Source organism: Taudactylus pleione, unplaced genomic scaffold (genome assembly GCF_031769625.1).
Source record: "Taudactylus pleione unplaced genomic scaffold, aTauple2 ptg000253l, whole genome shotgun sequence".
Classification (NCBI taxonomy): Eukaryota; Metazoa; Chordata; class Amphibia; order Anura; family Myobatrachidae; genus Taudactylus; species Taudactylus pleione.
Genome location: NW_028284655.1, coordinates 4,250,254 through 4,394,432, shown reverse-complemented (window position 1 = coordinate 4,394,432; position 144,179 = coordinate 4,250,254). Strand labels below are relative to the sequence as shown.

At 45.9% G+C, this 144,179-nt stretch overlaps 3 protein-coding genes across 5 annotated transcripts in view; 2 read left to right on the top strand and 1 right to left on the bottom strand.

Moving 5' to 3' along the window:
* Positions 1-9,170, top strand: part of PCP2 (Purkinje cell protein 2) — a 24,749-nt gene extending 15,579 nt beyond the window's left edge. The window contains exon 4 of the mRNA XM_088480453.1: positions 7,409-9,170. Within this exon, the coding sequence (XP_088336579.1) occupies positions 7,409-7,555 (147 nt within the window). The 3' untranslated portion in view covers positions 7,556-9,170. The remainder of the gene's footprint in view (positions 1-7,408) is intronic.
* Positions 9,171-23,255: 14,085 nt separating this feature from the next.
* On the top strand, positions 23,256-45,674 carry XAB2 (XPA binding protein 2). 2 transcript variants are annotated; one of them, XM_088480373.1, is made up of 19 exons: positions 23,256-23,554; positions 24,067-24,215; positions 29,346-29,469; positions 29,566-29,763; positions 29,842-29,976; positions 30,447-30,611; positions 30,810-30,954; positions 31,034-31,185; positions 31,748-31,867; positions 32,656-32,787; positions 39,589-39,720; positions 39,904-40,017; positions 40,109-40,271; positions 40,369-40,559; positions 42,214-42,336; positions 42,421-42,601; positions 43,576-43,678; positions 43,757-43,860; positions 45,557-45,674. In XM_088480373.1, exons 1-19 carry the CDS (start codon positions 23,531-23,533, stop codon positions 45,616-45,618), a joined length of 2,517 nt encoding a protein of 838 aa, XP_088336499.1. In that variant the 5' UTR covers positions 23,256-23,530; the 3' UTR covers positions 45,619-45,674. The 2 variants fall into 2 exon arrangements, with proteins under 2 accessions (XP_088336499.1, XP_088336500.1); XM_088480374.1 differs by lacking the exon at positions 24,067-24,215 and having other exon boundaries at positions 23,262-23,554.
* On the bottom strand, positions 45,671-135,149 carry CAMSAP3 (calmodulin regulated spectrin associated protein family member 3). 2 transcript variants are annotated; one of them, XM_088480371.1, is made up of 18 exons: positions 134,625-135,149; positions 85,537-85,790; positions 84,354-84,482; positions 83,877-83,960; positions 82,811-82,843; positions 66,374-66,512; positions 64,133-64,272; positions 63,950-64,025; positions 63,805-63,856; positions 63,559-63,596; positions 63,358-63,430; positions 61,363-63,199; positions 57,903-58,036; positions 57,589-57,815; positions 57,390-57,492; positions 57,050-57,168; positions 55,502-55,620; positions 45,671-48,359 (listed from the first exon to the last, which is right to left on the bottom strand). In XM_088480371.1, the coding sequence occupies exons 1-18, from the start codon at positions 134,734-134,736 to the stop codon at positions 48,057-48,059; spliced, it is 3,972 nt and encodes a 1,323-aa protein (XP_088336497.1). In that variant the 5' UTR covers positions 134,737-135,149; the 3' UTR covers positions 45,671-48,056. The 2 variants fall into 2 exon arrangements, with proteins under 2 accessions (XP_088336497.1, XP_088336498.1); XM_088480372.1 differs by having other exon boundaries at positions 57,589-57,812.
* Between the last annotated feature and the right edge of the window lie 9,030 nt (positions 135,150-144,179).

Here is a 144,179-nt window from a genome sequence, read left to right as displayed (position 1 = left end):
CTGAGAGATATATCAGTGCTGTCACTGGGGTCGATGGCACCCTGCGTACGCCGAAAGGGGCATAGCCGTCCAGAGAGGGGTATGGTCGTATGCTGGACAATGTATGCCCAGCATAAGGCTAACCCCATCACCAAAGTCTTCAGAACTATTTGAAACATCCTAACTAAACTGAAGGGCCAATTAATAAATGTAGTTTGAACCGGGTGTGGTACATTATGTCGACAGTTATCATGACGATAGACATAGGGTGACATGATAACTCCGCAGTTGCCAATCCATCACTCGCGAGCCACTGGTAACTCGCGGCCCCAATCATGGTGGCACACCTTACGGCGGTAGTACAGCTGGTGCTCTCCTTTACGGCAGAAGGCTGACAGCGCGCAAGCCGCGCATTGGGCGTGTCTTTTATGCGGCGCGGCAGCAGTGCATGATGGACACTGCCAGCAGCCTCGCTGCTGACTGCATTACGAGACACCGGGCACTTGTTTGGGAGGGAATGTGGGTCATCCAGCGTCCCCCATGCACAGTCTATCAAGCAGCCCCCAGCTCCCTGCTGACAGCTCTCAGGGATCAGAGGTAGAGTCGGCACTTTGAAAGGGGGTGTGGGGCCTATCCATCCACTGTCCCGGCTGCACAAACCTTCCAGCAGCCCCCTGCTGCCCAATGACAGCTCTCCACATTTTATTTTTTAAAACTAAAATCTGGCGAACAAACAAATTTTTCATAGAAAAACAACAATGAATTTATTGTTATTTATTACTGTATTAATACATGCATTGTTGTTTTTCTATTAAAAATTTGTTTGTTCGCCAGATTTTAGTTTTAAAAAATAAAATGTGGCTCTTCAAGACGTCTCATTTTTGTCAAGTAGCTCCCACCCCAATTAAGGTTGGAGACCACTGATGTCGACATGATAGAAAGTCGACATAACATCCCTGGTGGCCCAGCGGTCATATGAGCAATTGGTCCATTGCAATATAAAGCATAGAAATATTTCTATTCCATATTTCTATTCCATATTTCTATTTAATCTTTTAAAGAGTAAGGCGACGGATGTGTGTATTGATTTGAACTTAGGGGACGATATAGACCCGGATGCAATGCAGCGCACTTTCGCAGCCGTCAGGGGCAGGGTATGCAAATTCCGCAATCGCACGGCAAGGCTTAAGGACGCCCTCTATGTCTTAGAGAGCGAAGGAAGAGCGCACACACGCCAGTCTATAGACGTCCCCTTTTCCTTCGCAGCGCACGTCATCTCCAGGAAGTGCAATATCAGTAACATCGAGAGCCATCGGAGCTGTTCGTAGCCCTTGAGGTAGACCCTACCCTGCCACAAGCACTGCGATCACTGCAGGCTGAAATACAACTAGGTGACATGTATAATGACGCCTCCATGCTAATTATGCATGCCCATGAAACACCGTTAGGACGCACAGACACGCCTGCATTCACACATGCACACCCCCGTTTTCAAAGACCTTCCCCTAACACCACCCAACGGCACTATCTGTCACTCAAAGTAGCGCTGAGTCTGTGTACTTCGAGCATCTGATTCGCGATCGCTAAGATTGGCTGGCGCACGCGCACTACGGCTTATACGCATTCGCAGAATGCGAAGATCAGCCAGCTACGAGCGAACGCTATGTTGCATCCGGTTCTGAATAAGCTTCTTAATTCTTTCATTCCATCTTAGAACTCTTGTTCTAACCTTATTTTACATGGTAATGAGACTTTATTACTTATTAATATTGTCTAGTCATATACTATATTGTGTATCAATTGTGTACTTTATTTGGATCAAACACTACTACTAGGGTTATAGTTACTAAAAGGTAAATTTGACTTAATAGATCAAAATTGATTAAAAAATACCTTTAGTAAATTTACCCCCCCCCCAGGTGTACATACTACTGTTTTCTCCAGAGGGTATATTTACTAAAGTGAGAACTTTAAGAAGTTGAGAAATTGCCCATAGCAACCAATCGGATCTACTTAACATTTAACTAGCACCTTCTAGAAGATAATAGCTAGAGTCTAATTGGTTGCTATGGACAAAATCTCCACTTCTAAAAACTCTCATTTTAGTAAATATACCCTCTGGAGAGAACAGTAGCAACCCAGGCACCTGCAGTTCGCAGACTATTACATTTACCCTTCTGGAGTAACCCAGGCACATACTGTATACTACTGTCATCTCCGGGAGTAACCCAGGCACATATACTACTGTCCTCTCCATGAGTGACCAGGCACATATACTACTGTCCTCTCCAGGAGTAACCAGGTAACCAGGCACATATACTACTGTCCTTGCCGGGAGTAACCCAGGCACATATACTACAGTTCTCTCCAGGAGTAACCAGGCACATTATACTCGCGGCGCCCGGCATCCCTTCGATCAGGATGCCGGGCGCCGGTCTCCTGGCGTCGGAAAAATGACAGGCGTTTAGATTTAGACGCCTGTCATTTAACCCTTGCCGGGATAAAGCAATCGGGAAGCCGGCTGTCGGGGTTACGTCAGCCGGTTTCCCGATTGAATCCCAACCTTGGTAATTACCCGATGCGAGGCGGGATGCACCGCATCCCTCCCCAGGAGTGAACCAGGCACATATACAACTGTTCTCTCCAGGAGTGAACCAGGCACATATACTACTGTCCTTTTCAGGAGTAACCAAACACATATACTACTGTCCTCTTCAGGAGTAACCAAACACATATACTACTGTCCTCTCCAGGAGTAACCCAGACACATATACTACTGTTCTCTCCAGGAGTAACCCAGGCACATATACTACTGTTCTCTCCAGGAGTAACCCAGACACATATACTACTGTTCTCTCCAGGAGTAACCCAGGCACGTATACTACTGTTCTCTCCAGGAGTGAACTAGGCACATATATTACTGTTCTCTCCAAGGGCGAGATGTACTAAAGGGGAAAAATGCAGTTTTCGGGGGTTTTAATGCATTTTCCATATGTACAAAGCACCAGATTGCGATGCGGAATACGCATTCCGGTGCTTCGTCCCAGTGGGTAACACCATCTTCAGGTGGCATTACCTAATAGAAGCCTATGGGCTTCTTTGCGGGAAGCCTCCCCTGAGAGGGATCCAATCGGATCCCCCCCCCCATCTCCCCCTGTGGATTGTTAAACCAGGAAGTACCTCTATCCGGGGCCATCACAAAGGACAGCTCTTATCGGGAGAGCTGTCATTTGCGATATTCTAGGTCCATACCGCGGTAAGTAACCTTGGTATTTACCTGATGAGAGGCGGGATGCACCGCATCCCTCCCCAGGAGTGAACCAGGCACATATATACTACTGTTCTCTCCAGGAGTGACCCAGGCACATATACTACTGTCCTTTTCAGGAGTAACCAGACACATATACTACTGTCCTCTTCAGGAGTAACCAGGTGCATATACTACTGTTCTCTCCAGGAGTAACCTTGGCACATATACTACTGTTCTCTCCAGGAGTAACCAGGTGCATACACTACTGTCCTCTTCAGGAGTAACCAGGCACATATACTATTGTCCTCTTCAGGAGTAACCAAGGCACATATACTACTGTTCTCTCCAGGAGTGAACCAGGCACATATACTACTGTTCTCTCCAGGAGTGAACCAGGCACATATACTACTGTCCTCTCCAGGATCCAGGAATAACCAGGCACATATACTACTGTCCTCTTCAGGAGTAACCAGGTGCATATACTACTGCTCTCCCCAGGAGTAACCTTGGCACATATACTACTGTCCTCTCCAGGAGTAACCTTGGCACATATACTACTGTCCTCTCCATGAGTAACCAGGCACATATACTACTGCTCTCTCCAGGAGTAACCTTGGCACATATACTACTGTCTTCTCCAGGAGTACGACAGGTGAGTATATACTACTTTCCTCTCCAGGAGTACACCAGGCGACTATATACTACAGTACTGTCGTTCTCCAGGAGTAACCAGGTGCATATACTACTGTCTTCTCAAGGAGTATGCCAGGTGAAAATATACTACTGTCCTCTCAGGGAGTATGCCAAGAGCATATACTTCTGTGCTCTCTGGGAGCACGCCAGGCGAATATATACTACTGTCCTCTATGGGAGTATGCCAAATGCATATACTACTGTACTCTCCAGGAGTACACCAGGCGAATATACTACTTTTCTCTCCAGGAGTAAATCAGGCAATATGCCAATCTTGACAAGTTGGATACATCATGCGATACGGACAGATCTCCATGCTAAGTAAAATTGACCTTTTTCAGGCCCATTTTGTGCTTGCGTTTTAGACACAAATTCCATCAAACTGTGCATGAGCCCCAGAATGTGCATGTAAGCCTCTGCTCTGGGATATAGAATATTGCAAATAAACATGAAATAAACCCTATAGATTGCTATTGATGATGGGAGAGGTCTAAACCATACCTGATGGACTGTGCTTTATGCAGACCCTTTCTCACCCACAAATTATGCACATCTTTATCTGAGGAAAAAATACACTGCAGACACAATGGCTGATGTTAAATTTTTCATAAATTTGGCGTAACATATGCAAAAACAGGCAGGCAAATATAGTGTATTTCCAGGGTCAAATTAAGGCTTTTGGGGGCCTTCGAGCAACTAAGTTGTGGGGGCTCCCTCCAATAAATTTGACATATGCATTGTGCATGTAGAACACAGAACCGCGGCAACTCCGTGCGGGAACAAGAGCTACCTGTTTTTGACAATTGCAGGGTCAGACCGACCCTGTGTGGTTCACCCACCCCCCTAAATCCTTCCCTGTGTATTTCTGCCCATATGCTGAGCCATACATTCTCAAGATGTCTGCAGTTTTGCATCAGCAGTATATGTGCTAGGGAAATCCAAGGCATATATAACATATATTTACTGTACACCCATGTGTTTTTTAGCACCAATAAAGCTTTAAAAAACATCTCTATTACAGTTGAAACAACTGTCTATCTCATGTACAGAGAACAAAAATAATAGCTCAAACACTAACACAAAAGCATTTAATATGTCCGAGCAACAAAGAAAGCACCTACCAGCATCAGCGGTGCATTCACAAGCAGCCAATCAGAAGCCATTCACTAGTGCCGGGAATCGTCATCATCATCATCAACTGTATATTCACACTTGGCCCTGAGTAGTATGGCTGTCTCACCACATATCTGCCCTGGTCTGCCTCTGCAGGCGCAGGTGTGTGTAAGTGACAGAATCAGTGGTACATGCCTTTATGGCATCATAAACAGTTCCTTTGTCTCTAGAACTGTGATTTTACTTTTTCCATCATCCGTTGATTAAGTGCTCATTAAACTCACATGTATTATATGTAATGTATCCGTGTTACATCATTTATGTCTCCATTCAGAACAAAGCATAACCCTCTTCATCATCAGATTTCCTAAATGTCCACTTCTGGAAAGAAGACATGAATTGTCAAGATCGTTTCAGATGGTTTTCTGAATGTTATAAGAAGCCTGAGGATAGGGACGCAGCACCTACCTGATTTTAGTAGTTTGTTCTGCTAGTAAATAAATATTTTCTGGCTCTTCTAAACGTGTGGCTCAATTACAGTCATTGGGATGAAATAGGCCACACCTCCTTCCAATGAGGCCACGCCTTCTTTCGTAGGCTACTCCATTTTCACAACCAAAAATCTTGAGTGTTGGGATGTATGCAGCTGAGACTGGTGAACAAAAGATTTTAAGTAACAGAAATAAAGCTCTACAGGAACATTAGCCTCATAAAAAACACAAATATTACCATACCTTTTGGTTTTTTCTTTTGTCCAATAGCACTGTAACTTATCATGGAGTATAAATTACCGCCTTTAAAGAAATAAAGGTGCAAGGGCAATATACATGAAATACAGTTAATCATTCACAGTAAACTTGTGCCATTACTGAGACATGAGCAATTCAGTGGGCACTAGTGACAGCACTGAGCAGTTGCGACATTATTGAGACATGACATAATTCAGTGAGACTAGTGAAATAACTGACATCAGGAAATTCAGTGGGAACTAGTGATATCACTGACACATGAGACATTTAGGTGGCCACTGATGACAGCACTGAGACAACGCAATTCAGTGGGCACTAGTGACATCACTGACACGTCAGACAATTCAGTGGGGACTAGTGACATCACTGACACATGGGCCTGTTCAGTGGGGACTAGTGACATCACTGGGATATGAGGCAATTCAGTGACAATAGTGACATCACTGACACATCAGGCAATTCAGTGTGCAATAGTGACATCACTGATACATGAGACAATTAGTTGGCCACAGGTGACAGCACTGAGATGACAATTCAGTGGGCACTAGTGACATCACTGACACATGAGGCAATTCAGTGGGGACTAGTGACATCACTAGGATATTATTATTATCATTTATTTATATGGCGCCACAAGTGTTCCGCAGCGCCTTACAAAGCACATAAACAAACTGTAGACAAGCGACTTACAGAACAATACAATACAGGACATGGATAATATATATTGCTACATTAGCGACCATATCACCCAGATAAGCAACAGAGCATAAGCAACCAAGTGTTAGGTGCCCTAGTGGGGAGTAAGAAGTAAATGACACTAAAGTAAGGAGAAGCACAAGAGGGTAGATGGCCCTGCTCGTGAGAGCTTACATTCTAAAATGTAATTCAGTGAGAATAGTGACATCACTGACACAGGCAAATCAGTACACTAGTGACATCACTGACACATGAGACAATTAGGTGACAGCACTTGGGACAAGCAAATCAGTGGGTACTAGTGACATCACTGACACATGAGCAAATTTAGTAAAGACTAGTGACATCACTGGGACATAAAGCAATTCAGTGGGGAATAGTGACATCACTGGGACATGAGGCAAGTCAACTGTGGATACTAGTAACATCACTAAGGACTAGTGACATTAATACGACATGCCACAATTCAGTGGGCACTGGTAACATCAGTGAGCAGTTGCGACATTATTGACACATGACATAATTCAGTGAGCAGTAGGGACATGAATGAGACATGAGGCACGTCAGTGGGAAATAGGGATAACACTAATTCATGGGACAATTTACATGGAACCAAAGTAATCTGTTTGAGCCACAAGTATCAGTGCTTTCATTGATTCCTAGTGAATTGGTAGATTGCATTTTTTACTAACATTGATACTATCCACAAAATAATTGTGTATACATCACAGTTATATATTAAGAGTTCTATCACATCACAATGTTATGTCTTTGGTATTTCTAATTAGTTCGTGTATTGAGTTCAAGACCCTCAGATCAGCCTCTGAAGACTACTTAGAGGAAACCAACACTGTTGTTAAAGATTTGCACAGTCTCCTGGTGTCAGTCTTGTCCACCTGTCACTGCCACTAGTTCCCTCTCTCCGCAGGATGCCGAAGTCCCCGCAGTTCCTGGATCTCAGATGGGTGTCCCCTTTTCATCTGGGGATGATTATTTCAGCTTCATCAATCAAGTCCACAGTCGGCATCTTGAGAAACATTTGAAGAACCCGGGGGGACGAAACCAGAAATCCTAGAGGCCATCTGCACACCTGATCTGAGCTTTACATTTGTAGGCAATTGTCATAATGTCCCATATGTCAGTGTCCCCGTTCTCAAGGACTGCTAACAAGGCACGATTCCACATCGCCTCACAGATTCACAAATTAAATAATTAGTAGCACCGATGTTTTAAAATGTATCAGAAAATAATTGACACACCTGTGCCCCATCTAGGAGATATTGTTAGCAGTTACTGGGGCCCGCATTTGGGAAACACTGACACATCTTACAATGCAGTGGTGGAACTAATGTGGTTGTAGAAGGTGCACCGGCTACCGGGCCCAGAGGAAGAGTTTATTTAACGATCCTATTAAAAACAATTAATGCAGAAAAATATTCTGCTTCGTCCTCCATTTGCCAATGAGAGCATATGATCAGTGAGAGGTCCAGCATGCTAATCAGTCTGTCTTATATGGTAATCACTTACTAGGCAAAGCTCTATTACTGCAGCACTCCAAACCAAGTGCAGTAGAGCAAGTATTATTTACTTGTCCCCTTGCAAACATAATGAAACAGGGAAGGGACATTTTTAATTTCTAACAGTATCTAGATAACAAAGATATAACGGTCATCCTACTTACTGACTGTAGAAAAAAATGTAGCCCAAATTTTAGTCAACCTGTGGTTCTCCAGCTCTTGCAGAACAAAAAGCTCCAGCATGCCCTTCCTGCCAAATGCAAGTGTGACCTGTAATAGAGTGTATATGTATTATTACACAAACTCTGTATACAATGACATAGGGACATATCAGGAAAATATAGGTCCTGATTTACAGTTTAAACATGTCACGGAATGTACACTTACATATCTATGGCTGTATTTTGAATTGCTTGTATCCTAAGATATGGAACTTTAAATATAGGCTAGTACATTGGTTCCCAAACTTTTTTGAATCACCATGCCCTAGTGCATCAGCATTGTTTTCATGGCATCCCTAAGCCAAAAGTTTTGTTATTGAGAAATTCAGAAAACAATGTAGTGAAGTAGGACAGAGATATAAATTGTGCTTACCTGTTATTCCTAGGTTTGGTTATATAGTGGTGGACAGGTTTGTGCACATATTTACATTACATTGACCATAAAGAATTTGATTTGGTGCTGGACCACCAACCTGAGGCACACTTGCAAGTGTCCCGGGGCACCCCAGGGTGCCACGGCGCACAGTTTGGGAACCACTGGGCTAGTAGGTGCCAAGGTGCAGCTGTCATCATCATCAACTAGGAAACTTGCACCGGGCCTATGGAAAGCAGAAAGATATCCCTCCTAAGCGTCGCTTCATATAGGCCCTTGCAAGTTGGAACCGGCACATGTCTAAGTGTTGTATTTGACTTGTAGCTCCACACACACTGGCCAATCAAGTACAAGTGGGAACAATCATAAGATATGTTTGACTCAAAATATGGCCATAGGTTATGTGCATGCATACTGTGACAAACTGTGCTCATGGCACATTTTTACATTGTGCAAACAGACTAATGACTGTCTCTCAGTCATGTTGGTAATACAGACTGAAGACACATCACACTGTACTTACAGCCCATTGGTGTAACAGTTACAGGATTCCCCCCAGAAACGTGGTGTTTTCTAGTCTTCATGTGTCAATAAAACACAGTCTGTGCGTCATGTGTAGCCTTCTTTCTGATGTTGTCACTATACAGGGCAGGCACACTGTGCTGTGCGATAAGTGCGAAGGGTACCTACTAGCATACTCCTACATAAAGCTAGAACCTAACAAATAAGGTCATGTAACTATGTGGCATGTACCAGGCAGAGTGAAAAGTGCAATTGCGACAATTTGGCATTCACTTCCCACCATAACAAGTTATATTAACTATATATACTACTAATGATACCTGAGTTAGAATGTTCACTGTTCTTAAGCATTGACAGGTGTGTTCTCCAGACACGACTGTAATGTGGGCCTGATTCAGAGCCGGACACTCTGAAAGAGCGCTTGCTCTGAATCAGGGCATTTTTATTTTTGTTTGTGCGGCCTCCTGGCCACTCGCATAGCTGTGGGTGACTACCCACAGCTATTGCGAGCGGCCAGGATGATGGTCGCGATGGTCAAGACCATCGGGGCTTGCGACGAGACCCTTGTGGTAGGGTCTCGTTGCCGCAAGCCCCAGTGAACTTCCTGCTCTAATAGAGCAGGAAGTCCACCTACTGACATCACGAGTGATGTGACATCACGAGCAATGTCAGTAGGGCCGCCCACAAATGGCAGGCAGGAACGCCTCCGTTTGCCCAGCCACCCCCCTGCCCCGCCGTTCAAATGGGGCGAGCTGACAATCAACATCGTCATCCGGCCCTCTTGGATGCGAGCGCCGGAGCGAGTGTTTTTTGCGCTCACTCCGGGGCTTGCGCACGCCACACGTGTGCACTGCCTAGCAATCGACCCGCTTGCGAGCAGGTCTGAATCAGGCCCTGTGTACCATGTCATGTAAAAGAGCCATTATCACTTGGGCACGATGGGGTCCTGGCAGCACATAATTCAGGGTGCTCCAGAGAGGTGCCGCCAGTTAACTAAAGTAGGATTGTTATGAGGGTAGCCATGCTAAGTAGTTGTAAGTCAAGGATAGGCAATTACATATCTACTATAGATATAAGTTTATACCACACTTTTTAAGATAGTAAGAGTGGGTTTAGATAAGGTGGCCAGTGAGGGTCAAACTTTCAGGGGTATCCAGAATAAATCTTTAATTGGGAAATAACTGGACATATCGAGTTCAACTGTCACCCAGAGTTTGGGAAAATCATGAGAGAACAAGGGGTATATTTACCAAAGTGCAGGTTTTTAGAAGTGGAGATGTTGCCTATAGCAACCAATAAGATTCTAGCTTTTATCTTCTAGAAGGTACTAGATAAATGTTCAGTAGAATCTGATTGGTTGCTATGGGCAAAATCTGCACTTCTAAAAACCTGTACTTTAGTAAATATACCCACGGGTCTCTATCCTGGTCCACCAAACATGCTAATTGATAACGTTCTAAATGTACTGTAGGAAGACCAAACCACCCTCTAATTTAGGTAATGTTCTACTGGACCTGATTTAGAGGTAGATGCAGATGCAACCATGGCTGTGTTTTTTTTTGCAACAGCCGGGTCTGCGTCTTTATGATAATGCTGTGGCCGATTCAAATAAATACGAGTACTACAATGCCCACTTGCAGCGTTGCTAATCCGTCTCGGCCCGTTAAGCAATCTTGGCTCAGCACTCTTTAGGTGGGCTATAGAAATGGCTCATTGACACTCCCTCTTTGCCCAGACTTCCTATAACCCTTTGTGGTCAGCGGATCTACAGCTCCTGCTTCCTGGATATTTTCAAGTGCTCCAGTAGTTCCTCTGTCTTCAGCTGGAATCTTCATGCAGGATTTTCCCATTGTCTCTGGTACAGAAGCCAAATGGTTCAGCATATGGCTAATGGTTATTCTCAGAGCTCCACAGCTTCTTCTCAACAGGAGTTTTAGACTGGAGTGAGAGAATGACTGTGGAACGGTTGTGAGAAACAATCAACTGGGTTGAGAATCCTCACCTATAAGGGATATTTGTCTTCCACAGTTCTCCAGTGATAAAAAAAAATTACTGTAGTTTGGTGAGGGTAGTCTGAGACAAGTCACCATACACCTGAAGCTCTCCAAGGATATAAGCAGAAGTCTCCACAGGTCAGCTCAAGGATAGACTTCTTAATCTGGGGCCACCATCAGGGGCATTGAGGATCTTGGGTATACAATGGATATAATGAATATCAGAAGGGAGAAATCCAGCACCACAGGGAGTAGCTTTTGAATAAAAATCAGAAACAAGGGGGCGTGGCCATGGAGAGCATGCTGTAACACGCGTTTGGCTGAGCTCTCCGGACCACTATATCCTGCTCATCCATCCTGATCGCTCCCCCGGGACTGAAAACCGGCGTGCGGCCAGCGGAAGGTGCGGTGACGGCAGCGAGCGGCGTTTGAGGGGACAGGTCGGATGACTTACCCGGCAAGAGGCTGCGGCAGTGAGACGGGGCCGGATCTCGTGCACTGCCGGCGCCATCTTTTCCTGACAGAGCTGTGTCTGCGCGGCGGCTCCTCAGAGTCGGGAGGGAGCACATCCAGGCGGCCAGCGGCAGACTTGTGACACATCCTGCGGCCTCCCAGCGTGGCAGACAGTGAGACAAACTCTCCGAACAGCGTGAGCGCTCAGTTTGGCTCTTCATACTGCAGGGCTGTGTGTGCCATAACCGCAGGGTGACTCATATGCGGCCCCAGTTCATCATTTTACACCCTGTCTCCTGGTGGAGGTTACTACCATTATAAACACAGTGCCTGTGTGTGCCTCATATATAGAATATTATAAAGCAGGAGGAGGTGTTACATATATTTATACCTGTATAATACAGTACTCTGCTATATTCTACAATAAACAGCTCCTCCCATATATATCCTCATGATGGGGAAGAATTCAGCTGCTGCAGCTAAACTGGAAAAGTTCTCCAGAGTACCTCCTGCCCAATCCACTTCTGCTGCACAGGTAGACAAATCCCCTCCTACATCCCCTGCAGAATCAGTAACCTCAGTTGAGCAGTCTTGACGCTGCGCTTCAATGTGTTCTTGAGGCAGTGACGGCTTGTGAGACTAGGCTGTCAGAGAAGATCGGGAGGGTACAGTCTGACCTCTCAATTATACACCATGATTTGCAGTGTATGCGTGAGAGAGTTGGCGAGGTGGAGACTCGCACTTCCACTTTAGAGGACAGAGTGGCACTTTTGGGCGTCCGCGTTGATTCTATGGATTCCCAGCTTGTCTCTATACAGAGGAAATGTACGACATGGAGGGATGCCTAAGGCGTAATAATGTCCGTTTTGTGGGGTTGCCAGAGAAGGAGGAGGGAAACAATCCTGAAAAATTCCTGGAAAAATGGCTGTCTGATACGTTCGGATCTACCTCTTTCTCATCTTATTTTACAATTGAGAGAGCTCATTGGGTGCCATTTAGACCCCTGCCGCCTGGGGCGCCACCACGTACTCTAATAGCAAAGTTCTTACACTTGGCGATCGAGACTCTATTCTTCGACTGGCCCGCACTAACGGACCTTTACAATGGAATGGGACTTGTGTCTCCGTATTTCCGGATTTTGCTATGGAAGTACAAAAAGATAGGGCCCAATTTCTTCAGATTAAAAGGCGGTTACATAATCTTAATATTTCATAGGCCATGATATACCCATCCAAGCTTCGTGTCATTGCTGATGGTGAGACCAAATTATACTCCACTCCGAGGGGTGCGGCACTGTGGCTGGACCGCCGCAGACCAGACAGGGAAGCACTGGCTAATGATTGATATCCTGGTATCTTGTTTTGAGTTTCACCAATTATATGTGGTTACAAGACTACTGTATACTGTACTCCCGCTGCAGTGTCTATGGTTCATGCTATAACGATGTTGATGTGATGTTGACAAATCGTTATACTTACATAAGGGCCTGTTGCTGCTAACATTATATATCCACAGATTTATCCACAATTAGGTCATGTGTTTCCGTGATTGTACTATTCTGTCCCATATGGGTAAATTGATATGTGTTTTCTTTCTCTTGTTCTCTGCTGGCTAGACGTCGGATGATATATACTATATTTTCTTTAAGACGTGTTAATATTCCCGGGGGAAAACTCCGTGTTCGGAGGCTTCTATATGTTTTGTTCTTTAGCCATTATATTTTTTGCTCCATCTATTGTTTGATAAGCAAGGTAATATATGTATTGCTTAGTTTAGTTCTGTAGTGTGGGATAGGGGTGTTCAGGTACAAGGTATGCCTAGGTTGGGTCTGGTATACAGGGTGGGGGTGTTATAGGGGATGGGCCCATGCTAGTTGTATGGGATAATTTGTTTATTTTTCTTTTTTTCTTTTCTATTGTAGTGGTTTCTCTATATTTTGTGTGGTGTCACATACTCATTCTTCATATGATTTCATGGATGTTTAATTATTTTTATAACTATCTGAATGACATCTTCACACAATATTAATGCTCTCACTTGGAACGTGAGGGGCTTGAACGATAAGGTTAAGAGATCGCTGGTGTTCAGACAGGTAAAAAAATACGCTTCAGATATAATTTGCCTAACGGAGACTCATTAGACGGGTGGGAAATTGTTGTTGTTAAAGAAGCCATGGATAGGATGGACATATCACTCCTCACATACTTCAGCGTCACGAGGTGTGTATATTCTAGTGCAGAAATCTGTCCAGTTCCTTTTGGAAAAGGTGCAGTGTGATGCATGGGGTAGATACGTGTTCTTAAAATGTTAAATTAATTCTATATCCTTATTATTATTGGCGGTATATATCCCACCACCGTACTCCCATGATGTTCTCAAAAAGGTCGCCGAATTCTTGGCCGTATTCCTGGGAACACCTGCTCTATGCGTGGGGGACTTTAACAACATATTAGACCCTCTGTTAGATAGACATAAAATGTCTGCTCCAGGTACACAAGGGAGGGGAACAGGTTTCTCGAATATGGTTGGAGGAATGGGCCTAGTTGATGCCTGGAGGGTGAGGTATACCTCTGTGAGACAATATCCTGCTTCTCATACACACATTCAACATTTTCCAGGATTGATCTGGCTTTAACTACACCAGATTTGTTGCCTAGAATCCATAAGATAACATATGAGACCAGGGGGATTTCTGACCACTCCTCAATAACAATCAGTCTAGACTTAGAGGGTCAGAGGGGCAAACTATTTTGGAAATTTAATCAGTTTTGGCTGTCAGGCATGGGCACTAATTAAATTCTGGTACTGCATCTGTTTCAGTTTTATGGGACGCCTTTATGTCATTTCTCAGAGGCTCTCTTATTCGAAGAGTTGCTGGTTTGAAGTTTTCCTATAAAAAAGTTGACCAAATGAAAAACTCAGACTGCGCTAATTGTGCTCCTATTGTGAAATAGCAGAATCCACTCATATGAAAAAATCAGTCATGGCTCCAACAATAATTATAAAATATATAGAAAAACTATTTTCTTTATTCTATAGAAAATTTCTATACCTAGTAAAAAACATTTTACCCACAACTGCAAAGTAAATAAATAAATAAAATAAATAAAAAAATAGATCAACAATTATGTAATACTCTTGAAGACAATAATATCCTAATGTGTTTTTCATTTGGTATTGTTTGTTTATGGGTATTCACAAATCCCAATTTTATAGACTTGCTGCTCTATACTAATTAGCTGAAGCTAATTGCACATTCAGTTTTAATACATGGTAAATTAGCACCAGGATCATTATTTAATCTGTTATAAAAAAGTTGAAATGGATTTGGAGGCTTCATGTAAATCTTTGGAGTTAGCCGATATTGCTGATGGTTCAGAATTAACTATAAAAGCATGGTGGGATGCCCAAAAATTGTGGAAGGATTGTTTGATGGACAAGGCCCAATATAAGTTACTTTTTAATTCACACTTGCAATATGTATCAGGTGATAGACCCGGTTCTTAACTAGCTAACTTGGCCCGAATTGAACAAAAGTCACCCAATACAATGATAAAATTAGTTGGGTCAGATAAAGTTGAATATGTGCGCACCCCAGATATTGTGGAATTCGTTAAATATTACTGTGACCTTTACAAATCTAGGTTGGTCCATTCCCAACAGGAGGTGCGTGAATTTCTGTCTGCTGTATCACTCCCGACACTCTCCCCGGAGGCAAGGGACTCTCTTGACTCCCCATTGACATTAGAGAAAGTAGAGGTGGCCCTAAAATCGTTCCTAAATGGTAAAGCCCCTGGCTTAGATGGGGTCCCCCTGGAGTTATACAAAAAACATAACAAAACATTTGTACCTCAACTATTGGAGATATGTAATCAAATTTACGTAAACAATATGTTGCCAAATTCTATGTCTGAGGCACTGATAGTTGTCTTACCTAAATCAGGTAAAGATCTTACCAGGACAGAATCATACAGACCTATTTCTTTCCTCACTACAGATTATAAAAATCCTTGCAAAAATATTAGCCTCCGGAATTAACCGGGTCATAACCCAATTGATTCACCCTGATCAGACAGGTTTTATGCCCGGTAAGTCCACGGCAATAAATTTACGGCGGTTATTTACACACTTACAGATAAAACGTGGGGACCCACAAACCTCTATTATCGTGTCGCTGGATGTCTCCAAGGCATTCGATTCGATTGAATGGGTATTTCTCTGGGAGACTATGGAACATTTTGGTATTGACCCGGGTTTTATTAAAGCTTTTATATATGGACCCTGTGGCGAGGTTGTTGGTGAACGGAATTTATTTCCACATCCTTTTCTCTGTATAGGGGAACAAGGCAGGGATGTCCCCTGTCACCCATCCTGTTCGCTATGGCCATTGAGCCCTTGGCTTGCATGATTAGAACTCACGCTGACATACATGGGTTTCAGCTAGGATCAAGGGAAGATAAAATTGTGCTGTATGCGGATGACCAGTGGCATAGCTAGGGGGGGCCGAGCGGGGCTTGTGCCCTGGGCGACGTGGCTGGCCCAGCAGAGGGGCATTGTTACCCGCACCGCCCGCTCTCCACTCCCCCGCTCTCCGCTTCCCCCCCGCACCGCCCACTCTCCGCTCCCCCCCCGCACCGCCCGCTCTCCGCTTCTCCTGACAAAATCTACTACTGTACACAGTACAGTGTAATGAGTGCCTGCAAGCTGCTGGTGCTGACTGTAGGGGGAGCTGCAGCAGAGACGCGCAGCCCCTCCAAGGCAGTCCTCTTGGCACTCTGCAGCATGCTGATCCTGAGAGGCTGAGAGCTGCTGCCGGCGCCGGGTGACACGTGGATAGTGAAAGTTCTCCATCCCCAGCGCTCTGCAGCTTCACCACTGGTAAGTATTGGGGTGGGGGTGTATATATGTGTCAGCGTGTATATCTGTTTCAGCATGTGCATGTGTGTATCTGTGTCAGCATGTGTGTGTATGTGTCAGCATGTATGTATATGTGTCAGCATGTGTGTATCTGTGTTACTGTCAGCATGTATGTATCTGTGGGCCTGATTCAGAGCCGGACGCTATTTGCGGTCGTTCGTCCAGAAAATAGGGGTGGCTATTCAAATGAACCGTTCGCTCTTTGCGGTCTGTTCACGCCTCTATGTCTGAACTTGCGGTCTTTTTTAAAAAAAATACGCCCCCCTGGCCGCTCGCATCCTACGTCATGTCCGCTATTTATTAGATTAATCGAGTACATTGACCAGCGTATGAACTGCTCGCTATTCTTGTGGTTGGTTTTTGCTACCACAATCTTGCGAGCAGTTCTGGCTATAAAATAACACAGTGACGTGGTCAGTGACACTGCTGTATTAATTATGCACACCCTTAAAACGCCCGTTTTGACCTTTAAGCACGCCTGCGTTCGGATCTCCACTCCCCGTTTTCAAGCACCTTCCCCTGTTACCACCCACATACGCCTCATTCTGTCACTCAAAATAGCAGGCATTCGCTATTTAGCGAACAAACGATTTTCGGCCGCACTGACTGGTTCGCGCATGCGTATTACGATCCATACGCATGCGCAGTTGGGCAAACATCGCTCGGAGCGAACGAGCGTCCGCTTACGAGCGGCTCTGAATCAGGCCCTGTGTCAGTATGTATGTATCTGTGTCAGCATGTGTGTGCATGTGTCAGCATGTGTGTATCTGTGTCAGCATGTATGTATATGTGTCAGCATGTATGTATCTATGTCAGCATGTATGTATGTGTCAGCATGTGTGTATATATGTGTCAGCATGTATGTATCTGTGTCAGCATGTGTGTATCTGTGTTACTGTCAGCATGTATGTATCTGTGTAAGCATGTGTGTATTAGGGATGTGCAGGCTCGGATAGGTTCGAGTTTGCACGTGGAGTTCGGATTTTTCCCTCCAAAAAAACGGAACTCAGAACGAGGCAAAACGTCATCTTACATGGACGAACATCATCATTCCTGGTCTTTTGTCCAGGAATGATGATGTTCGTCCATGTAAGATGACGTTTTGCCTCGTTCTGAGTTCCGTTTTTTTGGAGGGAAAAATCCGAACTCCACGTGCAAACTCGAACCTATCCGAGCCTGCACATCCCTAGTGTGTATCTGTGTCAGCATGTATGTATCTGTGTCAGCATGTGTGTGCATGTGTCAGCATGTGTGTATCTGTGTCAGCATGTATGTATATATGTGTCAGCATGTATGTATCTGTGTCAGCATGTGTGTATATATGTGTCAGTGTGTGTATCGGTGTCAGCATGTATGTATCTGTGTCAGCATGTGTGTATCTGTGTCAGCATGTGTGTATATATGCATCAGCGTGTGTATATATGTGTCAGTGTGTGTATCGGTGTCAGCATGTATGTATCTGTGTCAGCATGTGTGTATCTGTGTCAGCATGTATGTATCTGTGTCAGTGTGTGTATCTGTGTCAGCGTGGGTGTAATTGTGTCACCGTGTGTGTGTATCTGTGTCAGTGTGTGTATCTGTGTTAGTGTGTGTCTGTATGTGTCTGTGTCAGTGTGTGTATGTGTATATGTCAGTGTGTGTATATGTGTCAGTATGTACTGTATGTGTATATGTCAGTGTGTATGTATGTGTATGTCAGTGTGTATGTTTGTGTATATGTCAGTGTGTATGTGTATATGTGTCAGTGTGTGTATATGTGTCAGTATGTACTGTATGTGTATATGTCAGTGTGTATGTTTGTGTATATGTGTCAGTGTGTGTATATGTGTCAGTATGTACTGTATGTGTATATGTCAGTGTGTATGTATGTGTATATGTCAGTGTGTATGTTTGTGCATATGTCAGTGTGTGTGTGTATATGTGTCAGTGTGTGTATATGTGTCAGTATGTACTGTATGTGTATATGTCAGTGTGTATGTTTGTGTATATGTCAGTGTGTGTGTATATGTGTCAGTGTGTGTATATGTGTCAGTATGTACTGTATGTGTATATGACAGTGTGTATATGTCAGTGTGTGTGTGTATATGTGTCAGTGTGAATATATGTCAGTGTGTCTATGTGTATATGTCAGTGTGTGCAGCACCGTAGCAGGACGGCAGTGCGCCCTGTGCTGCACTTCCACCCCTCTCGCTCACACCCGCCCCCCTCCTCCCCCTGAGCGCTTACCTTTTCCTCTCGGAGGTGGGTGGAGGGCGGGGATCTTCGCCGGCATCGCTGGTGTGCGCTGCGCAGCACTGCAGGTCACTTTCTGCAGACCTCTCCGGAGTCGGGCAGTTCGTGGCTGTGCGGAGGCACCGGCTGCACCACCCTCCCTACGGCCCTGAGTGTGTGTTTATGTGTCAGTATGTACTGTATGTGTATATATCAGTGTGTATGTATTTGTGTATGTCAGTGTGTGTGTATATGTGTCATTGTGAATATATGTCAGTGTGTGTGTATATATATATATATATAGTGTGTGTATACATGTGTCAGTGTGTGTGTATATATATATATATATATATATATATGTGTCAGTGTGTGTGTGTATCTGTGTCAGTGCTGAGAGAGAACGCGGGGGGAAGATGATGGTGTGACTGAGAGACGATGCAGGGGGGAGCTGATCGCCTGACTGAGAGATGACGCAGGGGGTAACTGATCGCCTGACTGAGAGACGACGCAGGGGGGAGCTGATCGCCTGACTGAGAGATGATGCAGGGGGGAGCTGATCGCCTGACTGAGAGATGACGCAGGGGGGGGAGGTAACGGTATGTTGAGAGATGTGGCAGGGGGGAGATGATGGTGTGCTGAGAGTTGACACAGGGTGGCGGTGATGGTGTGCTGTGAGACGACACAGGGGGGAGGCTTTGGTGTGGCTGACGGATGATGCAGTGGGATGATGGTGTGGCTGAGAGACGCAGGGGAAAGGAAGTTACACAGGAGGCACGAGGCTGGTTGAACCGCTGTTGTATGATGATGACACTGTTATTATTCCCACACGAACAGGCATCTTCCGGACGATGTGACCTACATGAATAGTGAATACCGACTGAAGACGCCATCGTCCCAGGGAGGATACATTTCTTCAGAGGTTCCACATTGTGAGAAACCACCGCAGAGGTAAGGTGCATATGGAATGTAAAGGAATGTGCCAAAATATGGGTGTCGTGTCATGTTGGCACACCCCATATTCAGTAGCCACGCCCCTTCTGGTTGGTGACCACGCCTATATTTTTGATGCGCGCCAAGATATATTTTTAGTATGTGTGGGGGGGGCGCCAATCTGAAACTTGCAGACCCTAGTTACGCCACTGCGGATGACATACTACTTTTTGTCACGCACTTTGATACCTCTATGCCTAAGGCTTTAGAGGTTATTGACTTATTTGGAAAATATTCTGGCTTATTAATTAATTGGGATAAATCATGTATCTTTCTCTTGAGGGGGACCTGCCCTGACGTTCCTGTTATAAATCTTCCTTTAAAATGGGTGAATTTATTTAAATATTTAGGAATATGGATTTCTAATACCCCTCAACAATATTTGTCACTGAATTTACTGCCGCAAATTGCTTTTCTTAAGTCTCGTGTCCCAATTTGGAGTAAACTTCCACTAACTTTAACGGGAAGAGTGAGCCTTGTTAAAATGGTTCTCCAACCTAAAATCCTCTACATTCTATGTCATTCTCCGATGTACATCCCCCAGAAATTTTTTAAACAGATTGATGGTCTTTTATCCTCTCTACTGTGGGCCAATAAAAGAGTCATTATCAAATTAGATACTTTAACTAGGCCTCGTGATTCTGGTGGCTTGGCATTACCCTTTTTAAAATTGTATTATTTTGCTGCACAATTGACACATGTATGGGAATGGATTAATAACAAAACTGATAATTCCTTGCATTCCCTTATCCTGGCTCACTATAAGACAGGCCTATCTGCATTGCGACTATTGCTGAGTGATAATATACATACAGTATAGTTAATATGCCCTTAATTAGGCAGGCCATCACTATCTGGAGACTGGTTTCACGTCTATTACAAGCAGCGGCATAGATCCAGATACTCCTCTTGCTCATGCTAATTGTCTCAGGGAGCTCTCTGCTCTTCAGGTCAGTGAGGCCTGGGGCCAGTGGGGTATAGTGTCTATTGGGCAGATATTTCAGGCAGAGACGCTAAAGTCCTTTCACCAGTTGCGGCTAGAGTTTGACGTCCCCAACCATTTCTTCTTTAGATACCCCCAGCTTCGACATACTATCAATGCCCAGTTCTCTGAAGTTCCTCTCTCTCTACAGGAGTCTCCCATTTAAACTTTATTGCAATCTGCTGGTTCTGGCCGCTTAATATCTGTGATTTACTCTAACTTGTTGAACAAGCATCATAAGTCTGATTTATTATCTTTAAAACTGCAATGGGAAAATGATGTTGGAGTAATGGAGGAGGATGATTGGAGAGCAGCTCTTCCTAGCCCTCGTTTTGCTACCACGTCCGTTAGATACCAGCAGGTACAATACTTCATAATACACAGAGTATATATGACACCCGCCTATTAATGGGAATAGGGGGCAGGTCGGACTCGAAATTTCCTAAATGTAACTCATCTGAGGGGAACTTATGGCATTTAATATGGTCATGTCCTCTGGTGAATTCCTTTTGGCAGAGGGTACTCCGTGTTATTGTTTCTACGGGTATACCTCAAGATATCCTTACCCCTATGACATGCATTTTGGCTGTGATTGATGCAGATACAATCGATAAACATCCCATAAGATACACTGTTAATCTCTGTACGCTTGCCAAAGTATGTATAGCAAGGGAGTGGATGGCGACTTCTGGACCAAACCTGGGAACATAGTTATTCTTGGTTGGGACGGTTGCTGCACATGAAAAATTTTTATACCGCCAGAAACGCAGTACAGAAATACTATGCTACCTGGGAAAGATGGCTCGATTCTCCACATAATTGTTCAAGGATGACTGTGCCTAACCTGTTCAATGCTTAGTTCCAAGTAGTTACGTTACCAAAATACGCGAATATTGTTGTGTGAAACGACATCGCTGTATACTTATGTCAAATTATATATTTGCAATTCATGTGAAGGAAGGAATATAATTCATTTGTTATTTAAATGCTGTGAAGTGAGACCACACACATTTATGTTTTTGATTTATGTACTTAGTTTTTTATTGTATTATGTACAATGTTCTTACAATGTAAATTTATTATGCATTTAAAACTCAATAAAAAATTATTGGATTAAAAAAAAGAAAATCGGAAACAAAGTCCTTGCGACGCAAATAGGTAACAGATTCAGGTATACTCCAGATCTTGACATTGTTGTGTCTGGAATTGTCCTCTAAATCGCCAACTTAATCCCCTGCATGAACTTCTGGGGAATTATCAAATTGTTATGGGAGCCAACCAGATGCTCTGTCCACCACCCCAGTTCAAGAATTGACCGCTGACAATCCTGAAGTGTTACCTTAAATTCTGAAGTGATTTTGGACTTAAAGCACGTTCAAATCTGTTTTATCTTCCCAATAGTGAGATTTTTTTTTTTGTTCCAAAGGGTCTAGGGTGGGCATAGAGGGAGCTCTTGTAGGGATGGCAGGATTTGAAGGTCGAGACTCACTCAGGCAAGGTGCTTGGAGTCCCATTTTTGAAGATCTGCTAGATATGGAGCTTTTAAGAAACTGAAAGTGACAGGGAATTGGGTATCAGAGTGTTAAACACTGAGGGGTTGATTCAATGAAATATGATGTTGGTACCTGATATGCAGCTGCACACATCACCGATACTTACGGTAGCGCAACACTGCTAATTTTACTATGAACTCCTTTGGGGGATGAGAGGTAAAATTAACAATGTTGTGGTCACGATGCTCCACTGTTACAAAGCAAGGGATTTGCGGGTCTGCGAAGAGGGCGCGGGGCTAACTGGCACAATTCACACCATTTAGCCCCTCCCTACAGACCCACAAATTTCTTGTAAAACCTCCCCATCTTGTCCACATAACAAGGAAGTGGGCGGGGATGCGGGAGATCTGCCTACTCTCTCGGGGGTGCGTGGGGTTACCCGAAAAATCGTGAGCCTCCCACGACTCCAGGGAGAGTAGGCAAGTATGGCACAACATCTGGTAATAATATTTTGCATCTACATTTGCCCAAATGCCTGCAGCCATGGCACTATTCCAATGTTAGTGCAGTTGGCTGGTGATTTTTGTACTGCGCACGTGCCACGATGGTTTACAGATAAGTATTTGGACGCATAGTGATTGACTGTGGGAGGTAAGTGGTAATGGAGGAAGCCTAGACAAATGTGGGTGTGCACAAGCGTTTTATGGGTGTGTCGCAGGCAACAACACTGGCACCAGCACCTTAGTGCCGATGGACATTTTGAGCAGCCATAGGGCTGATGTGCGACCGATAGTCTTTGTACGCAAGTTGTAGATTAGAGATGCAGCCTGTGGGCATCTCTGTACATGGTGCCAGGCTCCAACGTCATTACCACGATTGGTGTGTCCATGGAGAGGGTGCAAAGACGCGTTGTGTCATTTTAGCCCTGCCCCCACGGATTGGCTAGTCCCGTTTTTTTTTCTTCTCCATTCTGCCTACCTCACTAGGAAGTGGGCGGGATGCAGGAGATCCGTCATCTCCTTTGGGAGTGGGGGGGGGGGGTTCGACCCGAAAAATCATGAGCCTCCCTCAACTTCCAGAACAGTAGGCAAGAATGGAAAGTCGCAGCATCCACCTCTGAATCAGGCCCTGAGTCCCGGTAGGATTAGGAATGCACAAGGAAACCCTCTGGCTGATCACCTTCAGACGCAGCCACGCTCACAACTACTGTCAAAGCAAGATGAAGTGCCCACAAGCAAAATGGCATCCCACCACTTGAAGCGTTCCTTGCGTCATCACGCTCGTGACGTCACGGGCGTGTGCGGCTGCGGTACGGGTTCTCTGTGGGCACAGTTCCCGGTAGTGACGTTATCCTGAGCCGCCAAAGCTACACACAACATGCCGGAGAAAGAAATCGCGATCGTGAGTGACCGCAGGGACAGATATAGGGGCTGGGGGAGGAGGCGTCGCGCTGGGGAGCCCCCCAATCCGGCCTCTGCAGATAGAGGTGTAAAGATATATGCAGGGCGTGTTGGGACTTGTAGTACCACCGTAGCTGTACCAGGACTGAGCAGCAGTATGTGACCCCGTGACCTGCCCCCCAGCCACTCACAGTCACACTCCTGGCATAGCTGTACTCTGCAGTGCTGTGTGTATGTGCACCTGTGTCCAGTACACGAGTATAGATGGGGGTCACCATGTTAGGCTATCATGCATTGACCCTCTCTTTCCTGATGCAGCTCTATGTGCCTCCTCCGCGCCCTTATCCAGCCTGTATAGCGACACTAGTTAAATATCTCTGTTAAAATGATGACAAACTTGACAGTTTGGGCCGCACTGGTGTAAGCTGTAGATCATGAAGTAACAGATATTCATCTCTATGTATACATGTATATAAAACACCCACACTTATTACCATATATATGTATGTACAGGAGGAGGATGACTTGCAGTACGAGGAGGAGATCCTGCGAAACCCATACTCTGTCAAGTGCTGGATGCGGTATATTGAATGTAAGCTCACCGGCCCGGTGCATGCACTTAATCTAGTATATGAGCGAGCACTGAAGGAGCTGCCAGGAAGGTGAGTGTGAGAATGTATGTGTTGGCATGTTTGATATGTGCGTTGAGCCTCACGTGTACTATGTATTTGGGTTTCTTTATTGTGGTGGTGGCAGACCATCTACTGCTGAAATCCTTCTATGGCTGTCCTCTGAGGAGCCTAGACCTATGGCGTTCTGTAATGACAATGGCTGATTTACAGCTGCTTAGTGGAGACATTAATATGGAGTTAGCAGAGGGGTGACAGAAGCTGATGGAGGTTATAGGGAGTAGTGGGGAATTAAGGGGCAGTGCTGATGCATGTACATGTTCGTTCTCACCGTGGGATCTTTAACTTCTGCCTCTAACATGGGGCTTGTCCCCTATCATGCTGCTGATGTTGAGGATGGGCTGAGGTCAGCTTTGTATGCTAGCAGCTTACATGCCCCAGTCTCGGCTAGGTACACATCCTTTGTGCTGCTCTTGAAGCCACTATGCCCTGGTGAAAGGGCTTTGCCGATCTTGTGATTTTGATTCCAATCAGGGCACACAGACAGTCCTTGTCCCTGATCTGTCACAGGGCCTAGTAGTGCTACCTAGCATGGTTCAGGACCACTCAATCCTGATCAGTTCAAACTGAATAGTCCAATACTTTTGGTTGGACAAATGGTTCTCTCTGAGCTCCCTTTGGTTGTCCTCTCTTGGTGTGTGTGTGTGTGCGGGTTTTTTTTTTTTTGTTCATTATGCTGGAAAACTGATTTTGTCCAATCTGTCAGCTCCTTCCACGCAAGTGGTAGGCTCTTCTTCAGCAGTACTGCGGGGCTTCAGTTGAACAGTAGACTTTTAACATTTAATATGTTCTAAGGAACACTAACCGTTCACGTTTTCAAGACCACCTAGCTGGTGCACAGGTGTAGGCATTAATTCCAGCTGTATGTATTAAGAAAGATGCGCTGTATTCATTCCTAGTGCTGCCCATACACTGTCAGATCAAACGTGCCATCAGGCACTGTCAGAATTGGTCTTTCTGTCTGATGGTAAGTTTATCCACTGTCAGATCCGCAGTGCAATTATTGCATGTGTCGAGAATGCTGGAAGACTTCTCATGCCCAACAGAGTGATAATTGGTGTGCTTGGTCGCTGCCATACACTGTGCAATTATTGGGAGGATCAGCTGGAAATTACCAATCGGCTTATAATTGCACAGTGTATGGTCTCATGAACTGACACATTTTAAAGATCCCAGGTGGTCTGGAAAACATGAACTGCTAGGGATCCTGAGGTGCTAGGGATCCTAAAACCCAGAACAGACAGACGGGGCCGACACTATAATCAAAATAAATCATGGGAATAGTTGTTGGTAAATTAATTGGAGCATCCTCCAGTAATATTCTAGTCTCGTACCATTGTGTAGAATGGAAACATTTGTGTAGCTGGATTTTCAAGTCCCCTGATAGTCTCTATGAACCCCTCCCAAGTTGGAAAACATTCCTCTGCCTGTTCTTTGTGTAATGAAGTTTCCAGCCAGTCCATATGGAATACATGAAGTATTTTGGCTTGAAATAAATGTATAGAAGGAGGTTCTTTCTAAATCCATTGGTGTGATACCGTTAGAAAGCTAGGATGTGGAGAGAGAGATCCATTGTAAATGATGTTGTAAAACTTTTTCCTACACATTGACGAAGACAGTGTTCATATAGAATAGGAAAAAGTTTTCAAAAGGAGGTCTAGTGTAATGTAGTATATTGATATAGCTTTCTTACAGGATGAAGGTCTGGCTAACGTAACATCTAAAGGATTGGACCAATCTTGTGTGGAAAAATGTCTAATGACTGAGCCAGCATAATGCTGAGCTTGTTATTATAGGGCTAGAGTGTGCGAATGTGGTATATAGCGTATTTGTCTACAAGTGCTTGAAGTTGGAGAGGGGAATTAGCAGTATCATCCACCAGTGCCGTGACATGAGATATACCGTTGGATTGCCAGGAGAGGAAAGGTTGCATTGCCTGACCGTGTTGAAATTCAGGGTTGGCTACCAATGGAAGAAATAGCGACTGATGGCTATTGAGATCTTTCTTCTATGTGGTAAAGTGCCAGACAGTCCAGGAGATCATCAGAAGTGGATTCTGGGAGACTACAGAGAGAGTTTCCTCTTTATGGTTGTGTAGGAAAGATAGAAGGTGCTGGTGGGGTAAAAAGGATTGGTCTATATCTGATATTGTATGTAGGTCCGGAACATTAACCCAATCTTGGATATGTCGAAAAACTCTGGCATAATTTGTATCATTTTAGATTCGGAAGGTTCACACCGCCATTGGTCACAGACTTGCAGTTTGAGTAAGCTTATCCGCTGCCTTATGTTCTGCCAGATACATTTCTAAAGGTGGCATAAATGAATTTTTCATCTGCTGCGGACAGTAAAACCGGGAGCAGGTGAAGTGGTAAAGACGCTTTGGAAATGGGATCATTTTTAGTAGATTGATGCGGCCTAAATTAGATAACATTAAGTGGTTCCATTTGTCCATTTCACCTTTATAATCTTGGATATATTTAGTTTATACAAGTTATGAATTTTGTTTGGAAGAAAAATTCCAAGATACTTGATAGAATTGGAAACCCATTTTATCCGGTAATCTGCACACCAGGAAGGGCGCCTCTGGGAACCCAAAAACGTTACCTATAATTTGTCATGGTTAATGGTAAAACCAGAAACCTTACCATATTCTCTGAATTTGAGCAGTATAGAGGGCAATGTGGTCTCAGGAGTCTAAATATATAACAGCAAATCATCTGCGAAAGCCATAATCTTTATCTCTTGAGAGCTTAGTTTTATACCTTAATAAAGGTGACTTTGTATAGCTCACATGCTGCCCCAGCACCTTTTATAGATTCTTAGATCACACGGGCAAGGATGCAATGGCATCTGTATTCCAAATCACTTTGGGGGATTAAGTAATACAGTAACCGGATTATGTGCTACACCACGTAACTGTAGCCAGGTATGCGATCAACTCACATAGGGAACCCTCAACCACCCAACGGACCTGATATCACCTTTAGCACTAACAGCCTGAGTCTGGTTTTGGTGTCTCCTCTGTAGACTCCTATCTCAGAATAAGGGTGCATGTAGTTCATGGGTGACCAGATCATGTTCCGTGCCTTGCCAATCCCGGCCGTATGGCCAGTGTGCTACTCCTGTGGGCGCACTGGGCTTAACAATACACTTATTTCTCCCACAGGAGATTCTGTAGTATTACTGGAGCAGAGCTCTCCTGTTTTTGCAGTCTCACAGTGCTAGCTGGTTCTGGCTCACTTCTGGAGCTAACATGATCTGAACTGAAATTGCACCTCCCAGGTTATCTGATGTTAAGAATTGACTATTAAAACCTGTATGGTGAGACCGCTGGGTGTGTGTTACACTGTCCCAAGGGCTGGTATTGGGTGCTTGGTAAGAAGGGGCTGGCTAGAGGCTGGTTACTACGCTTTTGTTCTCCCCCATGTTCCCTGCTGTTTTGGGTGCCCAGAAGTCTAGTGACATTCCCTCTGGAATAACGCCCAATCCACAATGTAGACGAGAGGCTGGCCCTCTAGGTGCAGTGAAACTCCCCAGTTGTACCTATTACATGCACTTCTGATGTCACTGGGTATCAGCTGATTCTGGCTTCCTGTGGGGACTTTGGGGCGATGGGTGGTGACGGTTTTGTACATCCTGTCCGGAGTCATATGCAGCACACGTAGATCACCTGGCGGGATGTACAGTGCATAGCATACCTGGCTGAACATATTTACATTGGATATCAAGTTATCTTAAACCGTTATACTTAATCAATATACCTTTTTGCTGGGTACACACTGACAGATACATTGGCCGATCAATTGATCGGCCAATATATCTGCTGCACGTCGGCCAGTGTGTACCCGCGACATGTCGGTGAACGTCGTTGTTCACCGACATACCGCATTGGCTGTGCTGCACAGCCGATGGACTGATACACACACAGCGGCAGCCATAAGGAGGGGGGCGGGCCACGCCGCCGACCCTCCCAACGGCTGCTGGGTCCCGTCCCCCGGTCGCAGGGACCCGAGGGCACAAGCAGGTGATGGCCGTTCAGTGTGTATGAACGACCATCATCTGTTATATCTGTCAGGTGTGTACCCACCTATAGCCGGGCAGTACTTTCACATTTATACCCATCCCTCTATACCAGTGTTTCTCAAACTCTGATTTCATGGAACCCAAACACTAGTGTTTTCCACGTATCCTTAGGAATAAATAGTTCCACTTGTAGATCTGTTGTGTTAGTCAATTAACACACCTGTGCTCCTGTTAGATGATCTGGAAAACATGCACTGTTAGGGTTCCACGAGGGTAGGGTTTGAGAAAGACTGCTCTGTACATGCTGATACTTACTCTGTAAAGCACTAGTTGGATGTTGCAGTGGAAATCCTATCCTAGAACAATAATATAACTGGTGTGAATACCTTCATGTGCAATATTTGTCCATATGCATCACATGGGGTAGGGAGATCTGGGGGGTGAGCAGAGGAAGGGATACAATAGTACAAAGCCTGCATTCACAATGCTGGGGGAGACGAGGACATCATTAAAAGGAGGGTCCCCCTATGTCTGCTTACTGTGATCTCCGGCCAGGTTCTGTATAATAGAAGGTATTCACATGCTTACATACATTTTATAGCCTGCTTCTCACTAGCCCCCTGAGACAGACTGTCTATAAGGTGGGCTTATGTAACTGGCGGTTCCCATGCTAGTAAGCCAAAGGTTCTGTATGTATGGTTGGCCTATAGGAGGGGATATGGGGTGAGTTGTATATCTCTGGCCAACATACCCTACAGCAAGATTTAATCCTGCATTTTATATGATCGCTAAATAGCTGTACGCATGGGGAAGCTCTCTGCTCTGGTGCTTCTAGCACACTCAGCTAATGCAACAAACTTCTAAGAAACAGACCAGAGTGTGCTAGAAGTACCAGAGCAGAGCGTGACACCCCAGGCGGGAAAGAGGAACAGCACGGATCGTGACAGGTGCAGTGTGCTAGAATGAACACTACTTAGTAATACTGGAATATTCCTTATAGCACTGTAGATCCATGGAATTATCCATGCTTGTATATACACACTGTGGCCTCACTCTCTCCCTGTTGCGTTCTCCTAGCTACAAGCTGTGGTATGCCTACCTAAAGCAGCGCAGGAAGCAGGTGAAGAGAAGATGTCTCACTGATCCGGCCTTCGAGGAGGTGAATAACTGTCATGAGAGAGCCCTTGTTTTCATGCACAAGGTCAGAGCACTTTTACTATAATAGGCAGCAAATGCCAACGTATAACAGTGTTATCTCTTTCTCATGTATCTTCGCCTGTGTCTTCTGTGCCTCCAGATGCCCCGAATTTGGCTGGACTACTGCCAGTTCCTCATGGACCAGTGTAAAATTACCCGCACCAGGAGAACCTTTGACCGGGCTCTTCGGGCCCTTCCCATTACCCAGCACTATCGCATCTGGCCGCTTTACTTGCGCTTTGTCCGTTCACACTCTGTGCCAGAGACCGCTGTCAGGGTCTACAGGAGATACCTGAAAGTAGGTGCCTGACGTCTCTTGTTGTAGTAAGTGATGTAGTCTGGGGGCATTTAGTGTAACATCTCTTCTTCATCACAGCTATCGCCAGAGAATGCAGAGGAGTACATAGAATATCTGCGCTCTGTGGACAGGTTAGATGAGGCGGCCTCCAGGCTGGCAGCCATTGTAAACCAGGATGATTTTGTGTCCAAGGAGGGAAAATCAAACTACCAGGTGAGTGAGCAGAGGATGTGGGCTCAGTATGGTGTGTGGAGGAGGCTGGGTGATGGTGGGAAGTGCAGGTTCTTCTACTACTAGAACTAGATTCTACTGAATGGTCTGATGTGGAATAAGCTTGGAGCCGAGGGCTAACGTGTATCTGTTACACAATGGGGGCAGCCACTTTGTGCCCTGGACCCATATTTAGCAGCCTATTATGTCACTAGTAGCCAATGCTCTGGCTTTTCCCTAATGACTGCTGTATTAATCAAGGTGATAGGTTATTTTCTTGTGAACGTTCACTTAATACACTGGGCGGTTTCTTTCACTGCTGTGTAAGCACATTAATAGCCATACATGTAGATGTCTAGCAGACGCTAGGCTGAGAACAGGGCATGGATCATACACTGGGGCAGTGTAAGCGGGCATAGTCTAGTTGGCGTGGTTAGAAGCTGGTATAACACTGACTCCTCCTTCCGTTGCAGCTCTGGCAGGAGCTGTGCACACTCCTCTCCCACAACCCAAATTCTGTCCACTCCCTGGACTCTGCAGCCATTATACGAGGGGGCCTGACCCGCTTTACAGACCAGAGGGGCAAGCTGTGGTGTGCGCTCGCAGAGTATCATGCCCGGAGTGGGCATTTTGAAAAGGTAAGCAATGCTCTGCAGTCTTCATCATCTTCCTCCGCTTTACCTCTATCCTCTTGTCCAGTCTGTCATATGACGACAACTTGCTGGCCTATTAGGGCTGTCATCCCTCCCAGTCAGACTGGACTTCGCTGTGACGGATAGTTATCACGTTAGTGTAGGTCTTTGCCATGTTCTGAGTACTACGGTCCTCTTCCCCAGGCTCGGGACGTCTATGAGGAGGCCATTCAGACAGTCACTAATGTACGTGATTTCACGCAAGTGTTTGACAACTATGCTCAGTTTGAAGAGAATGTCATTGCTGCCAAAATGGAGACAGTCAGTGAGATGGGGAAAGAGAATGACGGTGAGACACAGCGTGGTAATGGTTATCTCTCCTGCTCCACCTACTGTCACTATGCTCATGCTCTCTCTTCTCTTGTCAGATGACCTCGATCTAGAGCTGCGATTGGCTCGCTTTGAGCAGCTGATGGAGCGGAGACCTCTCTTACTTAATGGAGTGTTGCTGCGACAGAACCCTCACAATATCCATGAGTGGCATAAGCGGGTCCAGCTGTACCAAGGCAAGCCGCGTGAGGTACCTAGCCATTGCTCTACAGTCCATGCTCATAATGCCTGAAGGACTCTGCTACACTGGCTAAATGATCCAATCACTGATAACCCCTCTTCCCCAGCTCCTTCAATGTCCTCATGTGTATCCCCTTATGGGTGAATGACTGTATGGGTGTTAGACATGTATGTAGACTCGATCTTTAGCTGGGTACACACTAATCAGGTCGACATATCGTCCATGTTGGCAAGTGTGTATGCACGATGACCGACCATGCGCACTACTGCCGGGTCGTTCATCGCATCGACAGTTCGAGCCTACATGCTACTCAACCTGTCAATTTGATGACCGATCCCCACGGTTGTGGAGGCAGATGGTGAACGAAATATTGCGCGGGCGTTCACCAGATGGTGCGGTATCAAACGACCCCACGATCATTCATCGCATTGTGCATCGACAGGGTACATAATCAGCGAATGTATACTTGGCGTTGGATTTCTACGACCAAGATTGTCCCAAAAAAGTGATTGCTTTGGGAATAAGGAAGACTGGGTTACCGGATACTTATTATGTGTGCTTCATATTGTAGATTATTAACACCTACACAGAGGCCGTCCAGACTGTGGATCCAGCAAAGGCAACAGGAAAACCACACACACTTTGGGTCTCATTCGCTAAATTCTATGAGGACAATGGACAGATAGAGGATGTGAGTTGCTGTTGTACAGAACTACATACACGCTGAGCCGCTGTGTTTTGTCTTTACTGAAATCTCTTTTGAATTGTTCTGTAGTAACGGCCTGAATGTGGAAGATACTGTATGAGTGGGTGGGGTTACTACATAAGGGAGGAGCTTGACATTCTTATATAAGTCTTAAGTTTTGAATGTGTGAGTGACAGCTGGTTTTAGCAGGGAACATGGAATATCTTCTGCTTTAGAAGGTTTTTATTTCGTTTTTAAAGCAAGGGAAAGCATATCCGTACATACATAGATACATACATGAATACAAATAGAGACACGCATGCGTGCACAAATGAATGTTTGAGATGGTTTGTTATAGCCCCTGGGCACACCCAGGCTTGCCTTCTTCCATTGGTTACAGCGATGCCAGGCACCAGGTTGCCTAGGACATGACTTAAAGTGCAGATGTGCATGTAAATCTATACAAAGGCTGATTGCCTCCAGTGTATAGAAACATTTCAGCTTTTTCCAAGTTTAACACAAAATGTAATCGCACGTAATCTCACAGACACGTCTTTCTCATCCGACATGACGAAACGTAGGAAGATCTTACACTCGCTGTGACCAAGCAAAGAAGACTACGGTAGTCCAAATGCAGGTTCAGACACATCGATGTATGAGCTTCACAATAACCAGCATAGCATTGCCACGTCTACCAATGGGACAGAAAAACAGAGGCAGTCTCATTACTTATTAATCAGCCCTCGTATATATTGCAGCAGGGCACAGTTTATATGTTGTGGACTCATTTTCAGGCTCGGGCGATCCTGCAGAGGGCAACGCTGGTGAAATACACCCACGTGGATGACCTGTCCTTGGTCTGGTGCCAGTTTGGAGAGATGGAGCTGAGACACGAGAATTATGACGAGGCGCTGGCTATATTGAGGGTGAGAGCTTAAACATTTCTGTAACTTAGCATCTGATCAGGTTATATTAGTTAATCATATAAAGCTGCTTTATTTTACACAATGTATGTTTTGTAGGGTCTTGAATAATGCAAACTCCCCTATTGAACTATGGGCCTGATTCAGCACTGATCGCAACTGCGATCACATCTGTGTAATGGCACGCAATGCAGCTGCAAAAATACGCTAATGTCTGCCACCGCTCAGCCAGCATAGAGACGTGCACTACTGCTTTCTCACATCCGTAACACCACGCAGTGCTGCCTATACATCGGTAACATCGGAGCACATCAGCCCGTCACGCACAATTACAGCAGCTCTGACCTGCCGCACGCGGTGTGTACTCAAACTGCGTATGCAACCGCAGTGGCTAATTTATGCATGCCCATGCAACGGCTCTCAAGCGGACAGGCACGCCTGTGTTTCTGAAGCCGATCACCCCCAAACGCTCACGGCCGGTCACGCACTCTGCGATTGATTTCTGTCTGGGCGCGTGATCGCAGTATGCAACCATCGGGCGATCTGCGTTCAGAAGTCATTGTTTGGGATATTAAATGAAGGTGTGACAGTATGACACTAGAGGGCAGTGTTGTGAGGAAGTCTGGAACATTTGCCATTGTACATATTCATAGTAAGACAAGCAGCAGCTCTCTTCTGGGAGTCATTGGGTCATTTGTGCAGCTATGTCTGTGTTTTGCTGAAGATGTATAACAGTCTTAGAGAAAGCGCCAATAAGTTCTTTGAATTAATGGATTTTCTACTTCAGGGTCCATAGGGTATCCACAGGATACCTTGGGGTATAGGTGTGACGTCAGTCGCAGGGCACCAAAGAGTTAAGCTTTCAGCCTCCCAGGATGCACTAGGTCCCCCTCCTATACCCCGCCCCCGAGCCAAGGCACCTCAGTTTAGTTTGGTGCCCGGCCGGAGTCGGGTGCACCTGTTGGAGTGGGGGCTAGAAGAGCCCCTGAAGCTTATTCTTCATGCAGCTGTGGCTGCACAACTGGATGAACAGCATGGACAGTCAGTCCTGACGTCCATGCTGTCTTCCCTACACCCCGCCGGTACCAGAACGCCGGTACTGATCCGGGGATGCTGGTGGGCGTCTGGGGTCACAGCTAGCGGTGACCCCAGATGCTCCGGACCATGGCCGGATTCAAGGGGGACAGAGGTAAGCAGCGGGGTCCCGCGGTGGGTCCCCGCTGATCACATGGTCCTAAGTCCCCAGGCAGGGGGCTCCCTGGGGACTGGCTGCAGCGTGGAGCCAGGCGACCAACCTGCGCTTCCACTACCCCCTGGGACAGCGGACCGCAGCAGAGCGGTAGCGCTGCGGCGTCCCAGGGGTTAAATGCATGCCAGGGGAGCGCGCCTTCCCTGTCTCACAGCCGGCGCCTCCCCCGCTGCACACAGCCCTCTCTGCATGCTGCCGACTGGTCCTGTGGCAGCGCTCCTCCCCCAGGCCAGCCTCCTCTCTGCTCCTCGGCGGCCATCTTCTCCAGAACGCATGGTGAACGCTGCTGGAAGCGCTGGAAGGAAGCATCGTGGTCTGGGTCCCCCCGCATACCTCTCCTCCGCTGTGGTCAGGTCTGTGTATGCAGCGCTGTGTCCTACCAGGCCCTGTGTCTGTGTAGTTGAGTGATCAGCGCTGTTAGTGCAGGAATTGTTATTTTTCTGCATTGTATGTGACTGTGCTAGCGCTGCTGCCTGTAATCTTTTCTCTCTAAACTGTCAGCTTTATTACTGTCCCTGTTCTTTCTGCTAAAGCCCTTGCGGTGCGGTGCTGCAGGGTGGTCTCTCGCCTATTTAATACTTAATTGGTGAGAGAGGTCACATACGTGGTGCCATCATGTCTGAAAGTGATTTTCCCCTCCGGCTACAGTGTACCACGTGCAAAGTACCGTTAGCGGAGGGGGAGGGTAGCGCGGAGGGCCTTTGCCGGCAGTGTTTGTCCATGGCGCGGCCTATTACGGTTACAGCACCGGTACAGGAGCCGCCCTGGGCTTGTTTCGCTCAGGCGTTAACAGCTTTAGTGGGCCAGTTAGCTCCGCAGCCCGCGTTTACTCCGATGGGTTTGTCCCAGCGGTCTGTGGTGTCGTCACCCATGCAGGGGTTCCCACGACAATTGGTGGTACCCCACAGTCTCCCTATTTCCCCGCTCCCGGGTTCTCAGGAGCCAGCGTGGGTTAACTCCCTGACGAGTTCTGTACAGCACTTGTCGGATGTGTTGCAAGGGGAGTCTGTGATGCGGTCTCATAAAAGGCCGGTGGCGTCTCTGTCCGCTCCTTATGAGGATGACGAAGGGACGTCTGATGATGGGGAGATTCTAGATCCTTACGATCAGGAACCTCTCCATACTAAGGACGCTGATGCTAAGTCCAAAGTATATATTCCTGGACTTATTCGGGCGGTCCGCACAGCCTTGGTGATTGAGGACGAAGTTCCCCCAGCGGCTAAATCTAAGTATGCCTTTTTCAAAGATGTGAAGGGCGATGCCACAGTCTTTCCTCTTTCGGGTCAGTTGGTGGACCATTTAGAGGAGGCGTGGAAACAACCTGGCAAAAGATACCAGCCGCAGAGACGCCTGGCGGTGGCTTATCCGTTCGCGGATAATTATTTTGCGAAGTGGGAATCCCCTCCACAGGTGGATTCTCACGTGACCCGTCTTGTCCGTAGTGCCACATTGCCGATGCCATCCATGTCCTCCCTTAAGGATGCTACGGACCGCAAGGTAGAAATCTGCCTGAAGTCCGCTTATTCCCTTGCAGGGGGGGCAGCACGGCCGGCTATGGCCATTTGCTGGGTTGCCAGAGCGATGGAGCGCTGGGCGGATTCATTAGAGGCTTCTTTTGAATCCGACTGTCCGGCCGATCAGGCGGAGTTGATTGGCAATCTCCGTGATTCGGCCACCTACATCAACGAGGCGGCTCTAGACATTAGTACTCTGGTGTCTAGAATTTCTTCAGCAGCGGTAGCTGCTCGTCGCACCTTGTGGCTGCGATCCTGGAAGGCGGACGCAGATTCCAAGAAAGGTCTGGAAGCGTTGCCGTTTACCGGAGAAGTTCTCTTCGGTCCGGATCTGGATAAGATTGTGGCCACGCTGGCGGCAGCCAAATCTGCCTGTCTCCCGTCGGCCGCTGCTCCTTCTGGTTCGGGACCATCGTCCTTTCGGTCATCTAGGGCCCAGGGCAGGCCCAAACCACAGTCGTTTCCTCGACAGGCTGGCCCTAAGAAATCGGTCAAGCCCCGGAAGCAGGCATGGAGTACCAGACGTCCGGCCCCCAAGCCAGATGGCAAGCCTGCGGCCTGACGGTCCGGGCCTCCCTTTGGGGGATCCCAGGGTGGGAGGCCGCCTGCTGCAGTTCGCCCAGTGTTGGTCGACTACTACGACAGACACTTGGGTTCTGGAGGTGGTTTCCCACGGTTACGCCCTCTCCTTCCGGCACAGACCCCCGGCTCGCTTCTTCACCACGGGTCTCCCATCAGACCGGAACAAGGCTACGGAGCTGCGGAAGGTATTGCACACTATGCTCCAGGCTGGAGTTATAGTGGCGGTTCCATTCTCCCAGAGGGGCCAGGGTTTCTATTCAAATCTATTTTTGGTACAGAAACCCAATGGGTCATATCGTCCGATTCTCAACCTCAAAGCACTCAACAAGTCTTTGCGGGTCCCGAAGTTTCGGATGGAGACCCTACGGTCCATCATTCTGGCGCTGGAACCTGGGGACTACTTGGTGTCATTGGACATACAGGACGCTTACCTGCATGTCCCTATTCTTTGGCGCCATCAACAGTTCCTCAGGTTTGCAATCAGCAGCGACCACTTCCAGTTTCGGGCGTTACCTTTTGGCCTGGCAACAGCACCACGTGTTTTCACCAAGGTGATGGCGGTCATGGCGGCTTCTCTGCGGCTGCAGGGAGTCCGCATGTTGCCGTATTTGGACGACCTGTTATTGGTGGCAGGATCTCCAGAGCTCCTGTTACGCCACTTGGACCTGACCATTGCACTGCTGCAACGGCACGGCTGGCTAATCAACTGGCAGAAGTCCACTCTAATCCCGTCTCGGAGGATTCTGCATCTTGGAGCCTTATTGGACTCGGGACAGCAAAGGATCTTCGTGACGGAGGACAAGATCTCTGCTTTACAGTCAAGGGTGCGCAGTTGTCTGCACAGCCGCCGGGTGTCCTTACACTCGGCGATGAGGTTACTGGGCTCCATGGTGTCGGTGTTCGACATGGTGGAATACGCCCAGTTTCACTCCAGACCTCTGCAGCACCTGATCCTGTCCAAGTGGAACGGGCTGACTCAGTCTCTGAAGTCCCAGACGATTGTGCTCACCCAGGAGGTTCGCCTGTCCCTTACGTGGTGGTTACAGACGACCCACCTCAACAAGGGACGTCCGTTCTGGGTTCCAAATTGGGTCCTGTTGACAACGGACGCCAGTCTTCGGGGCTGGGGAGCAGTTTCGGGTCCACACTTGTTCCAGGGCAGGTGGACGCCGACAGAAGCGGAGCTTCCAATAAATATCTTGGAACTCCGTGCGGTCTTCAATGCTCTCCAGCAGGCACAGCGGTTTCTCCAGGGTCGCCCGGTGCAGGTCCAGTCGGACAACGCTACCACCGTGGCCTACATAAACAGGCAAGGAGGAACTCGCAGTCGGGCGGCTCTCGTAGAGGTCTCTCGGATCCTGGTTTGGGCGGAGCGCAATCTTCCGGCCATATCAGCGGTTTTCATCCCGGGAGTGCTCAATTGGGAGGCGGACTTTCTAAGTCGCCAGGACGTTCATCCGGGGGAATGGTCCCTGCACCCGGACGTTTTTCAACTACTGGTGGACAGGTGGGGTCTTCCAGAAATCGACCTCATGGCGTCCCGGCACAACAACAAGTTGCCGGTGTACGGGTCTCGCACAAGAGACGAAGGGGCGTCTCTGGTGGATGCTCTGTCCGTCCGGTGGACGTTCCGGTTCGCATACCTGTTCCCTCCGGTCTCCCTTCTTCCACGGGTAATCCGGAAATTCAAACAGGAAGGAGGGACGCTCCTGTTGATAGCTCCCGCATGGCCCAGACGGCACTGGTTCTCAGACCTTCAGGGTCTGTCCGTGGACATTCCTCTGCGGTTGCCGCTACGACCGGACCTTCTGTCTCAGGGTCCTTGCCTTCACCCGGACCTAACTCGGCTGTCTTTGACGGCGTGGCTGTTGAGACGGCCATGCTGAGGTCCCGGGGGTTTTCCAGCTCTGTGGTGCGTACCATGTTACGAGCTCGGAAACCGTCTTCCGCGAGGATATACCATCGCGTGTGGCATACGTTCTTCCAGTGGTGTCGACCGAGAGGTTATGCACCGCGGGAGTTTCGTCTGTCTCGGATTCTCGCCTTCCTGCAAGCGGGACTAGATCATGGGCTTCGCCTTGCTTCTTTGAAGGTACAGGTTTCGGCCCTATCTGTCTGGTTTCACCGTAGGATTGCTACAATCCCGGATGTGCGCACCTTTATGCAGGGTGTTCTCCGCATTCAGCCGCCCTTTGTTCCACCTGTGGCGCCTTGGGATTTGGCTGTGGTCCTGAGGGCTCTCCAAGGACCGCCGTTTGAACCACTGGGCTCAGTGGATCTTAAATGGCTAACAGCTAAGACTGTTTTCCTTCTGGCCATTGCTTCGGCCAGACGTGTTTCTGAGTTAGGGGCTCTTTCTTGTAGACCCCCTTTCTTGGTTTTTTATGGGAACAGGGCAGTGCTCCGCACTCGGCCCGAGTTTCTTCCCAAAGTTGTTTCCCAGTTTCATATTAACGAGGAAATAGTTGTTCCGGCCTTTAACTCACCGGGTCTTTCCGTGGGTGAGGCCTCTTTGGATGTTGTGCGGGCCTTAAGGACTTATGTTGACCGCACTTCTTCGTTTAGGAAGTCGGACGCTTTGTTTGTCCTCTTTGGCTTCCGTAAAAAGGGTTGGCCTGCTTCAAAGCAAACTTTGGCAGCCTGGATCCGTATGGCTATTTCTGAAGCTTATCTTCATGAAGGCCTACCGGTCCCTCCTTCTCTGAAGGCTCATTCCACTAGGTCTGTGGGTCCTTCGTGGGCAGCTCGACGTGGTGCCTCGGCAGTTCAGATCTGCAAGGCTGCTACGTGGTCTTCTGTCCATACCTTCGTGAGGTATTACAGGTTTGACACCTTCGCCTCTCAGGATGCTTCCTTCGGGCGGCAGATTCTCCTTTCTGCACAGGAGCGTCCCCACCCTTTAAGGATACTGCTTTGGGACATCCCCAAGGTATCCTGTGGATACCCTATGGACCCTGAAGTAGAAAATATGAGATATGGTAAGAACTTACCCTTGTTATCTCTATTTCTACGAAGTCCATAGGGTTCCACAGGACTCCCGCCCTGTCGCACCTGTGCTGCAGATGGGCTTTGCTCTGGTCACCGGTTTTCCGTCTCCCTCTGGTGAGAATGTGATTCTTGTATGTGTCCAGATCTTTGTTCTCTCTCTTCCTTCTCCTCCTCCGGCCTATGGCTTGGTAACTAACTGAGGTGCCTTGGCTCGGGGGCGGGGTATAGGAGGGGGACCTAGTGCATCCTGGGAGGCTGAAAGCTTAACTCTTTGGTGCCCTGCGACTGACGTCACACCTATACCCCAAGGTATCCTGTGGAACCCTATGGACTTCGTAGAAATAGAGATAACAAGGGTAAGTTCTTACCATATCTCATATTTTCCCTCCTGAAATTACCGGTGTTTGGCCGGGATGTGTAGGAGCTCTCCCCTCTTATTGAGTAGTGTCTGTCATTGTTACCTGTCTGCAGAAAGCCACGGCGGTGCCTGCCCGGAAGGCTGAATACTTTGATGCGTCAGAGCCTGTCCAGAACAGACTATACAAGTCTCTGCGAGTATGGTCCATGCTGGCCGATCTGGAGGAAAGTTTGGGCACTTTCAAGGTAGGACGTCCCTATTACTGAATCTCTCTGTGATGGAGCAGAGCCTGTTCCGTTCCATCACATCTTCTCTCCGTCTGTTTTCATTACTGGTCAATGACTGTAAATGGTTTCATTATTTACGTGCTGAATCTTGTATTCCCTATGGTCCGTAATACGGCATTAACATCCTATTTCTGTCCTCAGTCCACTAAGGCTGTATACGATCGGATCATTGATCTTCATATAGCCACCCCGCAGATCATCATCAATTATGCCCTCTTCCTGGAGGAACACAACTACTTTGAGGAAAGCTTTAAGGTACCTTAAAGGGAGTGAAGGTGTGAGCAAGTCTTTGTACCAGACGTGTACGAGAACCGATTTACTGAGCATAAATTCCTTCTGTCCTCAGGCCTATGAGCGCGGGATTGCCCTGTTCCGTTGGCCCAATGTCTATGATATCTGGAGCACCTACCTGTCGAAGTTCATTGCTCGCTATGGCGGAAAGAAGCTGGAGAGAGCTCGCGATCTGTTTGAACAGGCTCTGGACGGCTGCCCCCGAAAGTTTGCAAAAAGTTTGTTTGGGAAATCTTGAAAATGGATGGGTGGAAGGTTACTGTAGAGTTATTAGTCTCTTAATACTCCTGTATCTGCTGGTCTTTGTTATGATAGATATCTTTCTCCTGTATGCTAAGCTGGAGGAGGAGCATGGCCTAGCCCGACACGCCATGGCTTTGTATGAGCGAGCAACGCAGGCTGTTGAACCAGGGGAACAGTACGAGATGTTCAACATTTACATCAAGCGAGCAGCTGAGATTTACGGAGTCACACATACCCGCAGCATTTATGAGCGAGCCATCGAGGTAACACAACTTCTTCCCAAACCTTGTTGTTGGTCTTTGTTTTTTACCGAATTCATAAAAAGAATACGTTTCTCAAAACCTGAGTACGTAACATACAGGCAGATTCAATATTTATTTTGTAACCTTCACAGTCATATATGTAGCTGTATTGTGTTATCTGTCTGCATGTTAGCTATTGTTTTGTATCATCCGCTATTTTAGGCGGTACGTAGTTTATAATGCCGGCGGACGGGATGCCAGCTGTCGATATACCGACGCCGGAATCCCCACCGCCCAGCATAATGCAGACGCCGATATCCCAAAGGAGAGCAGGATACCGACGTTAGCATCCCGAACCGCCGCAATCCCGGTAGTCTGGAAGTATTGTCCATTTCGCCGGGAAAGGGAGGGTTAGCACCCCCTCCTGGGACGGTTAGGTTTAGGGTGAGAGGGGGGGGGGGGGGGGTTGGGCACGAAAGAGGGTTGGTTAGGGGGGGACAGAGGAGGGATAGGGTACTTTCCACCCTCCGTCGGGATCTTCATCTGTCGGTCTTCCGGGGTCGGGATTTGTTCAGTCCCCGGTATTTCATACCCTTTCTTTTTTAGGCTCCCAAAGAGTTTGTGCAATTTCTTTGAAAAGTTAATAGTACATAATACATACTGGCAGATTGTACTTGGAGAAAGATCTTGATTATATTTATTGTTAATGAACAGATGAGCCTTTTGTGATTACAGGTTGAGTGTCCCATATCCAAATATTTCGAAATAAGGATTTTTTTTTTTTTAGGTACGACTGAGATAGTGAAACCTTTGATTTTTGATGGTTCAATTTACACAAACTTTGTTTAACGCACAAAATTATTAAAAATATTGTATAAAATTACCTGCAGGCTGTGTGTATAAGGTGTATATGAAACATAAATGCTTTCTATGTTTAGATTTGGGTCTGATTCCCAAGATATTTCATTATGGTATACACATATTCAAAACTACGGAATATTTCCGATATCCAGAATAACTCCTGGTCCCAAGCATTTTGGATGTGGGAGACTCAACCTGTTCTATTCTTCTATAAAGGGACTGGTGTTTTTAGAGTTAGGGTCCTGTAAAGTGTGTCCCTTATGGGGGGTACTAAGCCTGCCTTTCAGAACAAAGTAGTTTCAAGGTTCCATCTTAATCAGGACATCGTGGTCCTAACTTTAGACTAGGGTACGTCTCTGAAAGAAGAGTCCAATGGGATACACTGGATGCCCACCCTATACAATGAATACATTTTAATGTTTAGATGCCCCTCTGTATTCCTATGGAAACCTACTGCTTCCTGCAGGAGTGCAAGCAGTCCTGGTTACCATGGAGAACCGCACTGCCATGGCCGGCCGCTGGGGTAGGTCTATGGTGAGAACATCACTGCATGGAGTAAAGTTCACAGAAGAAATTAAAGCTTAGTCCTCCCCAAGTATTAGCAAAATGACAGTTATGAATTACTTGTTCTTTCAGTTGATTGTAATAATATAAATGATTGGTCCTGATACATCACTGCATGGAGACCGATCAGTAGATAGCTTTGTGCTTCAGAGATGTCGCTAGTTCCTAATGAATTGATCGTCTGCGTTTTCCTGATTTGCACAGAATGAGATGTGGGAAATATTTTAATTGTTTGCCTCCTGGCTCTTAGCTCTTGTCGGATGAGCAATCCAGGGAGATGTGTATACGTTTCGCGGACATGGAGTGTAAGCTGGGTGAGATCGATCGGGCCCGAGCCGTGTACTCCTATTGTTCTCAGATATGTGATCCTCGGGTGAGTAGCTCTACAGGTTGGGCCAACATTTTTATATAGTTAATATTAGATGATAACGGTCTTAACCCTATGTTTCCTCCACAGCTGACCTCAGGGTTCTGGCAGACTTGGAGAGACTTTGAGGTGCGGCACGGTAATGAGGACACACTACGAGAGATGTTACGTGTAAAGCGGAGTGTACAGGCCAAGTACAACACACAGGGAACGTTCCTTGTGTCTCAGAGACTGAGGGCAGAGGGAGGAGCCGCCAGTGAGGACGCCAGAGGTAATGGCCAGTGTAGATGGTACTGAACATCATTAATGGGAACAATTGCCCTGTGCGCCCATCCCCTCTACAGTGGGGTAGTGAAGCTGGGTGTATAATATGCAGCCCCCTATGCCACACATTAAAGAAAGATTTTTAGATACAAGTAACACTAATTTGCACTTTACAGCCAACTTCAATTGCTGGCCCTAGAAAGCATACTCTCTATCCCATTCACCCCAGCAGGTATCTGTCACATTAAAGCAGCTCTGTATATAATATAGTTATTTTGGAGCTGCTGGACAGAATGTAGTATCCAGAGGGGACTGATGGTGACCGTGTGTAGGCTACAGTGTTTCCTTAGGCCGGGCATACGTTATGCCGTTATTAGCAGATCAGGCAGATAATAGCATAGTATATGGCTGAGGTAGGACATGAAATATCTTCCTACATGCCCGGCTGCCCTGATCATTGGTCATACACATCTGGCAGTGTATGCGCTGCCACCTTCCTGACATTTCCCCTGTTCTTTCACAAGAGAGGAACCCAGATATCCTATGTGTACACACTGTGATATATCTGTGTATGGCTTCGATATCTGCTGGTTACAGGTTGTCAGATAAAAGGTCTGTCAGTCTCACAGACATTTTCGCTGACAGTGGGGAGGGGGATTCAATAGAGCGTGATGCAGAATAGCTCCGGGTAGGAGGTCCTGGGGCTAATCAATTCACCGCACTGTCAAGTCCAACTAGAACCCTGGTTACCGCACCATAAGATGTGTGATTGGTCACGGTACCTCCGAATAAAGTGCCAGCTGCAAGTGCCATACTAAGCCGGAAAACATTTGCGTTTAATTTGCCTCAGGTGTAGTACAGGTGCGTAGAAAATACTTTGTTGAGGGTACTGTCTGCATTTACGGTGATATAAAATGAATGCGTTTATGTACTATTCTGAGGGAATGGGGCCTTGAGTATCACTGTACCCTGTCCTAACAGAACCAGCTGATGAGATGCAGGCTCTGGAGCAGAGAGCTGCAGTGGTGGCAGCAGAGGCAGAGAAGGATAAACCTCAGATGAAGGAGAAGATCCTCTTTGTCCGGTACGTAGGTTCTGGATCTTGTTCTCACCCTCACCATCTTGTCACGCCAGCTAATGCTAGATCGTTTTCCACCTCCAGGTCTGATGCTTCCCGTACAGAGTTAGCTGAGCTGACCCTTCAAGCGAACCCAGATGAGATAAACATAGGCGAGGAGGATTCAGAAGAAGAGATGGAACCTGACGGTGAGTGACCTGCAGAGTGGTATGGGCTAATAGTGTAGAGCAATGTAATCTTAGGGTGCAGAGGATTCAATCCCTGAGAGTACTAGGATTTATCCTAAATTGGCAGTAGGGCTACAGCATTCCTTAGGTGCACCTGCTGCTTACTCCGTGGAAGTAGTCATTGTATATGCCAAATAAGTTACAGAAATGTCACCTTCCACCCTACAAGGGTCTTGAGCTGCACGAATGTTACTTGTTCTTGGTGAACTGGTAAATATTGCTGCTGCCCTCCCGTAGGTGTCAGGCGCCATTAAGTTTCCTACAGCCTGGCACCACCCCAGCACCAGGATCCATGAGTGATATCAGCGGTTCTAAAAACTTCATCTGTTTAGGTGGTTTTAGTTCTAATGTAGATTTCATGTTTTTTGTGCACATTTGAAACTTTCACATTACGTTTTTAGGAATGACTAATGTATATTGTGAAAAAGAAATAGATTTTGGCACCAAACACTCTGCTTATGTGTCAAAAACCTGATGCTGCTCCCTCTAAATTAGCATGTAAAGAAAAACTGGGGGAGCGCACTCAAACTTTGAAACAATAATTTCTATTGTGTCTACAGATTAGTAGAGGCACAATTATTGAAATGTAATTAAGAATTATAATCTAAATCAGCCAATAAATAAATACATAAAATCGTGATGAAATGTAATACATATTAAAAATAAAAATCAGTCCCCTTATACCACTGTGTCTGTCAAACAAGCTTATATGAAAAAAATAAATATGAAAGAATAAAAATAGTGGATTTAAAACGTTGTGTATCCCAACAATGTAGGGACAACAGAACAATTTGAGACAATGAAAAAAAATGTAGTCTCCCATACAAGTACATAAAAAAGCTTAAAAGTACAGGTAAATAATATTCCTTTAGAACTGGCACATGTTTTCCAGATGTCCCTTGTTTAGAACTCCACAATTTTCTTCCCAAACAAATTTTTGTATATAACGTAGAGTTAATAACTCGTGTGCTGAATGCACCAGTACATAGATTCTTAATAAGGATTAACTGCTCCGGGAGTTGTGACTGTCCGGTGCTTTTGTTAAATCATGTGGACTTAAAAGCATTGGTAAATATGAATAAACAGTTTCTGCAGCAGTGTACAGACCTGAGCGGTGCATAAATCCCCCGGCGGTGTCTAGGTGTTTAGCCGGCTCGCATCCAGATACCTGAGTGGTCTATTTAGCAGGAACTGGTGAAAATATTTGAGGATACAATCAGAGGCCGCCTCACACCCTGGATTGGTTTCCTTCAGGGAGAGTATCTCACCAGTTTCCAGTGTGCTTCACAGCGTGTTAGGATAACGTAGCTGGATATTCTGATGATACAAATTAGCGGGCTTCTACGCTTTCAATTGCAATGCCGAAATGAATGATTATGGTTCAGGAGAACAGACAGCAACTCGACCTCCATAGCTGGTCGTTTTATCGGAGGATCAAAAAGGGGACTGATTTTTATTTTATGTATTACAGTTCATTAAACAAGATTTTATCATTGGCTGATTTAGATTGTAATTCTTAATAATTTATATTGTGTCTACAGATTAGTAGAGGCACAATTATTGAAAGTTAATGTAGGTTGTCCCTGTTGGTAGAGAAAGTTAATAGTTATGTCCGGTGTAACTGCAATGTAGTACTCCCTTTTCTTTTTACTTGCAGAGGTCCAGCTGGAGCAGAAATCGATCCCCGCTTCTGTCTTCTCTGGCCTTGGCGATGACTGAGTCCCTGCTTCCCAACCAATGAAATCGTACACAATAAAGACAACACGTTTTTTTCATTCTCATTGATTCTTTTTATATACAAATAATTGCAAAATCATTTAATATAGATATTTATAATAAATCTGTATGTATATTATAAATACAATGTGGTGGGACAGCTTGTCATCAGCTATAGAGTCCAGACTCGCTGAGACAGCTCCACCAGCAATTCATCCAATTTTATTATCTGTAGCATATTTATAAATAGTGTATCACTTGTGTTCTGTGGAGGTGTGGCCTAGTTCTGCAGGGGCAGGGCTTAACATCCAACACATTCTCACATTAGAAATTTGGAGCTGAGCATGTGCCAGAGACTCCCCCTCCCCCTTTATGGCCCAAAGATGCAAATCTACTGTAGACCTTTCAATTTATCAAACATATATAGGTCTAAGAAATGAAAGATAGGAAGGGGGAAAGGTGCTTATGACTTCCCAGCATAAAATGTCCAATCAGCAGTACATGAAGCTCAGCTATGCTGAGTCTATCATCTTCGTACCAACTTTGCATGACAATTGTTCTAGGAATGAGAACCCACCCAATAGTAGGAATTGTGCTGTTAGAGGGAGGTGCTCAGAGCCCATGAAATGCTATACTGTAGTTTCTGCATTGATAAAATAGCAGAAATCCAGTCACTCTGTGGATCTTTTGCACAACTAAGGGTCTGCTGGGGCTTGTAGTCCCTGAAACATTATGGAGCCTCTACGGCTCAAGATGACAGGCTTGCTTTTGGATGGTGGGGACTGTTTGCACATAAAGTCATAGCACAGTGCCCTGTTCAGGTAGAACATCACTTAAGCAAATGCACAGAACTTCAACAGATAAAGGGGAAATGTAATAGGCTGCTGACTGCAGGCACCAGCAAGTTCTGTGTGATACTGGTGATGTTTTAAAGTAGCAGTCATTTAAAGGCAAAGTCAACCTGACTGCTCCTTTAAAGCATTGGGGTAAATGTAATAGCTTGCGGTCTGCAGGCACTGGTGAGTTCTGTGCAGGACTGCCCAAAGTCTGGCTTTCATTGCCTTTATAATTCTCATTATAAATGAGATTTACTCACTATGCAGCCTGCAAATAAATAGTACAATTTGCCTTACAGTAACACTGGCTGATTTGTTGGGCCAAGAGCATACTATAGTCCTATAATGTTATTGGATATTAAATGTCACAGCTCAACTTCAGCCAAGGTCTTAGCATCAGTAGTTAAAGTTTTATTTTATAATGACCTAGATAACAAGGGACTGGACATTTACCACCAACCACTGGCTCATTCCCACCACACTTCATAAATATAAACAACTATCACCTGTATATCACAATATACACAACTCCTCTACATTTACAAGAGCGAATCATGGAGAGCGCATAAAAGGTGCCAAGGGACTCCCATAGTGACTGCACCATTATCTCAAGGTCTAGGGTACCTAGGCTACTAGGATCCAGCCCCTGTAACATAGGATTAATTAAAAAAGGAAACACAAATCCAGACTGACAACTGAGCACTTCAAAAACAAGAGCAAATATTTGTGCTGAGTGGCTACATTAAAGCATTACCTAAGCAAAGGTACAAGGGCAATTCTATAGCACAACACGTGCGGAACAGCAGCGTGAACAGTGGAGCTATAGATGTGAGGGAGGGCAGGCAGTGGACATGTTTCATGGAGTATCTCATGGTTTAAGTCTAGATGGAGAACACTAGTATTGAATTGGGTAAGGACAGCAAGTTAATCTTTCATGAAGACTACCAACACTCACCAAAGTGAAAAAATGGCATTAGCCAACAGTCCTCAACAGGCAGTAGATGAGCACAAGTCAAGAAATTTTACCAACGGAGGTGGCAACAAAAACACAACAAAGGCTTGGACACTATTCAGTGGGCAGATATGTACCATGTCCTACTATTTAGATCATAGAAGGCACTGGTGCAGAAATTGGCATTAGTTACAGTCAATAGGTAAAGGTGACACAAAGTTACTGGGCAGCAGATGTGGATTAAATGGGCAGTGGGACTAGCTTGGCACATTAAAGGGAGAGCAAATAAAATAAATAAAAAAAAGATTCCCAGGTGAAACCTGCTCAAATTAAATTAGTAAGTGGAAAGAGAACCAGCTATTTTCCATCGCTGCATGCAAACAAAACAATCAAAAACCAGTCCATACAGTAGCATGAACACCATCTGGCGAGTGGAAGGGTTTACTAGACACACACTTGGCCTACATGATGGATGAGAGTGGAGAAAGATGGCCAGCAATGTACCAGAGACAGACATAGGATCAGGATATAAAACGGCACAACACCAGAACCAGAGGAAGACCCTGACCCAGCTGAGTAGTAAACAAGCTGAATAGAAGACCCGCAGTGTAGACAAATTAGTCAGTACAGTTCTGCAGCTTGGAGGTGAGCACTCATTTGGGTGTACTGGCTTTTTTGGGGGTTGTGGGCCTCTTGATCTGCCACAGATGGCCTTGAATCGTGAAGGCATCAACACTCATAGACATAGTCTTGCTAGGTATCTGAGTAAAGCGCTTTCGGTCAGAGCTGTACTTGTAGATCTCTTCAATCATGGACAGGCTGATCGTTCGTGGGCCATAGCCTGCCAGACGCAGCAGCTCATCTGTCTCTGCTGAAAAAGTATAGACTGCTCGAAACTGGCAACTGCTATCCCGAAACAGAATCAGAAAGTGGTTGGATTGGCTCTTTTCAATATCCTTAAAAAGGAAAACAGATTTCAGTATTAGTACCATTGCTACAATGTATTCTTTTATATACACTTCAAGCTCCTAAGGTGACCATACCAGCTAATAACAACATACTAATTGTAGACCCATACATGATGCAGTCTGATAACAAAGGTAAGTTCTTACCATATCTCTTGTTATCTCTGTTTCTACGAAGTCCATAGCCATAGGGTCCACAGGGTGACCTTGGGGTATAGCTGGATCCTGGATCCTCGGGCACCACGGAGTTAAAGCTTTTAGCTGCTCCCAGGATGCACTTGGGTCCAACCTCCCCTATACCCCGCCCCCGAGCCACAGGCACCTCAGTTGGTAAGCAGCCCAGGCTGGAGGAGGAGACGAAACAGAGAGAAGGAAGACTGGAACACACAAGAACCATACTCACAGAAATGGGAGATGGAAAACCGGTGACCAGTCACAGAGCCCATATGAAGCCAGGTGCGTCAGGGCGGGTGCCCTGTGGACCCTATAGACTTCGTAGAAACAGAGATAACAAAGGTAAGTTCTTACCATATCTCTTGTTTTCTACTTCAGGGTCCACAGGGTGACCTTGAGGATGTCCCAAAGCAGTCCAACTAAGGGCGGGGACGCTCCTGTGCTGATAGGATGCATCCTTTGGGTGCCGGGTTCTCCTGAGAGGCAAAGGTGTCAAACGCATAGAACCTCAAAAAGGTCTGAATGGAAGACCAGGTGGCCGCCTTACAGAGCTGAACAGCAGAGACGCCACGGCTAGCAGCCCAAGAAGGGCCCACGGACCGAGTGGATTGAGCCTTAACAGAGGCTGGAACAGGTAAACCCTCCTGCATATAAGCCTCAATAATAACAGAACGAAGCTAACGGGCTAGAGTCTGTTTGTTGGCAGGCCAACCCCTCTTGTGAAAACCAAAGAGGATAAACAAAGAATCCGACTTCCTCACAGAACTAGTCCGGTCCACATAAACCTGGAGTGCCTGGACAACGTCTAAGGAAGTCTCCCCAGCCGAAAGATCAGGTGACTGAAAGGCTGGTACAACAATTTCCTGATTAATGTGGAACCTGGAAACCACCTTAGGCAGGAAATCAGGACGAGTGCGAAGCACCGCTCTGTCCTGATGAAAAATCAGAAAAGGGGGGACGACAAGAAAGCGCCCCCAAATCTGAAACCCTCCTGGCAGAAGCAATTGCCAAGAGGAAAACAGTTTTAAAAGTTAGCCACTTGAGCTCCACTGACTCCAAGGGCTCAAAAGGAGGACCCTGTAAGGCCCGAAGAACCACCGCCAAATCCCACGGGGCCACAGGTGGCACAAAGGGAGGCTGGATTCTCAAAACACCCTGGAAAAAGGTGTGTACATCCGGCATAGCAGCGATCCTGCGCTGGAACCACACCGACAGAGCAGACACGTGTACCTTCAGTGAAGAAAGACGTAATCCTAAGTCCAAACCCGACTGAAGGAAAGCCAGAATACGCGAAACCCGGAACACCTGGGGATCATAGTTTCTGGCCTCGCACCACTGAAAGTAAGTGTGCCACACTCTGTGATAGATCCTCGCGGAAGCAGGCTTGCGCGCCCTCAGCATGGTGGTAATAACGGAGCTAGAAAAGCCCCGAGACCTCAGGACGGCTGTCTCAAGAGCCACGCCGTCAAAGATAGTCGACCCAGATCCGGGTGAAGACAGGGCCCCTGAGACAACAGGTCCCGCCGTTGAGGTAGGAGGTACGGAGCGTCGATGGACAGGCTCCGCAGATCGGAGTACCACGGCCTTCTGGGCCACCAGGATCAGTGTGCCTCCGTCCTGTTTGAACTTGCGCAGGACCCGAGGCAGCAGAGATATCGGAGGGAACAAGTAAGCCAGTTGAAACAGCCATTTCACCGACAGCGCGTCTATCAGACTTGCGCCTGCGTCCCTTGTCCTTGACCCGTACACAGGCAGCTTGTGATTGTGACGGGACGCCATCAGGTCCAGCTCTGGCAGCCCCCACTTGTCCACGAGTAGTTGGAATACCTCTGGATGAAGCGACCATTCCCCGGGATGCACATCGTAACGGCTGAGGAAGTCTGCCTCCCAATTGAGGACTCCTGGGATGAAAACTGCCGAGAGAGCTGGAAGATAGCGCTCCGCCCAAGCCAGGACGCGGGACACCTCCGACATCGCAGCTCGACTGCGAGTCCCTCCCTGGTGATTGATGTACGCCACCGTGGTGGCGTTGTCTGACTGCACCTGAACGGCCCTTCCGTGAAGAGCGGTGCCGGACGACTGCAGGGCTCTGTATACTGCCCGCAGTTCCAGGATGTTGATGGGAAGAATAGATTCCTCCGCCGACCAACGACCCTGAAGTGACAAGGAGCCTGTCACCGCCCCCCAACCCCGGAGACTGGCATCTGTCGTGAGCAGAACCCATTCCGGGATCCAAAAGGGGCGCCCCTCCAGGAGATGAGCTGTCTGCAGCCACCAGGCTAGGGACAGACGCACCTCCGAGGACAACACCAGCATCTGAGAGCGGATCCTGTGTGGCAATCAGTTCCATTCCGAAAGAATCAGCCCCTGCAGGGGCCTGGAATGGAACTGGGCAAACTCCACCATGTCGAATGCCGACACCATGGACCCCAAAACTCTCATCGCTGAGTGCACCGACACTCTGCCACTGCTCAGACAACTGTGAATCCGCAGCTGTAAGGAGGAGACCTTCTCTGGAGTCAGAAAAATCCGTTGCTGACGAGAGTCCAGCAGGGCCCCCAAATGAACCATCCGTTGTGATGGGATGAGGGAGGATTTCTTCCAGTTGATCAACCAGCCGTGCGCCTGTAGACAAGCGACCGTCAGGTGGAGATGCTGGATCAGTACCTCCGGGGAGCTTGCCAGCAAGAGGAGGTCGTCTAGATACGGTAGCAACCGTATCCCCTGGCTCCGAAGGTGAGCCGCCATGACCGCCATCACCTTGGTAAATACCCTTGGTGCCGTGGAGAGACCAAAGGGTAGAGCCCTGAATTGGTAGTGGTTGTGGAGAATAGCAAACCGCAGAAACCGTTGGTGCGATGTTGCTATAGGCACATGGAGGTAGGCGTCCTGGATATCCAGGGAGACCATATAATCCCCCGGTTCCATCGCCAGTATGATGGAACGCAAAGTTTCCATCCTGAATTTGGGAACCCTGAGAAACCTGTTCAGGGACTTCAAATTGAGGATGGGGCGAATAATGCGGGTGGACCAGAAACAGCGTAGCGTAATACCCCATCCCACGTTGAGACTGTGGTACGGGTATAATGACCCCCGCCGTCAGCAAGGCCTCTATGGCTTCCTGAACCTGCAAGGCCTTGGTTTTGTCCTGAGAAGGACTTGTGCAAAAAAACTGGCAAGGCGGCCTGTGCCGAAAAGACAGGGCGTACCCCTGGGAGACCACTTCTCGCACCCAGGCATCCGTGGTGGTATTGTGCCAGCACTGGGCGAATTGAAGAAGTCGGCCTCCCACTCTGGGGTCCCCCAGAGGGAGGCCCGTCCCATCGCGCAGAAGGCTTATGTTCTGGCTTGGAAGAAGGGCGCCTAGCACTCCAGGCTTGCTTCTTTGGCTTTGAGGCGGTCTTGGGTGCGGACTGCCTCGGGAAGGACTGACCCTTTGCCTTGCCCTGAACCCGAAAGGAACGAAACGCAGAGCTCCGGACCTTAGCAGGTGTAGTAGCTGAAGGGAGGAAGGCTGACTTGGATTTTGCCAGGGTATCTACTATTTTGTCCAGGTCCGGACCAAATAGTAATTCCCCATTAAAAGGTAAGGCCTCCAAGCCTTTCTTTGAATCCGCGTCTGCTCTCCAAGACCGCAACCACAAGGATCTACGAGCAGACACTGCTGCCGCCGAAACCCTAGAGGTCAACAGGCTAGCATCCAAAGATGCTTCTCCAATGTAGGAGGCGGCATCTCTCATCTGTCCTAACAACGCCCTCTGGACGTCCGGAGATTCATCCGTAAACGTGTCCTCCAAGGCGTTGGCCCACCCAGGAGATGGCCTTGGCCACCCAGGAGATGGCCATGGACGGCCGGGCTACAGCCCCTGAGAGAGAATAAATAGACTTTAGACAAGTCTCCACCTTCCTGTCCGTGGGATCCTTCAGCGAGGATATAGACGGCAATGGCAAAGTAGCACTCCTGATGAGGCGTGTTACATGGGAATCGACTGCAGGCGGAGTTTCCCATTTCTTACAATGCGCTTCCGGGAATGGATAATTGGACGCCAAGCGTTTCTGTGGCAGGAAACGCTTACTGGGCGTCTGCCAGGCCACCGCCATGTGATCAGTCAACTGATCAGACAAGGGGAACGCTGTAGAAGTAACCTTAGCTTTTTAAAAACTAGGATACCTTGACTTGGGAGCGGGTGCCTCATCCTCAATCAGAAGAATGGCCCGCACCGCCTTAACCAGAGCCCGCACATTGATGGAAGACTTAGTGTCTACCTCCTGGACTGAGGCATCTGAGGCTGAGTCATCCTGCACCTCACCATCATCCGAGGACCCCTCAGAATCCGAAAGATGCGCAGCCTGTGCCATGACTGAGCGTTTAGACGCCCTGGAGGGCACGTCACTACGCAACATCGACTGAAAAGCCGAAGATGCTGCCGCCAAATCTTGGACAGTGTGGGAAAGCGCATCCACCCAGGGTGGAGGGGCTGTCACAGGAGCCTGAAACGGCACCACAGCCGGCTGTGCCACAGGGGTGGACTGAATATACATTGGCAACCCCGCATAGGGACCAACAGGCTGAGACCCCTGGGGAGTCTGCAATAATTGTGGGACACCCGGGGAATGGGGGATGGCAGGCTGGGGCAACGCCCTAGTAGGGGCGGCAGTCAGGACCGACAGACGGTCCGCGATGGACACCAGCACCTGGGAAAACATCGCCCATGGTGGCTCCTGTGACATGGGAGGTTTAGACGTACCAGGGACCGCCTGGCACCGTCCGCACAGGCCGTCCTGTGACAAATCCTCCCTATCCACTCCTGCAGAACAGCGCCTGCAGGAGAACAATGCCGGAGCCCCGGAGTGCTCAATCTCCTCCTCAGACATGACTTAGGAAGAAAACGTGCGCACTCACCAGTGTGCTGAACAACAGCCCACAATATGGCACCGTGTAGCACACAACTGTATGTGACGGACCTCACAAATACGTGATCTATATAGGTGAGGTCAGTAGAAACACCCTTCCCCCGCACACCTGTAGGGCTTGTAGGAGAAGGAAAGGGATAGGTATAGGCTGACAGTAAGTAGAAAAAAGACACAGACAGGCAGCACTAGCAAAAGTCACATACCATGCAGCAAGATATACTCACTGCACCTTTCCACTACAATCAACCTCCCAGATTCAGTGTCTGGGAGGGCTATAGTGCTGTGTACACTGTCCTTGATCGGGGGAGTGGTACACAGGGGGACCGGTCCACGTGCTCCCTGAGAGTATCCACGCTGCCAGTAAGAAAATGGCCGCTGGAGACCTCAGAGGAGGAGTGGCCCGAGTAGCTGCAGCTCAGCGACGCCAGACTCCGTGCTGAAAGGCGCGCTGAGCTGAGGGGAGGAGCCGCTAGACAGGTAAGGCTTCCTCCCCTGGCTAGCATATTTAACCCCCAAGGTTGCGGCATCCCGCTTGCCGCTTAATTTACCCTGGTGGTCTAGTGGTCTGACGGGGTATGCCTCCGATAGAGGGGGGGCCCGCCGCCACCACTAGCGCCCCTGGTCTGTCCCCTAGACCGGGGGCATGGGACTGCATATAAAAGGCATTACCCGCGCACCGCCGCTAATCACCTTAAGCTCCCCGGCGTCTTCCGGCAGCAGTCCCGGGGGAAGCCAGAGTCCGGCTAGTACAGACTCTGGCTTCCCCCGCCGCGATCCCCAGTTCAGTGCTGGTGTCGCGGCGCCAGCAGGGAGGAGCGGCAGCGTGGGCGTCTGTACAGACAGCCCAGCGCTGCCGCTCTGGAGAAAAAAAACTATAGTAAAAATAAATTTAACCTAGTTAAATAAAAAGCTTTAGGGGGGCTGCTCCTGCAGCCCCCCCCCGCAGGGTGACCCGACTCCGGCCGGGCACCATCTTAAACTGAGGTGCCTGTGGCTCGGGGGCGGGGTATAGGGGAGGTTGGACCCAAGTGCATCCTGGGAGCAGCTAAAAGCTTTAACTCCGTGGTGCCCGAGGATCCAGGATCCAGCTATACCCCAAGGTCACCCTGTGGACCCCTATGGACCCTGAAGTAGAAAAACATTTACTACTAGCTGTATCCAAAGGAGGACATCCTGCTGTGTAGTATTATCTCTGCACTATGGGGTTAATTCAGGGTTAGTGCACTCCTATTGTGCCGTTCTGCAGTACAGGTCCTATGTGATCACACGTACAGCAGAAACAGAGTGGTGTGTGGGGTCCATTGGCTGACTTTTCTTGGCCTCTTTTGAGCAGCTGCATTCGCCAGCTTGAGTGACCCCACTCAAGCCGGCAGAGGATCATGGAGATGTTCCGATGCTGCATCCATGGATGCAGCTCAAACCAGCAATGCAGGCAGGAGCTGCTGCATAACTATAATAGTGCTATCGCAGCTTCGATAGCAATAGCATCGGACCTTGAATCACCCCCTATACGCGACCTCTAATATCTGGACATTCACACTGATCGATCAAAGAATGGATTTTTCAAATTTAGCCAGACATACAGGCAAATGATCTCTAACAACAGCATCTTTAGCCACATCAGATATAAGTACTTTACATAGACAACAAGGACTATATTTGTAGATGTTGCCCATAGCAACCAATCAGATTCTACTTAGCAACCTATTATCTTCTAGAAGGTGCTAGATAAATGTTATGTGCAATATCTCCAAGCCTATCTATTATCTTCTATAAGGTGCTAGATAAATGTTAAGTAGAATCTGATTGGTTGCTATGTGCAATATGTCCAAGCCTGAACTGCATATTGTATGGGAGATGCACTTTATAGTATTGGGGCATGACAAAGAGGTATTCTCATAAAAAAAGACTTGTACAAAATGGCTGCGTCAGTGAATATAGCCTAAAAGAACCATAAATGAGGTGGGAGATCAACAAAAAAACCACAACATTGTTGACCACTGAGCGTTAGATGTTCTGTGTTGTCATTCTGCCGCTCTACCAACCTCTAGCACTTTGTTCTTCTGTGGTTCGTTGACTTTGCCTGCGAGGCAACAGTGAGACAACGCATTGTGTATGATAAATTTGTTTGATTTTGCACTCGGCTCTTTGTACAGACGGGGCCCTGGAAGGGAAGGAGACATAATATCACATGGACAGAAACAATGGAGACACATGCACACGTACACTCAGTGGACACCATATTAGGTACTGGCTAGGATCCCCTTTGCCCCCACAACACCCTGAATATTCTGTGGCATGGATACAGCAAGGTGATGGAAACAGTCCGTAGATTCTGGCCCATGGTGACATGACAGCATCACGAAGGTGCTGCAGATTTATTAGCTGCTAATCTCCTGTTCCACAACATCCCAATGTGCTCTGTTGGATTTAGGGCCAGAGTCAAAGATTTACGAAACGCCGATGTTCATGCAATATTTTTTGATCTGCGCCGGAGCTGCACTGCACATGTGCAGATCTGGTCCTGTGACATTGGTTGCAATGCCCTGAAAGCCACAGGAAGATTGACATGCTGATTGTGTGTGGGGGCGGCGAAGGGGTTTGTTCCAAGAAACGGAGGTGTCTGCCCAGTTATCTGGGCGTGCCGAAACCAGTAGCTACATCCTCAGACGCAGCTTCACTAGCCCGGCAGCGTGATTCTGGCAGACATCCTGAGGGTTACTCAGAGGATCCGATGCTGTGTCCCCGGACGTAACCATCGGCACACGGGAGCCTTCAGTTGGCGTCTTTTAACACACAGTGCGCTAGTCTAGAATCTGGGAATTGGTGCGTGAGCTGCTAATGCCATAGAGATCACCGAGCTCTATTAGCACAAGACACCTCCTGCGGTTTTTGCATGTTGTAGCACACCCGCAGCATGACTTTACTGTAAATCTTTGGATCCGGCTCTTAGATCAGTGACTGTGAAGCCCACTGCAAAACAAACTCATTGATATGTTCGTGGAACCAGCTTCAGATGATGGGTAGGCTGAGGCCATACAAAGGTGCACATGGTCAGTAACAATACTCAGGTAGACTATGGCATCTAAGCAATCATCAATTGGTATTAAGGGGCTTCATATGTGGCAAGAAAACATTCCTTATACCATTATCCACTACTACCGTGCGGTTTGTTCAGAGATGCTCTTTGGCAGGACTCTGGTGATAGTAACTCAGATAAGCATGCGTTACATCAGTCTTCTCATTAATAAGGCATTTTCACCCTTTGTTGCGAGAGAAAATCCCAGGTGATCAGCAGTTTCTCCAACACTCAGCTAGCCCCAACAAACCATTCCACTGTCAAATTCACTTGAATCACATTTATTCAGCATCCTGATTTTCGGGCTGAACAACTGAACCTCTTGACCAGGTCTGCATGTTTCTAGGTATTGAGTTACTACAGGCAGATTGACTGATTAGATATTTACAGATGCACAAGTATAAAGTGAAAACAAAGTGTTTGTTAAATAACAGACCTTTCATATAGACCAAGATGGAACCAACTCACGCAGATGCAAGTATCAAGAAGCAGAGAGAGCGCGTGTGTAAATTACCTGTATACTCTGGGATGGAGGCTGGGGAGGATGCAGTGGAACCAGTATCCCAATCCTTGTCTCCATTTTGGGTAAACAGACCTCGGCTGGGTGACATCAGGCCAGAGGGAGAGACGGCTCTGAGAAAACCGATCACAAATATTGTACTTTATTAATAAGAAGAGAACTACTTGACAAATATTTGGCTATACATAAATATGTCCCCTCTAAAGTGTCACAACTAGTTATTGCTTTATAGTATTTTTGTATTTGCATTTGGAAGTTAATCTATAAATACAATATATATTAATGTGTAATATAGGTCTGTGTTTCCACTATGCATTGTCGGTAGAAACTTTACCGTGGTGATCGGGGAGATCTTTTCAATGTTCCACTGCCATTGTCATTCCCCACTGTGGACAAGGACATGGTGGACTGAGAGTAAACTTTACTCAGCTTGGAACCTAAAATCAGATCACAGACCGTTACTCACATTCTTCCCAATTCAAGACCTGCACTGTATCTCTCAATAAATCAACTCCCATGGTCCCCAACATTACCCAGCAATCCTCTCACGGGACTACGGGAAATGACAGAGTCATCATGGAAGACTGTCTTGGGACGAGCATTTTTGACAGCCCGGACGGTCATGGGTTTCTGCCGAAGTACTTTATCCAGATCTTTCATGATCTTCAACTGTTGCCGACACTGGTATTCCTTCCTGGTGAAGTCGCCTCGGCGTAGGATAGCATCTTCATCCTTAACAGATTGTTCCTCCAGCTGGCTACTGGGGAGATATGGAAAGGTTTACTAGATGGTACTTGCAGAGCTAAATGTCTCATGGCATCCCACCACACGCTCGGCTAGCATGTACCTGGCCTCCTCTTTTTTCTCCTTTTCCTCATCTTGCCATTGCTTACGTTTTCTTGCTTCCTCCACCCTTTTCTGTTGTTTCTCCAGCAGTGCTGCTCTTCTCTGCGCCATCTCGTCCTCTGTCCGCGCCTCACCCTGCAGTGACAAAACGGGTGACACCGTCATTTTTTTTTTTTAAACAATATTTTTTTTTTATTGAGACAAAAGTAGACTTACAAATGAGAAAAGGAGATACATTTGAAAGACAAAAAAATGCATCGATTTACCATAAACAAAGGTATATAATACAGTACAAAAGGCTAAGACCGCGAACATTGCAGGTTAACATTATATGAAGTTTTCAAATGTGAATTTCAAATGTCCTTTGAGGAAAAGTTCCATATGAATGTCCTGTAGGGTGAAAAGTCCTTGTTCATTACGAGTTTCATATGGCCCAGTTAACAGAGAGAATCGTCATCCTGTGCCTTCAATGTTATACCTTCTATAGTGGTAATATACATAAGTATAAACAAGGGAAGAAAGCAATAGTCTTAATAAGCAGAAGTATAAACTTCTATTTGTCAAGTCACTGTTTCCCAATTTCAGAGGATAGTGGAAATCAGAGAAAGAAGAAAGAGAAGGAAAGTGTGGGAAAAGGAGGAGTGGATGAGGGATGATGAGAGTCTGTAGGGTAAGAAAAGGGTAAAAGTTAGCAGTATATATGCATAAGGAAAGGATTGAGGTGAGCGAATAGAGAGGATGGAAAGGGTAAGCAGTGAACCAAGGGCAGGCCGCAAGCCCCACCCCAAAATGACTGGGCACATGAAATAGAGCGAGATGTCATTTTACGGTTGGAGTGAAGTATTGTCAGAAGATAAATGAGATTGCAGCCATTGTGTGGGTTGGAAGCACGTAAGTAACTATCAGGTTGTTAACGTCATTGGGTTGAGAGTTGATGTCATTTTCCCAAGTGTTGAAAAATTTCTTAACACGAAGCTCCTTTTGGAGGGAAGCTTCCGTACTATCCATCTCATGTATGAAAATGATATAATGTGGCGGGAAATGCTGCATTTGGGACAGGCAGAGGAGATTGACATATCTATCACATTCGCACGTGATGGGGAAAGATCACCTCTATAGAATATCTTCTATATAATTTCCCTGTATGTAATTGCTGTCAGAGTATTCAACGAGTTATGGTGCATTCACATGGTCAGATGTGTCAGATGAGGGTTTCCTCCCACACTCCAAGAATATACTGGTAGGTTAATCGGCTCCTAACAAAAATTACCCCTAGTGTGTATGTGAGCATGTGGTAGGGAATATAGAGGGTAAGCTCCACTGGGGCAGGGACTGATGTGAATGGCCGAATATTCTATGTACAGCGCTGCGGAATGTGCGCGCTATATATAAATAACTGGTAATAAATAAATAAATAAATAAATAAATAAATAAATGAAGGATTTGACCAATGATTTGAACGATTTCTGACTGCATTAAAATGAATGGAATCGTCCAAGTCTGACTGCAAACACAATCAAATGTCGGATATCGTTATCTGACCATTGGGAACGCGCATCCTTCAAACATGTCAGATTTTCCTTCAGATATGAACGATTGAATGAGTTTTAAAATAGTTATTGTAGGAAAATCTGACCGTGTGTATGCACCATTAGAGAGGGTGGCTAAGATGTCAGGTATTTGGAGATGTGGAAAGTGTTCCTGCCATACCGTCATACCAGTGCGATGTTGTCGGGTAAAGAGAGGTGAGCGTACACGAGAGTAAAAATAAGAAATCAATCTGAGGGGTTGTTTGGGGCAAAGGCATGCCGAATCTAGTGAGTTGTTCCAGTCGGCCTCTGACAGGTTGTGAAGTGTGCGGTTACCGTAGTGTTGAGATTGGAGTACAGCAAAAGTATGATATTTGAGAAAATTTTATTTCTCTATGGCCTGAGTAAAGGATAGTGGTTTGCGAGAGGATATTTCTACTATGTTCCCAATTGAGGATATACCAGATTTGGACAAAGAATTAAAGGGATAATCAATACCTCCATTTTGGACCAAAGGCTGAGATGGGTTCAAAATCCAAGATTTTCTTATTTTGAACCACACTGACCTACAAGACATTAGTAGGGGATTGTCTGCGGCTGTAGGAGGAATGTCTCTTCACCAGGTGAAGAAAAGCCACCAGGTGTATATCAGGTATGAGTTCGGAGTTGGCATATTTGTTTTTAGAGTGTATCCAATATCTAATGTAACAGCAAATACCCGCTTGATTATAAAATGCTTTGTGAGGAAAGTTTGCGCCTCCTCCTTTTTTGGCTTTCTGTAGAATCTTGAGGCTAATTCTTGGTTTATTACCATTCCAAATATATCTACGAAAGGTAGCGTTCAGAGTTTGTTCATCTTTACTGGTTAACACTAAAGGTAGGACCTGTAAGATGTATAAGAGTTTTGGAAAGGATATCAGCCCGACATAAGTAGTGGGGACTTGGAGAGTGTTACCCAAATTTGACACAGTCATTTCTACCATTCCTGTTTGGAAAGCTCTTGAGGACATTAAACTAATGACAGAAGTTCTACCAGGTGGAGGATGGGAGATATTTCTGGATTATTATAGGTTACAATCGAGGACGGGAATAAATTATTCAGCCAATGGTATTTCATCTGCTACAGAATAAATGTACAAAGAAATTGAAGTTAATGCACAGAACATATTGAGATAAGAAGAACAAGTCAAGAAACCAATTTATTTTTACAAATGTCATATAAAAAGGACAATTAGCGAAAGAGGAATCACTTTATGTAATTGTATGTAATGTGATCCATTGTGTAGCCGTACAATACAAAGCACATAACTCAACAAGTCAAACATATTGTTCTAGGAAAATAGGTAAAATAGATGCTACATCCTTCACATGCGTTTTAGCAATTCATGGAAAAAAACAGTTTTCCGTATATGTTAAACAATACAATCTATTGTGATGGCCGCACATGTTACCAGACACAATGTAATTTGTGCTGCATTAAAAATGTAACAGTGCAATGAATGGAAAGCACCCTTCAGAAGACATTCTGTTTTAAAAGGCACTTTCCAAACATTTGTTCGTGACTAAAAAGCACATCAAGAGCCACAGGTGTGAACAAACCCTTAAAGTGGCAACACAGGTGTGAGCGAGCCCTTAAAGTAGCAACACACGGAATGTCTAGCCCTTTACATGACAGCTTATAGTAATATGAGCTCTCCTGTCAATGTAAAAACTCATGAGAGATCATATCAAAGCATAATAAAAGGTAAAAATAAAATGTAAAAAAATAAAATAAAAATCAATAAAAAACACAATACTCAAATTATTGTGACTGAGCAATAACATTATAAGAATAATACAACTAGATAGCTTGAAGTGATGTACATAAAATGATTCCTACCACATTGGAGGTACAGAGCTGTATAAGAGGTACAGCTAATGTAATGACTTTACCTTAAAGAAGAATCCGACTCCCCTCTGTGATCCCCCTTCCTCTCCTGGAGTGTCGTCTAGGGAATCCATCCCCTCTAACTCGGAATCTTCTGTGGGTTGCAGTTCAGACAACGGGATCTCAATCAGACTGCTCCTTTTCCCTTCCTTCTCCTCCACTGCCAGTGTCCCAATTCCACTGCTCTGAGGAACAACGGAGGCCACAGGGCGTAGATTTCCATGAATCTCATAAATTGGTTGTGTCTCCTCACTTTCATCGCCACCATTCATTGCATGTGAGAAATATAGGGAGGATCGTGTCTGGACTGGGACTTTGCTCGGAGAGAACTTGCGCAAGTGTGGTATTGTGTCCACATTCTGTGGAGGGGTAAGTACTCTGTTGAGAGGTGGAACTTTAAGCTCAACTGGGCGAGTATGTTTGGGACTCTTGGGTGCTACAGGCTGTAGCTGCAGTGACCTCCTGGTGTTGGGCTGGGGAGATTTTGGAGCCATGCGTGAGGGTGACTGTGCAGGGGATGCGGGTGATGAGCGAGAAGATTGGAGCTCCCTTGTAACTCTTGTAGGAGGTGAAGACTTTGGTCGATGAGGTGGGGGTGAGGACTTAGGTGCTGGTATAACCCAGGCCTTGCTCTCTTTCTTCATCATCATCTTGTCCTGCTGGTCAGACAGCCTTTTCATGTCCGTTTGGAGGGAGGATAGTGCCGAATTCAGCTTAGCCACTGCTTTGTTATAGTCTCCAAGATTGTTCTCTAGTCCATCTTTTGTAACGTCTGGAGAAAATGTAACTTGTTTTTCTTCCCGACTTTTTGCCAATACATCATGCATCTTTCTATCATTTTTCTCTTCTCCTTCACTCAGTTTCTTCCGTTCTTCTTCTTCCAGGCCCTCATCTGGAGACAATTTATAGTCACTCAGTCCTTCCTCTTCACCATCTTCCTCACCATCCCTCCTTTTTAATTGTAGGAAGGCACTCTTTCCAAGACGCTGTCTGTGCTTTGCAAAAATAGCCTCTATTCTTTTCTTCTGAGCCTCAATGGCCTTCCTTTTCTCTTCAAGCCTAGCTCCAAGCTGGCTCATCTCTGAATTCAAGGCTGGGCTTTTAACAGGAGACTCTTCAGCTTTTTGGGCCCATGTGGTTGTATTGGCAGAATTATTAGGGGATGAAGTTGGGGAACCATCTACGTTAACTTTGGCATCAAGTTTCTTCTTGCGTTCAGCAAAACTCGTCATCTTTGCACCAGACCCTGCAGAGGAATCTGCCTGTGAACTGAGTGAGCTTCGACTGGATTCTTGAGTAGGTCTTGTCTCCTCTAAATCAGAGTCCAGGCTATTATCCCTCAGCACAGAGTCATCATCCCTTGAGAGTCTTCTAGAATTGTCATGTGTGCGGTAGACACCTAGATTTGAGACTAGCTCCTCTTCCACTTTTGGTGGCTTGGGCTCCTCTGGCGAGTGAAGGTAGAAGCCATCTGGTGCTCCCTCTGGGTGCAGCCGAGTCTCAGAACTGTGGATGATCTGCAGAGCTTCTTCAATGGTTGGCAGATCTGTCTGTGTTGTTTGTCCACCGCCTGGTTTCTCTTGAACCAGGTCTGCAGTCCCCTTCCCCGTTAATGGGAGCTTCTTGAAGGTGCGTGGTTGCATTGGAAATTCTGCTGCATCCCCAGGAGAGGTGTAAGTTGCCCGGGTAATGCATTTTGGGGAGGATGGAGGATAAACTGGAGGTGTAAGGCTGTCTGAGCTAACTGAACGAAGAATGTTCACTGGGTTCCCCATTACAATGTCAACATCGCTGTCAAGGCCAAACGGTATGCTGAAGGAGACTGCTTGGGATAGTGGGTGACTGTAGAAAGCAATGAATATTAAAGTCAAAAAGTATATAGGACAATGTAAATGCTTTGTTATTAACCCATTTCATTGTCAAAAATCAAATGATCCCTCTTTATGCATTGTTTTCGCAACTATATGATTAACAAACTTCTGTACCCCAAACAAACCAACCTTAGAGGATTTTTCGACCAGGTCTTTCCAAATCCTTCCATGGTGGACATTGATGAGGAGTGAGGGAGAGATCCTTTGAGACAAAGATGATAATGAACCATGACAGCAATATTTAACCACCCACTACAAAAACAGGTTCTAATCTGCAATACGTCAACAAGAAATATAAAACCTTAGGCGCTAGTGGAAAGTCAGACTTACCTGTGGTACCAGGCCGGAAGGAGAAGACTGGAGAGCCCCTGACAAAACAAAATAGGAGAGTGATTAAACTTTGGTGTAAATCTTGAGATGAATACATAGGTTACATATGGTGTCGCACAAAAAGGTGTAAAATGCACTGGGCTTGGAGCTAGCAACAGAATTTCTTACAATCTATGATAAGTAACCATTTGAAGAGAAAATGAGTAAGAAACTTTCCATAGCAAATAATAAATATAGCATACTGACCCCCCACTGTTCGCACTGGAAGGGGTGGTACTCTCGTTGCATAGTTGCAAGTCTGAAAGAAAACATCACAGATTCAATATTTATAGTGCCCGTCTCTAGAAGAAACACAACATAGTTTCAGGCTTTTTGGGGCAGTTCTACTCACCTTTAGGTTGGACAAAATCAGGCTTGAGGACCTCAAAGCAATAATATAGATCGGCTAAGAGAGCAACGAGATTTACCTGGCGAGCAGGACAGGACAGAAGACAGAAACCATTTTACAATTAGGCACATAAGTGACTACTTCCATTATACACAGAGGAAGATGAGTGCAGCGTGCGTTTCTCACCCGCAGAGTAGTGGGCACATACAGCAGGTCTTCCAGGGAAAGCGGGCAGGATGGAGGCAGATGCTGGGTATAGAACTCTCTCAGCAGCAGCAGGTTGTAGATACTGTCAGCCACGGACATGGTGTCCTTCAAACAGACATCTGCAGAAAAGAGAACCGTTCAGGAGCCTTGCAGAGAGCAGGTTCCTCATGGACTGTTAATTGGTCACTGAACTCATCACGGATGACCATATAGGATTCATCACTAGTGCTCTAGACATTTTTGCATGTATTGAGAGGTTCACTTTGAAAACGGAGTCAGTGGTTAAATGCAGCAACTGGTAATTACTCATATTCTATCTAATGCAGGTTAGACAAGGAGGGCCTGATTGTGAGTCGCACAAATCCAAAAGTGGGTGCATCTACCGATTTCTTTAGCAAAAGGCGCAGGCGCGGCACCAAGCAGACACACCGGAGGCGCCATACAGGGCCAGTCCAGTCTGTTCATGCAATTTGTGTTCCTGGGTGGCAACTGGGGGGCACTACATTACAAATGCAGGCAAGAGATCCATTTTGTGGGTGTGGGATGTCCATTTTTGAAGGATCCTTTGCACAGGTGTAGGTGCAGATAGGAATGATGACTGCGGATGGTGGGTGCTGACACTATACACATGAAGCCATGATGTTACTTGCTTTAGCATAAGGAAATAAATCTGTCCGTCGTGGCCAACTAGGGCTCTGTGTGCTAGACGCAGAATCATGCCCTGAAAGCCAATGTCTGGTAGGTGTCATGTACATATGTGCTCATTCCTGTGCTGTAAGTAAATAATGATCACTGACGGAATAATACTGGGGATAGTGGAAACCTTGGCTGGGACCAGACTGACCGAGTCCCAGCTGCCAGGTAGACAATAGGTCTAGCATATAGGAACCATACACAGGCCACCTGTGAGGGACTTGCTACTATACACACAGAGCTGAAACAAACTGGCACAGATCTCTGCCATGTGCCATAGCCCCAGTTTCAGGACTCCACCTCCTGGGATTCAGTATGATTTACCGCCGGCCGCATCAAATCCCGACAGCGGCATCCCGGCAGCAGTAAAAATCCCGATCATCGAGAGGTAAGTATTGACTAACCTATTCTAGCCCCTAGCCCTCCCTTAGGGGTGCCTAACCCTAACCTCCCCCCCCCCGAGTGCCTAAACCTAACCCCCCCTTCCCCGCAGCCTAAACCTAAGTCCCCCGGGAGGGTGCCTAACCCTAACCTCCCCCAGGGGGTGCCTAACCCTAACCCTCCCTTCCCCTAGCCTAAACCTAACCTCTCGGGGGGGGGGGGGGGGGGAGGTGCCTAACCCTAACCTCTCCTAGCCTAAACCTAACCTCCCGGGGGGTACCTAACCCTAAGCCCCCCCCCCCCCCAAGGAGCCCTAAAGCTAACCCTCAACCGCGGCTGTCTGCGCCCGGCTTACCTTCAATCGGTAAGCCAGGTGTAGGGCTCCCGGCGTAGGGAAAATGACGGGCGTTGGGATTAGACACTCGGGATTCCGTCCATCGGCTTCCCGACTGCTTCCCCCACCTTGTCTGGCAATTTTTGTACATTTATCATGGTAATGGGTGGTCAGGGTCTATAGTTATCCCATAAAGCATCCTCTATGGCCAATCCGCTTGTCCAATCTAACAGATTATAGGCCAAAATCCTAAAATACAACTTCACCCATATAGAAAGGCACCAGGTGACATTCACAAATACAAATTACCTTGGGTAACCCACAGCTACCTTAGGTAACAGCTAGAGCCCAGAAGAAAAAGTTTTCTATAATCTTCCATCATCAGCTTTTAATGGTTTCCAAGTACAGTGCTTCATGGCTAGATTGTACCTCCAAGACCATGGGCTGTAGAATGTATAAATCACTGGTTCCGTGCATACGGATGTGTCACTGCCACTAAGCGCTGTGTTTAGAATCCAGTGTCCTAATCCCGTGACATTGCACTTATGCTGAGGTCACTCAGGGCTACAAAGTAATAGCATTTTATAGCCAGTACTAAAATCCGCTTTCCCTCTCCACTATGGTCTAGGTGCATCTTAAAAATCGCCCAGACACGGACTCCACGTAGGTTATAATGGGGGAAGAACCAGAGAGAAGATTTCTGCAAACGTTATTTTGTGTGTGACATCACCTTTAAGAATGTGCTTTACAAACGGTATTACCAAAGCATGACCTCTCATCTTCCAGCCACTCCCTACCCCTACATTACTCACCCTGCAGTCTCAGCTGCGCCGGGCAGTAGTAGTGGACAGTGGCCGCCAGGGCACTCCCATTGGACAAGTCTCTGATGGATGAGACGGAGGTAAAGCAGGGGGTCTGTCTGGAGAGGGCCTTGTCCTTCCGATACCGGATCTAGCAGAGAAATCAGGAGGGGACAGAGATTTAGCACTGCACAATACACACACACACTACTTACAGCTACGTGTGCAGAGCGGCTCAGTGTGCAAGGTACTCTAAACAGACCATACACAGACATTAATGCTGGGAGATTGCAGCTAACAAGCCCTCTCCATAAAGGTGCCAATTATAAAAGCATTGTGTGGAGGGTGTAGCTGTGAGAGCCTGGTTTATTACAAGCTTTATCACCATCATCTACACATTGTGTACGCTGCACGGTAATTTTCATATACATCACATGCCGGCGTGTGAACAGACATGCAGCCACTACAAGGGCGTGTGCACAATACACAGACATTCCGCAAGCTGCAAACACATTAAGAAAAACTAAAACAAAATAAAACAAAATCGTATACAAGGGTGGTGAGACGTTTGTTAAAAGGGGTTTAATGAGACATCCACGGAAACAATATAAGCATTCAACAAACCTGGTTTTCTTCCCTTTACACTAGTACGTGCAAAGACAACATAGGAGTCTGTCATAAAGACCCTAAGATTAGCCTAGAAGGTACTGATGCAGCCAAGTAGTCTGCTGGCCTGGGTACACTGGGCCTGATTCAGAGCCGCTCGTTCGCTCCGAGCGATGTTCGCACATCTGCGCATGCTTATGGGTTTTAGTACGCATGCGCGAACCAGTCGGTGCGGTCGAAATTTGGGTGCTCACAAAATAGCGAGTGCCTGCTAATTTGAGTGACAGGATGAGGAGTTTGTGGGTGGTAACAGGGGAAGGTGCTTGAAAACGGGGAGTGGCGATCCGAACGCAGGCGTGCCAAACGGTCAAAACGGGCGTTTTAAGAGTGTGCATAATTACTACAGCAGCGTCATCGACCACGTCAGTTGGGTATCTTTTAGCCAGAACTGCTCGCATGATTGCGGTAGGAAAATGTAACCACAAGAATAGCGAACAGTTCATTCGCCTTTCGATGTACTCGATTAATCTAATAAATAGCGGAGATGATGTAGGATGCGAGCGGCCAGGGGGCGTTTTTTACAAAAAAACGTCCGCATGTTTTGTTCGCTCGGTCAGACAGAGGCGTCAACAGACCGCAAAGAGCGAATGGTCAATTTAAATATCCAGCCCCTTTTTCTGGACGAGCGAGCGCAAATAGCGTCCGGCTCTGAATCAGGCCCACTGGTCCAATTTCCGCCAATGTTCCCATCTCATTAGTGGATGAAACGCATCAGAACTAATATGGTCCATCATAGCGTGGGGGTGGGGGGAGGGGTGTTCACCTGCTCAGATGGGTACATGAATTGGGGCAGTCGCTGAATCAAATTATCTAAAAAGTACAAATTTGTATTTAACACAAATAAACTACCTTTATAACTTCGACCAGAGGTAACTTTTGAAAAGGGCATTTGGAGCTGCAGCTGAATTGCACCCTTGAGACCATTACAAATGTTAATCCATGTGCAGAATTGGGGTGAATCGCACAGGTACATGCCTATTTGTGGCCAAATGGGCATGTTTTGTTTTTTTAAATTAAAAATAAATAAATAAATATAATTTTCTTCTCAGTACAAAATGCAAGAACGGAGTATGAGCCCTGCCTAAAGAGGATGGATTTATTCACATTCAAAAGAATCCGGCGCAAATGGACCGGAGAATAAGAGAAAAAGATAATATAGTGTGTAACGTTCAAACCAGTGTGACAAGAGGGGTCTTTTTAGATAACTTGCGTATAATTAGAATCCCAAATCAGAGCTTATCCATTTGGTAGAGAAACCCCTTTGGCTCGAAAATACAAAGAGAACATTTTTGTTCTGCACCAGATAACGGATCTCACACACTATTTCCAAAGATCTCCTGTAATCCTTACCCAATGTAATTAGAGGGTGCTCTCCAAACACTATGTACACAGTGCAAGGAGCATCCTTCAAATTCTAAAGGGGTCAACCCAACTAGGTGCGAATTGTAAGTTTGTTTCATGAAATGTGATGACTTCGCACAAATGCGCGCCCCCTAAAATGCTCCAATCCAATTAAAAACACTTTGTTCGCGGTACTCGCAGCGGAGGTTTGCAAAATGACTGCCAAATGCCATGTGAGGGATGTGCATGAAAATGTGGGGAGACCCTCCAGGACCCCCCAAAAGTGATAATTTTGTAAGCAGAACCCTATAGAAGGCTGTTTTAGCAAAGTACTGAAAGTTTGTAAATGGTGTCAAATAGCTGATTTGTGACTTTTTTTTGGGGGGGGGGGGGGGGGGGGGTTTAGGGTACTTTGTGGGCACTTTGAAAAATAATGAATTTTTAAATTAAAAAAAATATTGTAATTCAATTTGGGGTGCCTAAACTGATGATTTTGTGGGAATTTAAGGACTTCTTTTTTTTTCTTTTCTTAAACCCCTTGAATTTTAAATCTAATTAAGCTAATTGTAAACTTCCAATTGCCTAATTAGTCATTAGGGGATGAGTCCAAAGGGTTCAGCACGTTGTCCCGACATTTTAACCTTAAAATAAAATAAAGATTTTCTTTCCGTCTCCCCCTCAGGGAGGTGCGAATGGAAAAATGAGAGTTGCTAATTGGATTGCAAAATTAATTCGCTATGCAAATTAGAAGAAAAGAACAGCACCACGCACCTCACATCTAGTTGGATTGACCCCTAAAAGTTGAGCTAAAAACACAACGTAATGTTATTTAAAAAAGCAAGTGCTTCCTCATTTAGGGGCGCGCAGTTCTTTTATTTCACTTTTGAGTGCCCCCGTGGATTCATAAAGTGGTGAATAATCAAAAACATCTCCACTGTCATGTGAGTAGAATTCGCTTACAGGTCACTGCTATACAGAGAACACTTATCTTACACACTGCATATTGGAGGAGTGCACTAAAGAAGGGTCATATTTTGTAAATACCTAATATAAAGGTAGTACAATAAAAAACACACTTATGGCATTGTTGTAAAGGTTACACAATATTTTCTTTTATTCTCGCATCCGCTTGCACCGGATATAGAAATGCAGCATATATTCCCAGTGTGCACTGCAGGAAATCATTGCACAAAGTGATCGGCACTATAGGATATCATTGCACAAAGTGATAGGCACTATACTATAGTGCACTGCAGGATATCATTGCACAAAGTGATCAGCACTATAGGATATCATTGCACAAAGTGATAGGCACTATACTATAGTGCACTGCAGGAAACCATTGCACAAAGCGATCAGCACTATACTATAGTGCACCGCAGGAAACCATTGCACAAAGTGATCGGCACTATACTATAGTGCACTGCAGGAAACCATTGCACAAAGTGATCAGCACTATACTATAGTGCACTGCAGGAAACCATTGCACAAAGTGATCAGCACTATACTATAGTGCACTGCAGGAAACCATTGCACAAAGTGATCAGCACTATACTATAGTGCACTGCAGGAAACCATTGCACAAAGTGATCAGCACTATACTATAGTGCACTGCAGGAAACCATTGCACAAAGTGATAGGCACTATACTATAGTGCACTGCAGGAAACCATTGCACAAAGTGATAGGCACTATACTATAGTGCACTGCAGGAAATCATTGCACAAACTGATCGGCAGAACGGCCTCATGCCGGGCAACAAACGTAGCTTTATTCAGCACATTACATTTACAGTAAGGCCAACATACATTTTTAATTTCCGACCTGCAGTGAAGGAATATGTACGTTACATTATATATGAGATTGTGCACTCCTTACTGTAACCTATAATGCTATAAGATGATACAAAGCAGTTCTGTTACCACAGAAGCGCTTGAGGCTGTAAGCAGTGTGCTTTTATGCTGCACTGTGATGTTCTGTAATCATTTAGTGTGTGTGGGCCCTATTCCATCAAATATACGTGGTTTCCTAATGAGATGCCCGAAACATAAAAGGGGCACATTCCCAATATAGATATACTATTTAACCGCTACTTTATAGCTATTAAAGTGCATAGTTGCCAAGGCAGTGTGGGGAACACATTGCTCTAGGAACCAATTAATTTTTAGATTACTGGTTCAGCTTACACAGTGTTTCAAACCTTGGCCCTCAAGGCACACTAACAGTCCAGGTTTTAAGGATATTCTTGTTTGATCACAGATGGTTCAATCAAAATAACTGAGGAATTAAGTCACCTGTCCACAAGTTAAGCTATCCTTGAAACCTGGCCCGTTATTGTGCCTTGAGGACTGAGGTTGGGAAACACGAGCCTAGAGATGCTCACTGAGGCATTAGCAATTTGTGCTACTGGGAGGACACTACAAATAGGCTGAACAGATTTCATTCCTCAGACGAGCGGTTTCCACTGTCCTTTTTCAAAATGTAATGTAAATTCAAACAAACTAGATTTATATTTCTCAAAGGAAAAAAGCGCCATTTAAATCTTCTCCAAAATAAAGTTATAGATTAGAGAATATCAGCAAAATGAGAGATCCGCACAATACTTAAGACAGGGCTTGACAAATTTTTCTAAAATCTAGGAGCCAAGATGAAAGTGTAGGAGCCAGACCATCGCCCCCCCAAATAATTACAGGAGTGAGTAAGGAGCACAGCTCTGTGTGTTATGTAACTGTTATACACACTATACTAGTCCACAACATGGTCACAGTTGAATATATATAGTAAAATGGAGGCTCCCTCACTGCTCTGCACAGCTCTGCCGGGGCCACATTCCTGAGCATCTACCCCCTGCAGGCAACCAACCCCCACAGCCACACTACTGAGGGGGCACCCCCAGGCAAACCACCGTTCTGCAGCGACATTGCTGTGCAGCTTCCCCCCAGGCAAACAACCCCCCCTGTGGTCACATTACTGAGCAGCTAGCACCCCCCAATAGCCACACAACTAGGGGGGATACCCACTGGCAAACCACTCCTCCGCAGCCATGCCGCCCCCCTCGTTTTCAAACCACTATCCCTCTGAATCCGCTCCGCAATCCCTGGCCACACATAGACCCTCTTACCGGAGAGCTCTATGCAGCCGGAGTTAGGATACAGCAGACAGCCGGGACGTACAGACTGGGACAGACAGCAGGAGTCACAGCAGGCCCGGGACAGAGAGGATGAGTCAGCGCAGGATGGGATGTACAGGAGGAGCCAGTGCAGGCCAGGACAGACAGACACAGCAGTCACCACAGGCGACTCTCAGCACATGCACTGCTGTGCATGAAATGACCACTGCAATACTACAGACACTAATCTGCACTGGGGCTGACGAGGGTCTGCTTCCGCCCTCCCTGCGAAATCTGGTAGCCAGGCAGCAAGATCTGGTCGCTATGGCCCCCAGAATTTGGCAAGCCCTGACTTAAGGTGCCCATCCACTACACGCTTAAGTTGAGCGATTGAACGATAACAATATAGTTATCGTTCATAAATAGTTTGCAAAAATGTCTGAAACGACCAGCGATGCACGCTCCCACTGGTCGTTTAGACACCTATCATCGGGCAAACATGTGGACAACCTGACGATAACGTCAGGTTGAGCATTTTAGCAGATTGATGTGCCTACACTGAACGACTGCTCATTCAGTGTAGGCACATCACTTTCGCTTTCATGTCTTTAAGTGGACGGGCACCTTTAGACCAGTGCTATTCAACACTATAACATTATAATCACACTCGCAATATTAACAGTAACCACCAGGTGTCCTCATTACATCAGTGATGTAGTCCTCAATATGAAACCTCTCTCAAAACCAAACCACTGGATGCACACTGCACATTGTCTTTGTTTTGCAACAGTGCATCCAGATGGTCTGCCAAGTGCACATCAGGGGGCACACCTACTCTTTCTCTCAGGAGATGCCTCCCCATACTGGAAGTGTGCCCAGATGTGCAGGGAAGCTGACAAAATCTACAGACTGTGTGAAAGCCCAATCTCTCTAGAACCATCCTTTTCATCAAAGGTAGACTCTCTTCTGCTTAATACTTAATTTAGCCTCATTTATGGCCCTAACTAATCACTAGTGAGGGAACATCAATAGTTTTCTTAAGGAATGAAACAAGGGTAGCCTTGTGTCTAATATATACATAGTTCACACTTAGGGTCAAAAAACAACTGCAGTAACCCTGTCGGTGGGGGCGCACTGTGTTACTGGAATGTGTCCCACATTTAAAAATCCTCAGAGAGGCCCAGAGTCCTGGAATGGTTGCACAGGCCCAATAGACCACATAATGACAGGGGAAAGGAGAAAAGGGAAGAAGCTAGATGTAAAAATGGGATTTTGGTACCTACCTGTAAATCCTTTTCTCTGATTCCACAGGGGACACTGGAGGTGCTTACGCTGGGGTATAGAGGCGTGGTAACTGGAGCTGGCACTTTAAATACTTTAGAAGTGTGAAGCTCCTCCCCCTCTATGCCCCATCAGCCCTCAGTTTAGAAAATGAAGACCGAGAGGAGATGGAGAACAAGCGGAGTAAAAGGAAGAGAACACACAATAATCAAAACATACAACATACGGAACAAACCGAACAGGCAGACAGAGAGCGCTGAGGTGGGAGTCCAGTGTCCCCTGAGGAATCAGAGAAAAGGTTTTACCGGTAGGTACCAAAATCCCATTTTCTCTTTCATCCACTAGGGGACACTGGAGGTGCTTATGCTGGGGACGTTCCAAAGTTTTCCCCACAGGCGGGAGCGCTCTGCGGCCCTTGCCAAAACGAGATGCTGAAGCAGCAAACGTGTCAAATCTGTAACATTTTACAAACATGTGAACTGAAGACCTAGTTGCCGCACGACAATTGTGACGTGGAGGCTCTCCAACCGGCCGCCCATGACTCACCCACAGAACGTGTGGAATGAGCCAAAATGGACGAAGGAGGCCGGCGGTTGGCACGAACATAAGCCTGATGATCAGTCAGCCGGATCCAGCGTGCCAAAGTCTGCTTAGACGCTGGCCAACCCCTCCGAACCGCATCATTGAGGACAAAAAGCAACTCAGATGAGGAGAGCCCTAACCACATCCAAGGTAGAACAACCAGAGTCCTCCACCAAAGACAGTACCACAATAGGCTGATTAATATGAAAAACCGACACTACCTTGGGAAGGAAGGCGGCCACAGCCCGGAGTTCCGCCCTATCAGCATGAAACACCAGGTAAGGTGGCTTATAGGACAGAGCACTCAAATCCAAAACTCTACGAGCCGAAGCTAGAGCGAGGAGGAGGACCGTCTTCCAAGACAAGTACTTAATATCAACCTCTTCCAAAGGTTCAAACATTGACGACTGAAGAAACAGAAACACTAAGTTCAAGTCCCAGGGAGCTACCGGAAGTACAAAAGGAGGTTGCACATGCAAGACCCCTGAAGGAACTCCTGCCCACAGGAATGAGGGCCAATTTTTCAGAATCCAAACCCGTTTGAAGAAAAAGCAGAAACCGGGACAACCGAAAAGTTGTAGATGGAAGATCCCGACTGGAACACCACGAGATATAAGAACGCCAGATGTGATGATAATGCGCAGCCGAAACTGGTTTCCTGGCACGTAGCATGGTGGGAATAACTGAGTATGGGATTCCTCTGCGTCTGAGGATATCAGTTTCAAGAGCCACCCCGTTAAACGCAGTTGCGCTAAGTTGGGGTGTACGAAAGGACCCTGCTGTAGAAGATTCGGGCGCAAAGGAAGGGGCCACGGATCGTCTGACAATAGGGACCGAAGGTCCGAGATCGGAGCCACGAGAATGACAGAGGCTGACTCATGTTTTATCCTTTTTAGCAGTCGAGGAAGAAGTGGAATCGGAGGAAAAAGGTAAACAAAGTCGTAGGTCCACGGAACTGTCAGAGCGTCTACTGCCTCTGCCTGCGGATCTCGAGTTCTTGACACATATACCGGGAGCTGACGATTCAATCGTGGCGCCATGAGGTCCACCTGAGGACATCCCCATCGACGTATCAGTGCGTTGAACACGTCTGGATGAAGCTTCAATTCCCCGGGATGGATATCCTGACGGCTTAGGCAATCTGCTTCCCAGTTGTCCACACCTGGGATGAAAACCACCGACAGGATTACTGACTGGCTATCAGCCCACCTGAGGATCTGAGTTACTTCTCGCATGCCCATGCGACTCCAAGTCCCTCCTTGTCGGTTGATGTACGCGACGGCGTCGCATTGTCGGACTGAATTCTTACCGGGTGAGTCCTTAGAAACTCGGTTGCTTCTATCAGAGCATTGTAAATCGCTCTGAGTTCCAACACATTTATGTGCCACCCTTGTTCTAGAGGGGACCATTGACCCTGAAAGTGATAATCGAGGACTACTGCTCCCCATCCTCGAAGGCTGGCATCCGTTGTTACGATGATCCAGTCCCACACTAGGAATCTTCAGCCTGCTAAAAGATTGGTGGATTGTATCCACCAGAGAAGGGCCACTCTGGTAGCTGGGCTCAGACGGATCTGTCGATGTAGAATCAGATGAGATCCTGATCCCTGTGTTAGTAGGTCCAGCTGAAAACACCCTGGAGTGGAACCAACCGACTGTAGTGCCTCGAAAGCAGCTACCATCTTCCCCAGGAGACGCAGACAAAGAAGTAGGGAAACCCTCTTTGGTCTGAGGACCAGCTGTACCAACAACCGGAAATCCCGGGCTTTGTCTATTGGAAGAAAGCTCCTCTGTGATGTCGTATCTAAGATCATGCCCAGAAACAGGAACTTCTGGGACGGATTGAGATTTGATTTCTTGAAGTTGATTATTCAACCGTGTTGGATTAGAGTCTGATATGTCAGTAAGGCATGACTTGTTAGAAGAGGAGATACTGATTTCGCCTTGAGTAACAGGTCGTCCAAATAAGGGATTATGTTCACTCCTGATGACCGAAGGAGAGCAATCATGACTGACATGAGTTTGGTGAAGATGCGGGGAGCCGAGGATAACCCGAACGGCAATGCCCGAAACTGATAATGATCTTTCAATATGGCGAAACGCAGAAAGGCTTGGTGTGGTTCACAGATGGGAACATGGAGATAGGCATCTTTTATATCCAGGGATAATAGGAACTCTCCTGGTTCCAAGCTCGCAATAACAGACTGCAGAGACTCCATTTTGAACCGATACATCTTCAGATACAGGTTCAATGACTTGAGGTTCAAGATGGGCCTGACCGATCCATCTGGCTTGGGTACTACAAACAGATTTGAGCAAAATCCCATACCTCGTTGATGTTCTGGAACCGAAACTATCACAGATGATACCACTAGAGACTAGATAGCCTCCTCTAGAACCCTGGCCCTGTCTGCAGTTATTGGCAGACTTGTAGTGAAGAACCGAGGTGGAGAGGGGGGGACCACGAAGTCTATTCGGTACCCCAGGTAAATTAGGCTGCGGATCCACGGTTCTTGAGAGGTCTGGTTCCAAACTTGTTGAAATCTTTGCAGGCGGGCTCTCACTGTAGGTGGTCCCAAGTGGGACGGAAGACCGTCATGCCACCTGTTTTTCAGCTGGTTTAGGCTCCTGTCTACGTGCAACCGTGTGTGGGTGACCTCTACCTCCTCTTGCTTGTGAGAGCACGAAAGGAATGTGGCGCATGAAAGGAATGAAACGAAGGTCCAGTGAAAGATCTTCTGGGAGCCGGTGCAGTTGACGGGAGGAAGGAAGACTTACTCCCCGTGGCCTGGGATATCCATTTGTCTAATTCCGGGCCAAACAGCATGTTGCCATTGAATGGTAAACCCTTCACCGCACGCTTGGATACTGCGTCCGCTTGTCAGGCGTGCAACCACAGGGCTCTGCGGCCCGAAATAGCAGAAGCAGATATGCGAGCACTAATCTGACTGATATCTTTTGACACTTCTCCCAAGTAAACTGCAGACTCACGGATGTGTTCTGCTAGTAGGCGTAACTCTGCTCTGGAAGTACCAGAGTCCAAACCAGTAATCAACTGGTCAGCCCAGCAAAACACCGCTTTGTTAACCCAAGCAGTAACAATTGTGGGCCTAAGTTGAGCACCCGCTGCGGTATAAATAGATCTTAGCATTGTCTCCAATTTATGATCCGAAGGATCTTTTAGTGCTGTAGCTCCCGGTACTGGGAATACTGTTTTCTTAGGGAGACGGACCCATCTACTGGAGGGGGAGTTTCCCACTTCTCCATCATGGATGATGGAAAAGGGTAGCTAAACGGAAACCGAACCGTTTATCCGATTGTTTCCAGGCCACTTAGAGCTGCTGTTGAAGATGCAGTGAGAACGGAAAAACCGCCGAGCTCTTTGGTTGTTCATGAAATAATTCACACTCCTGGGATGCAGGAATTACATCCTCAGGTAAGTTAAGGATTTTTCTGACCGCCAAAATTAGAGATTCCACCCCGGGAGAGGTGGACTCTAACTCTAGAGGGGTCTCATCCTGTAACGCTTCCTCCAATTCCCCCTCCTCTTCCGTAGCGAGGAATTCCTTGTCAGACTCTTCTGACTGGAGAACAGTTGATAAAGGACGCGTTTTCCTGTTTATTGCAGGCTTTTCTCTTTTTTGTGTCGGTCCCTGTAGGGAAGTGGAGGGTGCGGACACAACTGTACCCATTACCTGTACCAGGGTGTCTATTGACTTGGTTAGCCCAGCAACCCATGGAGGCTGAGACTTGCGTGCCTCAGCTAACTCAGACGTTAAATCCGTCATTACTCCTACCACGTCAGCGACCCATGTAGGCGCAAGCGAAGCAGGATTAGCCATAGGTGGATCAATTGTTATACAAGCATCACATAACGTGGACCCAGCGGCATGCTGCTTGGACAGTTTGTTGTTACACCTAGAACAGACAAACATCTTTTGGGACGCCTTTGTTCTGTTTGACATGGATACACAGTGTCACACAGAGAGTATAAACAGAAGAACGAAAAATAGAAGGCTGGCTTGGGACACAGAGGAGGAGTACACCCCACTCCCTTCCCACAAATCAGATTCCCTGCACTTACAACCCCAGTGTGTTTATGCACAGCCTCTGTACCAGAGCCTTCTGTGCCTAATTGTAGCTTGTAGCCAGGAATGGGGAGCAAGAGAATCCAGCCTTCTGAATGCTGCACACTTCCTATATAAGGGAGAGATGCAGTCATTTAACAGTTAAACATCGGCAGCCACGCTGTTACTACAGCCGCTTGCCGCGTATAGAGAGAGAGCCCGTGCTGATTAGGCTCCGCCCCCTTTATGCCCTAAGGCAGGGGTCTTCAAACTTGGCCCTCCAGCTGCTGTGGAACTACACATCCCAGCATGCACTGCCACCTTTTTGATATAACAGCATGCTAAAACTATGTGCAGTGCATGCTGGGATGTGTAGTACCACAGCATCTGGAGGGCCAAGTTTGAAGACCCCTGCCCTTAGGGCTCCGATTATGGCTGTTATGAAGCCATTACCTCCCCCTCCGCGCTACATCACGTGTATGAGCGGGGAGAGGGGAGAAGCAGGGAGCCGCGTGTAGCGCTGTTTCAACAGTGCTATGTAACTGAACACAGCGCAGCCTGTGCTAGCGCTGGTCAGCGAGGAGAGGGGAGAAGCAGGGAGCCACATGTACTGAGTACACACAGCTTCCCTGAGACAGCAGGACGGGAGCCACGTGGGCAGGAGCCGGGGGATGCACAGCATGTTACTCACTGCGTGTCCCTTGTAGTCTCTCTCTCGGCAGGTCAGCACAGTCTTCTCTTCTTCTGTGTGAAGACTTGCTGTGGCGGTAAGGAGCTGTCAGGAACTCTTTTAGAATGAGCCCTGTGCACTCCTTCCTGGTGTTTGCTAAAACACCAGGGCGCCAGGTACCCGGACCCCACCTTTTAGATAGGTGGCGAAGGGTACCTATAGGAATGTAAAAGATGCTTATAAATAAACAAAATAAATAAATTAAATGTGTTGCTGGAGCACAGCATAATGTGACCAGCTCCTAGAGGCACATTTTCTAAACTGAGGGCTGATGGGGCATAGAGGGGGAGGAGCTTCACACTTCTAAAAGTATTTAAAGTGCCAGCTCCAGTTACCACGCCTCTATACCCCAGCGTAAGCACCTCCAGTGTCCCCTAGTGGATGAAAGAGAAACACCCATTTGCCTGGGAGAGGGAGCGGGAAGATGCATGCCCTATATGATAGCCACTGTGCATGACACTCTAGATCACAGAGGACGCACAGCAGACGTGGGAGGTCCCTTCTCCGCTCAGCAAAGTCATTAGCATGCTAGCCAGGCTGATTAGCATATTAATGGCTCTCCTGGGTTATCATATGTATCATTTTAGAATTAATAGGGAGAGTTTTAGAAAACAAACTCTCAACAAAAAACATCCATTTTAATAATAGGCTATATATGTATCTTTGTTCCAAGATTTGGGTATTGGAGCCCTTCAGTGATGGGGGTGGGATACGCAAAATCATCCAACAATAATAATAATAATAATATTTATATAGCACTTTCTCCCAACAGGACAGTGCTTTCCATTTGCAATTAAACAATAAAAGATACAAAATTAGCTTAACAGAAAAGAGCTAAGCATTTGGGTTTTATTTTCTTAGGAACTAAAGGGAAATGAGTGAAATGCTGAGTAAAACAGGTAAGTTGAGTCTGTTATTGAAGGATTCTAGAGTGAAGGTCTCTCGCAAAACTCGGGTAGCGAGTTCCATAGAGTCGGAGCCACAAAGTTGAAAGTTCGACCCCCAAATGAATTAAGGGAGACTCTAGATACTGCTAATAGTCCTACAGATCGCAGTAAGCGAGCAGGACAGTAAGGGATAAGAAGCTGCTTCAGGTACCTTGGGTCCTGGTCATGTAGAGCTTTGAAAGTCAGTAAGTCAATCTTGAAATAGATTCTCCATGTTACAGGCAGCCAGTGGAGGGAGTAGAGAATGGGTGTTATGTGGATGGAACGGGGCTGGTTGGTTAACAGCCTGGAAGCTGCATTTTATATTAGCTGCAATTCTTTCGCTGGGAGACCCAGGTAGAGGGTGTATGAGTAGTCTAAAGCTGGGTACACATCAGACTGCGTATACCCAGCCTGACGGGACTCGGCATGCGACAAGTGCATACACACTTGCCAACGCCGGGTCCGACAGGGGGGAGGGACGTGTCATGCTGCATTCTGCAGCATGGCATTGTTAGCGCCATCTCTCACCGGCCCTGCAGTAAGGCCGATGGGCGATAACGCTAATGACCCGCGGGAGTGCGCATATCATGGGAACACACTAGACTATGTACTCGATAGGTCGCGAGATCGGACGACATATCGTCTAGTGTGTAGCCAGCTTAAGCGTGATGATACAAATGCATGTATGACTTTAGGCAGATCTTCTGAGGGAATTAAGTGCTTGAGTCTGGCAATGTTCCTCAGATGAAAGAATGAGAATCTGATTGTAGCCGATACCGGATGTTAAGGGTCAGCCACTATCCAGGACAATACCAAGATTCCGCACATGTTCCATGTTTTGCAATTCTGAACCCCCAAGCGTAAATCCAGTCGGTTGGCTAAGCTGAAGTCTTGTCCTTTGATGGTGAGCTCCTATCACTAGGACCTCTATTATCAGCCATCTGGCACTCAGCCACCCCTGGTGCTAAGCTACACAGCAATTTAAGGTTGATAATGGGTTCACAGTACCCGGAACGATAGACACGTACAGTTGTGTATCAGACTATGACATCTTATCTTATATCTGGGGGAAATAATCAGATATCTAAAGAACGATATATATTAATCCATGCCTTACCTCAGACAAACACACACATTGAACACCCCATGTGTTAATTCATGATTCAAGTAGTGCGAGATACAGAAACAATCCCCATCAGAGTCTAGTACGGCCTATCTGAGCAGAACTTATTATAAGGGACTTAGCAGGAAGTCACTGAGAATCATTGGCCAGTAAAATGTCACTTTGTATTAGGGATGTGCAGGCTCGGATAGGTTAGAATTTGCACGCAGAGTTCGGATTTTTCCCTCCAAAAATAGGGTCTCAGAAAAGGCAAAACGTCATCTTTCATGGACAAACATCTTCCATGGACTTTTGTCCAGGAATGATGTTTGTCCATGAACGATGACGTTTTGCCTCTTTCTGAGACCCGACTTTTGGAGGGAAAAATCCGAACTCCGCGTGCAAATTCGAACCTATCAGAGCCTGCACATCCCTATTTTGTATCAACGTTAAACTATTCTAGACATACGTAAGTTCCACAAGACTGGTTGGAGAACTTAGAAATGGCTTCATGTTTTATTATTTTTAGGCCCATGTGGTGTAAGAGGAAGAAATACAGATCTGATTTCAAAGAGTAAAAATAATCATAATTTATTGATATAAAATGAAATAAAAAAATTCAGACTTTTGGAAATGAGGGCGTGCACAATACTTTACCACAGGAGGCTTATTCCCAGACTCCTTTAAACAAAAAGCGATGGCATGCTAAACGCAACGGAAAAGAGCAACGGAGAAAGTCAGGGCAGCTTCATATCAGAGACATACAGAGAGGGTGGACAGCAGGGCCTATAGCAGGGGTGTCCATCACAGACGGGAACAGCACTTGTCTGTGAGTGGGAGTAAGGGCTGGAAGTTTAATGGAGGTGCAAATAAAATGGCTGCCAGTGAAACAGGATAATGCAAACATTGACATATATATAGGACAAATATCTTATACACAGCACCTCATCAAAGTTTGCTGACAATTAAATGGAGCTGATTAGCATATTTAATTAGGGATGTACAAAGAACAAGATCTGTCACCTTACCTGGAAACAGAATACATTTACGTATAATTCAATGATCAAAATATTAAATCGGTGCACTCAGCCAAAAGTTTGTCAGGTGACATTTAAAATTGCCCTCATGTTTGCGAGCCTTTTAACACCTCAGAAAATAAATTGCCTGGGATATACAAAGCCAGGATTTATTGACATTGTGACAAGACATATGGAGAATATTAATTTAAAACGACTTTACAGCATCATACACTGATATCATGATACCTTCAATATTTAAAAAAAAAAAAAAACTATTCATCTCACAGCAGAGGCAGCCATTTTGTATGCTAAACTAATACTACACAGAATACAGGCCAATAAATCCACTGGATGTCAAAGAATCTAACATGGATTCAGCCGCTAAAATGGTTGCCTCCACAGTGTGTATACAGAATAACTGGTCCGCATTAGGTTTGCATAATTAACTTTTCACCCAAAAGGGGCAATTCAATTAGCTAGGAGATGGGCACAAGGTGTGGGTGTTCTGACCATTCCTCCGGCACCAAGCGACCACCAACAGTGCGTATTTTTCCTCGAAACCCACAGAAGGGTGGAGGTGAATTTGTGATGTTGCGTTACAGTAATTATCAGCTATGTGCATCGCCGCACATTGTGGTCACACACTGCAGATAATTGAACTGCCCCAAAAAGAGCAAGAAGTTACCTGCAGAGATTTAAACTGTACTAACAAGGTACACATTAGTCCAGTAATAACAAGCAGACTTTTCAGGCATTGTACAAGTCGCTGGGTTAGCTGAAGCTTTAGGTCATCACAGAAAAACATGGCATCACAAAAAGGGGTTGATGTTTAACGGTGCCACAAAAACAAAAAAACAAACAAAAAAAAAAAAAGTGTATTTTTGTCTCATTGTTTTAGCTATTCAAATGAAGTCACATTGACTTTAAAAGACAAGTATTATTCCAAAAATGTCATTGGTCAGGACATTGCTGCTTTAAACCCTTAAAAACTGCACCATTACTCTCACAAGTACAAGGAAATTGTGTTTACAAAATTAAAAAAAATAAAAAGTACAAATGACAGGCATGCTACGATGGAATTAATCCAATATAAGTACAACTGGGGTCTATTACAACATCACCTCTTAGCCCACAGAATGAGTGCAAACAGAGCGAGAGGCCATTGTCTAAAAATGTGGCAATGTAGACTTAAATTTAATTGTAGAATGGAGATTTGCCACAATCCAGGGTCTAAGAGAGGAGGTGGGGTGCAAAGGATTCTGGGATATCATTTAGAAGCTCTAAACAAGAAAAGTGTGAGGGCGGAGGGATTTAAAATAAAACTACTTAAATAAGAAAAAAAACAAAAAACAAAAAGGAAGTATACATTTCAAATTAAAATAGTTTAAGGCCAAATCACACACACTATAAAAAATAAATAGAATATAATGACTTATCCCATAACCCTTTGCTCATGATGCAGGTCTAGTAGCATTGCACATGCATTTCTTAGCATAACGGAACAATTGCACAAGAAACAGGCACTGGCTGGGACAAATTATATCAGTGGTACACCAAGATAGGGATCATAACTGGCAGGTAGGAGTACAGAACCAGGAAGACAGAAAACAAGGAAAGCCACTTACAGGGACCAGCTTCCAGTACCAGCGGGAGGGGCACTTGAGAGAAAGAGAAAAATATGGAGGGGTGGAATAACAGAGAAACATACTGGACAGAACAAAGAAGAACAAAGAGATTTAGGTTGTATACTGCCGCCTACAGACAGTGGTGGCAGCCATTCTCTGTCAGGCCTCAGTGGGGCCACAGATTCCCAGTAAATGGACTGGCTGCATTCCTGTGAATATGGGTTTACAAAATGGCTGCCGCCACTGTGTGTACTCTTTAAAAGGAAAGAATGAGCGTGTAAAAGTTAAAATGTCAAATGCAAGAAAAATATTATAGAAGCTATGGTAGAGAGGGAAGAAAATCTAGTGAAGGAGAGTCAGCATGCTTGGAGGGGGTTTGAGAGCCAGAGAAAAAGCAAAATGAATGGGAGAGAGCAGATTATATGGGAGTGGGATGGAAGCAAGATGGGGGAAGGGTAGGAGGAGTGCGCAGAAACTGCAAGGGATGGGAGGTAAAATAGTAACTGTTGTGTCAAGAGTAAAAAGATATGTCTCTGGTCAGATGAAGAAAGGGCGACGTTTGAGAAGAGACGACAGACACAGAGAAGAAGCAGTAGGAAGACAGACGAGTATACCAGAGGCTGCAATCTAAGTCTATCCCAGTGGTTCCCAAACTTTCTTGAATGATGGCGCCCTAGAACATCAACATTTTTTTCATGGCATCCTGAGACCCAAAGTTTTTTTTACTGAGAAATTTAGCAACATTTTTAAAAGTAAATTGTGCTTCTATACCTTCCTTGTGCCCCAAGGTACCCCAGTTTGGGAACCACCAGCCTATCCTATAATACATACTGTCCATTCAGTCAGTGATCTACAGAACCGAAGAAAGTACAGAAATTATGTTTAAGACCAAAGCTTGGCTACCTCATGAGGGGGACATTCTCTAACACTGGACTGAGCATTCGTTACTTAGTAAAAATATGTAAAATATGGGATACCTATAAATACAGACCAAGGACTAAACTTGGGAATGCTTAGACTCACAGACCTAAACTAGGCCGCGCATGAGGAATCCTAGACTACTTACTCCGGCCTGGTTTTGACCCTCTGGGGTAGAAAGCTGCTTCCGGCCTTGTTCCCTTTCGGCTTCCTCCAGCAGCCGGTGATTTATCTGGGAGAGATACATAAAGAGTAAGTAAGTATTGCCAGCATACTGCTAGGCCTACCATCATTTATAAACATGGAGAGAGAATGGTTTGCAGGTCTGTAATGGAGGACATCTAATGCCATTAGGGAGATGTTCGATTTGGCTCCTTATTGATCCCACAACCCCAAATGAACCAATTCTCTCCCACTGACTCTTGTCTCTTTTCATAACCACACAGGCGCTTGTTCATATTCAATAAACAATTTTTCTTCTTACAGTGCTGGCTCTTAATTGAGTGTGCTGTTGCTACATAAATACTAATAAATAAAATGAAGTATAAATGACAATTCCAGCCCTAATTTGATGTAAAATAGGGTACTTGTGTAGATGGAAAATAGAGAAGTGTTACTGGCATACCTGATCCACCCAAGAAAGCAGCTTCATCTCCAATCCGCCCAGGCCAGGCTCCGCGCTGGAGGGTAGGGACTCGGTGCAGTGATGCGAATATACTATAATCAGAGAGTCAATCACAGCCAGATGGGCAGCCTGGAGATGGGAAACCAATACAAATGGCACAATTTAAAATAATATATTGTAAGAATACTAAATAATTATTATAATTCACTAGAATTTGGTGAGAGAGTGAAGAAACAGTTTTGCTCCAGTATAGTCTTGACATGGGCAGAATTCTTAACAGCCCCTCATTTGCTTGATTATTCTGCCATTTTGAGTCAGGTCCCACCATCTCTCTTTCCTACCAAACCGTCCTTCCTTCTGAAATATTTATCTGTACGGATAATTCCTCTGGCAATCCTGTGCGCCCCCACTAAGTGTCAGTGATTCAGAGCTACTGTTTGTCAGTTTAGTTGTATCATTATGCCGCTGCTATTCTTTTCCTCTGTTTGAACCTTTTCATGTTGTATTGTATGTTTATAGTACTGTAATTCTGCCTGAACCACTGGCGGGTCCAAGGAGGTGGTGGCAGGCGATAAGGGCAGTAGTTGCTCTGTGAGTGAGAAGGCAGAGCCAGCTGACTTGGTGGTGCCATATAAATATTATAATAAATAATAATGTAACCAGCACAATGGACTGTGGTTTTAAATTTGGACACTGATTCATTGGAATTAAAGGTTCCCAACCATTTCCCATGGTCTGATCTAATGCCAAACTGATGGAACAAGCCCCATCAGGTAATAATGCTACAATAAGTGGTGATGTAGTGTTTAGGTTAAGGTTGTAAACATGCAGTATGTGGAAGGTTGTAAAGATAATGAGTAACATTAATAAAATAATAGTCTATGATAGATTATTTAATGACTATAAATATTGTAATTCAGTGCGTTCTAACATCACAACTTCAGTATTCAGTGCACCATTAGCACTTAGTATATATCTGTTTCGTTCCATCCTACCTTCATACACACATTAAAGTTATACAACACTGGTGGGATGGAAGCGCTGTGTGTGGAGAAAAAGGCTAAAGACCCATAAGCCGCCCCCATTACTGTACATCCACCAGTAGTTCATGAACGGCACAACTCCGCTTTTATTGGTTAAATACGGTTTATCCTCACTGAAAACTCAATGTTTGTGTCCTTACCATACGAATGGGCTTCTCCCTCAGATCACTCGTCTTCACAGGATCCCCCTGGTACACGGGAGTGAAGCCCTTGCGAGCCAGGAGGAGTAGCAAGGCCGCATTGTCATGAGGAGGCGAGCGCTCGTGTGGCAACGCTCGCCGGTAGGTCCTGCAGTACACATCAGCGGTCAGTAAGAGGCTGATCACAGCTGGCTTCACATGTTCCTGTTCATACTGGTCGGTGTAGCAGGGGGAGCCCAGCTCCTCAGGTACCTCTGTAACACACAGCAGAAAGGCAGACAGTGACATATAGGAACCATATAAAGTACAGGGCATGGAGCTCTGCAATGGTCCTGCCCAGCTGTACTTGCAAAATACATAGAGATATAAATCATGTGCAACACAACACAATACTTAGCAGCATAACAAAATAAAGGGTTTGGAATTGTAACTCCATCTAATGCTAGCAACGGACCAGGGATCTCAGCCTGAGATGTCCACAAATGAACACAATTGTTAGATAACAAACGGCTGTAAAGCAATCAGATCATTATTGGAGGAGATGATGGTAAATGTGGTCAGAAGAGGACGATCGATGGCTTCTAGTAACCTGTCTGTCTGCTGTCCTACAGCTGCTGGTGGCATCCGAAGAGATTCAGCTGCTTCAACAGTTTGGCTGCAATTTATGTTTGATCCTGACACTCGGTCTGTGTGGTTCCTTATGTGGAATGCATTAGGACCTCAGTGTTTATTCCCAAACATCTCAAATGAGTGGCAAGTGTTAGATTACCCACGATGCATGTTATACATTCAGTGCTACCTAAAATTATTAAGATTTCCAAGTTTTCTGCAAACAAAAATTAATTATAGAGCCGGGGGGTTCACAAGGAAAAAAAAAAAAAAAAAAAAGAGAGGGTGGGGGGAGATATACATCCAGCTTGGAAAGATCATTAATACAGCACAGCAGCATCCAAAATAATACAATGGATTAGCAGGTGATAATCATAAAATAGGTGTATACAAAGGATAAATATTGCACTAAATATAGTATTGAAAGGTGCTAAACATCAGGGCATTCATTCGAGTCACCAGGTAAGTCACATAAAGGGGGAGGGGGCTGAAGCATGTCCTCACCCTCATTGTCTGTGGTAAACGCATGCCAGGAAACCACCACATCAGGGGGGACTGTGCAGAAGAAACTTTTGAGCAATGGCCACTCTGGCAGACATCAAAATATATTCCAAAACGTACCATGTACTTTGATATAGGTCTGGGGTCCACAGTCACACAGAGAAATGAGGTTTAAAAACATCCGTCCATAGTGTATATAACCTACTGCATGTAGTAATCTCAGCTGCATCTCTGTATATGGTTCAGGTATTTGGACACAGTATAGGCCGGTGTTTCCCAAGCCCTGTCCTAATGGCCCCACTCACAGTCCAGGTACTATGGACATGCATGAGCACAGGTGGCGTAATTAGTTACATTTACCCATTGTGCTGAAGCAGAGATATCCCTAATGTGGACTCTGAGTGGTCCATGAGGGAAACACTGGTATATTCTCCATTCAACGCTCACTTAACTCTGAATCAGGCGCTATATCACTAAGCTCACACTAAGTAAAACATACCTCCCAACATTTACACATGAAATTAAGAAAAATGAAGACCTAACCCCGATTTTACTAAACAACTCCAATATATGACTATTTGGGAGATAGGAGTAAAGCAAGGAAGTAGAGGGCCATTCTCTGGCTGCAGGTGGTTATTATCCCAAGACTGGTGGGTCTACACTGGCGGGCAGTTGGTGCTTAGCCTGCCGATGGCTAATATGGCACACAGGGGTGGATATACTAAGCTCTGGAAAGTGATAAATTGGAGTGTGACAAACTACAAGCCAATCAGCTCCTAACTGTCATTTTTCAACCACAGCCAGTAACATGACAGTTAGGAGCTGATTGGAGAGTGATAAACTACAAGCCAATTTATCACTGTCCAGAGCTTAGTACATCTCAACCTAAATGATGTCGTCCGTTACCAACAGTAAGCGAGTCCCCAAACAATCTGTAAACCAAGACAGGGTGGCAAAGATATTTTATCCTATCGCACCTATACCCACAGAGAGTAAAGGTTGTAGCGTAAGTATTCATCCTCCAACTGCCAACCACCAATAGTAAAGTCATGAACGTCAGCTAGCAAATTATTCTTCTTTATTATGTAACACTACAATATTCCATAGCACTGCACAGGGAACTTTATTCAAGCATATCACACACTGCCCCAATGGAATTCATTAACTAACTTCAGTACAATAGACAGGCAGAGGAATAACGTAGGGGTGGGTTTGGGAGAAGACACATGAAAGCGGGCGTTACAGCAATGCTGGATAGGCCTAGGAGGTATGACAATTGTCTGACCAGGACACTGTAGCAATGTAAAGCAATGACCTGCACAGTAAGCATATCAGGACAGTGCATACTGATAACTGTTCCTGTCATGCTGGGACTGTGCTGTCAGTGTGCACCATGCTGCACTTGATTTGTGGAATCACAACGGTGCGAGAGAGAAAAGTGTTTAACATCCACCTGTCAGTCACTAAATGCCACGGCTGCCGGAAACTTCCCAGACAAGGCACGGTGTATCTGGCCCTTTACTCAGAGGTGCGTTAGTGTTTGGGGGGCCCGTGTGCAGCACACCCCCGCCCCCTACTACCCTCCATGCATTTGCCCCAACTCCCTACCTTTTGCCGGCTGCACCATCTTCCGTGTGATATTTTTGGAATATGGCGCGTGTGCAGAAGATAGAAAAGGCTTTAGCACAGTGCCAGGGTGCCATCTTTCCAAATATATCAAATGAAAGATGGCATGACCATCAAACAGTAGGAAGGGGGACCCACTGTAGAGTAACGTTCTGTGTGCAGTTTGTACGTGGCTTCCCCTGACCCAGGGGCTAGTGTCCATGGCACACCCTGCACCCATTATAGATACAACAGTGCAGTTCTAGTATGTGTCCCCTATAGAGGGGTTTATATCTGTCATTGCTATATGCACTAATGAGTGCAGGCTGCAACCATTAACCATATCATATAGGGGTCTATTTACTAAGAAGTGTCAGGAGACAGAGTGAAAAGTGATAAGGTGCCAACCAATCAGCTCCCAACTGTTATTTTTCAAACACAGCCTGTGAGATGGCAGTTAGGAGCTGATTGGCTGGCACCTTATCACTTTTCACTCTGGGATCCTATTTACTAAGCAGTGTTAGGAGACATACGGCCAGATGTACTAAACTCTGAAAAGTGATAAACTGGAGAGTGATAAACTACCAGCCAATCAGCTCCCAACTGTCATTTTTCAAACACAAACACAGCCTGTAACATGACAGTTAGGAGCTGAGTGGCTGCCAGTTTATCATTCTCCAGGTTATCACTTCTCAGAGCTTAGTACATCTCCTCCCTTGTGCTTTATGTCAGCATATAAATGGTTAAATACTAGGAATTTATAATCCCACCGGGATTTACAGAAGAGAAAATTGTTGAAAGAGGATAATCTGAGTTACTGATTTATAAACCTCATTAAATACCAAACCAGTGACAGACGACAAAGGGGATCTGTGCCACAGTTTGCCTTCCCACCAGAAAAATCCCACGTTTAAGATTTACCCCCCTTTCCCATAGACTGACGTAGGATGGGGAGGGGAAAGTGTGCCAGCAGGAGCCCTTTCTATGTCAGAAACTGATGAGAAATGCACAAGGAACTTCTGGGTCCTTAAACATGAATGAAAATAAAATAGAGGCTGTGGCCTAAGCAAACCAGTTTAATCGGAAAAACCTGTTGGACAACTTTTTTCTTTAAGATCCTTTTTACAAATGCAATATTCAGATGGCTGTCACGCTGAGACTTTAAACAAATACTGTACACAAAAGCCACTTATTTAATTTATCACTGCGTTCCACATGTTGTGAGCCACAGTTTATGTTAGGAGGTTAGAATCTACTTTCAAAAATAGTGGTGAAATGGTTTAAAAAAAAAATGCATTAAATTAACAAACTTTATTATTATTATTTTTTTTACAATTACAAGCGTACTTCCCATGTTTCGTATGGGACAGCCTACGGTAAACTGGAGCTGCAGTCCACGCACAGTAGAGGCAGCCATTTTGTCAGCTGAACCAATACCCGTAAGAATGTAAGCTCAGTTCATGAGGTAGCTGTAGATGATGGAGTATTAGTGCAGTGCACAAATTATCTGCCTTTACTGTAAATCAATGAAACACTATAAGCAAAATATGTATTCTAAAGTATCCTAATTATTTTTAGCAAGGAGGAAAAAATTTTTTGCCAAAAATCTAATTGACTCAAAAAACAGCCTCCGGTACTGAAAACCATTTTGAAACATGAGCTGTTTTTCACTTTTACAATTAAAAAAATGATCGAAACCAATTTTAAAACAGGATAATATTAAGTTCCCAAGCGTAACAATTGGAGCGGTGTCGTTTTTTTTTTATCCTGGCAATGGAAGACTTGACAAACTGGTTTGATGCCGGGGAGCTGGCTGAAAGCCCCAGTCTCAGGAATTCTGGCCAGAGGTAAACTAAAGGAGAAATTTGACCTAGAAAGCGCTTAAAGATTATCCCTTTAATCTTTTTCACCCCCGTCAGATTGAAAAAAAAAAAAAAACTGGAATATTTATCTGGCAGCACAAAGCAAACATCAGCTAGCTTACTGCTCACAAGTCACTCAATTAAATCAATCCAGAGCCTGGACATGACTGTGCTTTTGGCAGAAACAAACATAATACAAGGCCATTGATTACTAGAAAGAACAGGTTCTCTTTGAATCATATAAAAACTGTTATGTTAGAGCATAGAGTGCTCCAATATAGAACAAATGTGTATATAAACACTATGCATGCAGCCATAGGAGAGCCAAGCCCTCCCCATCCCACGTCACACTCCATTTTGTGTCACCTTCTCTGCAATGGTCAGCTGTGAGGAAAGCAGGAGTGATGCTCTAACTGCTCCAACCATTCTGTTTATTGTTGCTCTATTGCTTGGAAACTAATGGATGATGGGAGAGTAGTGTATGGTCACAATCTCTGCACACACCTTTGAAATTAATGGAAGTAAAAAGCCAAACCTGTGTTTCCAGCGCCACTGCGCATGCATGAACAGGCTAGCTAGGTTATGCATGCGCCCTTCCCCTCAGCTTGGTCCAATGATGTGGTCTCTTACCACTCCGTGGCAGCATCGCCAAGGTAGGCGGAGTTCAGCTTAAATACAACTCCTCACACCCAACTATGAGGCGATTTCTCATCCTACTATAAAAGACAGTGCAACTGACTGATAATGAATCAGAAGAAACACCACGCAATGAGATGTGCACTTTCCAGTCACTGACACCTGGTGCAAATTGGCAAGACCAAGAGATATGCCACATAGCTACAGCCACCTGTAAGTTGCTGTGTGATTAAGATCTTGCATCATAACACTATTGAATTTTGTAGGAAATCCTGTTTTTCTGTGGAGTGTCTACAAGGAAAATGTGCTTTCAGTACATTCAGTGATTGTCTGGCCCATGGGTACGATCATAGCAGCCATGATTGCATTGTAGGATGCGATCATAGCACCTGAATGTAACAAATTGCACCCACAGGGACTGGGGATCCGAAAGGAGCCGGTCCTTGCGATGTGCTAAGCTACTTAGCATGTTCCGAAACTTGGCAAATCTGACATGGCATCCCCCATAGAAACCTATGGGGGATGCAGCTGCGGGCGGAAATGGAGGGACAACGGCAAACATAAGAGACATCTGCTGCGATCCCTCCATAATTTATTCAGGGGATACAAGGGGGGAAATGTAATTAGCCGCGATAAAGCGATAACTTGACGAAAGTTAGGTTATTACACCCATCATGCGATAATTTCACTTTTGTAGTCTATGGGCGGAACTCAATTGATTACGCGGTCCGGATCTCCTGTCTAAAGTGATAGGAGATCGCAGGCCGCTATTCAATTGATGCCGTTTTTCGCGCTGATCGCGCCCATAGAGGTCAGGTTTAGCCACGTAAAGCAGCTAAACCCGACCAAAGTGCTGGGCGCGACCGCGAAAAGTGCTGTTTGGGCGCCCAAACAGGTCACTTTTCGAACATTTCAGCTCTCACCCCCCTGGGGCTGCGAGCTGAAATGGAGTGCTGGCAGCTGATCCTGCCCGACAGGAGCAAGAATTGAATAGCTCCGTCGGGCGCGATGGGGGCAGGAATCAATTGAATTCTGCCCTATGTATGCTCTCATTCTTCGCGCAATCCAATTGCAAAAGTCACGGCTAACTGAATTCTCCACCTAGATATTTGCCAGTATCCCACCAAAAAACAGGTGGAGTAAGCCGCAAAGATTTAATGATAAATGGGCCCGTGCAGTATATACACAGCTCTGTACGCAGACTGTACTATTGACCACCCTGCATTGCAAGGACTGACAACATTGCAGTTAGAAGCTGATTGGTTGATACATTATCGCTTTCCAAGCTTTGATAAATAGCCCCCCATGGTCACTATCGCTTTATGCCATAGTTGATCCCACTTTTTCTAAAAACCATCTGCTGTCCTGATTCCAGAAAACCACTAGGAGGTATATTTACTAAAGTGCGGGTTTTCAGAAGTGGAGATGTTGCCCATAGCAACCAATCAGATTCTACTTATCCATCTAGCACCTCCTAAGATAATAGCTAGAATCTGATTGGTTGCTAAGGGCAACATCTCCACTTCTAATAACCTGCACTTCAGTAAATAGACCCCTAGGTATGCCTTAAGCACAATAATATGAAAACAGGAACATTTCCAAGGACAAATATTTAAAGCTGGGACTGTCGGTCACTATGCATATTTTATGCAGTGTAGGAGGTTCTGCAGCAGCTATGGGCCAATTCTCTGTGGCTCCAGCACTCTAAAGTAAGACACCTAATAGAGGGTGTGAGGAGCTTGGTTAGGATTGGATAATAGGTGGGGCTTCTCTCCTCCACTCTGCTATTACCATGGTAACCAAGTGGGCAAACTAGGTCACCACGGGATAGTGTGTCCCCGACTGCCCACCGCCAGGCAGATCTCTCTGTGCAGGATTTATAGGACTACTTATACCACACACAGATCAAATAATCAGTCAGTCAGTTTCCTAGACCTCTCTGTCATTTACAGGGTGAATTATAATAAATATACTACAATTAAAGGGGTTATATAAAATGTGTGCATATATTGTATGTTTATGCATTTTATTTAAACCATACTGCACATGCAAGAAGTTTCTCAAAGTAGTTCCGAGCTTACTTGGAGAGATTTCATATCCCACCTATAAGTCACGCGCATAAACCTTTTGCACTCTCTACCTAAAAGTACACTTGTCTAGTCTCCTGGAATATAGGGCACCCTCCCAGATCCTGCCCACTTCCCCAATAGCGTGCACAATTCAGGGTCTTAAAGATGCAATTGGAGACATCATGGCTCTGTATGCAAATGACAGCACTGTGTGGAGGCCAGGATGTTGCGAATAGCGTTGTCGTGCTCTCCATACCTAACCCTTGTACCTTTCCTCTGGGGTCTGCTAGAGGGGTCCTTTAAAGAGTTGGCAAGTATGACCTAAAGACATCTACCTCATCAGCCTCTTCACAAACAAGCTCAGGCGGTATGCAGGTTCTCCTGACACTGAAGTAAAAAAACAAAACAAAAAAACACTCATTCAACAGGTGAATCACTCACAAGCACGCACTCATTTGCAAAAACCTCAAACTTTTTACACGTCATTATGGGGTATTGTGTGTAGAATTTTGAGGACAAAAATGAATTTATTCCATTTTGGAATAAGGCTGTAACATAACAAAATGTGGAAAAAGTGAAGCGCTGTGAATACTTTCCGGATGCACTGTACTATGCAGGTTACCCGAGCAGGAAAACCTTGCTTGTTTTTGGTCCCGTAAATACTGGTGCAAGCAAAATCATCCCATAATTATCTAAATGCATGCAGCCATATGAGTCTACAACAGGACCTTGTGGCTAACTGAATCGGCCTCATATTATAGAATATTATGACAATACATTTATATTAAATACCTCAATCTCTGAACAAATGTTTAAACAGACTTACAGGGGTATTCAATATGGGTGCGATAACATTGTTTTTGCGTTAATATCGGAGGTATGACGTCATTATCGCAGGTTTTACTTTTACACCGTATTCAATTTCAAAGACTTATTGCAGTTTTGAAAAGTCTTTGATAAAAAACGGGGATAACTTTTCACCATTGAATAGGTGTCGAAAAAAAGTGTAGAATTGGGGTTTAGGGGTGCAGGCTTAAAAAAAAAAAAATAGCCTGCACCCCTGGGAATGACATTTAAAAAAGAACTGTGTCAAAAAAAAGTTTAAAAAAAAAATAGGGACACCCCAAAAAATTTATTTAAAAATTGGGGTGAAAAAAAAAAAAAATAATGGGAAATAGGTTCAGGGCTATTCTGCATGTATGCGGCAGGTGTTTTCTAGAATAGAATTATAGCGGCAGGTGCACAAATGCAGAATTTTTAAAAACTTACTTTAGGGACATCAAAATATGCTAGTACCCATTTTCATGTACCCCAAATTTGATGGGACCACTTAAAAAAATGAAAAAAAATAACCTAAGTGCTCTTCTGCATCACTTCTTCAATGTCGGAAAAAAAACACCTGCTGCGGCTATTTAAATCCCCGACTTTCAATTAAAGGCTAAAACAGGGGGTACCCATCGAGTTCCCCCATGTTTTTACAACTTCAGGGGGGTCTTACAATTATTTTAAGGAAAAATTCGTAACTTTACGCAAATCCAACTTCGGAGTTTCCCGTTTTCGTTAACTTAATATTGAATACGGCACCATACCTTAACGCAGAAAAAAACTCCGATATGAAACGTTAACTTCGACAGTGAAGTTAACGTTTCATATTGAATACCCCTCAAAGACTGAAATTAAAGCATCTTAAATATTTGTTTACAAACCTGTACAGTTTTATGACGGTCCCATAATTACCGTTTGCTCTATGCTTTCTCAGGATGCCAGATTTTATGACAGGTGTAACGTCACAAGCAGGCACATGTCCCTAAGGCGTTACTCTGTATTTACCGGGCACACCTACAGGAGGCAGCTAAGGGTCTGTAATTAACAAGGAGTCAGCTGCAGATTTAGTGGGCAGGAACTGGGCATCTCTTTAAAGAGAGATGGGGTTTTTTTTCGTGCCCAATACATTACTTGTGTTTTTATGAAATAGGATCCATATAATCAGGTTGATTCCTCTACATCACACGTATGTCATGGATTCTACAGAAACTGGCTTTCATCACCGTACTACATCCTCCTCTACATACACTGCCAGTCACTGTAATGTACCATGAGCACATGTATAGCTGCCCATACAGTGACTGGCAGAGGATTGCATAGTGATTACTTATCAGACATGGGCACGCTTACCTACTTTTCAGGACACAGAGGAGGTCCAAAAAGATAAGTGATGGAAGTGTGGTAACATGATACACACCATCATGTACCCGCAATTGGCTACATTGCGTAACTTGCCAGGATCATACCTGTGCCCACTTCATGGCTGACGTGGATGGGATCCAGGTAAACTACTCAAAATGCATGAGACTCCCCGGACACTATGGGAGAGTAGACAAGACCTATTGTGCGTACACACGTAGCGATAAAAATGCACAATAACAATATTGTTAGAATCATTCATTTTTAAGTCCCTACAAACCCACCGACAACCAACGATGCGCGGCCACGTATGGACGATAGCGATTTCGTCCATAGGCTGTATGGAGCACACATACGGTCAGATTTGTCAGATCTGTCAGATGAACGATTTGACCAACGATTTGAACTATGAACAATTTTTACTGCATTAAAATGAATGGAATCGTCCAAATCTGACTGCAAACACATCAGATATCGTTATCTGACCATCGGGAACGCGCATCGTTCATCGTCCAGGCATGTCAGATATGTCAGATTTTCCTTCAGATATGAACGATTCTTTAAATCGTTATCGTTCAGATCAGAAGAAAAATCTGACCATGTGTACGCACTAGTACATGTAAGTCAACTTGCTCGATATCGAGCAAGTTACTATAGGGACCCGCGATCAACGCTATAATAGTCGGTAAGTATGTGGTGTGCTGGGTGATCGATACCGATCATCCAGCACACCAGGGAGGGTGCAGGACGAGGGTCCAGGGAGGGTGCAGGACGATCAGCCAGCGATATCGTATCGCTGGCTGTTCGCTATGTGTGTATGCACCATTACACTCAGACACTTATACAGAAAATAAAAGGCTTATGTTAAGCAGTTAAAAAAAAAAAATTCAAAGTACAAACAAAAAACACTTATTTACTGATCTACAGACATTTATTGTACAATGACTTGTACTCCATATACAATTAATTCATACACTTGAGTGAACTCAATGAATTGTAAATCAGTCTGAAAACTTCTACACAGCCCCAAGTGTAAGAAGAAATACGCAGAAAAGATGAGACTTGTATACAGATAAATCTCGGAGAACTACATTAAATATTCAGGTCATTAGCGTGCAGGGGCTGAAGGCGAGCATTGCTACTATGCAGGTGCTGAGGGAGTTTCAGGGTCAGTGCCCAAAGCTCTGAGCTGATAATAGTTAGCAAGAGGGTACATGGTTCAGGTGCAGTAACACCCGTTCATACATTTACATAAAAAGGTTATTATAGAGGTAAGAGGTCATGATGAAGTGCCAGCCACCTTCTCCTGTGGGCTGAACCTATTACCCTTCATACACCCTTGTGGGAAAGCCACAGAGAAACAGTGACACCTAGTACTGACCAAACATACCGAATAGCTGCTGTAGGCAATGGTTGTGCTCTGACCATCATTTACTGCTCATTCACATGAGCAAAGGACGGGCACTGCCTTCCTGACGGAATATCCCTGGTTAAATCCCACCAGCAACAGATTTTTTTTAAGCGAACGAGGAGATCATTTAGCCTGCCAAATAAGTCATTGCCATCCATGTGAAGAGCATATGTGGCACAGAGTAGGGAGCAACAGATCCCTTGCCAGTGTAATTAGCAGTCTTGTGTATGGCTCCATTTAGGAAGTATTCCTTTTGTGTGAAGCAGCCCTCTGTGCTGGCCCTCATCTTTACTAACAAGCTTAGTACAGGTAACAAATGCCCTTGGAACCCTTGTCAGTTGTCACCCAGTACGGAGGACACCAAAAACCCAACAAGAAGGCTACGATAACAAGATAATGTCCAGTCATATCATGCCTCTGCACCACCTGGATTATTTCAAACTGCCAGGCACTGGCCACTGCTGATGGTAGTATTGGTTAGCACAAACGGGTTCCGTTTTATCTACCATGTCTGATTAGGAGAAGCAGCGGTCTCCAGTAGATATACCGTGAGACTGATATAGAGTACAGCTGGGTACACACGGTACGATGTAGCTAACGATCCGATCTCATTAACGATTTCCCTTGAACTCCTGAACACTCCCGGACAAACGATATTGTGCATACGTATGGAACGATTGTACAAACGATCAAACGATATAGATGGGTCGTTAACGACTGCAAATTGTTAACGATATATATATCGTTTGGCAGCAAACAACCTCACAATGCATTTTCTGTCTCTCAGGCGGCTGGCACAAAATGGTGGAGGGGAGTGCCAGGTAAAGTAACGACAAATTGTTCGTCGTCCATGAAATCGTTCGTGGTGCGTACACACGGAACGATGTGCGACAAATCGCGAAAGACAGGTCGAGATCTTTCTGCATGTTGAAGAAATCACTACTCACCACCAACAACCAGCTGGAGCGTGCATCGTTATTGTGCCTACACACGCCACTTTTTAAATGATTTGCCGTTCTAATTGGTCAAAAACGTCAATGTCGTTTAAACAATATCGTACCTTGTGTAGGGGCCTTAAGTACTACGCCAGTTTGCAGGATCTAAAATATTAATGCATGAATAAACGCAACTGCAGACCTACATGCATGCGGCACTTACCACTTTTTACAAATGCAGAAGCAGGAAGACGAGTTCTTGACGCAATGCAGGCGCATATGATGCAGAGGCATAAGGCTGTGCATAGGGGTGGAAATAACCTTTTTTATATTCTGCCTATTTTACCACAGTTCTGCATCACGCCCTGTGACTGCATTAGGACCGTTGTATTCCAGATCCCTAGGCCTGATGTCTGGTGCCTGTGGTTCAGGCTTTGTGCCAATCATCTGCTCCAGTCACCTGTGCAATGAGACAAGGTTCTTCTACCATGCCACAAAATAACTGTAGCGTCTTACTATAGAGATAGAGGTTTTTTTTTTTTTAGTATGCCTTAAAGGGAAATGGTATCAAATAACAAGCTCAGCTTTAATATATGCTAATTCTCAGACATTCCATTTGGTATTATTCGTTTAAAGAAACACAAATATCAGTAGGATGTAGGGAAGTGTATCAAAGTTCCATGATCACAGTTTACCGCTGTGTATTTGTCCTCAAGACCCACTGCAATACTGCACCAATAACCCTACTCCGTATACCTCAACTGATTGCATGGACCAAGCTTCTCTGTCACTCATGGACAGAATCCTGGCATGGCAAAAGTTTAAAAGGATTGATAATCCCTGCTAACATAAGGTCTCCTTTCCAGATATATATTAGGGGTAAAGGAAGAGGCTGGAAAAACAAATACATTTTTAGGGTTTACAGGTAATTAATGGAACTCTAAACACAAAAGAATTGATAAGTTCATTGAGGGAGTCGTATAGAGGGAGAAGATAAAGGGGTGTGTAAGAACAGAACCTTGAGTGACACAAATGGGAAGCAGAGGGGAGGTGGAGGTAGTTGCAAATTCAGAGAAGGAGCGGTAGGACCAAACCAGAAGAGAACAAAAGTCACGGAATCCAATGGAGTGAAATTCTTGGATAAAAAAAAAAAGGGGTTGGTCAACAGTGTCAAATGCTGTTTGGTAAAGGAGTGTAAGAATAGAGAAAGGGCCTTTGGATTTGTCTGCGAGGAGGTCATCATGACCTTGGTGAGGGAAGTTTTGATGGAATGAAGAGATCAAAAGCCAGATTGCAATGGGTCTAGAAGGAAGTGAGAGAAGAGGAATGAGTTGAGGCGGTTATATAGAGCAGACACAAGAAGCTTTGAGGCAAAAGGGAGAGTACAGATGGGCTGGTAGTCAGCCAAGGAGAAGGCAATAAGAGAGCGTCTTTTCATCCGAGCATGGCCTAGGGGAGAGAGAAAGAGAAAGATGTTTACCAGGTGTGCAATGTGGGAGCATGCTTCAGGAATCGGAGTGGAGGAGGTCCGAGCAAATGGGGGCAAGTGGTGGGTGGAGATGAGGGCATGAACTTTAGCCCAGGGGAAAGAGTACAAGGTTGGCAGCCTCGATGGGAGGAGAAGCATGATATGATAAGATGTGATGGCGTATGTATGGTGGATCAGACAAGAGTTCTATGATTAGGATGGGGACCATGAAAGATTGATGGCAACAGCTGGGACACAGTCAATGGAAAAGATAGGAGACAGCTAGGTCATAGCAGAGGAGAGAGAGAGAGAGAGAGAGAGAGAGAGAGAGAGAGAGAGAGAGAGAGAGAGACAGAGAGAGACAGAGACAGAGAGAGACAGAGAGAGACAGAGACAGAGAGAGACAGAGACAGAGAGAGACAGAGACAGAGACAGAGACAGAGACAGAGAGAGACAGAGACAGAGACAGAGAGATTAAAGTAAAAAAACAGTACAGAGATGAAGACGGCAAGGTCAAGGGAGTTATCACTGAAGTGAGGCGGGGAGGAGGATTGAGTGGGGAATAACATGAAAGCTGTAGTTTGCGAGATAGGAGGGCCCAGACACTCCAACATGGTAGCCATTAGGTCTGGGGATGTGGGATAAGTAGAGGCCCTCATAGGATAGGGCAGCTGCAGAGAAGGTGCAAGAGATAGCGAGGAGGTTGAGGGAGTTGGAGATGAAGAGGTCATGGATGAGGGTTACCCTGTTGAAAACGGACCTGAAGTTACGGAAGACACATGAGAAGGGGAAGAGGAGAGGTGTACATTAAGTTAGAAGGGTTGGGTTTAATATGAAGAGAAAGAAAGGGTCAGATTTGGACAACGGGTTTAGAGAGGGGGGAAAAAGGTAAGGGAAGTGGAGAGATTTAGTCAGAAGGGCTGCAAATAAGCAATAGGTAGTACCATGGTTGTATAACACAGTAGATATGACAGTAATTATACAGTAGATAAACTAAATGAATCAATAGATAAGACAGTAAATGATGGAGGTAGAGAAAAGAAGGCTAAGCAGTACTGAGAGCAAGAAGCATAAATTAAACAATAGTGCAGTGGATGAGGAGGCATTGACAATTATGGTGCGGTAGAGAAGCAGTAGTCAATAAGGACCTTATCCATAGACTCATATAGCTCCATATATGGACAGAATGAATTTCTTTGCATACATATACTGCTATTTATGCACTTTTGAGTAGGCACAGGTGGATCTTGGTTGCTTTTTGCCGCCATACGGCAGAGGTTCCCAAATTTCGCTATTACAGTCCACATTTTAAAGGAAATCCATGCTTGAGCACATGTGACAATTAGTATCTCAGTCAATTTGATTTACTTAACTATCTGGACTCAAGCATGGATATCCTTAAAATCTGGACGGTAATGCCAGAGTTTGGGCAGCACTGGGGCATACGCATGAGAGAACGGGCACCTGGGCGTGTTGCCAGAGTTACTCCCCATCCTGAGCCTCGCGTATGTAATGTGGACACGTATTTCAGCCATATCACCTGTACCCGGCATAGATCATAGACAGAGCTGCTGGGGTATAGCATACAAATATACGTATAGGTCTCAGAATACTTCCATAGAATTGCATTTGCATACGGATGGTAATGTATAAGCAGCTGAGTATGCATTATGTGTGACTGAGAATCAGACACTAAGTGCAAATAGCAAGATGATAACTAGATGAGAGAGACAGGATTGTAATATCCAAGCAAGGAGCTCAGTGAGGAGTGCCAGGCTGCACACAATACAGGTGCTTGTGGTACGGGGTAACAGAACTCAGCATTGTGGAAGCATTTAGCCAATTATAAACACTCATGTATATTATTTGTCTCTATAACAGACAGTCTTTGATCAATTTCAATGTCAAATTATGGCTTTACTTCCCCTTTAAAGAGCTTCTTTTTCAGACATGCTTTTCAAAACAGCTTCCTAATCACCTGAAGAGCGTGTTGAAGTGTTTTTATCGGGGTGCCAGGAAAACAATTCTAGTTTAATTCAATGTTCTGCCATTTCAGCAACGCATTTCGGTTGCATGCAGCAGTCAGGAACGTAAGGCAGGATGGAGCAGACATACACTTTACTATGCAGATATAGATGATAAAACAACAAGCTGGGAACCGCCATGACAAAAGCTGAGTTAGTCACACTGGATCTAAAGGGCCGCACAAACCCCAAGCTACAATTATATAATCACATTAAAAACATGTGTGCTCTGCTAGAACAGGTGTTACACCAGGGTGTATACAGTACTGCACATGTACTGCAAAACATAACACACTTATAATGTCTAAAGGCCCGATTCAGACCCGCTCACTATCTGCATACGCTCGCTGGATGCGTATGCAAATTTGTCAAACTGATGCCACGGGAAGCGAAAGCTCGCCAAGGCATAAGCACACCCACCATGTCTTAGCGAGCAGCCACTCTGTTTGAGCGTACGCCCAATCGCACAGGCAGAGCTGCCCACCAGCACACATCTCCAGGAAGTGTATTAAAACATTGGTACATCGAGCATCATCGGATGCTAACTGTGCTTGCGGTTGCTTTACCCTACTGCAAGCGTGGCGAGGAAATCAGTGTTAAAAAAAAAAAAAAAAAAAAAAAAAAAAAAGGCAAGTGACGTGTACTATGACACTGCCTGTTAATTATGCACGCCTCTAAAACACTCAGGCACGCTAGCGTTCGCATCTCCACTCCCCCATTAATGTCCTGCCCCTGTTACCACCCACAAACGGCCTCTCCTGTCACTCATTACCCTGGGCTGCCTTTGCTGGGCAAGCGAGAGGGTTGCGATTGCAGTGTGTAGTTCGCGCACACGCAGAACGAAGTGTGCGCAGAACATCGGGCTGCTTGCGAACGCACAGCGCGAGTGAGAGGCTCTGAATCAGGCCCTTAGACCATTGTCCATTTATACAACTTTGGACTGGTTTGCAAACAGCGGCAGCTATATAGGATCTCAATACTCCTGCTCCAGTACTGATTAAGGTCTAAACCGGCCTGTAAGTCATTTCCTTCCAGTCCCTACTCTCTAATGTCATCTATGTTGAAAGCGTTGTTTATAAGTAACCTAAAATGAGAATAGGTGATTGTTATCCCTGTCGAAAGTCAAGAGCTCAGTCTAATTCAACAGTACACGCCTCTGTATAACCCAGGAAAGGTGGAATTCAATTTAATATTAAAGTGGTTTTGAAAAACACATTAATAATGTACAGGGTGCTGTACGCTATGACTGCTGCACAATGTGCACTGAAAGGGACAGGTTACACTTTATGTCACCAGGCTTTTGCCATCATGTACATCAGCCTTTATGTGCGGCCATCGGCTCTATGGCCCCACTCTGGTTTATTATTTCTATGGCCCCACTTGCCTGAACATAAAGTTCTCCCCCCACTTCCAGGATAGACCGGCCTTCCTGAACGCACTCACTTTCCTAAACAAGTGGGAGATTATAACACTATTAATTGTGACTCGCAAAACTGTGGCTCCAGCACCCCTCTGCAGAATGGCGTGAATAAAGACATTGTACATTGCAGATTTCGGGGCTGCAATGACGTGATGCATGATGGCACCTTGCCCCCTTGCAACTCCACCTCCAGGATGTCTCAGAGGGGACCAATAAAAGCTAGGGTGTTATATATTTTAGGTTATAAGTCAAAGAAAACAACAAAATGGGCTCAATTCAATTCAAAGCAAATTGAATAGCGCTGGGAAGGAGCTCCTGGTGTTATTCAATTCAGCGCGCTATTAAGCCCGACCAAGGATTTATTTTCGTATCCCTTCTAGGGTGCGAGCAGAAATCCAACAAAACTACAGGTGCGATGCTGTTGTTTGCCCTTAGCGCGGCGGAAACAGCAGCGCCGGGAAGTTCGGAGAATGCCTGTTCTCGCAACTAAACATCCTGTTTAAGACGCGAGGGGCTGGAGAATGGGCATTTTCCGACCTAACAGCGGGCAGAATTGAATAGCTCTGGGAGCTCCCTCCCGGCGCTAATTAATTTGCGCTCAACTGAATCGAACCTTGTGACAAGGGCAACCTCCCCTCTAACTGGAGGGAGCACAATGCTGTCTCCTTTATTTGGTGAAGAGGTTACTTTGTATTTTTTTTTTTTTTTTACAGTACTGTGCTAAAGTTTTAGGCTGGTGTGGAAAAAATGCTGCAAAGTAAGAATGCTTTCAGAAATACAAATGTTAATTTATTTTAATCAATTAATAAAATGCAAAGTGAATGAACAGAAGATAAATCTAAATCAAAATCAATATTTGGTGTGACCACCCTTTGCCTTCAAAACAGCATCAATTCTTCTAGGTACACTTGCACACAGTTTTTGATGGAACTCGACAGGAAGGTTGCTCCAAACATCTTGGAGAACTAACCACAGGTCTTCTGTGGATGTAGGCTTGCTCAAATCCTTCTGTCTCATCATGTAATCCCAGACAGACTCGAGGATGTTGAGATCAGGGCTTTGTGAAGGCCATTTCTTCCAGGACTCCTTGTTCTTCTTTACGCTGAAGTTCTTAATGACATTGGCTGTATGTTTGGGGTGGTTGTCCTGCAGCAGAATAAGGAGCCAATCAGACACCTCCCTGATGTGTAATGCATGATGGATAAGCACCTGCCCGTTTTTCTCAGAATTGAGGACACCATTATTCCTGACCTAAATCCCCGACTCCATTTGCTGAAATACAGCCCCAAACTATATATATATTTAACACACACATTTCATAAATTTAAAGGTGAAGAGATGTGAATGGTTGGAATTGGTAGATGTGTAGCAACTGCAATACAATATATGTGGAAACTTACAATGTGATTTATGTACATATTCTGAGGTAAATTGTTAACAAATTCATATATATATACATATATACATATATATACACACACACACACACACCTACATATACATATATACACACACACACACACACACACACACACACACACACACGTACTGTGTGTGAACAAAGGACAATATGTAGGCATTTATTAAATAGATAACTGTGGTAATTCTGGCTATGACATACACTATAGTAGCAGGGGCGGAGTGATTTGGTGTCTGTCAGGAAAAGAGGGTCCGGTCAGAAAGAGGTATATGACGGCTGTCAGCAGCAGCTGACAGGGAGTCAGGAGTTCCCTTCCTTGGGTGCGCATGCTCATCCCCCTCTGTCTTGCCAGGCACAGGGGGTAGAGCCTGTAAGGAAGCCTGTCACAGCAGGAGCTGTCTCAACACCCCAAACTTTGAGTGACTTGAATTATTCAAACAACTAAATGATTTGAGTCATCGTGTCGAGACACTCACTCACTCACTAGCCATCTCTAGGTCACAGAGACACGGCCGTGATGGAGGTGATCAGTGCTGCTCAGGGGACAAGAACAGCAGTAGCTATCAATAGTGGAGCTGCATCTCAGGTACATACCGCTGTGAGGAAAAGACAGATTACCAGCACTCCCTACCAAGCTAATTAATCCAAATAAAGGGGATTATAATATAAACCCCCCTTTTTTTTACATCAGTTACAAATATGCTGTTCTAGTTGTCCTACCAAGTATATACATGCTCACTTACTGAGAATAAGTGACCACTACTTAATTATAGTCAGAGACTATATGATCTGGAGGCTGTATTCATCCTTAAGCAACAAATCACATTACTATCTTCCTGACAAATAAGCCATTAATGTTTAATGCAACTGCAAAGTAAAATATAATCTACCACTCAGGAGAAGGGTTCTACTTTATATACATTAAGAGGAACATATGTATCCAAAATTGTTTAACATCCTTTTTCAGTGTAGACTTTAAGTATCTAATGACAGCTGAAGTCATACACTAGCTGGCTGCTGCAGATACAGACTCCAACTTTTCTTATACCAAGGAGGATACTGGCATAATACCCACCCTAGGTATAACAGGAACTTTGTGATTTTGGCTCAAAGTGCAAATAACTAAGGGGTCTATTTACTAAGCAGTGTTAGGAGACAGAGTGAAAAGTGATAAGAAAGTGATAAGGTGCCAGCCAATCAGCTCCCAACTGTCATCTCACAGGCTGTGTTTGAAAAAATGACAGTTGGCAGCTGATTGGCTGGCACCTTATCACTTTTCACTCCTGGACACAATTACGAATGAGCACCCTCATATTAAAGGATACACTGTAGTCTCTACAAAATTTTATTATATGGATCCATATATATTACTCTGATGTAGTATTATAGTATTGTTCAGTTAAATTCTATGTATTGCTAGGTATCAAAAACTGTATGCGATGAGTTATGTAATGAAAAAAAAAAAATTAGATATGGTAAGAACTTACCCTTGTTATCTCTATTTCTACGAAGTCCATAGGGTTCCACAGGATACCTTGCGGCATAGGCGATGACGTCCGACATCGGGCACCACATAATTAAATTTTCAGCCTCCCAGGATGCACTGGGGTCCCTCTCCTATACCCCGCCCCCGAGCCAAAGGCAAATCAGTTACGTAGCAGCAAGCCATAGGTCGGTGGCGGAGAACAAAGAGAGAAGAAAGTCTGGAACACACAATAAATCACATTCTCACCAGAAGGAGATGGAAAAACCGGTGACCAGAGCAAAGCCCATCTGCAGTACAGGTGCGACAGGGTGGGAGTCCTGTGGAACCCTATGGACTTCATAGAAATAGAGATAACAAGGGTAAGTTCTTACCATATCTCATTTTCTACTTCAGGGTCCATAGGTTATCCACAGGATACCTTGGGGATGTCCCAAAGCAGTATCCTTTAAGGGTGGGGATGCTCCTGTCCTGGAAGAAGAATCCGCCGCCCGAAGGAAGCATCCTGAGAGGCGAAGGTATCGAATGCATAATAACTCAAGAAGGTATGGACAGAAGACCATGTGGCTGCCTTGCAAAGCTGAACAGCCAAGGCACCACGGCGAGCTGCCCACGAAGGACCCATAGACCAAGTAGAGTGAGCTTTAAGAGAGGATGGTACAGGAAAGCCCTCATGATTGTAAGCCTCCAAAATAGCCATGCGAATCAATCCTGCCAAAGTTTGCTTTGTGGCAGGCCAACCCGTCTTATGGAAACCATAGAGAACAGACAGTGAGCCCGTACCACATGCAAGGAGGCCTCACCAGCAGAAAGGTCTGGGGAAATAAAAGCCGGTACAATGATTTCCTCATTGATGTGGAAACTAGATACCACCTTAGGTAAAAAACCCCGGGCAAGTGCGAAGCACCGCTCTATGATTATGAAAAATCAGAAAGGGAGGGCGACATGACAAAGCCCCCAAATCCGACACCCTTCTGGCCGAGGCAATGGCCAGAAGAAACACAGTCTTAACTGTAAGCCATTTTAATTCCACTGAGCTCAGTGGTTCAAATGGCGGTCCTTGAAGAGCCCTCAGGACGGCAGCCAAATCCCAAGGAGCCACTGGTGGAACAAAGGGAGGCTGAATACGTAGTACACCTTGCATAAAGGTGCGGATAGCAGGAAGTGTAGCAATAATACGCTGAAACCATACAGACAGGGCAGAAACCTGCACCTTCAGGGAAGCAAGGCGAAGACCATGATCTAAGCCAACACCCTGGATATTCTGAAGACCTGACGATCATGGCCTCTAGGACAACACCATTCAAAGAAAGTATGCCACACTTGGTGGTAAATTCTTGCAGAAGTCAGCTTCCGAGCTCTGAGCATGGTGTTAACAACAAAGCTGGAAAAACCCCTGGACCTTATGAGGGCAGTCTTAACAGCCACGCCGTCAAAGACAGACGACCCAGGTCCGGGTGATGGCAAGGACCTTGAAACAGGTCCGGACATTGAGGCAATAGCATCGGAGTGTCTACCGAGAGACTTCGAAGATCTGAGTACCAGTGACGTCTGGGCCATGCTGGAGCCATCAGCAGGAGCGTGCCGCTTTCTTGCTTGAATTTGCGAATCACTCAAGGAAGAATGGAGGGAAGAGGTACGCAAACTGGAATGTCCATCTGACCGACAGGGCATCCACTAGAAGTACCTTTGCGTCTCTTGTTCTTGACCCAAACACAGGCAGTTTGTTGTTGTGTCGGGAGGCCATGAGGTCTATCTCTGGAAGGCCCCACTTGTTTACCTGTAGCTGAAACACCTCCTGGTGAAGAGACCACTCTCCTGGATGCATGTCTTGACGGCAGAGAAAGTCTACTTCCAAGTTGAGGACTCCTGGTATGAACATTGTCGATATGGCAGGGAGATTGCCTTCTGCCCAAGCTAGAATGCTGGACACCTCTGTCAGAGCTGCCTGACTAAGGGTCCCTCCTTGGCGGTTTATGTAAGCCACTGTGGTGGCGTTGTCTGACTGTACCTGCACGGGTTTTCCGTGCAGGACATGTCTTGCTTGCTGGAGAGCTTTGAATACTGCCCGAAGTTCCAAGATGTTTATCGGAAGAGCAGATTCTGCTGCTGTCCACCTTCCCTGGAAGAAGTGTGGACCTGTCACTGCTCCCCAGCCTCGCAGACTGGAGTCCGTTGTCAGAAGGACCCAGTCTGCAATCCAAAACGGGCGCCCCCTGTTCAAGTGAGCAGTCTGTAGCCACCAGGCCAGAGACAGAAGTACCTCCGGGGAAAGCACCATTGTCTGTGTCTTTATCCGATGGGGCAACCCATTCCATCTGGAGAGGATCAACTTCTGCAGAGGTCTGGAATAGAACTGGGCATACTCCACCATGTCGAACATTGACACCATGGAACCCAGTAACCTCATCGCCGAGTGAATAGACAACCGGCGATTCTGCAGGCAAATGCGTACTTTTGCCTGTAACGCAGAGATCTTTTCCTCTGTCGCAAAGATCCGCTAGTGTTGGGAGTCCAACAGTGCTCAGAGATGGATCATAATCTGTGAAGGAACCAGGGAGGACTTCTTCCAGTTTATCAGCCAGCCGTGATTCCGTAACACAGAGACTGTCAGTTGCAGATGGCACTAAGTTTCTCTGGAGACTCTCTCAGCAACAGGAGGTCGTCCAGATAGGGTAACAATCGAACTCCCTGCATCCGCAGGTGAGCTGCCATAACATTGGTAAACACTTGAGGCGCTGTGGCCAGACCAAAGGGCAGAGTCTGAAATTGGAAGTGTTTGTCGACCACTGCAAACCTGAGGAAACGTTGCTGTGCTGAGACAATAGGGATATGCAGGTAAGCATCCTGAATATCTAGCGACACCATGAAATCCCCAAGCTCCATCGCCAAAATGATGGTACGCAGGGTCTCCATCCTGAACCGAGGCACTCTCAAGAATTTGTTGAGGGAATTGAGGTTGAGGATGGGCCGGTAGGACCCATTGGGCTTCTGTACTAGAAAAAGATTGGAGTAATACCCCAATCCCTTCTGAGACAATGGAATCAGCACTATGACTCCAGCCTGGAGCATAGAGTGTAACACCTTCCGGAATTCCAGGGCCTTGTCCTGATTGGACTGAAGACCCGTGGTGAAAAACAGACTGGGAGGCCTCCTCCAGAATGAGACGGCGTACCCCTGAGAGACCACTTCTCTTACCCAAGTGTCTACGGTTGTGAGACACCAGCACTGGGCGAACTGAAGAAGTCGGCCTCCCACTTTGGGGTCCCCCAAAGAGAGGCCCGTTCAGTCAGGCTGAAAGGCTTGTCGTCCGACTTGGGAGCAGGACATCTGGTACTCCAAGCCTGCTTCTTTGGCTTTGCAGATTTCTTGGCCCCTGCCTGTCTCGGAAAGGACTGTACCTTGGACTTTTCGTGGGCCCTGTAAGGCCGAAAGGACGAAGAACCCGACCCTGATGGGACGGAAGCCGGTGGCAAACACGCAGACTTAGTTGCTGCCAGAGTGGCCACAATTTTGTCCAGATAAGGGCCAAATAGGACTTGTCCATTAAAAGGCAAGCATTCCAATCCCTTTTTGGAATCAGCGTCCACTTTCCAAGAGCGCAACCATAGGGTGCGGCGAGTCGCCACTGCTGTAGAGGAGATTCTGGATGTGAGGAGACCTATATCCAAGGCTGCCTCATTAATGTATGTGGCTGAATCTCTGAGATTGCCCACTAACTCCGCCTGCTCAGGTGACGGGTCAGTGTCCAGAGACGCCTCCAGGTTATCAGCCCAGCGCTCCATGGCTCTGGCCACCCAGCACACGGCCATAGCCGGTCTGGACGCCCCCCTAGCAAGGGAATAAATGAATTTCAGGCATATTTCCACCTTACGATCCGTAGCATCCTTTAAGGAGGACATGGAGGGCATGGGTAATGTAGCACTCCTCACTAGGCGTGTGACATGAGAATCCACTTGTGGAGGCGTTTCCCACTTTGAAAAATAATTGTCTGCAAAGAGGTAAGCAACAGCCAAACGTTTTTGAGGCTGGTATCGCTTACCCGGATTTGTCCACGCCTCCTCTAAATGATCCACTAGCTGACCAGATAGAGGAAATACAGTGGCATCACCCTTAATATCCTTAAAGAAGGCGTATTTGGATTTAGCCACTGGGGGATCATCATCCTCAATAACTAAGGCCGGGTATATAGACTTTAGACTTGGACTCCGCCTCCTTAGTAGGAAGGGGCTCTTGGTCCGAACAGTCAAAAATCTCAGTCATCAGACGACACATCAACCTCATCAAACTGAGGCGTCTGAGACACTAACGACCACTTAGGTGGCCGTAAGGAGGATTCCCCTTGCAATATGTCCGTCAGGTGCTGTACCGTATTGGACAAGGAGTTAACCTACGCAAGCTCCTGAGAGACCTGGGGGGGGGGGGGGGGTGACAGCGGGAGACATTGGGGTATCATTAATTGCCTTGGGAACCCCTGAATGTGTGATGAACCCACAGACTGCTGCGTTAACCCCATCTGGGGGAACGCAGGGGGAGGTGCTAACTGGCCCACAAGGGTTGTAAGCGCCTTAGCAAAACAAACCCAGGGCAGTCCCTGCACAGGTATAGTTACTGAGATAGGGCATGATAACACACAACATGCCCTACACAATCCCTCAGCATTCCCTTCTCCCTCCGCAAATGGTACATTACATTTGGTACACTTTAGCTGGAGAGGAAAATCACTCTCAGACATGATGAGTGACTGAGTGTATGACTCCCCACACTGAAAAACAATACTTTTTTACTGTGAAGTAATAAACACCCTGCAACACTGCACCGCAAGGGCTTTAGCAGAGGAAGAACAGGGATAGAAAAATGGCTGACAGGCAGAAGTGAAAGTACAGGCAGCAGAGCTAGCATGAAGTCACATACAATGCAGAAAATAATCCCTGCACTAACAGCACTGTGATCAACTACACAGACACAGAGCCTGGTAGGAAACAGTGCAGCATACTCTGACCTTACAACGGAGGATAGGTATGCGGGGGGACCCAGACCGCGATGCCAACTGCATCCAGCTTCCAGCAGCTTTTGAACACTTGTATAAAATGGCCACCGGGGAGAGGAGGCGGGCCCGAGGGGAGGAGCGCTGACACAGCCCGCCAGACCGCTGTGGAAAGGCGCTGTGCAGTGGGGGAGACGCCGGCTGTTAGACGGGGAAGGCGCACTCCTCTGGCCTGCTATTAACCCCTGGAACGCCGGACTTCACCGCACAGCTGCGGCCCGCTGTCCCTGGTGGTCTAGTGGAAGCGCAGGTTAATATCTGGCTCCACACGCAGCCTGTCTCTAGGGAGCCCCCTGCCTGGAGACTAAAAAGACTTATCGGCGGGACCCCGCCGCTTACCTGCTCCCCTTGAATCTGGCCAGTGTCAAGGTAATCCGGGGTCACCGCTAGCTGTGACCCCAGATGCCTACCAGCATACCCGGATCAGTACCGGGGTTCTGGTCCGACGGGGTGTAGAAGTGACAGCATGGACGTCAGTACTGACTGTCTATGCTGTACAACTCAAATGTGCAGCCACAGCTGCTTTGAAGAAAACTTCAGGGGCCATAACAACCCCCCTCTATTAAAGGTGATCCGACTCCGAGCCGGGCACCAACGAAACTGATTTGCCTTTGGCTCGGGGGCGGGGTATAGGAGAGGGACCCTAGTGCATCCTGGGAGGCTGAAAATGTAACTCTGTGGTGCCCGATGTCATAGCCTATACCCCAAGGTATCCTGTGGATACCCTATGGACCCTGAAGTAGAAAAAAAAAAAGTTAACGTTCTTATATGCACGATTGCCGGTCTATATAAATTAAATCTAAACTATACTAGATGGTACCTACTTACTGGGAGGTGTGGTGTGAGTCATTGGAGACCACACGAATCCCTGAAGGACAGGATGTGAGCAGGAATATGGGTATACGGTATATATTGTGTTATCTACACCACATTACTTAATCGCTATTAGCATTTGGGTTTTCCCAAGTATGCCCATACCGACTACTGATCCTTGGGTGGAGGCACTGATAGAGAAAAGGTACACCACTTATCGGGAGGTTAAAGGTAGGAAAATATTAGACAGTAGGGGGGTTAATAACCGGGTGCCCCTTTACAGGGGTAAAAGGGGGGTTTCAAACCTCCACCATGCTTAACACTTCAATATATCACATAGCACTAATAGTCACAGGTTTATGCAGACTGGACATACTCAATGTACAAAACATAGAAATCTAGAGAAATGTTGTTTAAATTATTGGCTGCGAAGACACAAAGATAATGGGTAAAGGTTAAAAAGTGAATTAGTACAGGGAATTTTATAGTGCACGTGTTGGCATATGTGACAGCAGGGAGGGAAACCTATTAATCAGGAGGCAGAGGAGACACATTTGACAAATGTGCATGGATGTAAGTATATATTATTGGACATGAAACCAAACCACATTGCCACAAACATCGGGTTAACTGAAGAGGTGAATAGGACAAGTCAACATAAGTAAATAAGACACATGTCCCAGATGCCAATCACCCCAGAGTCACAGGTTACTTCAACAGCAGCCAGAATACCATATGTCCGTACAGGACTGCAGACAGACACTGGCACACATTGCAATACACAGATGCATGGCTGTCACACGCCTTACATGGCCAGGGGGACACCAAGATTAGTGTAAACAATGGTCAGTTACTGTTGATACCCATATGCACATCTCTGCGGACATTCCTACACAACATAAACCACCACTACAACCAGAACTTATTATGGACAATAAATCTTTTGAGCAGGGCCCTCTACTCTTGTGCTTCTCCCTACTGTATTTTCATTTATCTCTTAGTCCCCACTAGGGCAACTAACACTTGGCTGCTTATGTGGGTGTAAAGGTCGCTAATATAGCAATGTTTATTATCCTTGTCCGTGTATTGTATGTCGCTGGTTACTTATTTGTCTATATACTTTGTAAGACGCTGCGGAACACTTGTGGTGCCATATAATTATTAATAATAATAATAAAGCACAGAGCAGAGAGGAATAGAATAGAGTTATCATTTCCGGGAGGCACTTAATGAGCCAGTAACTTTACAGGAAAATGGGACTGTGCGTGTGCGTGTGTGTATATATATTAAAAAAAAAAAAACAGGGGCAGGAAGTAGGACTATTAAATGAATGCAAATAAATAACCAGGATACGTGCATAAAATATTTCCATACTTATAGACTCGGGCACTGGAGTGGGCTCTCTGCACTATGCAGTAAACAGAAACAGATCCTAAACAGAGATAACCGGAACCAGGTGTCACTGGGAGATGGGTGATAGGATTCTCTGCCTATATTCCACCATCTCACTGTTAATTACTATTTCATAATATGTCTGTGCCATTGTGCATATGGTAAGATCATGTAATGTACAGTGGAGACTAGATTTATTAGAACCGTCCCTTAATCAATATATCCACTAATAAGGTATACTTGTTGTGTGGGTGATATATGTACTTATCGCCAATTCTGCAGCATCCTGGCTATTCTCTGTAGCAGCAGTGAGCCGGCTATGATGGAGAGACACCGTGACGTGCCTGCATGGTAACCTGATTATACACCGTAGCAGACTATGAGAGATTCCAACAATTACTGGATACAAATTGCTGAACCAGTTTGAGAATCGATCAGAGTGCTTGAATTTATTACACTTTGTGACATATAATATGCTCATGTTGTGAGTGCAAGCCAGAACACTAAAGTGCATTTTTCACCCAATCATGGCGGAGGAAGCAGTTTATGGGTTGAATAAAAATGTAGGTGAACGCAGCCTATCAATACACACCAAGTTTCCATACGCATGCTAACACTTTGGGGTCTATTTACTAAGCAGTGTTAGAAGACAGAGTGAAAAGTGATAAGGTGCCAGCCAATCAGCTCCCAACTGCCATCTCACAGGCTGTGTTTGAAAAATGACATTTGGGAGCTGATTGGCTGGCACCTTATCACTTTTCACTCTGTCTCCTAACACTGCTTAGTAAATAGAACCCTTTGGCCGGGATGTACTAAAGAAAAAATGTGTTAAAACCCCTTTTTTCGGGGTGTTTACCGCATTTTCATATGTACTAAGACCTGGCCGCACTTTTATCGGTGCAGAGGGTAACGCCAGAAAAACCTTGCGTTACCCTATAGAAGCCTATGGGCTTCTTACCGCTCCCGAAGATTCGCCGCCGCCTCGCCGCCCCCCACTCACCTGCTGTCCATGGTCGCTGGCCATGCTCCTCCTGGGTCCTCCGCCTCCTCCTAATCTTCTTCCGGGTGCAGGGAGGTAGAAGGAGGAGCCCGGGGTTTCCTGCACAGGTGACCAGCAGAAAGCTCCCGGGGCTCGGAAGGGGCGGGGTCCCACGGAGACCCCATTACCCAGTGTCGGCTGCTTCGCAAAGAGCAGCTCTCATTGCAAGAGCTGTCCTTTGCTATACTAATCACATATGCGATCAGTAAGGTTGCGGTGACTGGCGGAATGGTCACCGCAACCTTAGTACATCCCAGCCTCATTATCAGAAGGACCATACTCCATTTCCACAGATCTACCATGCATCAGGATTTGTGTGATTTTTTTTTTTTTTCTATCCATCCAAAATAAAAATTAATATAATTCTGGGCGTGCAAAGCTCTAAAGAGAGGAGACACAGATCTATAGATGAATGCAACAGTCATCGGCACCCCAATGTAATGCTCCACAAAAATAAGCCAAGTCTGCGTAAGATACCCAGCAGGAGAGAGAGATGAATCTGCCTGGGCCAGTACTATGCTGCCTTGGACAGAGTTGCCTGGCGCTGAGTATAACCGATATATGTCCATCTTTAGGGTCTGTACCTGAGACCGGAGAGTTAGGCTCATCTTTGGGACTGAACAGTTAAACAGTTAACATTTACGAATTGCCAAAATACACCTACATGTTATATATTACATCATATACTGTATATTTTTCAGTTTTATGTTCAACAATATAACCTTTCATTATAGTCTTGAATTGTGATAATATAAGGTTTGGGCATATAATTAAGCTAAAAAACCGCAAGAGCTTGTCCAAATATTTAGTGCTTTGCCCCCGCCCTGATCTGTTTGTACATAGCAAGCTGACACAGGAGAGGTGGGTACTGATGCGCTAGTTGCTGGGACAGTAGTAACACAATATGCCGGCTGTTCGACACCTTCTGATTTAGCGATATGTCATTCTGACAAGACCTGATGTTGCATAAGGTTCTCATGCAACTCAATGTTTTTAATCTGGACTATAAAGAACTCTTTATTCACCTACAAGTTTAGACTTAAACCTCCCATAACTGCTGTAACCAGACACAGTAATATACCATATGTGACAGGCTGTAGGTACCTTACTCCTACACGTCCTGCATGTGCCTTAGCTGCTGACAATAGTGCCATTACTAGGGCTGTATGGAGACAATTTGTGGCTTGTGTATCTATCTTTAAGGCAACCAGATACAGAGGTGTCCTCACACATGCTGCAGTCGCGCCAAATGCCCCTCTCGGCGCGCCAGGTCCTGAGAGACTGCTAGCGCCGGGTGTTTTTTTTTTTCGCTGAAAATGTTTCTAAGTGGCAATGCCATGCGACTAGGAGGCACCAGCAGACTGCACTGATTAGTCTGATATGCCACACTTTAATATCTGTGTGCGACTAATGCTGGATACACACCAGACGATGTTTACCTGAACGATATGGTTGGCGACATATCGTATCAGTGGTACACGTCAGAACAATTTAATGGATTGAACAATCCCTCGTTCCATCCTTCATTACCTTTCAGGGCGCCACATGCGATATAGTTCGGTTGGCCACGCAGCACCTGCGACCGGAAGATATATGGCTAACAACCACAGGTGCGCAGATTGGCTGCACACACTGAACCATTTGGCCAATATGTTGTTTCGATTCTCCCGGAAACGACATATCGGGCAGATATATTGCTCCAGTGTGTACCCAGCTCGAGTCTCTGAACCTGTATAGCAGGCTATACATGTGTCTCATATGAAATTAATCAGCACAGTCAGTGGGGGGTGATTCAATTCAACGCAAATTTAATAGCGCCGGGAGCGAGATCCCGGAGCTATTCAATTTAGTGCGCTGTGTTGTCGGAGAATGCCGGTTATCGTGCCTTAACAAGAGTGTTAAGGCGCATTTAGCAACATTCTCTGGCCAAAGTGCCAGGCGCGCAGCTGTTAGCGCCGCGCCAAGCAGGAAAACTGCTACGCGTCAGCACTTTGGTTGGATTTCTCCTCGCATCCCCAGGGGGGTGCGAGAATAAATCCTTAGCGCGCCCAAACAGCGCGGTGTATTGAATAGCTGCGGGAGCTCCCTCCCGCGTTGAATTGAATTCCCCCCAGTGAGTGGACAGACACTGGTAGGAGTAATAAAATAGATGCACAAACATCATGGTCCATCAGCAATGATCAGACCAAATCCTGTATTATAAGCCGATAACAGACAGACAATGTGAATATATTCTACTTTGTAGAGGTGTCACACAGGAGTTGGTGCGCGCTTCCTAAAGATTGCTGGGTAGACCATCTACTGTAGATGCACTGGTGTAAAGGCAGAAGGACTTTGGGTAAAAGGTGCAGGAATTTGCCTACACATTTTGTGACTTGTAGTTACAAGAGATGGCCCCCATACACCTGCAGCTGATTGTCACAATTCGGTGATGCTCAGATGTGAAGGATTTGCCGATCACAACCAAATCGGTGACTTTTAACATGTAGAATTTTACGGATCCGTGAAGTTACACAGCAATGGCTAATTATGAACTTTTAAATGCACACGGGCAGAATACGTTTCTGAGCCCTACTCAGCTTATTACAATCATTTACAAATGTTAAACCAACACCCCCATATGAAGACCCCAAAAGGGGTGGGACTTATTAGAAAGCGGCTGAAGCCTCATCTAAACGAAGGCGTATCAGGACGTCCCTCACTTATTGTGGCCATGGAGAAAGTATCAGCCTCATGCATTTTTAAATGTGGGAGTCTAATCTGACAGCTGAAACTCCTCGGATCTAGCACTCCGAGGAGATGTCCAGCAGCACACAATCCCAGGCTCACAGATGAAGTGTCCTGTTTAAGCAAATACTGATCTTTGCATTATTAGGCCAGGATGTGCTAACCTTGCGGTGTACATCCCGCCAGTCACCGAAAAAATACTAATCGCATATGTACTAACACATGTGATTAGTATCACAAAGGACAGCTCTTGCAAGAAGAGCTGCCCTTTGCGAAACTGCCGCCGCCGGGAGAGGGAGTCTCCGCCGGTCTCCTCCCCCTCCTAGCCCTGGGAGCTTCCTGCTGGTGACCTCTGCAGGAAGTCCTGGGCTCCTCCTCCTCCATGCACCCGGAAGAAGAATATGAGGAGAAGGAGGCGGGGGACCAAGGAGGAGCACGCAGGAGGCTGAGGTGAGTGGGGCCGGCAGGGAGAGGTGCTGCGTGATGGCGGAGAGCGGGATGCGGTATAGAAGCCCATAGGCTTCTATAGGGTACCGCCAGAAAAACCTGGCGTTACCCTCCGCATCGAAAATCAGGCAACCAGGGCTTAGTACATATGAAAATGCAGTAAGAACCACCGAAAACTGGGTTTTTACAGCATTTTTCCTTTAGTACATCCCGGCCTTAGTGTTCATTCTAGCACCCTGCACCTGTCACAACACGTGCAATTCCTCTTTTATGCCTGGGGTGTCGCTCTCTACTCTTGTGCTTCTAGCACAATCTGGTCTGTATATCAGGCGTTTATTGCATCAGCTGAGTGTGCTAGAAGCACCAGAGTAGAGGGGGACACCCCCAGGCAGGAACTGCACAGGTTGTGACAGGTGCAGGGTGCTAGAAGGAACACTAATAATGCAAACATCAATATGTAACATCCCATGACAGACTAGGGGATCATAACGTAGTACATGGTAACAGAGCAGCATCAATGCATACAGCACATATACATTACAGTACATATAGCATAAATACCTCCCAACATGAACCTCTCCAGGAGGGACACAATGCTCTGGTCCTGGATTTCCCTGGTCATTTATGATTGGTGGAGGCTCCAGGGGTGGGTCTGCAGCACAGTCCATAACTCAAATAGGGGAGTCACACCAACTGCCAGCGAGTCCCAGCCAGTGATGTTTGGCAGTGTGTGAAATGACAGTTGGTGTGGCTCCTCTATTTGAATTTTGAACTGCGCTGCAGCCTCACCTCTTGCCAGGGAAGTCCAGGACCAGAGCATTGTGGCCCTCCTGGAGAGGGTCATGTTGGGAGGTATGATATAGGGGGAGATGTACCTTGCTCTGCAAAGTGATAAATTTGAGAGCGTGATAAACTACCAGCCACTCAGCTCCTAACTGCCATGTTACAGGCTGTGTTTGAAAAATGACAGTTAGGAGCCGATTGGTTGGTCGTTTATTACTTTTCCAAGCTTAGTACATCTGCCCTATAATGTCTACAGGAGCTGCACATATACTGGAATCCCTATGCAGAGGCAGTAGAGGTGACATCCCCAGCATCAATGGAAGTTACTTTTTTGCTTGAAAGTTAATAGAATGACTTAATGACCAGCATATTGCACCATTAAGGGCGTTATCAAGTCAATAAAGCAAATTGCATCTGCTGCAAACACAATAACATAGAACAATTACTACACTTTATAAAGTGCCAACATACATATTCCACAGTGCTATGGGGAGAGTTAGCTTAGGAACATGCACACTAGGGCGTAACTACCATAGGTGAAAAGGGGCGCAGCTGCTATGGGGCCCATCTTCCTTGTCAAAGTTACATGTGTTATATGCATTGGGTAGTACATAGGGGCCCTTACAAACTTTTGTTATGGGGCCTTCAAATACCTAGTTACGCCCCTGCATGCACCTATTAATAGACTGAAAACACTGCTGGGTGTCTATTTACTATGCCTTGGATGGCGATAAAGTGAACAGAGATAAAGTACCAGCCAATCAGCTCCTAACTCATGTCACAGGCTGTGTTTGAAAACTGGTAGTTAGGAGCTGATTGGCTGGTACCTCATCTCCGTTCACTTTATCTCTATCCAAGGCTTAGTAAATAGACCCCTGTGTATTATAAAGGAGCTCACAATCTAATTGGAGTATGAGGAATAGGTGCATGCAGTGGCTAGTACCAAGCCAGAATAGATACCTTTAATGTTTTTTTTAACTAATATTGGCAGCAAAATGCCGGCCAATTGAAAAAGAGATCGGCCCTTCCAGATTCTTGCACCAATCGGACCATCAGCTGTACACATGATCTCGTGTCTGCCCCCTAAAGGACATCACTGGGGGCGATGTATCAATCCTTGGAGAGAGATAGAGTGGAGAAGTTGCCCAAAACAACCAAACAGCTACTAACTGTCATTTCAAAGACTGTGCTAGATAAATGACAGTTATAAGCAGATTGGTTGCTATGGGCAACTTCTACACTTTGGACCCAGATTCATGGCTGCTCGCAAGATGCGATCACTCGCAAAAAGGGTCCGGGTATGCAAATCAAGCGATCGCTCTTTGCGCTGTAAGGACGCCCTCTATGTCTTAGAGAGCGACGGCAGTTAGCGTACGCTGGACTATAAAACCTCCCACCTGTCACTCACAGCACACGTCATCTCCGGGAAGTGTCTGATTAATCGTGAACATCGAGGGCCGTCGGTGCTGCTCGCAGCGCTTGGGGTTGACCTAACCTACCCCAAGCACTGCGAGCAGTTCAGGCTAAAAAACAACCAAGTCACGAGTGCAATGACGCTACTTTGCTAATTATGCACACCCATTAAACGCCGTTCTGACGGTCAGACACGCCTGCGTTTGCACAATCACTCCCCCGTTCACAAGCACCTTCCCGTTACCACCCACAAACGGCGCAATCTGTCACTCAAAGTAGCATCCCGTCTGTGTACTACAAGCGCTCGATTGCACATCGCAGACGCTAGTTTGCGCACGCGCACTGCGACTTAGACGCATGCACAGACGGGCGACAATTGCTCTTAGCGAGCGAGCGCAGCTTAGAGAGCGGGTCTGAATCAGGTCCTTTATCCTCCCCAGTACTACAGAACTCGAAATGATAATTCAGCCTTACCCTGAAAATGTGGCAACAACAAGCTCAGCCTTCATGCTTTCATTTCTAATTGGAGCTCTCTGGTTCATCCCTTTGCACATTGCCACCACTACTGTTAATATGACAGGTGATATATTGTCGGCAAGCTTAAACAAGCCCATTGGTTAGTACACTAAATTAAACACTAACCCCTCCAGCGATAATAACAATAGCAATCCCCACTCTACGGCTGACACCTCCAAACATCACACCCAGCATGATGTCACCGTCAGACAATCAGAAGTCAGGATAATATAATAGTGATGATTGACAATGGAACCTCCCTGCCAAACATGACCTGGATACAGGACCATACAACTTCCCACCCTGAAGAACTGACAGTCTAATGGGCTGTGACACAAACACACCTCAATAGCGAACATGATTTATACTCACCTGTATGTGAATACATTTGTTGAGCCAAAGTAAAACAACTTTTCAGGATTTTCGGTTATGTTAATAAAACAAAAAAGCGGCATTATGCAACATTACGGATCTGGGGACATCGAGGCATGAGGCACACAGCGGAGAATGGGTCTAATTCAGGGATTTACATTAATGCAATCGCAACTGTATGCTCTAACGGATCGCAGTTGCTAAAATATGCTAATGCCTTCTAAAGCATAGCCAAGTATAGGGATGCCCACTGCTGCCTGCTTATATCTGTCAGATGACGTACAACAGCGCAAACATCGGTACTAGTCACGCAGAATGTAAGGAAGGTCTGACCAGCTGCAAACACGGCAGAGAGCGCTCAGGCTGTAAGGGCGATCGTAAAGGCTGATTTATGCACGGCCATGAAACGCCTGCGTTTTCCTATCCACCCTCTTGTACCACCCCCAAACGCCAACTACCTGTCACCCACTTTGCCAGGGATTCCTGTGTACGAGAGTAATTGCAATTCAATCATTACGCCTGTGCATGTGGCATTCACGCATGTGCAATAGCAAACAATCGCTCGCTCTGCGAGAATATCGGCATTGCATCCATCTCTGAATCAGGCCCAAATGTCTTTTTATGGGCTGTACAAGTAGTCATGACAATGCAGCCTGTCAACTCACTATGAACTAGTCACTGAAGGATGAGGCACTAAAGGGATGCCTCATGCCTCAGTATTGGCACTGGTTCTATGGGTCAGTAGAGAGAATTTTCATGAACAATGGTTCGGGCCCACATAATGGCAGCCTCTATTGTATAAAACAGAGGTTCTCATCTCCAGCACCCACAACAGGTCATGTTTCGTGGATTTCTGCCTGTGGAAACAGGTGGGATAATTGCTGACTCAGCAAAATAGATTAACTCACCTGTGCATGACCAAAGAAATCCAGAAAACATGACCTGTTGGGGATACTTGAGGATTGGAGTTGAGAACCACTGGTGTAAGTGAAGGGTCCACTTCAAAACGCATATTGAATTCTACATTATTGTATCCATCTCAGCTGTAACTAACATATTTCTATTAAACTGAAACCCAGCACTTTACCATTCCATTATGAAAAAAGACACAGGGGGAGATGTATCAATCCTTGGAGAGAGATAAAGTGGATCAATCAGCTTCTGTCACTTATCTAGCACAGTCTATAAAAAGGCAGGTACAAAACAGATAGCTTGCTTTGGGCAACTACTCCACTTTATCTCTCTCCAAGGCTTGGTACATCTCTCCCATATAGAGGATTAACTACGTGTGTGAGATCAGGGATTGGGCCGGCTGAGCGTGGAAAGACTTACTCACAAAACACCAGGAGCGTGTAAGAATACGGCTATGGATGGGTGCAGACATGTTTGTTAGTAACACAGATGAGAGGTGGAGAGAATAACCCACAATATGAGCCTTAAAGGAGCAGTGATGAGCTACATACATACTGTATAACCCAGTAACCGCCTGTACATGGGAGAAGGCGACAGAGCAATAAGGCACTCTGCATCTAGGTTAATAGGCACCATTTGATAACTTTTCCTCCCCCTCACATAATTAGGCCAACATTCCTGCAGCATTAAATCCAGGTCAGTAATTTTGCTAATTGTTCCATCAATCCCACTGCAGAGCATTGCACAACTACTTTCTTGCAGGACATCTCAATCTTATAATCATCTACATACGGTGCATAGAGAAAGTAGTAGTCTAATAGATCATGATGTAATAAGAAGCAAGTTCTTCATAGTTGGCACAACATTTATAATTACCAGCTTTCATTGTAGAGTATTCTGATTCATAAACATAATTATAATAAATAAATAATACCCGACATCCAGTCTCCTATGTGTGTGCAGGATAGTGTTTTTTCACCTTTATAGTAATACAAGAAGCTTTATTTAAACAAACAAGATAATAAGTTAACAAAAAAAAAAAAAAGTCTAACCATTTATTTTAGCATCAAATCTAAGGGCAAGGTTACATAGGCATTTCACGACACAGCCGTTTTCTGACTATTGTGAACACTGTCCCTTTCACACTTGAGCGGTTTCCCGCCAAAACGCTGTGTGCCTTCTAATAAAAGTCTATTTTAAGATTACGTTGCAGCTTTAACCCGTCCAGTTCCTCTATTTATTTATTACCAGTTATCTATATAGCGCACACATATTCCACAGCGCTGTACAGAATATATCTTACCATTCACATCTGTCCCTGCCCCAGTGGAGCTTACAATCTATATTCCCTACCTCACACACATACACACTATGGTCAATTTTGTGGGGAGCCAATTAACCTACCAGTATATATTTGGAGTGTGGGAGGAACCCCACGTAAGCACAGTGATTCTCCACACAGTTAGGACCGTAGTGGGAACTGAACCCCTGACCTCAGTGCTGTGAGGCAGTAACACTGACCATTACACCATCTATCCTGCCTGGGGTGTCGCTCTATGCTCAGGGGTTTCTAGCACGCTCAGCTGATGCAACAAACTGCTGAGATACAGACCAAAGTGTGCTAGAAGCACCAGAGCAGAGTGCGACATCTCAGGCAGGAAAACGGAACTGCACAGGTTGTGACAGGTGCAGGGTGCTAGAATTAACACACACACATATATATATATATATATATATTTATTTATTTATTTAATTTATTAGAGATGAGGCGGTTCGGATTCTGTGGAATCCGAACCGCTCCGAACATTGGGGATCCGAGTCCACCCGAACCCTGTTTGGGTGTTCACCGCCTGACTCGGATCCCCGTTCGGGGCCGAACGGCGGCCGCCTGATGTCGGATTCTCACTAGAGAATCCGACATCAGGTCTCCTCGCGTGTAGGGCAGAGCGCAGTGATAGCGCTCTGCCCTACACAGACACAGACACACAGCCGCCAGCAGCAGCTGTGTGTTTGTTACAGCAGCCAATGAGAGTCACACAGACTCTCATTGGCTGCTGCACGGAGGGAACCGGCTGGAGCTCACACATGAGCTCAGTCTTCCGGCTCCCTCCTCAGCGTGTGACAGAGCGGATGGCGCGGGAGCGGGGATACAGGTAAGTTTTTATTTTTTTATTTGTGCAAGGGCCGGGGGCACTACTGGAGGGGGGGGGTCTGCACTACTGGGGGGGCTATACTACTGGGGGGGCCATACTACAGAGGGGCCTGCTACTGGGGGGGGCCTGCTACTGGGGGGGGCCTGCTACAGAGGGGCCTGCTACTGGGGGGGCCATACTACTGGGGGGATCTGCACTACTGGGGGGGGATCTGCTACTGGGGGGGGCACTACTACTGGGGCAATACTCGAGGGGCATTTATACAGGTGGCACTACTACAGGGGGCAATACATAAGGGGCACCACTCCTGGGGTGGGCTATACTACAGAGGGGCCTGCTACTGGGGGGGGCTATACTACTGGGGGGGGGTCTGCTACTGGGGGGGCCATACTACTGAGGGGCCTGCTACTGGGGGGGGGCATACTACTGGGGGGGGCCATACTACTACTGGGGGGGCTGCTACTGGGGCAGCCTACTACAGGGGGCCCATACTACAGGGGGGGCCCATACTACAGGGGGGGCCCATACTACAGGGGGGGCCCATACTACTGGGGGGGGCCATACTACTGGGGGGGGCCATACTACTGGGGGGGCTGCATAGTGGACCCTACTACTAAGGGGACTGCATAGGGGGCACCACCGCTGGGGGACATTGTGTAAGGGACACCGCTACTGTGGGCATTGTGTAAAAGGCTCACTACTGTGGGCATTGTGTAAAAGGGGCACTACTGTGTGTCGTAACATAAATAAGAGACACTACTTTATGGTGTAATGTGAATCAGGCCCTATGTGCGGTGTAATGCTAATAAGATTGTGCACTGTGACTCCTAGGGCCGTAGCCCACTTTGTAAACAAGTACTGTGACTCTGCTGGCCGTACCCCACTGGGTGGGTGCACTACTTTTCATTTCTGCCACTGCTGTGTGGCAATGTGTCATAGATGTGCTTTATACTGTGGTGTCTGTGTCGTTGTGCCGCTGCTTTGTCGCTTAGTAACCAGTCAGCTCACTGCAACCTTTGGCCAATAATGTTGAAAACAATATTATAAGCTGTGATATGGTCTAAATTGACTGGAAATTAATGTTATTGAGGTTAATAATACTCTAGGAAGAAAAAAAAAAGACCAATTTATGTGATTTTAGCTTTTTTTGTCAATTTTTGTAAAAAAATCCAAATCCAAAGCCAGTCACCGCAGTTTGGCAAATCCAAATCCGGACGATGAATTAGAACCAAATCCGGCAAAAATGGTCCGGCGCACATCCCTAATATATATATAATATATATAAAATATATATATATATATATATATATATATATATATATATATATATATATATATAGCGCCAGCATATTCCGATGACATTTAGCACTCTAATCAGTAAGTCATTTGGCGGCATTTCACTGCATGATAGTCTCTAGAATTTCCAGAGAATGGCACACATAACATAAGACTTCCAGGGCGGGATGTATTCAGCATCGAATGGATGGCGTTGCCTACCGGGTACAAGCTCAGTCAAGTTTCGCTTGCAGAAACACAGGGGACATATGGGGAATGCAGTCAAACCTCCGAAAATGCCAATTTTCGGAGTTCTGGCCGCATTTTCACTTTAGTACATCCCACCCCCAGTGAGCAGCAGTTCTGTAAACAAAAATGACTTGTTAATGACAGGGGTCAGAGAAGACTGGTTCCAACAGACAGGAAGATAACATGCGTTATAACAGCAGGATGCAGACAGGCCATACTCCTAGGAGCGTCTCTGAACACACAGCATGTCAGACCTTGATGGGCTACAGCGACAGAAAACCCCACCGGGTTCCACTCCTGTCAGCTGAGAACAGTGAAGTGAGGCTACAGTGGGCACAGGCTCACACACACTGGACAACTGCAGGTTGGAAAAACATCACCTGGTCTGATAGATCTCAATTTCTGTTGCTACATACACATGGGATAGGGTCAGAATTTGGCAGAGATACCATGAATCCATGGAACCTTCCTGCCTTTTGTCAATGGCTCAAGCTCCTAGCAGTGGGATGCCAATAGCCTGAAGGGGAGATGTATCAAGACTTGGAGAAAGATGAAGTTGTGCAAAGCAACCAATCAGCTCTTAACTCATTAACTAGTACAGTTTATGAAATGAAAGTAAGAAGCCAATTGGTTGCTTTGTGAAACTACTCCACTTTATCTCTCTCCAAGGCTTGATACATCTCCCCCTTGAGTATTGTTGCTGACCTGTGCATCCCTATATGGCCAGTCTACCAATTTAAAGGCTGCTTCCAGCAGATTAACACACAAAGTCATAAAGCACACGTCATCTCACGCTGGTTCCACAAATATGACAATGAGTTTATTGTACTCCAGGGACCTCCCCAGTCACCAGATCTCAAACCAATAGAGCACATTTGGAATAGGGTAGAACAGGAGATTTGCAGCATAATGTGCAGTTACTAAATCTGCAGCACCTGTGTGATGCCGTCCTTTCACCAAGGGCCAGAAGCTGAGGAATGCTTCCAGCACCTTGCTGAACCCACAGCATGAAGGGTTCTGGCTGTTATGGGGCAAAGGGGATCTTGGCCAGTACTAGGAATGTAGGCAGTCAGAAGATCCTAATCCTGTGGTCCTCTCCCAATAGGACAGACCAGCGAAAACCGTCGTTAGCTACCAGCGTCCAGCTCCGATAATCAAAACTTTTCAGAGCTTAAAAGATTGGTCCAGACCGCAGTCACCAATGAGAATGACGAGGATTACCGTAGTTTGCCTATCAAAAGGAGATCTCTCATGTGGTAGGGCCGGCATTCGTTAAATTACACCAATACTAAAATACACCTGATGCATGTAGAAACAACAGTTTCCGCATGGTGTAATACTTCATAAATAGGCCCCTTAGTCAGTCAGCAGATAATATAAACCTTTTCCTGTGACTTACACACCAATCTCACTACTCCCGAGGTGGGGGAAGAATTGCACCCCACCTCGCAGCGGCTCTGGTTCATCACCCAGGATTTCTGTGTGCTTCTAGAAGCTGATGGAATGAGGTGAGCAGGTCTGACATGATTACAGTGATAGTAGCAGAGCCCTCACATAGAGGGGTATCCAATTAGCCCCGAACATTGTTCGGGCGCAAATTGATAGCCGCAACCTGCGATAAAACTGGATTTTTCACCAAGGTTTTTTTTCACCCTATCCTATTATTTTGGTCTAAATAATAGCATAGTTCTCCTGAAACCATATAGGACCCGCGATAAGCTCCTGGACCTATGTGTTTTCGCCATTTAGGTGGTGAAAAAACTGCACTAATTGTGGATTTTTCGGGACACATTAGGTCCCGAAAAATATCCACAATATGTGCCGGCGTCAGGCAGTACTTTGGGGATAATTGGATAGCCACGCCGCGATCAATTAGCAGCGCTACTTTAGCGCTGCTAATTGGATACCCCCCATAGACAGTGTGGCGCACTTTCCTCATCAAGTGACAACTCAATACCCCATCCACTTCGGTAACCTGAATGGATAGCATAGCATGGTTAGCGTTAGCTTTCGGGGGGAGAGGGGGGCTTGGAGGAGATGGGGGTTAGGCACCACTGGGGAGGGTTAGGGCTAGGCACGAAGGTCAGGAGGGTTAGGTTTAGGTACTAAAGAGGAGGGTTAGGGTTATGCTACAAGAAGGGAGGGTTAGGGAAAGAAGGGGGGGGGGTAATTATACCGGAGGTCGGGATGCCAGTGCTGGGATTCTGACTGGCGTCGGCATTCTGGCGCCGGTAATGCAAGAATACCGGTTAGGATACGGAAATATGTATTGTCTGTAGAAGTGTCAGTCATATTTAAATTAACCTCCAGCCAATACATCATTTGGATTGTTAGTACTTTATGAGGTCTGTGCCCTTACGACCAGAATTTCCAATGAAACTTTATCCACTTCACATCCTCACAACTAGTGGAACATGGGCATGCCACCTCATGGACAGACACTATCTGCCAGGTACTCAAACAAGGGGCTTCCACCAGGCAGTGTGTTGGCTCAGTTATTGTCTCCTGAGCTTTAAGGTTGTATTTAGAGATCTATAGATAAATGCTTAATAAACTCAAGTGCTTGGACTAGGAATATATTATAATAGAGATGATATATATATATATATATATATATATATATATATATATATATATTCTTGTCAGCCAGTATAAGGCATGGTTTGTAAGACCAGCCAAAGAACCACCCATCACCAAACACACACGGTACAATGTGGTCATTCAGTGAAACAAGACTGGATTGCAGAGCATTTGACTTGCAGGTCGACTGATTAACTGACAAGGGTGTAAATAGTGTCACTGTACAACCAGTTTTTACCACTGTAACAAAGATTGCCATGAAAAGGGTCAGCAATGGGTTGTAGGGACACATTCTGAAACTTTTTGGTCAGAATAGTAACATCGTATAGCCAAGTAACAAGGAAGGTTAAAAATAAAACAAAAACGCGCCTATTGCCCAACAAAATTTGATTTTATTTTGAATTATTTTTTTCAAAGTTACTAGATTTAAAAGGGTAAAATGCTTATCACATGCTATAAAATAGCATTTTACCTGCAGTGAAGTTAGGTGAATCTGGTACGTTCAGCACTGCAGTAAGTATACATTTACCGTAGAGATGGGAGTTCTTACCGTGTCCATCATGTAGTCTATACCACCAACTGGACTGAAACTAAAATGCTATTGTTTCTATGTTTTCATGACCACATAGCGACAGTGCTGGGATACAAGCTCACAGGACAGAGACAGTGCTGGGATACAAGCTCACAGGACAGAGACACACTGACAGTGCTGGGATACAAGCTCACAGGACAGACAGACACACTGACAGTGCTGGGATACAAGCTCACAGGACAGACTGTACAAGGAGTGACTATGTGTGCACCCAGCGTTGCGCCGGACAACCGCACCACTGACAGGCTGACACATCGGATGGCCAGTACACATTACACAATCCGGTGCCCGACATGTCGGCACCAGCCGCATCCTGCTACATGGGGTCGTTAGCCGGATCATCAGATTGAATTGCATGTAGGAACAACATCACAATGCGACTGCTGACCAAATGAGAGCGCTATTGGTCATAAGAAGTGCGTACACACTGGCCGATGTGTCTGCCCAATGCGCCGGATCGGCTGACATTTCGTCTACATATCGGATAATGTGTACCCAGCTTAAGACTGACAGGTCAGACAGACACACAGACAGTGATAACCCACTTTCCTCTTATACCCCTTTTACACCAGAGCTAAAACCCAGGTTATTGCATGTTTACCCGGGTAGCTCCTTGGTGTAAAAGGGGAAAGGGTTGGATTGCCGGATCGAGTGACTCGGCAATCCAACCCAGGTAACTTGCAGGATTTAACACGGGAATAACCCGTGAAACCCTGCAGTGTAAACGGCGTGATCCGTGTCAGGGAGACCTGGATCGTGCCGCATGCCTGCCGATTGGCTGGCTTCAGTGGTGCTTGGAGATGACGTCATCTCCAAGCATGAAAGCCAGGTCTCCAGTGTGAACGTTGCCGACTCGGGAATATCCTGGGTCGGCACTGGGGAAATTCCGGGTCTGATCTGGATTGGAACCCTATTCCAACCTCCGGGTCAGACCGGGAATTTCGGTATAAAAGCAGTATTAGACAGCTACAGATTCCCCTCCTCCCTGAGCTGTGTGCTGGGTGTCTGCTGATGAAATAGAGAAGACACTGAGCACATAACTGGTCTGTTATGCTGCTTCCTGAACTAGTCTCACCCCTTTCTTCGGCTAACCCTACCCCACCAATCTGGGTGCCCCTGCAGTGAATTGATAGCCTGCATTACCTGGAACTATCTGGGTAGGGTCCACTTTAAATTGTACATGGTGGAGATTGCCAATACTCTACATTAAATAAATGCAACATAACAAAAGAAAAGATATTATTACTGAAACAATGACTAACATGATACAGGTATGTCATCTATTATCTGGAAAATATACTAAACTACTTTTAAAAGTGACCCTTTACATTCCCAACACTATCCTGGTGTTACACATGTTAAGGGGTCTATTTACTAAGACTTGGATGGAGATAAAGTACCAGCCAATTAGCTCCTGCCATGTCACAGGCTGTGCTTGAAAAATGACAGTTAGGAGCAGACTTTATCTCAGTTCACGGCTTAGTACATAGACCCCTAAATGGTATAGCACTGCTCCTCACAGTGACAGTAGCAGGAAACACAACCATACCTGTCTGTATGTAGTTTATAAAACATATTATTCCAGGCCAACCCTTTAGAAAAGAATACATAAGATACATATGCTAATGTGTGCATGTCATAAAGATCAGGTATGCTGACAGCATCAGAGCTAATTGCAATGCAGCAGAAGAATTTCATATTTATTGAGTTATAAATGACTGGGCTGTCACCCTATGTATGAGTCAGTACTGTTATTGTATGGTGCACTTCCAGCAGCACAGAACAGGCACTCTGGCCTGTATTCAAAGTCCATGCAAATTCCTGTATGTTTATTCTGCTTCCGTATACCTAGGGTGGGAACACAGTGTGACAGATCCACCTGTGTCCTGTGTGACTGTAATGGGACCGCACTCCAGTACACTGTACATAACTGGGAGCCAGCTACATTGTGCAGGTCACATTACTACTGGCGCTGACAACTGACACTGCGCACAGCAATTGGGCAGCGCAGCCTTGGTACTGGAGACATTTGATCATTTGTATCTTTTCTGACAATGCAGCGTTTGTGATTAGAAACTACATTACTCTGTTTAGTTTCATAGTTCCAAGTGTCTAGAGACTGTGTATCTGTGTTTATCATTTATGTCCATAGAAGCCAGCTCTGTTGGTGACTCCAAGGCTTAGTAAATAGACCCCTGAGAACGCACATTATTATACAGTAATAGAAGTTATCATCAAATTTACAAAAAAAAGTTGGCTCTGAAGCAAGAGGGTGTGTAACACTATAATAGTAGTAAAGGAGCATACACACTACACGATATGCTCCCTGGGCGATATAGTCTAGTGTGTCCCCGGCAGGGTGCGCTTAATGTCGTTCATGACATTGAGCACACCCGCTGAACGATATCATTAACGATATCGCTCAGCGCCGGGCTCTCTCCCCCATTCCCCAACATGCAGCAACCTGACAATATCGTCACGTTGGCCTGCATGTTTGCCCGATGAACGATAAAGACGAACGACCTGTGGTAACGCGCATCGTACGTCGTTCATCATTTAGGTAAAAAAATGGACGATAAAGTGAACGACTAAGATATCGTTATCGTTCAGTCGTCCACTTTAATCGCCCAGTGTGTACGCACCATTAGTGTGTGCAGTCCAGCTGCCCTTGTGCTACTTTTAGCTTACAAAGCTGAAGAGGTCGGTAGGAATGACTGCCTGCATTTGATCACATGACTGGGAGCTGCAGCATCATGTGACTAGGAGCAGCGACCTAGGCCAGCACTCTGACCCGCCACTTCTATTGCATAAAAGAGAAGATGTATGATTTATTTATTTTGGGGGGGGGGGATTTAGGGGTGCAACTGAATAGGATGGGAATGCCCGATTGAAGAATAACCAGGATGATGAACAACAGGGGTGGGTATAAATAAAGCGGGGGAATAAAATAAAAGGGGTCTGAGAGTGGAGGTGATTTAGGAATGTTCTTTATTCCATTTCAAATTGCTCTGCTATAAAGTCCATACCCCTTCCTAAATTAGTACTGGGGAGCAGGGGCTTCGTAACATGCACTTGCTGCAGTCGCCATGACTACTTCCTGTACCACTGCTCATAATACACAAACCTCTCATCACCTCCTGAGACAGGGGTCAGGGCACGAGCAGGTACACCTCACCTTATTACACGAACAGGTACACCTCACCTTATTACACGAGCAGGTACACCTCACCTTATTACACGAACAGGTACACCTCACCTTATTACACGAGCAGGTACACCTCACCTTATTACACGAGCAGGTACACCTCACCTTATTACACGAGCAGGTACACCTCACCTTATTACAGAATTGCAGGACTGACCTCCCCCTTCCTCCCAACACACAGACCACTTCATACTATAGAGAACTAGCCTATATGAATATATTGACCACAGCATAAAGACTGCTGCCCTCCTAATACACAGACATGCAGGATACATAGCTGTGTACTCATGTGTATGTAACAGTGATGTGAAGACAAGGGCACAGACTACAATCATTCAGGGGGATTGCCGCGCTCAGCGCAGGAGGGTTCTGCTCGCACAGCAGCTCCGATCTGCAATGTTTAATTCATGGACACAGAACAAAGGGGGACAGAAAGAGGGAGAGGCAAAGTATCAGTGACAACAACAAGGGCCTGATCAGGGACACTCTCTACAGAATAATATGGATCAAGAGCAGGCTGCACTGTATAAGGCATGTGCTCAGCATCTATACGTAGGTGCAGGATGGCAGGGAGAAGTTACTGCCACACATTACCTCTCCATAATGCCAGCTGTTAGAGGCTAAGGGGCATATCTCTGGTAGGGCGATTAGCTTTACCCTGTACATCAAGGGGTCACTACTGGCGATTGCACTACCCGGCCAGTGACAAGATTCGCCACTAATCCATTCCCTATTTAACAAGCAATAACGTGGCACATGTACCCCTGCAGTGCTTGTTCTGTTATAGCTACAGTACCCCAGGATGAGTGAATGAAAATGTGCTCTCTTCTTTAAAAAAAAAAAATTATTATTATTTAATCTTGCAAATTACACAAGTGAAGCAGCTAGCCTGGTCAGGAAGACGAAAGTTAAACCATCAGCTGCCTCTGCAACATCAGTGCGAATAAATAAAAATCACTTATCACGCTTTTGCTTATATATGCCCCAAAGTGTCCCCTTTTGACAATATACTTAACATGGATTCTTAATGGAAACTCAGCACAGGTGTAAATATTTAATATTTGTACCAAATGACCATATACTGTATATTTGCATTGTGTCACCTTGGACCCTTCCAGTCCAGCCTCAGTGTGCCAGACACGTCTCCAGACTTCTAAACTTACCATATTAACCTATTGGAAACACAATCAGATGGGGTGAAGAAGCATTTCCTTGTGTTTGAATTGCCATCATGTCCAGGCCAATGATGAATGTTACAACATACCCCCAGCGCCCCCCAGCCCCCCCCCCCCCCCGCCCCCCCCAAAAAAACAAAGCACTTGGAAATGCATTTAAAACGCATACTGTATGTACACAAACATGTGGTTAATGCGTTTTTATTTACATTTTAACACACGTTAAAACACATTTCATACACCAGTTTGTACATGACCTGGTAAAGAACTCTTGTATGTCCCACCGTATTATTTATGATTATATATTATAGAGTAATAAATACTATTACAGGACATTTCAGTAATGCAATGTTATACAGTGGACTATGACACCACACAGCTATACAGCTAGTGCCTTGGGAAAGATACAGTCTGGTCTCTATAGAGACCATAGGGCTAGTTGTTACAGTGTGGGAAACATACCATATGTCAGGAGCCACACATCCTTATGCAGATGCAAAGGGGCCACATATTATTGTAGAGTACCAGCTGATCACATCATATGGGGAGATGAAAGTACCAGCATGAACAGTTCCCTCAGCACAAACACAAAACAAATACATGGCTGACCTCACCATCTGATCATACAGTAACCTGCTACATACATGGTGTGACCGTACAGCAGTTACTCCTATGTCTCCAAGAAGCAGGAGAGCAGTCTAGTCTATGGCGCTACACGTGACCTCTGCCCTAGGGTGCACAATAGGTACTCCTTTGTGTTTACAGGGCTCCAATACTTTGAAACCAAAACATGATATGGAAATCCCTCAATTAAAGCCATCACTTGTTTACTTTTAGGTGACGATTACAGTAAACAGGAACCTATTCATCAGGATTACTCAAAGCACATTGGTGATCTAAATAGTAAAATACAAACATATTCTATATAGCAAATACTGGAAAGGTCCATTAAAAGTGATATATGTAGGAGTCCTTCCTAGACACACACACACACATATATATATATATATATATATACACACACACATACATACACACACACGGCAGCACATCCTCTAGTATTTTCAAGTACAGGTGCCTGTACGTGGCACAGTGTCATTCAGGTGAGACGTCGGCAGGTGTAATACCTGACAGGCCCCAGGAATTACATAAATCACATCTGTGACAGGTGACATCACACCTGGACAGGGCCTGTAGAGCAGGCTGACAGAGGGGGAGGGAACCAGTATATAGGAAATACACATAGTGTATACACACTTATCAGAGAACATTCCCCAATACCTGAACATTTCATGTGTTCAGGACCAAAACGCAATGATCCACAGGCTGATCATATATAGAATATACTATAGATGCTCAAATCTAGAGTAACACATCACTGTCTGCCAGCATGACATCACGCAGTACTCGTCACATAAAAAGACCAGACCCCATTATCGTGACACACCCTAGGGCAGGAACAATAGAATCATAGACAGAGAGGTGGGTGGATTAAAAAAAAAATTTAATTACATTTTAACTATGGCTTCTGAAAACAACGCTTGGAGCGTTTTGTAAGGTGGGAGAGGCCCTCATAAATCCCATGTAACACAAACGGTGGTGTCGGTGTCTCCCCACCCCCTGTAAATGGATGTGCAGCCTCGCATTGGGTGCGATAAGCAGGTAGATTTGTTCATAAAAAAGACTGGGTCTCTAGCATGTGAGCAATAAGCCATAATAAAACAAAGGGCTTTCCATATACTGAATCCCACGTACATGAATGCTACACATATGGCCTGTACAGGTGCAATATAATGGATAGATAGATCTATATACACATTTCAACCAGAGAAATTGCAGATGGCCAGGCACAGAGTTAAACTACATCTCATCCTCCTCATTATTAATGATGTAACTACATTAAGGAATACAGTAATGATCTGCCTGAATGTAACTTTATAGGGTGGGTCTCCAGAGTTAAATAGATGAAGGGGTCCTGTTATAGAGACGGGTAAAATTTGGGATTGGTTAGAGCAGGCTCCAGTCAAGATTACAGGTGTAATATACAGAGGATTTGGGAGATGTAGGGATGTTGGTAATAGGCATAGACTGCAGGAGTAAAACAAGGTAATACCCTTTTTCCACTGCCGCTAAAACCCGGGTTATTGCAGTGTCAACTTGGGTCGCGGCTCAGTAGAAAAGATCGTCTGACCCGGCATTTCTTTCCAGGTCTCGAGCGGGGTTTTATTCGGGTAAGGATCAGTGGAAACTGGTATCCTGGGTCATCGGACCCGTGTCCCGTTCACAGCATAGGGAGAACCGCATTTCCCAGCGCTTGGAGATGATGTAATCTCCAAGAGCCAGCAGAGGTAAGCCCTGGCAATATCCCGGGTCCAGCCTGCAGTGTAAACGGATTTCAGGCCGATGTGACACAGTTTGAAACCCGTGTCCTGAGCTGGACCCGGGATTTTGGTGGAAAAGCTGTATAATAGAGATCTCACAGGACTGAGGAAGATGGAGGGGCAGGTAGATTCCTACATTACACTGTCCAACGGACACGGCCTCCTGTATTTCTGTATTTACCAGGGTATGTAAGAAAAGAAGTTAAAAGACATTAAATTATATTTATGACAAATAAGACATAGCCTATGATGTGTATGAAAAAAAAAGAAATCTCCACCCACATGTACAAACACATAACCATTACAGGAAGGTGGCTATATAGTAAATACAGCATATATTATATGAATGCTTTACGATAGTATTCGGTACGGGAAATGGCCCTCCCTTACCTTTGCCATAGCATTTGTAGATCAGCCAGCTGAGGGAGGCAGAAATCCTGGCCTGCTGCACATCATATACATCCAAAGGCTTAATCTCTGGTACCAAAAAGCTCTTTTTCATTATTATCCCCCTCTCTGGTGGCCGGGCTAGTGCAGAAGATCCATCAGGGGAGGGGGCATGAATGAGGAAGAGAGGGGGGATAAGAATAGGAGAGAAAGGGTATGAATGGTGGACAGGGGGGTATGAATGGTGGATAGGGAGGTAGGAACGGGAGAGGGAGGGGGGGAATCCGGCTGATTACACCGACAACAAGCAGGGCACAGGGACCGGGTGAGCCCCTTCCTCGGCTGGTATAGGTGGGCTGCGGATGGAGAGCTGTCCTTCAGCACCGCATGGAGGTGAGGGTGGGGGGCGCCGGCCGAGTGCTGCTGCAGTCTCTCCTCCTTCCAGCTGTCTCAGGTGCACTGGCTGTTGCTGCTGTCTCTCTCCTCCCTTCCCCCCAGCTCTCCCTCTCCTTCCCTCCTGCTATGTGACCTCACTCTGTAGGGAGGAGTCTCTCCCTCTTCCTAACAGGTAATTCAGTATGGACAATGGGAGAAGCCAGCAGCCTCTTCCCCATAGCAATAATACTGATCTCACACGGTGATTCATAGCAGCATCTTATTATCTGCACTATATGTCTCATTATCAGTGTACATACACAGGTCTCTGCAGTGCTATCACGTGGTCGCTTTATTCTATGAGTTATTATATACTGCTCCATCACTGGCTGACTTGGAACATGTCTTTATGCCACTTATAACCTTCTCTCCATATAATAATGTTAATATAACACCCTTATTACCCTACTATCTATTTAGCTGCACCATATAGAGTTGATAGATTTATTTAATGTATATAACACAAACTGCGTGTGTGTATATATATATATAAATATATATATATATATATATATATATATAAAAAAGCCGCAAAGTGTCCACACTCACGTTATCATGAATCCAATGCTGGGGTAGCTGACCCAAACAAGGTAAATACCCTGTCAAAGACAATCTCCAAAAAACTAGGGTGCACTCACCAGACTTCATAGAATAATCATAAAATATTGGTTTTATTTACGTCATCATAAAAGTACAGCCCCCCCCCCCAGTACTTAAAGCTGCAGTATATAAACAGGATCTGTCCACGGGAGGTTATAAAACCACTCATCCACTAATAATTGACTCTTGCATTAGGTGATGGAGGAATCCTGATCACTTTTACATTGGAAGCTGTGTGGGGCCCTTTGTCAGGTAAGACACTTGCTGACTACTGTCATATACACAACAGATATCTGCTCACAGGGGGGCTACAACTCTCCACATACACTCATACAGCCCCAGGCCTAGGAGTACACAGTTCTCTTCAGCCTCACAAGCACTTACTTTACCTTTCTATGTTTCTAATAACATGGGGATATTTACAGTACATACCCTTCAGCAGATATCGTATTACATTACATAACTTACGGGTATTATGATCATCTGTAGTGTTGTCGCTTTTATTTTAAGGACGTTGGGATAAGACTTATATCACACTAGCCAAAGTTTTGTTTTATGCAGTTTTCTCCTTTCTTTGGTGGTAGCCCCGTAATGCCATTGGCAGGAGACAGATTCAGGAGGTAGTGTAGCAGTTAATAAGGAAAGCAGACCCTTATGGCTGCAGAGCTAGGGGAAGGAATTAATTGTGAACTTTATGTGGGAAATATTATTATTATGAATATTAATGTTTAATTATACTGCACTATTAAGGTCAGTCTAAAGATGCCCATACACTGTGCGATATCGCTGCTATATCATACCGTATATGGGCAAGATATCGGATTAATCGCGCTCCCATGGGGTCATACATCGCACCTCCAGATCTTACTGCAGGTTCATTTGATCTGGGGATGCGATGTACGATCCCATGCAGCGCTATGCGGGTGGGGGAGGGAGGTGCCTGTATGTCGGGCAGCGGTTCGCTCTGTGTGTGGGGACCGCCCGATATGCCGCCCGTCGCAGCGCACTCTGCCTATCGCACCGTGTATGGGCACCTTAAGGGCTGATGCAGGGCTGAATGTTGAACCCATTTGCAGAGCGCATCGTGCGTGTTTCACACTGAAGTGTAGCCACGTGCACATAGCTACAGGTGAAGCAGAGTCAAACGCAATTAAGTAGCATCTCCACTTGCAACTAAAGGGCTTAAATGGGCTATAACAGGGTGCTCTCACGTAAGTGAAGTTCAGTGTGGTGTGGATGGAAATGCAGATTTGCCGATCCTAAACACAGCCGTTATCAGATGTATCTTTTGTAACAAGGATGAGATACAAGTGCACACTGATGATGAGCATGGCCTTCAAACCAGGGGCGTTTTAAGAGAGGAGGGGAACCGTGTGCAGCCTCAGTTTGGGCCCCCTCCTCTCTGACTGCGACTCAGCGGCACTGAGCGTTGTAGATTCTGACTTCATTCCAGAACCTACAGCGCATGCACGGGTCTCCGGGAAAATGGCGCCCACACCTACTTTCCTGGGGACATCTTTTCTGTGCATGCACAGATCACTGGGAAAATGTCCGACGCCATTTTCCCAGTGAGTGTTTGCCGCTCTACAGCGCCGGTTCGGCGCTGCGGAGCAGCACTTCGGGAATCGGCGGACAGGTGAGTATAATTAGTTATGGGTGCAGGGTGTGCGGTGTGGGCCCCCTGGACCCGGGGGCCTGTGTGCCCCACACCCATTATAGATACGCCTCTGCTTCAAACCAAGCGTATTGGCATTCCGGCCACAGATGCATACCCTCCTTCATGACCCTTTCCACCAGGTACAAAATGCTCTGGTCCTGTACTTCCCACTTGATTTCAGATTGCCCTCACCTGTGTTTAAACATAACTCTCATCAATTACCTAGTTTAGCACAGGTGGCTGCAATCATAAATCAAGTGGGAAGTCCAGGACCAGAGCATTTTGTTCATGGTTATGAAATAAACGCACATCTCAAGGCCCCCATACATCAGAGATTGATTGCAGCAATCGTGCAATTTGCAATCGATTGTGTATAAAAATCTTTCCCTTTTTCAATCGATTGTGGCAATTCTGCAATCGATTGAAAAAGGGAAAGATTTTTATACACAATCGATTGTAAATTGCACGATTGCTGCAATCAATCGCTGATGTATGGGGACCTTCAGTCTGGTTTGTCAGCAGCTAATTATCCTACCAGCATATTTGTGGACAGGGAGGGGAAGCTCATACAAATTTCACACGGAAAATTGTTAGAATCATATCAATGATCCCAGTCCTGTGAGGCACTAATGCCATTGCTAACCAATGTAACACCATGCATGTATGTGTGTTTTTCCTTCAGCAAATTGGCCATCAACCATCGATGTTAACAACCATTGATGGTCTGATGATGAGTTTATTTTCACCATCGCTGGGATGACACTGATGCCAAAACATTGGTGCCTGATCCTTGATGGTGAGCTCTAACCCGGCTATGCACATGCGCCTTCTGCGCATAACCTAACCATCGATGGTGAAAACCATCAACCATCGATAAATGTCATCGGTGGTCATCACTACGATTTGGGAACACAGACAGTGAGTAATGCTTCACCCACAGAAGGCAGGCTACTAGGCCAATATTGACTCTCTTCCCAATAATATAATTTGTCAGTGCCAACCTTGAGGACGCTGTAACAAAAAAAAAAAAAAACACAGTGGGTAGAAAATAAGCAAAAGTTAATAAATTTGCTTCTGTGCTTGTGCAGGTTACTAGTTCTTGCCTCTGCATACAAAGCCATGTCAGACTGTAAATCAGACCCACAGAATTTGCAGAACAGTGGTTCATCACCTTTATAAAAGATCAATAGGAGATGAGGGCAGATAGGTTTAGCAGGGGTGAATGGAGGGGGAAATCGCTGCTGATCTGGGGTTCTGAGGTTAGAATTAGGTTAAATAGCTGTCATTGGTGTTTTGGCCTCGAAACTAAGGAGCCCAGGTTTTTTTTAAGCTATGTGGAGTAAAATGCAGCATGGCTGTGATACTTTCCATTCGGGAGTAGACCAGATGGTATTCAGTGGTGTAACTCCCACAGGGAACAGAACCATTGTCCTCTGGGTGCCATGTGTGTAAGTGGATCCAGTGAGGATGAAATGAGCATAGGTAGGAACTCTGTGGCACTGTGTGTGGTCCCTGTCCCCTACTGCACTGCACAGCTGAGGAGCTTCCCCCTGCCTATAAGCAAATGCTCAGCTTCTATTGCTGTCCATACCCAGGTAGTTAGGGGGAGTGCAATAAATCCCTCCATTTTCTCTCTTCTGACTCCTTTACCACCACTTATAGCCCTTGCCTCAGAAACAAGTCATCTGGATCTTTGGGTCATGGACCCCTACTATTTATTGGTTTGCCCACTAAACTTTGGTCCAGGACACCACAATGTCATGGAAAGGGAGAGCGAAACTAATGCCATGCGTCTCTCCCTTCGAGGTGTCCAGTGATGTGAAAAGCTCTGAACACCAAGACTTCACATGAGGTAATGGTTTTTATACAGAACACTGGGCCTGATTCAGAGCCGCTCGTAAGCGGCCGCTCGTTCGTTCCGAGCGATGTTTGCCCAACTGCGCGTGCGTACGGATTTTAATACGCATGCGCGAACCAGTCAGTGCGGCCGAAAATCGTTTGTTCGCTAAATAGCGAATGCCTGCTATTTTGAGTGACAGGAGGAGGCGTATGTGGGTGGTAACAGGGGAAGGTGCTTGAAAACGGGGAGTGGAGATCAGAATGCAGGCGTGCTTAAAGGTCAAAAAGGGCGTTTTATGGGTGTGCATAATTAATCCAGCAGCGTCATTGACCACGTCACTGGGTTATTTTATAGTCAGAACTGCTCGCAAGATTGTGGTAGGAAAAACCAACCACAAGAATAGCGAGCAGTTCATACGCTGGTCGATGTACTCGATTAATCTAATAAATAGCGGACATGACGTAGGATGCGAGCGGCCAGGGGGCGTAGTTATCCAAAAAACGACCGCAAGTTTTGTTCGCTCGTTCAGACATGGAGGCGTCAACAGACCGCAAAGAGCGAACGGTTCATTTGAATAGCCACCCCCTTTTCCTGAACGACCGTCCGCAAATAGCGTCCGGCTCTGAATCAGGCCCACAGTGTATTCAATGTCCCAAAGAGCAGCGCGGCTCACCAAGAAGGTGGTCACAGACTTCGGTGCTGAGGATGAAAGGGTCTCCGACTGGGTAACTAGGATGGCTTCCTGTAGACTTCCAAAGGGAGGGTGCAGGACCAACTGAATCATGCAAGCCAGAGGTTCCCAAACTCTGCCATTACAGTCCAGACTTTAAGGATATCCATGCTTGAGTCCAGATGGTTAAATCAAATTGACTGAGGGACTAATTAAGTCACCTGTGCTCAAGCATGGATATCCTTAAAATGTGGACTGTAATGGAGGAGTTTGGGAACCTCTGACCTAGGCCATGAGAGAAGGATTGTTTGTGGCATCCCTAGACATCAAGGATACATCCCGAATTGGAAGGATCATCCATGTGGATTGATTATTATCCAATTATATAATTATTATCCAATTATGCTTTCAGGGGGTGCACAATACATTTTGAGAGGTCCATCATCTCTGGGGTCTTTACCAAGGTGCAACCATTCTTCTGATTTTTCTCTATCACCAGGGGATCATGATCATCCTGGTGAATGTTCATTCTAAAGGTGCCCACACATATAGCGACATTTTACATGATTTGGCCGATTTCGACGAATCGTGACGACGAATCGGGTAAAAAGTACAAATCGTGAGTTTATACTCACGAGCACGATGCCGATGCGCGTTCCCGCTCGTCGTATATCGCATCTTCTGATCTGCTGTGCTGTAGGGCAGATTAGCCAACCATGAACACGATGGAAGCAGATCGTGAGGGTTTTTTCCCTCTCGATGAATCGTACGATTCATCACACAATGCGGAATTTGACTGACAGAAGCCTGGACACGCCCCATCGCCATCTTGTACAGCATCGTGTATGGAGCAAGACAGTCGCACTTTGGGAGCCTGCACACTGAAGTCTTGTTTTGTTGGATATTTGGTGAGTATTTGTACAGTTTAAATGCAACCACACTGACCACCAATATGTGCTCCCCACTGCCCACCAATGTGTGCCCCCAGGTAATAAATGCATGACCCAGCCACCGCCCGCCATATTGAGGCGGGCGGTGGCTGGGTCATGCATTAAGCTCCCCCACTGCCCACCAATGTGTGCCCCCAGGTAATAAATGCATGACCCAGCCACCGCCTGCCGTATTGAGGAGGGCGGTGGCTGGGTCATGCATTAAGCTCCCCCACTGCCCACCAATGTGTGCCCCCAGGTAATTAATGCATGACCCAGCCACCGCCGTATTGAGGCGGACGGTGGCTGGGTCATGCATTTAAGCTCCCCCACTGCCCACCAATGTGTACCCCCAGGTAATAAATGCATGACCCAGCCACCGCCCGCCATATTGAGGCGGGCGGTGGCTGGGTCATGCATTAAGCTCCCACTGCCCACCAATGTGTGCCCCCAGTTAATAAATGCATGACCTAGCCACCGCCCGCCGTATTGAGGCGGGCGGTGGCTGGGTCATGCATTTAAGCTCCCACTGCCCACCAATGTGTGCCCCCAGGTAATAAATGCATGACCCAGCCACCGCCCGCCGTATTGAGGCGGGCGGTGGCTGGGTCATGCATTAAGCTCCCCCACTGCCCACCAATGTGTGTAATACATCAAAAAAATAAATAAACACGTATTTTACAAAAAAAATCACCATACATTACATTTAAAAACACACATTATTTAAATCTGGGGGCTTCTACCTTTCGGTCTCCAGCTGTTGTGGAACTACAGATCCCAGGATGACCTGCCACCCACCTTTGAAACTGTTTTTAGGGCATCCTGGGATCTGTAGTTCTACCACAACGACAGGCCCAAAGGTGGAAAACCCATACTGTCAAACAAAGAAAAACATTATATTACCAAGCAATAAACATATAACATTCCTGTAAAAGAAAACATGATTAGAATACCATAACAAACCTTTAAAAACCTGTAAAAAAGAAAATATTAAAACATTAAAAATGTGAACTATAACAATATTACATTTAACAAAACTATATACACAAATATTTAAATTTCCTTTTTTTTTCTTATTCATAGATAATGTCCATGGATTCTGAACGTGAATTAGTTACAGGATTCATTGAAATCCTGCACTCGAAAGATTGTCTGTGGAAGATCAGTTCTCGGAAGTACCACAATAAGTCGCATAAGTTGGCCGTACTAGAGGAACTTTTGGTGTATACGAAAAAATACATATCTGATGCAGACCTGAAAACTGTACGGCAAAAGATTCAAAATCTCAGGACAGTGTACATCAAAGAAAATAAGAAGGTGGATGTCTCCAAAAAATCAGGAGCGGCCACAGATGAAATATATACTCCTGCGCTGTGATACTACCAAATGTTGTCATTCATCAGTGAACAAGAGCCTCAAAGGGAATCAATCATCTTGATGTCTGAGCGTGAGGGAGAAGAGGAGGTTGCAGAAGTCTTGGTAAGTAGTGACACAGTTTAAACCAAAATCCTTAATGTTTTTGTTGTTAAATCCCAAATGTCCAATTTAGTCAGTAGTTCACAGACAGTCCTCCTGCCATGGTACAGCACCTGGTCCATTGAAATAGGTCATGTACTCCTCCCTCACTTCTTTCGCACGTGCGGTGGATGTTGTTGTAGTTGGTGGTGCAGACACAGATGTCAAATGTTCAATGTCCTCCAGGAGTCCTACATCTTCTGGTCTAGCTGGGACTGGTCCTCGTTGAGTAGATTTTCTTCGCAGAAAGTTGTGCAGCACACCGCACGCCATCACGACCCAGTCTATCTTCTCCACATGTAGATTAATGGTGGTGTGGAAAATGCGGAAGCGGTTGCTCATTATTCCAAACGCATTTTCCACAATGCGCCGTGCCCGGGATAGACGGTAGTTGTATATCCTTTTCTCTCTGGTTAGGCCCCTGTGTGCAAATGGCTTAATCACATGTTCATGTAATGCAAAAGCCTCGTCTGCAACAAAAAACGTAATTTAGGCCGTGTTTTGTCTGGTCCAGTGAGGGCAGGTTGAGGGTTTTGTTGGCGAGTCTTTGGTAGAAAGCCGTCTTTTTGAAGGACCCACCATCCGAACCACGCCCATTCTTGCCGACATCCACAAACAGAAATTCGTAGTTGGCATTCACCACTGCCATGAGAACGATGCTGAAGAATCCTTTGTAGTTGTAGTAGTATGATCCGGTGTTGGCAGGTGGGTTGATGCGGATGTGTTTCCCATCGATGGCTCCTCCGCAGTTAGGGAAATTCCAACGTTGTTCAAAATCTTCCGCGATGCTGGTTCACTCCTCCACGGTGTTAGGAAACTGTAAAAATAGTAAAAAAGGGGTTAAAACATGACTATAATATTTTTTATATCTTTTTTCCCTATATAGACTCCCACCCAAGACCCTGATTTAGCATCCACACCGGACCTCAGGGGGTCATTGAGACCCGCTCGTGAGCAAAGGACGCTCGCAAGCGGGTCGATGTTGTGCGAATGCGCATGCGCACGACGGAGGGAGCTCCGTCGTGCGCATGCGTGAGACCCGGGGAGCGACGAGGAATACGTCGCTCGGGGTCTCGCACTAAAGGGGGCATGCTGTCGATGGTGAGTGACAGCACGCCCCCTTTGGTGGGCATGCCAGGGGCGTGGCTGCCAGACGGAGGCGTTCCCATGGGAACGCCTACCGTCTGAAGCCGGCCCCACTGAGATCAGTGATGATGTCAGTGGGAGTGATTTTGGCTCTAATAGAGCCAAAATCACTCCTGGCCTTGCGGCAGCGAGACCCTACCGCAGGGTCTCGTCGCAAGCCCGATGGTTGCGATGGTCAAGACCATCGCGGCCATCATCATGGACGCTCGCATATGCTGTGGGTGGTCACCCACAACTATGCGAGCGGCCAGGAGGCCGCTCCATTTTCATGGAGGAGGGCACTGATTCAGAGCGAGCACTCTGGTCAGAGCGTTCGGCTCTGAATCAGGCCCAATGTTTCTGACTGACTAGTGCAGATTCTACCCTAATCTTTCTTTATAGGAGATATATATGCCCCAGGTCTTTAACTTCTGTCTAGTAGACAATACAAAAGGGACGGCACTCTAGGAGGTAAATTTACTAAAGTGAGAGTTTTTAAAAGAGAGTTTTAAAAGCGATGTTGCCCATAGCAACCAATCAGATTCTACTTAACATTTAACTAGCACCTTCTAGAAGATAATAGTTAGAATCTGATTGGTCGCTGGGCCCTCTTCCTAATCTCCCGGACCCCAGCTTCAGCGACCAACACTCTATACTGATAGGGACGAATCAGTACAGAATTCAGGAACAGGATAGAATGCAGGTAGGTAGCACACACTTGCAGGTAGAATAAACTTTGTAAAAGGCAAGCCAAATACAAAGAGCACAGTAGCAATGTACAGGATTC

What these genes read in the sequence shown, in the direction of transcription:
- CAMSAP3 (XM_088480371.1), bottom strand. Translation starts at nt 134,736, where the DNA reads ATGAAAAAGAGCTTTTTGGTACCAGAGATTAAGCCTTTGGATGTATAT. An exon ending in GGCGCAGCTGAGACTGCAGG is followed by an intron (nt 64,273 to 66,373) that starts GTGAGTAATGTA and finishes TCTTTTCTGCAG; the next exon opens with ATGTCTGTTTGAAGGACACC. An exon ending in TGGTCGAAAAATCCTCTAAG is followed by an intron (nt 63,200 to 63,357) that starts GTTGGTTTGTTT and finishes TGCTTTCTACAG; the next exon opens with TCACCCACTATCCCAAGCAG.
- XAB2 (XM_088480373.1), top strand. Translation starts at nt 23,531, where the DNA reads ATGCCGGAGAAAGAAATCGCGATC. An exon ending in CCCTTGTTTTCATGCACAAG is followed by an intron (nt 29,470 to 29,565) that starts GTCAGAGCACTT and finishes CTGTGCCTCCAG; the next exon opens with ATGCCCCGAATTTGGCTGGA. An exon ending in AAAGTTTGGGCACTTTCAAG is followed by an intron (nt 39,721 to 39,903) that starts GTAGGACGTCCC and finishes TTCTGTCCTCAG; the next exon opens with TCCACTAAGGCTGTATACGA.